Source organism: Carcharhinus amblyrhynchos, chromosome 23 (assembly GCF_965287045.1).
Source record: "Carcharhinus amblyrhynchos chromosome 23, sCarAmb.v2.hapA, whole genome shotgun sequence".
NCBI lineage: Eukaryota > Metazoa > Chordata > Chondrichthyes > Carcharhiniformes > Carcharhinidae > Carcharhinus > Carcharhinus amblyrhynchos.
The window spans coordinates 44,440,251-44,584,429 of NC_137346.1; the positions used below are offsets into that span (position 1 = coordinate 44,440,251).

The 144,179-nt window shown below is 44.4% G+C and overlaps 3 protein-coding genes and 4 non-coding genes across 10 annotated transcripts in view; 2 read left to right on the plus strand and 5 right to left on the minus strand.

The window, feature by feature from the left end:
* Positions 1-12,877: 12,877 nt before the first annotated feature.
* On the minus strand, positions 12,878-12,996 carry LOC145357639 (5S ribosomal RNA). The gene has a single exon (XR_013889332.1). It is a non-coding gene; the product is annotated as a 5S ribosomal RNA (ribosomal RNA).
* A 12,593-nt stretch (positions 12,997-25,589) lies between these two features.
* c1qbp (complement component 1, q subcomponent binding protein) lies at positions 25,590-40,416 on the plus strand. 2 transcript variants are annotated; one of them, XM_080210752.1, is made up of 7 exons: positions 25,590-25,848; positions 26,426-26,576; positions 28,216-28,303; positions 32,524-32,586; positions 35,458-35,553; positions 39,491-39,613; positions 39,926-40,416. In XM_080210752.1, the coding sequence occupies exons 1-7, from the start codon at positions 25,614-25,616 to the stop codon at positions 40,070-40,072; spliced, it is 903 nt and encodes a 300-aa protein (XP_080066878.1). In that variant the 5' UTR covers positions 25,590-25,613; the 3' UTR covers positions 40,073-40,416. The 2 variants fall into 2 exon arrangements, with proteins under 2 accessions (XP_080066878.1, XP_080066879.1); XM_080210753.1 differs by lacking the exon at positions 32,524-32,586.
* Positions 40,417-42,612: 2,196 nt separating this feature from the next.
* Positions 42,613-63,030, minus strand: rpain (RPA interacting protein). 2 transcript variants are annotated; one of them, XM_080210800.1, is made up of 7 exons: positions 62,891-63,030; positions 52,749-52,937; positions 51,557-51,629; positions 50,775-50,889; positions 49,458-49,521; positions 45,299-45,433; positions 42,613-42,860 (listed from the first exon to the last, which is right to left on the minus strand). In XM_080210800.1, exons 1-7 carry the CDS (start codon positions 62,966-62,968, stop codon positions 42,831-42,833), a joined length of 684 nt encoding a protein of 227 aa, XP_080066926.1. In that variant the 5' UTR covers positions 62,969-63,030; the 3' UTR covers positions 42,613-42,830. The 2 variants fall into 2 exon arrangements, with proteins under 2 accessions (XP_080066926.1, XP_080066927.1); XM_080210801.1 differs by lacking the exon at positions 45,299-45,433.
* Positions 63,031-63,181: 151 nt separating this feature from the next.
* On the plus strand, positions 63,182-116,749 carry nup88 (nucleoporin 88). Of its 2 annotated transcripts, XM_080210637.1 has the most exons (17): positions 63,182-63,397; positions 66,739-66,908; positions 68,110-68,235; positions 71,198-71,284; positions 74,804-74,968; positions 79,686-79,872; positions 81,160-81,310; positions 81,556-81,654; positions 83,862-83,952; positions 86,900-87,004; positions 88,672-88,824; positions 90,104-90,229; positions 93,785-93,850; positions 99,150-99,230; positions 99,343-99,469; positions 108,160-108,278; positions 115,077-116,749. In XM_080210637.1, exons 1-17 carry the CDS (start codon positions 63,191-63,193, stop codon positions 115,138-115,140), a joined length of 2,124 nt encoding a protein of 707 aa, XP_080066763.1. In that variant the 5' UTR covers positions 63,182-63,190; the 3' UTR covers positions 115,141-116,749. The 2 variants fall into 2 exon arrangements, with proteins under 2 accessions (XP_080066763.1, XP_080066764.1); XM_080210638.1 differs by lacking the exon at positions 115,077-116,749 and having other exon boundaries at positions 108,160-108,282.
* Positions 116,750-134,961: 18,212 nt separating this feature from the next.
* Positions 134,962-135,080, minus strand: LOC145357644 (5S ribosomal RNA). The gene has a single exon (XR_013889337.1). It is a non-coding gene; the product is annotated as a 5S ribosomal RNA (ribosomal RNA).
* Positions 135,081-139,163: 4,083 nt separating this feature from the next.
* Positions 139,164-139,282, minus strand: LOC145357649 (5S ribosomal RNA). Its single transcript, XR_013889341.1, has one exon. It is a non-coding gene; the product is annotated as a 5S ribosomal RNA (ribosomal RNA).
* Positions 139,283-144,077: 4,795 nt separating this feature from the next.
* LOC145357660 (5S ribosomal RNA) overlaps positions 144,078-144,179 on the minus strand; it is a 119-nt gene continuing 17 nt past the window's right edge. The window contains exon 1 of the ribosomal RNA XR_013889349.1: positions 144,078-144,179. This exon is cut by the window's right edge and continues 17 nt beyond it. This is a non-coding gene — a ribosomal RNA (5S ribosomal RNA).

Here is a 144,179-nt window from a genome sequence, read left to right on the forward strand (position 1 = left end):
ATCTCGCTTGATGTCATGCTTACATCATTATTGACACCATTGACTAATTAGCATAACCATTAATCCCTTCATTTATTTGTATATGTGTGTTAAATGCAGAACAGGAGTAGGATTTGAAGCTTGGGGGTTGCACGCAGGTGAAGAAGGCAAATGGTATGTTAACTTTCACAGGGAGAGGATTCGAGTACATGAGCAGGGACATCTTACATGGGGCCTCGGTGAGGCCAGACCTGGAGTACTGCGTGCGGTTTTGTCCTCTTTATCTGAGGAAGGATGTTCTTGCTATGGAGAGAGTGCAGTGAAGGTTTCCTGGGACGGCGGGACTGATGTACGGAGAGAGATTGAGTTGGATTGAATTTGTTGGAATTTAGAAGAATGAGGGTGTAATCTCATAGAAACTGATAAAATTCTAACAGGACTAGTTAGGGTAGATACAGGAAGGATGTTCCTGATGGTGGGAGAATCCGGAACCAGGGGTCACAGTCTGAGGACATGGGTAAACATTTTAGGGCTGAGATTAGGAGAAATGTCTTCACCCAAAGAGTGGTGAGCCTGTGGAATTATTACCACTTTTGAGGCCAAAAAAGAAGAATGTTTTCAAGGAGATGCTTAATATAGGCGAAATGGATCAAAGAATATGGGGGAAGGCGGGATCAAGCTATTGAGTTGGATAATCAGCCATGATCACAATGAATGGTGGCGCAGACTCGAAGAGCTGAATGGTCTACTTCGGCTCCTGTTTTCTGTGTATCAGGGGCTTACTTACAGCAGACTTGCTGGGCATCTTTGAGAGTGAGAATTGTTTGCCCTTTGATTTACTGGGATAGATGAACTAAATGATACTCCGAATAATTTAGTGAACACGTGCCATAAAGGCTCCTCACTTCTGATCACTGGAGAGTGATTTGAAGTCAGCACATTATCCATTTTTACCTGTTGACCCCATACAGGGTGTGGCCACTGGAGGTGCTGTACGAAGTCTCCACAGTTTTCATCACACCTGCAGTAACCCGGGTCTTCAGACCAAACACAAAAAAACATTAAAAGTGAAGGAAGGACATGACAGAGGCAGCACTTTCTGTCGAAAGCACTCTCTAATCTCTAATTATTTTCAAACACAACAAATTTTTGGGAACAAAACTAATTTGATTCGGTTTATTATTGTCACATGTATTAGTACACAGTGAAAAGTATTGTTTCTTGCCCACAGACACTGACCCAAATCCATGTCCCTGCACAGCAAACAGTCACTGAGCTGCCGTGTTGCTGGTCCAGTTTAAGCGTACACTAATGACGTGAAGCACTAGGCACATACCTCCAGGAGGACACAAGACTCACCCTATCATCGCTACGGGAACCAAATTAACACCCTTGTCGTTCTTTGATCCCGCCGGATAATGTTCTCCTGCAGTCGTCGCCGACCACTGTGCAGCCTGCAATTATATCTGAGATGTGAGTGTGTCGCGTGCTGAGGCCAGCCCCATATCGATGGAAATTCCTGATACAGTTAGTACCTGGACAGAAGGGATAAATGAAAAGAAATCTTTATTGTCGCCAGAGACGTTACCGAAATGTTCCAAGTGCAAAATAGAGGCTGCGATTCCGCTGTGTTAATTAGCTCAGGAGAATCCCATGGCAACCCTATTCATGGGGTTAGCGGGGGCATTCGTTCTCGCTTGTGTCTCCCACTGCTGGGTTAGGGGCGCAATCAGGGCCTCCCCAGGGAGGCGGGTGGCAGGGGGAGTGCTCCGTGGGCACCTGGCAGTGCTGGCTTGTGTCCCTCAGCACTGCCCAAGGGGCAAAGTGCCAATGTCAAGTGGGGCACCTAGGTACTGTCATTGGGCAGTGCCAAGGGTGGGGGGGGGGGGGGGGCCTATGGGGGGGGGGGGCAGGGCCTGAAGGAGTGAGGCCTGCTGGGGAGGGGTCTAAGGAACGATCAGTGGGTCTCAGGTGGTGGGGGGGGGGGGGGGTGTCCCGCTGCCACTCTGCATAGGGATCGGTCGGGAAAGGAGGGACGCCAGCGGATCAGGGTGGGCAATAGGCGGGAGGGGGTGGGGGGTTGGGGGGGGGAGAGGGGAGGAGGATGGGGGAGGGGTGGTCAGCCTGCATGGGGTTGGGAACTTTGGGGGAGGGGATGGGGCTGGACCCGGGAATGTCCGGGGGGGTTGGGGGCCAGCGTTATGGGAGGCGCAGGGCTGGCCAGCGTCTGGGGAGGTTGTCAGCGTGCAGCCGCTGTGCGCGTGCGCCAACCTCGGCGCTGACAGCTCGGCTCAGCGCTCTGATTCCAGCCTCTCCAGCGGGACCGGGCCCCAGCATCTGAAACTGAACGATAAAGTCGCGCCGGTGGCCCCTGCCATGCACGGAGTGTGGGAGACGCTTTTCTGAACTCCCACTGAATGAAAAAAAAAACAACAGGAATTACTCCAGCTATCACACAAACACTTTGAATTTTTTTTGGGGGGGAGAATTCTGTCCCAGAGACTTCCCTGAAAATGCTCCAAAAGAGAATTTCAATGGTCAGCATGAACATCAGCTTCTGAGTCACCTCAGGGTGGGGACTTCAGTACACACTTCTGACTGAATATTTTTATTGGATCATTTCGCACTTTCGCCTCTTTGGCAGTCCGAATTATTACTGCCGGATCATCCTCTTGCACCATCAGAGGGTGCCAAACTCTCCCAGAAAATATTTAAGTGTTATAATAGTGAATAACGTGGAATGATCCAGGCCTGTCTCTCAGGCACACTCTGCATCGCAATCCTCCAGTCACATTCTTGGGGAGTTGGGTCTTTTGAGTCAATACTGGTGGTGGTGAGGAGGGGGAGTGGGGGGGGGGGGGGGCACCTATTCTCGCTATTCTCCAGCACCGGCATGATCTACTAACAGCGCAACAAAGCTGGAGAATCCCCCTCAGGATCTCCAAATCCACTATGAGCATTTACCGCCCGAAGGGTGTGGAGGCTTTGGAGAGGGTACAGAAAAGATTTACCAGGATGTTGCCCTGGGACGGAGGGCATTGGCTATGAGGAGAGGTTGGAGAAACTTGGTTTGTTCTCACTGGAACGACGGAGGTTGAGAGGGCAACCTGATAGAAGTCTACAAGATGATGGGAGGCACAGAACATAGAAGACCACAGCACAAACAGGACCTTCAGCCCACAAGTTGCGCCGATCATATCCCTACCTTTAGGTTCACTAGGCTGATACCGGAGATGAGGGGGTTGGACTATGAAGAGAGACTAAATAGACTGGGTCTGTACTCGTTGGAGTTTAGAAGGATGAGGGGGGCTCTTATGGAGACGTATAAGATAATGAAGGGGATGGATAGGGTAGAGGTAGAGAGATTCTTCCCGCTTAGAAAGGATAGCAGGACTAGAGGGCACAGCCTCAAGATGAGGGGGGAGCAGTTTAGTTCAGAGTTGAGGAGGAACTTCTTCACTCAAAGGGTGGTGAATCTCTGGAATTCTCTGCTCGTTGAAGTGGTGGAGGCTGCCTCGCTAAATATATTTAAGTCACGGGTAGATAGGTTTCTGATAGACAGGGGAATTAAGGGGAGAAAGCGGGAAAGTGGAACTGATCCACTTCAGATCAGCCGTGATCTTATTGAATGGCGGGGCAGGCTCCAAGGGCTAGATGGCCGACTCCTGCTCCTATTTCTTATGTTCTTAATTACCTACCAGGCCTATCTATAACCCTCAATCCCATTAACAGCATGGACAGGGTGGATAGTCAGAAGCTTTTTCCCAGGGTGGATGAGTCAATTATTAGGGGACACAGGTTTAAGGTGCGAGGGGAAAGGTTTAAAGGAGGTGTACGAGACACAGCGGGCGCTGGGTGCCAGGAACCAGCTGCTGAGGGAGATAGTGGAAGTAGATATGATAGCAATTTTTAAGGGGCATTTGGACAAATAGGATGGAAATAGAGGGATGTGGTCCCCAGGTGGGTCGGGGGTTTGAGTTCATGGCAGCACCATGGAGGGCCAAAGGGCCTGTTCGGGTGCTGAAATTCTCTTTGTTCTTACACCGCCCTTTCTTGCTCTCCGCTATTCTCCCCTGTTTGCCAGCCCTTGGGCCTTGCTTCTTGGCCACCACCCAGGACACTCAAGCAGTATTTAAATTAGCCAATTAATTTTAACTGCGGGTCCCACAGTTGTCGCCTCCTTCCAATCGCTTGACCCCTCTGCACATCCTGTTCCATTTGGGAATCTTGAACATTCCCAGTGACCTGGATGGCCACGTGTACAGGAGGTGCCACCAGCTGGAGCAGCTCGGGATTCAGAATGACAGTCTGCCATCACCATGGGACATTCGCCAAGTTGACTTCTTCATGGATAACACATTTATGGAAGTTGCTGTTTGAAGTCTGTAGGCATGTGGGGGGGAGAATGGATGACCAGCAGAAGGACACAAAGGAACAGTCTGGTAGGACTGGGAAACATTTGACCTCCAACTGATATTGAGTTCTGAATATTGGTGACAGTTGCTGAAACAGAAGCAGCAAGTGGTTTGGAAATTTACCAATGGCACCAATACCAATGATCCCGCTCTCAAGTCCTATCTTTATTAGTGTGAAAATCCAGCACAGAGACAACGAATTTTCAGTTGAAAAGAACCTCAGGTGCAAAAATGAATGACCTTCAGAAGAGATGGATTATGTTCTTAAAAATAAGTTGTCCTCAGCAGTTGCAGTTACGTGGGCTTCAACTCAACTCCTTAAATCTAAAGGTGAACCTGGAAATATATTTGCAGCAGCTACAGTGACCATCAAAAGACTCAATAAACAGTGAGCATTCTTTCTTATCTTTTTGCATTCAGTCTTCTGGACTTAACACTGAGTTCAACAACTTCAGACCATGAGCTCTCTCCTCCACCTTCACTCTATTTCCATCAAATTATTTTATTTCGTTTTTTTATTTTCATTTCTCCCATTGTTTCATTTTTTTAAAATCTCGTTTCCCAGCTTTTTTCCCTTACTCCTGTCTCCCAGCACCCCACCCCACTGGAGGCTACCTGCTACCTGTTTCAGGTTGTCCTTTGACATTCTGTTTACAGCATAGTTCCAAGTACTAACCCAAGCTCTAAGTTCATCTGCCTTACCTGTTACACTTCCCACGTTGAAACAAATACGCATGAGTCCACAACCTCTTTGATTTGCAACCACAAACCTTTTCATCCTCCCGCTTTGCTGCTCTTATTTCTTTTCCAGTTCCTCTCCGAATTTTCTATACTACCTGGTTCTCAATGGCATGATCAACCTGACTCCTGTGATATTCCGATCTCTCAGTAGGCTGCCATCAGCACCACTCTTAACCTTGATCATCACCATTCCACTCCCTTTGCCTTTTTGTAAATGCCATCTTTGTCAATCTCTCCAGTCTCCACCTCCGCTGGCCCCCTATCCAGCTCCACAGCTCTACAGTGTGTTCAGCAGAACTTTCTATCCCGGTATGATCCCGGCCAAATGAGAAAAAAAAGCATTGCTGGATCTGATTCTGGGGAATGAGGCGGATCAATTGTCATATTTAAGCAACAGTGATCATTGTATTACGAGATTACAGTTGTCCCGGGAAAAGAACGAGTGGAGAGAGGCAATTTCAAAGGGACGAGAATGGATCTCGCACAGATAAACTAGAGTCAAATACTGGTAGTCACAATTATAATTCAACAATGGAATGCATTTAAAGAGGGCAGATGTAATCAAAGTACATTTTCATGAGGGAGAAAGGTAGCACAAATCTCGAGCTCCCTGAATGACAGAAGAGATAGAATAAAAAACAGAAAAATGGGCTTCTCACAAATCCATAGAAGACTGAGGGGTGATCTTTGATGTCTATAAAATAATGAGTGGCACAGATCAGCCGGATAGTCAGTATCTTTTCCCTAAGTTATGGGAGTCTAAAACCAGAGGGCTTAGGTTTAAGGTGAGAGGGGAGAGATACAAAAGTGTCCAGGGGGGCAATTCTTTCACACAGAGGGTGGTGAGTGTCTGGAACGAGCTGCCAGAGGCAGTAGTGGAGGCGGATACAATTTTGGCTTTTAAAAAGCATTTGGATAGTTACATGGGTAAGATGGGTATAGAGGGATATGGGCCAAATGCGGGGAATTGGGATTAGTTTAGGGGTTTAAAAGCAAAGGGTGGCATGGACAAGTTGGGCCGAAGGGCCTGTTTCCATGCTGTAATTCTCTATGACTGTATAGAGTAATGGTCGTGGGTTTGGACGGTGCTGCTTGGTGAGTTCCTGCAGTGCATCTTGTAGATGGTACATGGTGTTGCCACTGTTCATCAGCAGTAGAAGAGATTGAATGATACAGCACAGGAACAGGCCCTTCGGTCCTCCAAGCCTGCACCGATCATGTTGTCCTATCTCGACCAACCACTTATATCCCTCTGTTCCCCATTTGTTCATATGCCTATCTAGATAAGTCTTAAATGTGGCTAACGTAACTGCCTCAGCCACCTCACTTGGCAGTGTGTTCCCAACTTTGTGTAAAAAACTTCCCCTGCACACCTCCACTGAACCTTTCACCCTTGTCTTAAACTTATGCCCCCCATAATTGCCATTTCTACCCTGGGAAAAAGCTTCCAACTGTTCACCCTATCTACACCCCTCATCATTTTATAAACTTATATTAGGTCGTCCCTCAGCCGTCATCTTTCCTGGGGGATCAGTCCCAGCTTATTCAATCTCTCCTCATAGCTAATACCCTCCATACCAGGCAACCTGGCACTTTTCCGAACTCTCTCCAAAGCCTCCATGTCCTTCTTGTAACGTGTTGACCAGAATTGGACACAGTATTCCAAACGTGGCCTAACCAATGTTTTATACAACTGTAACATAATTTTCCAATTTTTATACTCGATGCCCCGTCGAGTGAAGGCAAGCATGATGCTTTTCTTTCTCCACCTGTGCTGCCACTTACGAATCTGTGGACTTGTACTCCTCCCAGATCTCTCTCTGCGTCAATGCTCCTGACGGTTCTGCCATTTATGTTATAGTTCCCATCTGAATTCCAAAACGCATCGCCTCGCATTTGTCCAGATTAAATTCCACCTGTCATTTCTCCGACCATTTTTCCAGCCTATGTTGTACCCTCTGACAATCTTCATGACTATCCCCAACTCCGCCAATCTTAGTATCATCCGCAAACTTGCCAATCAGACCAGTTGCATTTTCTTCCAGGTCATTTATACATATATATTACAAACAGCAGAGGTCCCAGCACCAGTCCCTGCGGAACACCACTGGTTACAGCCTCCATTCAAAAACACCCTTCCATCGCTACCTTCTATCTTCTATGGCCAAGATGTAGATATGTAGATATGTAGCTATGAGGAGAGGCTGAATAAACTAGGCTTGTACTCGTTAGAGTTTAGAAGAATGAGGGGAGATCTCATTGAGACGTATAAGATGATGAATGGGATGGATAGGATAGAGGTGGAGAGACTCTTCCTGCTCAAAAAAGACAGTAGGACTAGGGGGCACAGCCTCAAGATAAAGGGGAGGCGGTTTAGAACAGAGTTGAGGAGGAACTTCTTCACTCAAAGGGTGGTGAATCTCTGGAATTCTCTGCCCGTTGAAGTGGTGGAGGCTGCCTCGCTAAATATTTTTAAGAAGCGGGTTGATGGGTTCTTGATAAGAGAGGGGATTAAGGGTTATGGGGAGAGGGCGGGAAAGTGGAACTGAGCCACAACAGATCAGCCATGATCTTATTGAATGGCGGGGCAGGCTCGAAGGGCTAGATGGCCTACTCCTGCTCCTATTTCTTATGTTCTTATGTTCTTATATGCTGGCGTTGGACTGGGGATAAACACAGTAAAAAGTCTGACAACACCAGGTTCAATCGGTTGGACTTAAACCTGGTGTTGTCAGACTTTTTCTATGGCCAAGCCAATTCTGAACCCACTTAGCAAGTTCACTCCTGATCCCATGTGATTTAATCTTTTGTACCAGCCTGCCTCTTGTCCATCCCTGATTCTAATTGTTCTACGAATACTATTCAGTAGGACAATTGCCAGATACGGGTGTCGCTGGCTGGCCAGCATTTATTGTCCATCCCTTATTGCCCTTGAAAAGGTGGTTATCTCAGTGACTGTTTGTGGAAGGAGTAGCAATCAAGTGGCCTGCTTTGTCCTGGATGGTGTCGAGTGTTGTTGGAGCTGCACCCCTCCAGGCAAGTGGAGAGTACTCCATCACACTCCTGACTTGCACCTTGTAAATGGTGGACAGGCTTTGGGGCATCAGGAGGTGAGTTACTCACAGCAGGATTCCTAGCTTTTGAATTTCTCTGGTAGCCACCGTATTTATATGGCTAGTCCAGTTCAGTTTCGGGTCAATGATAACCCCCAGAATGTTGATAGTGGGGGATTCAGTGACGACAATACCATTGGACACCAAGAATTGACGGTTAAATTCTCCCTTGTTAGAACATAAGAACATAAGAAATAGGAGCAGGAGTAGGCCATCTAGCCCTTCGAGCCTGCCCCGCCATTCAATAAGATCGTGGCTGATCTGAAGTAGATCAGTTCCACTTTCCCGCTTTCTCCCCATAACCCTTAATTCCCCTGTCTATCAAAAACCTATCTACCCGTGACTTAAATATATTTAGCGAGGCAGCCTCCACCACTTCAACGGGCAGAGAATTCCAGAGATTCACCACCCTTTGAGTGAAGAAGTTCCTCCTCAACTGTGATCTAAACTGCACCCCCGCTTATCTTGAGGCTGTGCCCTCTAGTCCTGCTGTCCTTTCTAAGCGGGAAGAATCTCTCTACCTCTACCCTATCCACCCCCTTCATTATCTTATACGTCTCTATAACATCCCCCCCCTCATCCTTCTAAACTCCAACGAGTACAGACCCAGTCTATTCAGTCTCTCTTCATAGTCCAACCCCCTCATCTCCGGTATCAGCCTAGTGAACCTCCTCTGCACTCCCTCCAAGGCCAATATATCCTTGCGCAAGTGCGGCGACCAAAACTGCACACAGTACTCCAGCTGTGGCCTCACCAGTACCCTGTACAGTTGCAGCAAGGCCTCCCTACTTTTATATTCAATCCCCCTCGCTATAAAGGTCAACATCCCATTCGCCTTCTTGATCACCTGCTGCACCTGCAGACTGGGTTTTTGCGATTTGTGCACAAGGACCCCCAGGTCCCTCTGTTGGAGATGGTCATTGCCTGGCACTTGTAGGGTATGAATTTTACTTCCCGCTTGTCAGCCCAAAGCTGGACACTGTCCAGGTCCTGCTGCATTTGGACATAAACTGCTTCAGTATCTGAGCCATCGCGAACGATGCTGAACATTGTGCAGTCATCAGTGAACATCCACACTTCCGACCTTCTGATGAATGGAAAGTCATTGGTGAAGCAGCTGAAGGTGGTTGGGCCTAGGACACTACACTGAGGAACTCCTGCTGTGATGCCCCAGAACTGAGACGATTGACCTCCAACCATCTTCCTTTGGGTTAGGTATGACTCCAACCAGTTTTCCCACTGATGACTCCAGTTTTGCGAAGGAGACTTGTGGCGACAGGCCTTGAGTTGTTTAGCCCTAAGCCCTGGATTTCCCTCTCTTGGGTGGCACGGTAGCACAGTGGGTTAGCGCTGCTGCGTCACGGCTCCAGGGTTCGATTCCCGGCTCGGGTCACTGTCTGTGTGGAGTTTGCACATTCTCCTCGTGTCTGCGTGGGTTTCCTCCGGGTACTCCGGTTTCCTCCCACCGTCCAAAGATGTGCGGGTTAGGTTGATTGGCCGTGCTGAGAAATTGCCCCTTAGTGTCCAGGGATGCGTAGGTTAGAGGGATTAGTGGGTATAATATGTAGGGATATAGGGCCTGGGTGGGATTGTGTTCGGTGCAGACTCAATGGGCCGAAGGGCCTCTATCTGCACTGTAGGGTTTCTATGATTCTATGGTGCACCGCTCTGTGCACCTTAAGACACTCCTTAAAAAACTGACCTCTTTGATCAAGCTTTAGCCATGCGAATATCTTCTGTGACTCTTATTTCACAAAACTCCTATGGAGTACCTTGGGACATCTCATTACAGGTAGTAAATCCAAGCTTTTGTCACTGAAGGAAAAAAATGAACCAATTGTAACACCTTTCAGAGCGTCACGTCAGATTCCTGTACCATAGGATCATTTGGGATGTTTCCTACGGGATGATTAATGGGGACTTTAGTCTCTCACCATTTACAATAATTTCTTTGCTTGAACTAGCCACTTCTGGATACAATAACGTTTGGATACAATAACCTCCTGACCGGGTAAACTGCAGATCCATTGACTTCCCAAAAAAGTTATTACTTTGTCAAAAACAAAGCAATGTTTCATGTGTGCCTTTCTCATACAAGGTTGAAACAGCAGGACAGCTATCTCACTAGTGACATTTGGGGGAAATCTTGCCAGAATTTGGCAATGTCCAGTGAGAAAATTGGAGAGAAATGTGCCGACAGCTCCAGTTTGATTTCTTATCAGATCTTGAGCCTCACTGACAGATGTTTTTATGGTCACAAGAAGAACATCGCGCCCGCGGCGGTCCCCCCCTCTGATTCAAAGAACGAAGAACAACACAGCACGGGAAACAGGCCCTTCGGCCCAACGAGCCCACGCCGCCATAACCTGCCCTAGCTCTACTTAATTGAGCCAATCAGTCCAGAGCTGCAAACCCTCACACCGTTCGAGGAGAGGTGCCTCGAGCTGTCCGGCGAGGAGGAAGAGTGCGCTTGGGCTGAGAGTGAACTGGGGTCAGCAGACAAATGTGAGAATGCTCAAGATACGCTGTCATTCCTCAACTCTCAAGCGAGTTATCAATGTTCCCCTGTGACGCACCGATGCCCTGCTGTTGCAGGTCAACAGGCTGGACCATCCTCACGGCCACCAGACACGAGCAGGGAGAGTTCTTCGACCTCACTGTTGAAGAAGTGTCACAGCTGTCACCCACACCCGGCACCAGCGCAGATACTCACACTTCAGGGGGATCACGATGTAGGCAGGCTCCTGGGTCACTTACTGGTGAGCACCTCACAGCTGAAGACCCACAGCAGGTAGAGGCAGGGATGTCCCAGGGAACACGCACTCGGAGGGAGGCCAGGACTCTGCTGAGCCCCTGCTGCGCCTGGGCCCGGACGTCCCACAGCTGCTGGGGCTGCAAAGGCAGAGTGGGAGAGGATGGCAGCCTCCCCCACTCGGACTGCAAGATCGCCTGGAGGAGTCCCATCACCTTCTGTGACTGCAGCGCACTGAGGCCAACACTGCGAGGGTGGCATCCGCAGAGGAGACCTTGGTGCAGGGGGGGTGCACTCCATGGCAGGAGATGTCCGCAGCATGGTTCCCCTCATGACCCCCATGTCTGAAGACACGATGGTGGGTGCACTAGTGGGAATCCAGAAGTGTCAGCATCAGAGGATGGTTGGGCTTCCGTTTCTCACTCCAGCTGCCCTTGTATCCCATGGAGGACCAGCAGGTCCATCGGGCACCCAAAGGGGTGAGGATCGTCTGGGTTATAGCCTGGGCCCAGAAGACCTTGGGAGTGTCCAGCCGATTGGAGTCCCCCCTTCCTGTGAGCGACATACCTTCAGCTCCAGCAATGAAGGCAGCCTGAGATATCCATGCTTCCTGAAAGGAGGCCAGGACCCTCAATGCCCAGTTGCCCAGGGGACGCCCGCCAAGCTCACCTCAGGCAACATGTAGCCTCCTCCACCTACCTGCGGATCCTGGGGAAACATCTAGACGGAGTGGGAGAGTAAGAATGATAGGCACCCAGTTAGCATGGGTGAAAGCAGCGTAGAGAGGTCACCGCTGTATACAGTCACCAATAATAAATCACTCCGTTCACTCACAGAACCTCCACCTGTGAGGAAGGGGGTGAACGTCACAATGAGATAAGCCCGTTGTAAATCCTCATGAGGGTCTCCAGCTATAACGGGATTTGTGCCTGTGCGAGTGAGGCCGGAGAATCGCACTGGATGTTACACTCCTCGCGCTAACACACGGACATTTCAACAGCACGCTCGTCAGTTTTGCTATCTGTTCCATCTAATGTTGGCTCTCTCTGCTGTACCCTTCATTCGATCGTTATTGGCCCTTCCTAGTTTTATCGGCACCTTCTGTCTCCTCTCTGGTGCCCCTCCCCAGTAAGAACTCTCATAACACCAGGTTAAAGTCCAACAGGTTTACTTGGTAGCAAACGCCACTAGCTTTCGGAGTGCTGCTCCTTCGTCCCGCTCACCTGACAAAGGGGCAGTGACAAATGGTCACGGGCATTCGGCCTCTGACCTTCGGGTAAGCGGTCTCCAAGGTGGCCTTCACCACACACGACAGCGCAGAGCCGCTGAGCAGAGACTGATAGCCAAGTTCCGCACACATGAGGACGGCCTCAACCGGGATCTTGGGTTCATGTCGCACGATCTGTAACCCCCAGGACTTGCCTGGGTTTGCAAAACCTCACTTACTGTACTGTCTGGAGACAATACACATCTCTTTAACCTATGATCAGTGCTCCTTCCACTCACATTGTTGGCCACTTTAAGACTTGAACAGCAGGTTAGGTGCAAAGATTCGCATTCTAATCAGTAATCTCTAAACTGTCTGTGCTTTATATGCTCTGTCTGAGGCCAGAACTCTCCATTCACCTGACGAAGAGGGAGTCCCCTCGAAAGCTTGTGAGTTTACTATCAAATAAATCGGTTGGACTTAAACCTGGTGTCGTCAGACATCATCGTCTTCTCTACGTGTAGCAGGAGGAGAATGTGCAACAAAAACAGTCTCGCAGCAAAGAGAGAGGAAGTGTATGTGCGCGGGAGTGAGCGTGAAAAGGATGTTTGTTGAGTGCTGAATGTCAGTGTGAGGGGGGTGGGTTTGAGCAGCCTCTGGCGGCAGCAAAAGCCTACTGCACCTGGTATTCCCAGGCGGTCTCCCATCCAAGTACTAACCAGGCCTGAGTCTGCTTAGCTTCCGAGATCAGACGAGATCGGGCGTTTTCAGACTAGTATGGCCATAGGCATTTGCTGCTCTGCTTTCTGCCCACTTAAAGGCACGGACACCTTCTTGCCATTTCTCAAATCAGGATGCATGGAAGGAATTAATTTCCCTTCCGCCGCACTCACGTTGCTTTCTCTCTTAGCCCTTTGCCTCCCAACTCAAGATTTAACGGGGCCCCTCACCTCTGCACGCAGTTAGTCAACGCGCATTTTAACTCCTCGCGCTCTCTCTCACTTCCTCCTCCACTGCACAAAGGCAAAGGGGGTCGAGGCAGGCGGAGGAGGGGAGCAAGGGGAGAAAATTGTCAGGCACTTGGCCACGGCAGCAGAGAGGCCAGACCGGGGGGGGGGGAGGGACAAACAAACAGAGACAGAGCAGCAACCCTTGTGGACAACTCGCAGGGCGTCAGTCTGACACACACAATGCCTTGGGTTATTTGTAAAGCTGGATGCTCGAGAAAGGTGCGCGAAACCCAATTTTTCTCAACTCCATCTTAACTTTCTGCTCAGGATATGTTGAGGCGCAGTAGGAGAGAGAAGACAAGAGTTGGGGGGGGGTCAGCCTCACCTCTGACATTAAAGAGTTGGGGGGGGGAAGCCCAGCGGGCTGGAGATGAACAAGGCCAAGCCTGCGGAGATGTCAGTGGGCACCTCAAGGAGCATCCACACGTCGCAGGGAAAGCTAAGGTTCGTGCAGGTTGGGGGCAGCCCATTCCGCCACTCACTCTCTCCTCTCTCACTCACGGGTGCCACAGGAAGAGGGCAAGGGAAGGTGAGGAGATCCTGTCCAGTAGTCACTCCAGCCCACACAGAACAGGCAAGAAAGTGAACTTGAATAGGTGTCACAGCAATCACCTGAATCCTCCACCCCTGCGGAGACACGCACCTTGGTGGGCACAAGATGTAATTCAGGCTGGGTCTCACGTTCTGAGGGTCGCTGTTAATGTTCGACGGAGGAATAAGATATCAGTTTGTTTTTTACCTTCAGCAAGTTTATTCTGCATCCAACTCAGCAGCAATACAAACTCCATATATAAAGAAAAATCCCCACAGTTCCAGCTGTGTCCATTTCCACTCTTTTGAAAGTTGAGCCAATAACCATTACTTGTCTTTAGCAAGGCAATTTGCTCAACAATGTAATTGTCACAGCACACACTCACTGATACATTGACAATTTTGATTTGATTTATTATGGCTTATTAGGGCAGCACAGTAAAAAGTCTGACGACACCAGGTTTCAGTCCAACCGATTTATTTGATAGTAAGCTCACTAGCTTTCGGGGTTTGTCCCTTCGTCAGGTGAATGGAGAGTTCTGGCCTCGGACAGAGCATATAACAGCACAGACAGTTTACAGATTACTGATTAGAATGCGAATCTTTACACCTAACCTGCTACTCAAGTCTTAAAGTGGCCGACAATGTGAGTGGAAGGAGCACTGATCACAGTTTAAAGAGATGTGTATTGTCTCCAGACAGTACAGTAAGTGAGGTTTTGCAAACCCAGGCAAGTCACGGGGGTTACAGATAGTGTGACATGAACCCAAGATCCCTGTTGAGACCGTCCTCATGTGTGCGGAACTTGGCTATCAACATATCCACATTGTTATTAGGGCAGCACAGTAGCATAGTGGTTAGCACTGCTGCTTCACAGCTCTAGGGACCTGGGTTTGATTCCTGGCTCAGGTCACTGTCTGTGTGGAGTTTGCACATTCTCCTTGTGTCTGTGTGGGTTTCCTCCAGTTTCCTCCCACAGTCCAAAGATGTGTGGGTTAGGTTGATTGGCCATGCTAAAATTACCCCTTAGTGTCCTGGGATTAGTGGGTATAATATGGGGGTAGGGCCTGGGTGGGATTGTATTTGGTGCAGACTCGATGGGCTGAAGGGCCTCTTTCTGCACTGTAGGATTCTATTATTGTCACATGTATTGGTATAAAGTGAAAGGTATTGTTTGTTGTGCGCTATATAGACAAAGCACACTGTACATAGAGAAGGAGGGAGTGTAGAATGTGGTGTTACGGTCATAGCTAGGGTGTAGAGAAAGATCAACAGAACAGTCCATTCAGAAGTCTGATAGCAGCAGGGAAGAAGCTGTTCTTGAGTCAGTTCATATGTGACCCCAGACTTTTGTATCTTTTTCCCGAAGGAAGAAAGTGGAAAAGAGAATGCGTGGGGCCCTCGATTATGCTGTCTGCTCTTCCGAGGCAGTGGGAAGTGTGGACAGAGTCAATGGATGGGAGGCTGGTTTGCGTGATGTACTGGGCTTCATTCACGACCCTTTGTAGTTCCTTGCAGTCTTTAATAGAACAGGAGCCATACCAAGATGTGATACGACCAGAAAGAATGCTTTCTATGGTGCATCTGTAAAAGTTGACGAAAGTCATAGCGGACATGTCAAATTTCCTTAGTCTTTTGAGAAAGTAGAGGCGTTGGTGGGCTTTCTTAACGACAATGTCTGCATGGAGGGACCAGGACAGGTTGTTGGTGATCTGGACATATGAGGTGTCTGCAACAGCCAAGTTGGATGGGCGGCATGGTGGTTAGCACTGCTGCTTCACAGCTCTAGGGTCCTGGGTTCGATTCCCGGCTCGGGGTCACTGTCTGTGTGGAGTTTGCACATTCTCCCTGTGTCTGAGTGGGTTTCCTCCCACAATCCAAAGATGTTAGGTTGATTGGCCATGCCCCTTAATGTTCTGGGATGTGTAGGCTAGACGGGTAAATGTGTGGGGTTGTAGAGACAGGGTCTGGGATGCAATTGTTGTTGGTAAAGACTGATGGGCCAAATGGCCTCCTCCTGCACTGTAGGGTTTCTATAAAGAAATTCACTTAACCGTTCACATCAAATGTCATCGTCTGCTTAGAAACAAGAGGCCCAGGTGAACTCACTGGCATGGTGAGTTCCTATGGGATCTCCTCACAACTTAGGGCTGTGGGAGGAAACCCACACAGAAATGGGGAGAATGTGCAGACTCCACACAGACAGTCGCCCAAGATGGGGGATTGAACCTGGATCTTCTGTGGCTGTGAGGCAGCAGTGCTGACCACTGTGCCACCATGCTGCCCCACAGCAGTTAGCAGTGCTGCCTCACGGCGCTAGGGACCTGGCTTCAATTCCCAGCATGGGCCACTGCCCTCGTAGAGCTTGCACATTCTCCCTGTGTCTGCGTGGGTTTCCTCCGGGGGCTCCGGTTTCCTCCCACAGTCCAAAGATGTGTGGGTTAGGTGGACTGGCTGTGCTAAATTGCCCCTTTGTATAAGGGGAACTAGCTCGGGTAAATGCACGGGGTTATGGGGATAGGGCCTGGGTGGGATGGGTACAGACTTGATGGGCCGAACGGCCTCCTTCTCTACTGTAGGATTCTATGGTTCACTGAAGAATGAGTATCAGACGTTATCACAAGTTTCCTTTGGAAAACAATAATGTATCTAAAATAAAGACTATCTTTGGGACTTTTAATTTGGATGCAGTGAGAGAGGGGTAGTTTTATCTCGGGAACAGCAATTGCAATTCTGAGCCCTAATTGGGTTGGAAACCTCTTCCAAAGCTTAAAGATTCGGGGTTCGGTTCCCACTTCAAAAGTTATTGTGCTGAATGAAAAAAAGGTTTGAAACGTGCTTTGTACACAGCTCAGCAAACCTGCGAGCGGGGATGCTTTCCAAGTGACGAAGGCCAGGCACACTCTAGTGGTCACTTCTAAGAAATGGAAATTGTTGTTTAAAGGAAAGAAACAAATTCTATCAACGCTGTATTTGAATAGAAACATTTGATTTCTGTTTTAAAGATCTCTTGTGAGAATATTACGAGAGCAAGATCCCTCCTGACAAACTGAACAAGATACTGGATGTGTAAGGTCGGAGGTAACATTAGGGGAGAAAGGACAGTTCTGGTCGCCTTACTACCGGAAAGACGTGGAGACCCTGGAGAGAGTGCAGAGGAGGTTTACCAGGATGCTGCCTGGTATGGAAGGACTGGGTTATGCGGAAAGATTGGGCAAACTGGGGCTGTTTTCCTTAGAAAGACGGAGACTGAGGGGAGATCTAATAGAGGTGTATAAGATTATGATGGGTATAGATAGAGTAAACAGTGGTAAGCTTTTTCCTATGTTAGAAACACACATTACAAGGGGCCACGGGCTTAGGGTGAGGGGGGAGAGGTATAATTCGGATGTTAGAGAGAGGTTTTTCACACAGAGGGTAGTGGGGGTATGGAATGCTCTACCAAGTAAGGTGGTGGAGGCAGGCACGCTGGAGTTGTTTAAGAGTTACTTAGACAGGCACATGAGCGGGATGGAGATGGAGGGATATAGGAGACTGTTTTAAATAAGGTTCAGGAGCCTTGGGATGTCCCTGGGAATCAACTGATTCCTATGGACCTTCCAACATATTTTCTGGCTCACTTGTTTCACTTTTGAGCTTCTGGGGATTCCCTTGAATGTTTGCATAAGATGTTCATGTTATTGATGTTTTTCTCATTTAATCCGCAGGTGATTCGGTCTGCCTTGTTGTCCAACAAGGGGCATACACACGGTGGGTCGTACGAGGGCTGCTCTTGGATGTTTCGAGAGTTGCCTACTGCTTCATGTCGTTAGTGTACGCTTAAACTGGACCAGATGCTGGGCAACACGACAGCTCAGTGACTATCACTGATTGCTGTGCAGATACATGGATTTGGGCCAGTATTTGTGGGAGTTTGTGCATTCTCCCCGTGCTTGCGTGGGTTTTCTCCGGGTGCTCTGGTTTCCTCCCACACCCCAAAGATGTGCTCTTAGGCTGACTGGTGTAACAAATTGTCCCTAAATTAGTCTCCCCTCAATCTGGTTTCCAATGTGGAGTGCCATAAGCGTAGACAAAGGTCATGGGCGGAAGAGGGGACTCACAATGTTAAAATGGCGGCATGGGCTCGTTGGGCCGAAGGGCCTGTCTCCCGTGCTGTGTTGTTCTTTGTTCTTTGTATACTAACGGAACATATTAGGAGGGATACGAATTCAAATCCCTGAGAGTGGAAAATAATGGGTGGATTTACTGGGTAGTAGGGCTATCTGTTTCTGGCCTTGGGTAGCATCCTTTAATGAAACAGGAGAATGTTGTACTGAGTCGCAATATTACACCACCTGCTCCTGCAACACTCAGAAACCAATTAATCACAGTTCTGCCAATGTGATCTAGATAGGCTGGGCGAATGGGCCAGGAAATGGCAAATGGAATTTAATGTTGGCAAGTGTGAGGTGGTCCACTTTGGTAGGAAGAATGGTAGGAAGGACTATTACTTACGGGGCGAAAAACTGCAGCAGGCGACGGTGCAGAGGGACCTCGGGGTCCTTGTGCATGAGTCGCAAAAACCCAGCTTGCAGGTGCAGCAGGTGGTCAGGAAGGCGAATGGGATGCTGGCCTTCATAGCGAGGGGGATTGAATATAAAAGTAGGGAGGTCTTGCTGCAGCTGTATAGGGCATTGGTGAGGCCGCAGCTGGAGTACTGTGTGCAGTTTTGGACGCCGCACCTGCGCAAAGATATTTTGGCCTTGGAGGGAGTGCAGAGGAGGTTTACTAGGCTGATACTGGAGTTGAGGGGGTTGAGCTATGAGGAGAGGCTGAATAAACTAGGCTTGTACTCGTTAGAGTTTAGAAGAATGAGGGGAAATCTCATTGAGACGTATAAGATGATGAATGGGATGGATAGGATAGAGGTGGAGAGACTCTTCCCGCTCAAAAAAGACAGTAGGACTAGGGGGCACAGCCTCAAGATAAAAGGGGGGCGGTTTAGAACGGAGTTGAGGAGGAACTTCTTCACTCAAAGGGTGGTGAATCTCTGGAATTCTCTGCCCGTTGAAGTGGTGGAGGCTGCCTCGCTAAATATTTTTAAGACACGGGTTGATGGGTTTTTGATAGGAGAGGGGATTAAGGGTTATGGGGAGAGGGCGGGAAAGTGGAACTGAGCAGCGACAGATCAGTCATGATCTTATTGAATGGCGGGGCAGGCTCGAAGGGCTGGATGGCCTACTCCTGCTCCTATTTCTTATGTTGATTAACCCTCTTGAAGAGACTTTCAAAGCAATCCAATCCTCTCGTCTGCACTGCTGCTTTCTGACAGACCAAACAAGATTCATGTGTAGAGGGTACCTAGAGCTACTAATGTGTGGACAGTCTCAGGAAGGTCCCACCTGGGCCAGGTGGTACCTGACCAGGGGTCATAAATGAGGGACTGAAGAGGACTAATCAATTGGGACACATATGCTGGCTTTAGAATTGACAAGTGTAATTATAAGAACATAAGAAATAGGAGCAGGAGTAGGCCATCTAGCTCTTCGAACCTGCCCCGCCATTCAATAAGATCATGGCTGATCTGATAGTGGTTCAGTTCCACTTACCCGCCTGCTCTCCATAACTCTTAATTCCCTTATTGATCAGAAATCTTATCTACCTGTGACTTAAACACATTTAACTTCACTGGGCAGAGAATTCCAAAGATTCACTACCCTCTGGGAGAAGAAGTTCCTCCTCAACTCTGTTCCAAACTGACTACCCCTTATTTTGAGGCTGTGCCCTCTAGTTCTTGTTTCCCTTCTAAGTGGAAATAATCTCTCTGCTTCTACCCTGTCTAGTCCCTTCATTATCTTATACGTCTTATAAGATCTCCCCTCAGCCTTCTAAACTCCAACGAGTACAGACCCAGTCTATTCAATCTCTCCTCATAAGCCAACCCCCTCATCTCCGGAATCAACCTGGTGAACCATCTCTGCACTCCCTCCAAGGCCAATATATCCTTTCTCAAATAAGGGGACCAAAATTGTACACAGTACTCTAGGTGCGGCCTCACCAGTACCTTGTACAATTGCAGCAAGACCTCCCTGCTTTTATATCCCATCTCCCTCGCGATAAAGGCCAACATTCCATTTGCCTTCTTGAGAATCATGAGGACTCTTTCTAAGCATGATGGGAAATAGCCAATACATAGGCATGATGGGTATGTAGACAGCACCATAGGAACCCAACTAAAAATCACAAGTCAAAAGACTCACCGATCTTCACAGATAGGTAACTTAATATAAGGTGGTTACAGCATGGACTGGGTGACATTAGATCCAAGTCATTCACAGCCACCCAGTGAGATAACAGGAACACAGAATATTTACAATGTAGAAGGAGGCCATTCAGCCCATCAAGTCTGCAACACCTCTCTGAAAGAGAATTCTACCCAGTTCCACTCCCCCGCCTTATCCCTGTAACCTTCCACATTCTTTCTTTACGGATAGAATTGGGGATAGAAAGATTGAACAAATTGGGGCTCTTTTCCCTTGAAAGACGGCGACTGAGGGGGGATCTAATAGAGGTATATAAGATTATGAAGGGTATAGATAGAGCAAACAGAGGAAAGCTATTTCCTATGATAGAGGCACACAGTACAAGGGGACGTGGGCTTAAGGTGAGGGGGGAGAGGTATAACACGGATATTAGAGGGAGGTTTTTCACACAGAGGGTAGTGGGGGTATGGAATGCTCTGCCAAGTAAGGTGGTGGAGGCAAACACGCTAGAGTTGTTTAAGAGTAACTTAGACAGGCACATGAGTGGGTTGGAGATGGGTGGATATAGGAGATTGTTTTAAATAAGGTTCATTAGCATTGGGGCGTCCCTGGTAAGGTAAATGGATATGGCACGATAATTTTTTTTTCTCTTTTCATTCACAGGTTTTAAGTCGGTCCACCTTGTTGTCCAATGAGGGGCATACACGCGATGGGTCGTACTGGGGCTGCTCTTGGTTGTTCGAGATTGGCCTAGTGCTTCATGTCGTTAGTGTGTGCTTAAACTGGACCAGATACTGGGCAAGACGACAGCTCAGTGACTATCACTGTTTGCTGTGCAGACACATGGATTTGGGTCGGTGTCTGTGGGAGTTTGCGCATTCTCCCCGTGCTTGCGTGGGTTTTCTCTGGGTGCTCCGGTTTCCTCCCACACCCCAAAGATGTGCTATTAGGCTGATTGGAGGTAATAAATTGTCCCTAAATTAGTTTCCCTCAATGTGGATGGCCATAAAACAATAGATAAGGGTCATGGGTGGAGGTGGGGACTGGTGGTGTTAAAATGGCGGCGCGGGCTCGTTGGGCCGAAGGGCCTGTTTCCCGGGCTGTTTTTGTTCTTTGTTCTTTGCAGCAAGCCAATTCTCTTTTGAATATCTTGATAGAACCCGCCTCCACCGCTCTCTCAGGAATTTTATTCCAGGCTCCAATCACATTCTGGGTGAAATCTTTACTCATCATATCACTTTTCCTCCTTTTTTTCAATTATTTTGAATCTGTGCCCTCCAGTTCCTGATGCTCTTTTTAAGTGGGAGCAGTTTGTGACTATTTAACCTGTCCATAACCCTCAGGATCTTGAACATCTCTAGAATCGTAGAACCCTGCAGTGCTGAAAGAGGCCCTTCGGCCCATCGAGTCTGCACCGACCACAATCCCACCCAGGCCCTACCCCCATATCCCTACATATTATACCCACTAATCCCTCTAACCTAGTCATCCCTGGATACTATGGGGCAATTCCCTCAATGTGGAATGCCATAAGCATAGATAAGGGTCATGAGTTGAGGAGGGACTCGTAATGTTAAAACGGCGGCACGGGCTCGTAGGGTCTGTTTCCCGGGCTGTTTTGTTCTTTGTTCTTTGTTTCTTAATTTCTTAGCACGGCCAATCAACCTAGCCCGCACATCTTTGGGCTGTGGGAGGAAACCGGGGTGCCCGGAGGAAACCCACGCAAACTCCACACAGACAATGGAGCCGTGAAGCAGCAGTGCTAACCACTGTGCTACCGTGCCTCTATCGAATCTCCTCTCAGCCTTCTCTTCTCCGAGGAAAACAGTCCCAACCTCTCCAATCTATCCTCATATCTTCAATTCTTTATCCCTGGAATCATCCTTGTGAATCTCCTCTGTACTCTCCCCAATACCTTCACATCCCTGCTCAAGTACGGTGCCCAAAACAGGATACAGTCTCCAGATGAGGCCTAACTACAAGTTCAACATGACCTCCTTAATCTTGTACTAATTGCTTCTATTAATAAAGCCTAAGATACTATATCTGCTCTCTCAGCATGCCCTGCATCTTCAAAGAGTTACGTACATATATTCCTAAACCTCCTTTATTTTGTATCGTCTCTCCATATTCTTCCAGCCAAAATCACCTCATATTTCTCCGCATTGAACTTCATCTGCCACTTCTCTGCCCAATCCACCAATGTCCTTTGAAGTTCAAGACTACCCTCACCAGGTTGTCCTGTGGCACACTGCTTACCTTTGTTCTGCCATTTACACATTCTGATCTCTTAATGGTCACGATTTGCACCATTCTTAGCCATGCTCGCCATTATTTACATCCCTTTGTCTTTTTGTCCATGACATCTTTATCAATCTCTCTTGTCTGCACCAACTGGTAGCTCTCTATCCCAATCCCTGCCACATTCAACACAGTGCAAACAGGCTCACAAGTTGCGCCGGACATGTCCCTACCTACTAGGCTTATCTATAACCCTCTATCTTACTACGTCCCATGCACTTATCCAAAAGACCCTATTGAATCCGCCTGCACCACCACCTCCGGCAGCCGATTCCACGCACCCACCACTCTCAAGAACATTCGCTCTGTTCTCTCTCCCCAGGTACTGTCAGACCTGCTGAGATTTTCTACCATTTTCTGAAATAATTATCCTCACAGGTTACGTCTGAGAAACAATCTTCCGGCTTAGCAAAGGTGAAAACTGGCTACTTCTTTTGGGAAATTGTATCTGCCACTGCTATTGTTCTGATGTTAGCTGTGTCTCTCTCCCCTAGTTAGTGTCTTAGTATAGTGTTGAGTTATACCATTTCTTTTCCTTTGATGTTACCCACCATGAGGAGTCAGCTTTTGGCAGGTACCTGTCAATTTCCTTACCTGCCAACTTTGAAGTTACCACTTCTATAGCTCCACTTTTTCTCTAGTCACATATGTAAACACTTATTTTCCATTGATTTTTACAGCATCAGTTATCCAGATGTCTGCCTCGAATCAGCTCCTTTGGTTTGTTTCCTTTTATCCATTGTTTAATTTTGTTTTTAATTGTAATTCTTAACAGTTGCTAGTCTCTTTTCATTCTCTCCCCTTGATATTCTGATTGGGTTTTTCACTCCACTCTGGTCTTTCCATATCTAGCCTGATTCTTCATTGTATTTCCTACCTCACATCTGTTGACATCCAGGGAATTCCAGATTTATTTGTCCTATCTTTCTCCTTCAAGGGAATATGCATTGACATTGCTGGACACTCCCTCTTTGAAGGCGGCTCATTGTTCAGGCATTGTCTTTTCTACCAACATCTCTTGACTCAGATGCATTCTTATCCCATTGAAGTTGGCTTTCCCCCAATTAATTATCCCTGCTCTGGATTGTTCCTGGTCCTTTTCCATGGCCAATCAAAACCTTATGATAGTCACTGTCCCCTAAATGCTATCCCACTGTTCTTTGATTGCTGGCTGCTTTTCTGAGGCAGCGGGAAATGTAGATAGAGTCAATGAATGGGAGGCTGGTTTGAGTGATGGACTAGGCTTCATTCACAACCCTTTGTAGTGCTGTGTGATTTCTTCCCTACTTCACAATCATTCATTCCTTTTTCTGTTGAATGTCTGCTGGGGTGAGGAAGGTCCACACCACCCCATCCTCAGCCCTTGCTTGGCTCCTCAGTCCCAGAGTTGTTATTTTTATTTTTTCACTGGATGCAGGTGTTGCTGGCTAGACCCATCCCTAATCGCCTGTAAGAAAGTGGCGGTGAGCTGCCTTCTTGAAAACAATGCAGTTCATGAGGTGTAGGTACACCCACTGTGCTGTTAGGGAAGAAATTCCAGGATTATGACCCAGCGACACTGGAGGAACCGCGGTTTATTTCCAAGTCAGGATGGTGAGTAACTTGGAGGGGAACCTCCATCTGGTGATGCTCCCCAGGTATCTGCTGCCCCTTGTCCTCTGAGGTGGGGCTTCAACAACATTCTCAATCTCTGATTGGCTCCTCATTCTCAGTCTCAGATTGGCTCCTCATTCTCAATCTCTGATTGGCTCCTCATTCTCAGTCTCAGATTGGCTCCTCATTCTCAGTCTCTGATTGGCTCCTCATTCTCAATCTCTGATTGGCTCCTCATTCTCAATCTCGGCTTGGCTCCTCATTCTCAGCCTCTGATTGGCTCCTCATTCTCAGCCTCTGATTGGCTCCTCATTCTCAGTCTCTGATTGGCTCTTCATTCTCAGCCTCTGATTGGCTCCTCATTCTCAGTCTCTGATTGGCTCCTCATTCTCAGCTTCTGATTGGCTCCTCATTCTCAGCTTCTGATTGGCTCCTCATTCTCAGCCTCTGATTGGCTCCTCATTCTCAGCCTCTGAGTGGCTCTTCATTCTCAGCCTCTGATTGGCTCCTCATTCTCAGTCTCTGATTGGCTCCTCATTCTCAGCTTCTGATTGGCTCCTCATTCTCAGCCTCTGATTGGCTCCTCATTCTCAGCCTCTGAGTGGCTCCTCATTCTCAGTCTCTGATTGGCTCCTCATTCTCAGCTTCTGATTGGCTCCTCATTCCCAGCCTCTGATTGGCTCCTCATTCTCAGCCTCTGAGTGGCTCCTCATTCTCAGTCTCTGATTGGCTCTTCATTCTCAGTCTCTGATTGGCTCCTCATTCCCAGCCTCTGATTGGCTCCTCATTCTCAGCCTCTGAGTGGCTCCTCATTCTCAGTCTCTGATTGGCTCTTCATTCTCAATCTCTGATTGGCTCCTCATTCTCAATCTCGGCTTGGCTCCTCATTCTCAGCCTCTGATTGGCTCCTCATTCTCAGCCTCTGAGTGGCTCTTCATTCTCAGCCTCTGAGTGGCTCTTCATTCTCAGCCTCTGATTGGCTCTTCATTCTCAGCCTCTGATTGGCTCCTCATTCTCAGTCTCTGATTGGCTCCTCATTCTCAGCTTCTGATTGGCTCCTCATTCTCAGCCTCTGATTGGCTCCTCATTCTCAGCCTCTGAGTGGCTCCTCATTCTCAGTCTCTGATTGGCTCCTCATTCTCAGCTTCTGATTGGCTCCTCATTCCCAGCCTCTGATTGGCTCCTCATTCTCAGCCTCTGAGTGGCTCCTCATTCTCAGTCTCTGATTGGCTCTTCATTCTCAGTCTCTGATTGGCTCCTCATTCTCAGCCTCTGATTGGCTCCTCATTCTCAGCCTCTGATTGGCTCCTCATTCTCAGCCTCTGAGTGGCTCCTCATTCTCAGTCTCTGATTGGCTCCTCATTCTCAGCTTCTGATTGGCTCCTCATTCCCAGCCTCTGATTGGCTCCTCATTCTCAGCCTCTGAGTGGCTCCTCATTCTCAGTCTCTGATTGGCTCTTCATTCTCAGTCTCTGATTGGCTCCTCATTCTCAGCCTCTGATTGGCTCCTTATTCTCAGCCTCTGATTGGCTCCTCACTCTCAGCTTCTGATTGGCTCTTCATTCTCAGTCTCTGATTGGTTCCTCATTTCAAGCCACTGATTGGCCCCTGAATCCCAGTTTTTGATTGGTTACTCAGCTGGTGGTGACCTTGACTGCCTCTGATTGGTGGGGCGGCTCTGGGGTGTATTTCCGGTTCCGGTTCTTCTCCTTTCCCCCACGCTGCCGCCATGCTCCGGTTCCTCTCCCGGGTTGTCGCCGCCTCCTCCCACCTGGGCCTCCGGGCCGCCCCGCCGCTCCCCTGCGCCCTCCGGCCGGTGGCTGCCCGCGGCGCAACCGCGGGGATCGGCGGCCTCACCCGCTCCGTGTGGCTGCTCTGCAGCTCGGCATCCGGCCGCAGGCCGCCTGGAGCAAACCCCCGCCTCAGCGGCCTGTCCTGTGGCTGCGGAGCCCTGCACACCGAGGGTGAGGAGGGGGGGAAGAGATGGGGGGTGGAGGAGGGGAGGTGGGGGGGGATAGGGTGGAGGAGGGGAGGGGGATTTGGGGGTGGAGAAGAGATGGGAGGGGGGTGGAAGAGAGGAGTGGGTGGATGGAGGAGGGGGGGACAGGGTGGAGGGGGCTGATGGAGGGGATGGGTTGGAGGAGAGGAGGGTGGAGGGGAGGTTGTGACAGGGCTGGTGGTGGGGAGGGGGTTGGGGATGGAGGGGAGGTGGGAGGGGGTTGGTGGAAGGATGGAGTGGAGGAGAGGTAAGGCCGGGGGGTGGCTGAGGGGGGGAGATGGGTGAGGGTGGTGGAGGAGAGGTGTGGGTGGAGATCTGGGTCAGCGAACCCCTCCTGTGCCACCCACCGCGTAGTGATTGTTTTACCCCCCACTACTGGTCTGTCCCTGATCCCTCAGTCAATTCCACAGAAGACTTGGTTCAATTCTGGTTCTTTCTCTGACAGTATAGTTGATTTGAAGGTTGAGGGTGCTGTGTTTGTACGTGTCGAGCACGATGCTATGTTTTAGTTTGATCCAGCTTATTCTCCATTCGTTCTGCAGGTGACAAAGCGTTCGCACAATTCCTCACAGATGAGATCAAGGAGGAGAAGAAAATCCAGAAGAGCTCGACACTGCCGAAGATGTCGGGAGGCTGGGAGATTGGGCTGAATGGGACTGAAGCTAAACTTGTTCGGAAAGTTGATGGTGAAAAGTAAGTAGAAACATTCAGGCTGTCGTTAAGAAAACAGCCAAATAATATATTTTCAATGGAGTTTAAGAGAAATTTTAGACAGAAGCTCTTGGCTTTTAAAATAGTGCCATGAGATTATTTAAAATCTACCTGAACTTGTGGATGAGGTTTTGGCACCTCTGACAGTGCAGTACTGAAGGGACAGCCAGGATTGTGTAGACAAGCTCAGAGTGGAACATGAACCCATAAACTAATGGGGTAAGAGTGTTTACCGTGAAAGCAACTATCTTTGGCGGGCCTTGTTGCCGCTACGGAGGGATCTCCCCCAATTACCTTGGGGACCTGGGGTGGAGGGTGCTGCACGCAGCAGTGCTGCACAACCGTAGGATTCACTGGTTCGCGGACTCCCGAGACTGCTGTTTCTGTGGCCTCGGAGTCCGTGGACCACGTCTACATTTTGTGTTATAGATTGCACTCCCTTTTTGATTTTCTGAAGAACCTTTTATTGGTGTTCTGTTTGCATTTCAGTCCCACGCTCCTGATCTACAGACACCCGGTGCGGAGAGGGGAGGGTCGGGATACCGATCTCCTCGTGAACCTGCTCCTGGGCCTGGCGAAACGCGCCACCAACAGGTCCAGGCAGCGGGTGATCGACAGGGCCGTCCGTCCTGACTGCCTGCCCCTCTAACGTGGCTACGTTCGCGTCCGGGTGTCCCTGGAGAGGGAGCACGCGGTGTCCGCGGGCACAGTCGAGGCCTTCCGTGCCCGTTGGTCACCGCAGGGACTGAGGTGCGTTATAGACCCCGACAATCACATTTTGATTTGACTTGTTTTAAGTTTCCTTTGTACTTTTTGTTTCTGTTCGGGCCGTTCCCCCTCCTTTTGGGGAGCTGCCCCCTTTTTCTTTGTCCGAATGTAATTTAAGTTTGTTTGCTTGGTTCGGCTCACCCGAAAGACCAGCCCTCTCACTTAACTACTTTGGTCTTAAGTTGAATGTGGAATGATGGCACAGTGGTTAGCACTGCACCAGGGACCTGGGTTCAATTCTAGCCTTGGGTCACTGCCTGTGGAGTTGACACACTCTCCTGTGTCTGTGTAGATTTCCTCTGGGCGCTCTGGTTTCCTCCCACAGTGCAAAGATGTGCAGATTAGGTTGATGGGCTGTGCTAAATTGACCCTAGTGTCAAGGGGATGAACAGGATAAATGAGGGGTTACGGGTGGGATTATGGTAGGTGCAGACTCAATGGGCTGAATGGCAGCCTCCTGCACTGTAGGTATTCTATTCGAAATATATATTCTAAATATGTATTGAAAAGTAATTTTAGGAAGTATTTTTTATTCTCTAAAGCTTGTGGTATCAAACCGAGAGTACAATGCCAACCATCACAAATAAATTTATATTTACAATAACAAATTTTAAGAAAGTTCGGGTTACTTCCACTCTCTTTGCAGTGCCAGCATTGATTGCATCTCGTGCTGTTTTTCATCACAACTTTACCCTATTCTTAAATATTGTTAAATTCTCTAACAGTCCTGGGATTAAATGACCTTGTTCCTGTGTCCTGTCACTCTCCTGATTTCAGTTGCTGGAGCTGCAGCTTGTGCTGCATACTTGGTATTTATTCCTGGCGGTGACTATTAATATCTTCCCGTTTGCAGGGTCTCAGTCTCCTTTAATATCAACAACAGTATTCCACCAACCATGGAGGAGGAGCCAGAGGAAGGGCAGAAAGATGCAGAGAATGAGGTGAGATGGATTGATCTACCATAGCGCACTCGAGTTAGTCACTTTGGTGAAGATGGGAGGTGGTTAAACAGGAGCAGACTGTGAGGGTAGGCTGCTTTGAGTGTGATTTTTGCATTGATAGCTAATGCTGGAATTTGGACGGGACAAATTCCAGACGTTTTTAAAACACTGTTTTGCGATCACTTTTTCTACAACAAAAAACAACGGCATTCTTAGCACTGTCATCCAAAAGGTGGGGGCATACTGTTCAAAGGGAGTTGCCCTGGGAGTTGTTACAATAACTCTGCGCCCCATGAAATCTCATGGCATCCGGGCAACCGTAAGCAACAAAACCTTATAGCCTCTTGTCCCCCACTGAGGGTGATGAATCAATCCTATATGTCGAACACTACTTGGAGGAAGCACTGAGGGTAGCAAGGGCACAGAATGTACTCTGGGCTGGGGGACTTTAATATCCATCACCGAGTGACTTTTAACATCACAACTGACCAAGCTGGCTGAGTTCTAAAGGGTCTAGCTACTAAACTGGGTTTGTGGCATCCTCGCCAAGCTGCCTGCCACAGATGCATTTGTCCATGACAGTATTGGTAGGATTGACCATCGCACAGTCCTTGTGGAGACAAGGTCTCACTTTGCATTGAGAATAACCTCCATCGTGTTGTGTGGTACTATCACCGTGCTAAATGGGGTAGATTTTTAAAATTCTTTCCTGAGTCTTTATTATTGCTATCTAGGCCAGCATTTATATTATCCTTCTGAAGGTGGTGATGAGTTGTCTCCTGAATCCTGCAGCCCATGTGTAGGTACACAGGCAGTGCTATTAGGAAAGGAGTTCTCAGATTTTGATCCAGCAACAGTGAATGATCAGTGATATATTTCCACGTCAAAACAGTGAGTGGCTTGAAGAAGAACTTCCATGTGGTGGTGTTCCCGTGTATCTGCCGTCTGTCCCGACTGTCTGCCCCTCTACCGCGGCTACGTTCGCGGCCGGGTGTCCCTGGAGAGGGAGCATGCGGTGTCCGTGGGCACAGTCGACGCCTTCCGCGCCCACTGAGCACCGCAGGGGCTGAGGTGCTTTATAGACCCCGACAATCACATTTTGATTTGACGTGTCTTAAGTTTCCTTTGTACTTTTTGTTTCTGTTCGGGCCGTTCCCCCTCCTTTTGGGGAGCCGCCCCCTCTTTCTTTGTCCGAATGTAATTTGTTTGTTTACTTGGTTTGACCCGAAAGACTTGACCTTGCCCTTCTAAGTGGTAGAGATTGTATGGAAGTTACCATGATGAATTCCTGCAGTGCACATTGTAGATGGTACATGCTGCTGTTCTGTGTTGGTGGAGAGAGTGAATGTTGAAGGTTTTATGTGGAATGCCAGTCAAGCAGGCTGCTTTGTCCTGGATGGTGTTGAGTTTCTTTAGTGTTGTTGGCACTGTATTCATCCAGGCAAGTGTCCTTGTCAATGGTGGACAGATTTTGGGGGAGTCAGGAGGTTTTACTCTACACAGAATTCCCAGCCTCTGACCTGCTCTTGCAGCTGCATTATTTATACGGCTAGTTCAGTTTCTGGTTACTCCCAGGGTGTTGAGAGAGTGGGAATGTTTGCTGATGATTTTACAACGTTCATAATTCTTAAGATACTGAAGCAGTTCATGTCCAAATGCAGGAAGGATTGGACTGATAAATGGGAAGTAACATTTATGTGTCTCAAATGCCAGGCAATGACCATCTCCAACAGAGAATCTAATAAGCTTCTCTTGACCATAAAACATAGGAGCAGAATTAGGCCACTTGGTCCATCGAGTCCGCTTCGCTATTCAATCATGGCTGATATTTTTCTCATCCCCATTCTTTCCCCATACCTCCTGATCCCCTTATTAATCAAGAACCTATCTATCTCTGTTTTAAAGACACTCAATGATCTGGCCTCCAGAGCCTTCTGTGGCAAAGAGCTCCACAGATTCACCATTCTCTAGCTGAAGAAATTCCTCCTCATCTCTGTTTTAAAGGACGGTCTCTTTAGCCTGAGGTTATTCCCTCTGATTCTAGTTTTTCTTACTAGTGGAAACATCCTCTCCACATCCACTCTATCCAGGCCTCGCAGTATCCTGCAAGTTTCAATAAGATCCCCTCGCCGCTCCACCCCCCTTGCCCCCCCCCCCCCAAAAAAAACTCCAGTGAGTACAGACCCAGAGTCCTCAGTCGTTCCTTATACGACAACTCTATGTTCCAGGGATCATTCTTGTGAACCTCCTCTGGACCCTTTCCAAGGCCAGCACATCGTTCCTTAGATATTGAGCCCAAAACTGGTCACAATGCTCCAAATGGGGTCTGACCAGAGCCTTATACAGCCTCAGAAGTACGTCCCTGCTCTTGTATTCTAGCCTTCTCGACATGAATGCTAACATTGCATTTGCCTTCCTAACTGCCAATTGAACCTGCACGTTAATCTGAAGAGAATCTTGAACATTGACTCCCAAGTCCCTTTGTGTTTTTGATTTAGAAAATAGTCTATGCCTCCATTCCTCCTTCCAAAGTGCATAACCTCACTTTTCCACATTGTATTCTATCTGCCACTCCTTTGCCCGCTCTCCTAACCTAAGTCCTTTTGCAGCTCCCCCTGCTTCACCAATACTACCTATCCCTCTACATAATCTTTGTATCATCTGCAAACTTAGCAACCGTGCCTTCAGTTCCTTCCTCCAAATCGTTTATATATTGTAAAAAGCTGTCCCAGACTGACCCCAGAAGCATATCAGTGGTCACCGGCTACCATCCTGAAAAAGACCCCTTATCCCCACTGTCAGTCAGCCAATCCTGTATCCATGCCAGGATCTTACCCTTAACTCCATGGACACTTATTTAGCAACTTTAACGTTGTTATCTTCTTTGAATCCGAGTTGGATTTGTTGTTTTTGTGGACAGGACACGGGCAATTTCCCACATTGGATAGATGCCTGCATTGTAGCTGTACTGGAACAAATTTCCTTGAAGCACAGCTAGTTCTGGAGCACAAATCTTCAGTACTATTGTTAACATATTGTCAGGGCCCATAGACTTTGCAGCATCCAATCCCTTCAGCCATTTCTCGCTGTCAAATGGGGTGAATCAAATTGGTTGAAGACTGGCATCTGTGACCCCAGAGGAGTCTGAGGTAGATCATCCACTCAGCACTTCTGGTGAAGATTGTTGCAGGTGCTTTAGATTTGTGTGTTTTTTTTGCATTGATGTTCTGGGCTCCCCCATTACTGAGGACGGGGATATTTGTGAAGCCTCCTCCTCAGCAGTGGTGCTACTAGGAAGTCCCCATCGTGCCATTCTCAGTGCTTGCTCCAAGTGGTGTTCAACATGGAGGTGAACTGATTCATTTTGACCAGCAACTGAGCTGCTCCCTGGAGGATGTCAGTGGTCTGAAAGAAAGTTCTGTGTGTACTGGAACCCTGCTACAGTGGATGGTCGTGCTGGAGTGAACCTATTGGTTTGACTGTATCAACTGCGACTTGGGAGCGGTGAATGAATCACTTACCTCCCTCAGATCCCTTTTCCCACATTGGTTCTTCAGGTAGCACCAGACCTCTAACCACATGGCATATACGAGAGCCGATGCCATTCAGCTGAGGGGTGGCCTGGAATACCTCTATATAGGAGCAGGTGTGGCCAGCAAACGGATGTCAAAAGTTGCCCAAGTGCCTGTCAGATTGTGATTAGAGAACTTGGAAAACTCTGTATTTGTCTCATGTCCATTCCCCATCGATGTCTGATACAATACTGTCTGGAGAATACAGTCATATCACCAGTTCTGATGTAGTTATTGGATGGAACTGTGCTGGGGAGGGAACACGAAGACCTTATCTTTTTTATAAACCAATCACCATGCAAACAACGCTCCCTTTAAGCTGCATTTCAAAGCTTCTTTGTGTGAGTCAGTCCCTTTAAACGACCGTGATTACAAGGCCGCACAGGAGAATTTAAAGGGGTCAAGCAGTGGGAGGGAATTCAGGCACATGACCCTTTATCTTCAAACTCATTTGTTCTTTCCTCATCCCAAGCAGCTTTTGATGGTTTTATTCACTTGGGTGTTCCCTTATTCTGTCTGCTTTGTTCTTTGAAGATCTTCCTTCCATTTCCCTAACTCTTCCGCTTTATTACCTCCATCTTTATCCTTTTATTTCTTCCCATCTCTTTTTCAACGTTTCTCTCTACAACTCTCTCCTCTGACCTGAAGGGCCAAGCTGGCAAACGGAGGAAGTCTGGCAGTGTCGAGACGCTGCAGGGACAGAAGGAGCAGGTAGGGGAAAGTCATAAGAGTCCTTGTAATTACCAGGGACAGACAGGGACCTGTTGGTGAAGTGAGATTAATCTGCAAATTTAGCAGAGTTTCTCAAAGGAAACATGCAGCGCGAGGAATCTAGTCCTAATTCTCTGCAGTTGCTGGGTGTTTCGGGTATTGAGGTCAATTGGAAAGTAGTTAAACACAGGGGCAGGAGTAGACCATTTGACATTCATTCAGATAGGTTCATGACTGATTCACTCATCACCATTTTCCCGCACCATCCCTGCATCCCTTGTTGTCTTTGGTGTTTCCAAATCTTATCAACTCTGTTTCAAAAATATGCAGTGACTGAGCTTTCACAGCCCTCTGGGGTAGAGAATTCCAACAGTCTACCATCTTCTAACTGCAGAAGTTCCTCCTCTTGGTCCTAAATGGTCTACCCCTTATTCTGATACACTCCCCTGGGTTCTGGCCCCGCCAATCAGGAGAAACATCCCTCCTGCATCCACCCCATCAAGAATTTAGTGCCCTACAATGAGGTTACCTCATCCTTCTAAACTCCGGAGAATATAGGCCTATTCTCTTCGATCTCCCCAAAGGAGGGGGGAAGCGAGGAAGAGCACGGGGAATAGGTGGGGAGTAATGGGAAGGGCGAATAACGGGGAGGAGGCGGCGGTGAATAATGGGGAGGGGAAATAAAAGGGATGGGAAGTGGCAATAGGTTTCTTAGTGTCGCAGGAAGGCATATGTTAACACTGCAGTTGAATTAATGAAAATCCCCATTACAGGTTGGAGTAGTGGTGGCACAGTGGTTAGAGCTGCTGCCTCACAACGTCGGGATCCTGGGTTCGATCCTTGGCATGGGTCACCGTGTGGAGTCTGCGTGTTCTATCCGTATCTGTTTGGGTTTCCTCCGGATGCTCTGGTTTCCCTTCACAGTCCGTGCAGGTCAGGTGGATTGGCTATGCTAAATTTCCCCTTAGTGTCAGGGGATTAGCAGAGTAAATGAACATAGAAAAACTACAGCATAAACAGGCCCTTCGGCCTACAGGTTGCGCCGATGATATCCATACCTACTAGCCTTACCTATAACCCTCAAATCTATTAAGTCGCGTGTACTCATCCAGAAGTCTCTTGAAAGACCCTATCGAATTTGCCTCCACCACCACTTCTGGCAGCCGATTCCACTCATCCGCCACCCTCTGAAAAAATTACCCCTGACATCTCCTGTGTACCTACTCCCCAGCATGGGGTTGCAGAGATGTAGCCTGGGTAGGATTGTGGTCGGTGCAGACGTGATGGGCCAAATGGCCTCCTGGACTGTAGGGATTCCATGATTAGTTTGTTAAACCATTTGTAGCCAGTATATTCTTCCTTGTGTAAGGAGACCAAAATTGTACACGCCACTCCAGGTGTGGTTTCACCAAGGCTCGAATCAATTGCAGCAACACTTCTTTACTCTTATATTCCAATCTCCTTGCAGTATAGTTATACCATTTCCTTTTCTAATTGCTTGTTGCACCAATATGTTGGCTCTCAGTTACTTATGAACAAAGATACCCAGGTCCTTTTGGACATCAACACTGTTCAACCACTCACCATCTAAATACTCTGTTTCTGTTTGTCCTACCAAAGGGGATAATTTCCCATTGTTCTACATTTTATTCCGTCTGCCGTGTTTTTTGCCCTCTCATGAAGCCTGTCTAAATTCCTTTCAAGCCCCTCTGCCTTCTCCTCAACTCACATTTCCATAAGTTTGAAGCCATCAGCGAACTTGGAAATAATACATTTGTTTCCCAAATCCAAATCATTGATAGAGATTGAATAGCTGTGTCCCAATTACTGACCCTTGTGGTACCCCACTGTCAAGCTAAGAATGGCCTGTTAATTCCTTCACTCTCCATTTTCTGTGTTAATCAATTCTCAGTCCATGTCGATATATTCACCCCCAATCCTCTGTGCTGTAAATGAGTCAATGCTTGTGTTTTAAAAGCCTGAAGGTTGGGGGAGTTGTTAAGGGAAGTTTTGGAGAAAAGAGAGAGTTAAGTAGGAGATTCCACAATGAATTGTGAGTTCAGCACTGCTGAACTTCAGAGAGGAAAAGTAGACATTTGGAGCTTTGCAAGAAACAATGTTGAAACTTCCAACGTTGTGCTGTTAATGTGGAGAATGCCTGCTGGTTCAGATGGGGAGATGTTGGAGGCTGCAGATGAAACGGCTCCCTACGATAGGAGCTTTTTCTAATGGTCTGTCCAGGAGTGCATTGTATTCAATACTTGTATATGATTTGGGCTTTTCTGCAGTTGTGGTTGAGCCCTTTTGAGAATTGAGTTGGTGGAAAAGCCGAATTTCACTTGGCCACATTAACCATGCAGCAGCTTTGAAGTCCCAGGAAGAAGGTCAGGAATATTGACAATAAAAGACAATTGATCACAGCGGGTCCTGAATCCCATGAATGGATTGAATCTGGATGTTTGACGCCCGTTGCGCAGAACAAGATGAGGTGATTGAAGCATTGAACTGCGTGGAGGCTCAGTCTGGTAAACACCAGAGAAAGCTAATGGTTATAAAGTTAATTATCAGCGAAGGAAAGGGTTATTGGAAGAAAGCATACCGCAGGAATGACGTGGAGATGAGGGGAGGGGTTAGAGCAAAGAGTCTGAGAACCCATAGGCTTTGGCTTTTTACTTTGTCTCCTGTCTCCACACCCCTGCCCCCTCCACCACGACCACCCACAAGCCTGCAACCTTGTTCAGGGAAGGCGAATCTGGTTGGAGGTTGATGCTAACTTCTTCAGGTGTACACAGTGCCAGGGTTGTAATCGATTCAAAAGTAATCGCCTAAAGTGTTATGCCTTGTATCTAACAGAGTTGAATTTATTTGCAGCCTGAAATAATCTCAACCCCAAACTTTGTTGTGGAAGTGACCAAGCTATCGAACAATCAGAGCCTGGTGTTTGACTGTCACTACCCCGAGGATGAGGTGAGTATTCCGGAGGCAAGCGATGTAGATTTTCGCTTTGTCCTCTACAAATTCATTTACAGATGAACGTTAGAATGTGTTTTGTTTAATACTTGGTTTATGTTATACTAAAAGCACAAATGTTTGTTAGAGCACTTACAAAACAACCTTTGATCATTTACGTATACATCCAAGTAGACATCCTGTAAATTATATTTCCACGGCGCAGTATGCAATGGAAGATTGTGGAATTCTGGCTGAGATACGAGAGATAAGGGAAGGCACTGCTGAAGGTGTGTTGCTATTTTTGGATATGTGGATTGGAATTGAGTGAAGCCAGTGCCATGGAGGTGGAGAACGAGTGCTGATGTGTAGCACAGAATCCTACACCACTGAGATTACCTTTCAGCCAATTGTGCCCATTCTGACTCTCTTAAAAGATCCCTTCCAATTTGTCCCACACTCTGGCTCTATTCCATAATCCTGTCATTATTTTTCTTCTGTGTATTTATCCAATTCCTTTGAAAGTTGGATTGAATTTGCTTCCGTTGCTCTTTCAGGCAAATTCTTTGACCAGTGTCGAACACTAGATGGAGAGGAGGTGGAGTGCTGGTGCACAGGTCACAGGATAGTCTTAGTATTGGGATGGGAGAAGTGGGAATTGAGTTTTCAGCTTGTTTGTGGATTATAAGGAAGGATCGGAGTAGCCTTTTTATTTCTGAGATGGCGATTGTAGCACTTCCAAAGGAAGATGGGGTGGTATCTGAAGAAGTATTTCCAATAGTGTGGGGTTGAGGAGAGGCATTGGTCAGGAATTGTAGGAATGGGCCTGGGATGGATGTTGTGGTAATGCAATCTTAGGGCAGGAATGCAGGACAAGAGTGGATTTGATTTATTATTGTCACATGTATTAATGTACATTGAAAAGTTTTTTCTTGTGCTGTATACAGACAAAACATACTGTTCATAGAGAAGGAAACGAGTGCAGAATGTAGTGTTACAGTCATAGCTAGGGTGTGGAGAAACATCAACTTAATCCAAGGCGAGTCCATTCAAAAGTCTCTCAGCAGCAGGGAAGAAGCTATTCTTGATACGTGACCTCAGACTTTTGTTTCTTTTTCTCAAAGGAAGAAGGTGGAAGACAGCATGTGCAGGGTGCGTGGGGCCCTTAATTATGCTGGCTCCTTTTCCCGAGGCAGCGGGAAATGTAGACAGAGTCAATGGATGGGAGGCAGGTTTACGTGTTGGACTCATGACCTTTTGTAGTTCCTCAGGGTCTTGAGCAGGAGCCATACCAAGCTGTGACACAACCAGAAAGAATGCTTTCTATGGTGCGTCTGTAAAAGTTGGTGAGAGTCGTAGCTGACATACCAAATTTCCTTGGTCTTTTGAGAAAGTAGATAAGCAAGCCCACCAATGCCTCTATAGTGTCGGCATAGGGGGACCAGGATAGGTTGTCGGTGATCTGGATATCTAAAAACTTGAAGCTCTGACCATTTCTACTTCATCCCCATTGATGTAGACAGGGGCATGTTCTCCTTTACGCTTCCTGAAGTCGATGACAACTCCTTTATTTTGTCGACGCTGGGGGAGAGCTTATTGTTGCTGCACCAAATCCTCAGTCTCGTTATTGTTTGAAATCCGATCCACTATGGTGGTGTTGTCACCAAACTTGAAAATTGAATTTGGGGGGAATTTGGCTGCACAGTCAAAGTGTATAAAGAGTATAGTAGGGGGCTGAAAGCACGGCCTTGTGGGGCACCGGTGTTGAAGATGATCGTGGAAGAGATGTTGTTGCCTGTTCTTACTGATTGTGGTCAGTGAGTTAGAAAGTTCAGTATCCAGTTGCAGAGGGAGGTGCCGAGGCCCAGGATTTGGAGATGAGTTTTATGGGAATAATAGTAGGCTGAGCTGCAGTCAATGAATAGGAGTCTGACATAGATGTCCTTGTTATCTAGGTGTTCCAGGGTTGAGTGGAAGGCCAGGGAAGTGGCACCTGCTGTGGGCCTGTTGCGTCGGTAGGCAAACTGTAGTAGATCCAAGTAGTCCGGGAGGCTGGAATTGATTCGCGCTGTGACTAACCTTTCGAAGCACTTCATAATGATGGATGTCAGAGCCACCGGCTGATAGTCATTAAGGTACATGAAGGTGAAGAACAGACTTGGATTTTCTGGGATGAGAGGAAGTAATGGGACACAACTAGCTAGGTCAGTATTTATTGCCCATCCCTGATTGCCCTTGAGAAGGTGGTGGTGAGCTGCCTTCTTGAAGCCTTATAGCCCATATGGTGTAGGTACACCTACAGTGCAGTTAGGGAAGGAGTTCCAGGATCTTCACCCAAAAACAGTGAAGAATGGACAATGTATTTGAGTTAGGGTGGTAAGTGGCTTGAAGGGGAGTTTGCAGGTGGTGGTGTTTGAGATAGAAGCAGAGAGATGGGAAGGTTTAAGGAAACATGTTCTTCAACAACAAAAGATTTTTTTGGGGGGGGAGTGGTTCTAGCCCTGTAGAATGTAATGCTCTAGTTTTACTTGTGATGAGGGATAACACCTCTTGGGTTAGAACCACAAACATTATGGTATGGAAAGAGGCCATTCAGTCCATCATGTCTGCCCCAGCATAAAGCTTGTTGCCCATTCAAATCCCACCACCTTGTATCTGGTCTGGGCTAGTTGCAGCACTGCAGGTGCAGATCCAGGTACTTTGTGAAATGAGTTGAATTCCAAATATCCATGTCCTGTCTGATCCTTATACCAATCACCTTAAATCTGTATGCCCTAGTGACGAACTTTTTCACTGGGGGAAACAGACCTTTTCTGTCCACTCTGTCTGGATCCCTCACTCTTGTTAGTTATGTCACCTGGGTTCAAACCAGACTCAGCAAAATGGGAGTTCAGTTGAGTATAAGTTTGTATGTGTCTGACTCAGGATTGACATATTGTCTGGGGGTAAAGTGGGGTGCAGAAGGATAGATTTCATGGGACCAGGAAAATTGAAGTGGGGTGATGAAGCAGTGAGACAGGTCAATTATATTCTGTTGAGTAGGATGGAAGATGAGATTTGAAGGTGCGCAAGGCCTTTTTATTTCGATGGTTAGATTGGTGCAGTGTGGGATAGGAGGTGGGGATGTGGGCATGAAGACTGGATGTTGTTACTATGAGCTGCTGAGGTTGATTTGGTAATTAACAACATGAGGTGGGAATCTATTTGAAGAATCAATGGAGGCCATATTCGTTGGGCATTTTTACTTGTCCTGAGGATGAAGTTGAGCCTTCAACTGTTGCAATCCTTGGTTGGTTCATTGGATTTTGGAAAAATGAGAGGGAATCTCATTGAAGCGTATAAAATTCTAACAGGGTTAGACAGGGTAGATTTAGAAAGAATGTTCTTTTGGCAGGAGAGTCCAAACCTGGGAGGGAATCACAGTTTGAGGACAAGGGGTAAACCTTTTAGAACTGAGGTGAGGAGAAATTTCTTCACCCAGAGAGTGTGGAATTCACTACCACAGAATGTAGTTGAGGCCAAAAATGTTTTGTGATTTCAAGAAGAAATTAGATATAGCCCTTGGGCCTAAAGGGATCAAGGGATATGGGGGGGGCGGGGGTGGAAATGGGAGGATCAGGAAATTGAATTCAATGATCAGCCATGATTATAATGAATGGCAGAGCAGGCTTGAAGGGCCAACAGCCATCTCCTGCTTCTGTTTTCAATGTTTCTGTGGTGCTCCCACAATGGTGTTGACCCATGGATTGGTGATCTCTGCAAGTCGGGGTGTGTCTTGGTTAGAGAATCTGAGGTAGATGATGCTCCCGTGATCCTGTTGCCGCTGATATGCTTGGTCAACGTTTACCAGTGGAACTGATTTAGAACCTGCATATTGAAGGTAAACCTGGCACGTAAGCATTCGGTACACTGTTTGAAGTGCTAGTAATTAACGTGGCGACTGATCTGGTTATAGATTGGACGTGGCGATGAAGATGACAGCGACATCTTTGCAATCAGAGAGGTCAGCTTTCAGCCCACTGCTGAAGACGATTGGAAAGACACCAGTTACACCCTTAACACAGATTCCCTAGACTGGGTGAGTGAGAGGATATCCTGAATATCTCAGCATGTTGTGAATGTGGTTGCAATTCTGGAGAGAGTTTCCGGCACTGAACTGTTCTCTCCTGTGGTTAGTGTTTTCTGCTCCATGTTGAACTTTTCTAGTTTTCATACCTCTGTGGGGTTTCTTCACTGGTGTATATGTTTCCTGGGGGCATGTCTGGTATGATTGGCACTGCTGTTGGGGTTTTCTAGTTGATGCTAATGTTGGGGTTTTGTTAATATTGAATTGTTTTTGGTGCCTTAGTGAATGCATATGCAAACCCTAACCTCCGCATTTGTATCTCAGGCCCTCTATGACCACCTAATGGACTTCCTGGCTGATCGTGGGATTGATAACACTTTTGCTGATGAACTCGTTGAGCTGAGCACTGCCTTGGAACACCAGGAGTATATCAAATTCCTTGAAAATTTGAAGAGTTTCGTCAGGTGCTAATAATAGTGCATATTAATAATTAGTGTCTCCCAGTTGCCTGACAAAGATTGCTTTGCGATGGCAATGTTTGTATCCAATGGCAGGATAAGCCTGGGCTTTAAATTATTTTACAATAGATTTTGTACAAAGATTTTCTCTGGTACTGAACTCTGTAATTAGCATCCATCTATATAGTCATGTATAAAGTAGTTTGAGATGCTGAAATCTCCAAAATGATGTCTCTGAATTATACACTAATTATGGAAGTGTTAAGTGTGTGGACACAGCTGCCCAATTATTTTCATGTAATCTCATGAACCTCAAATGTTCCCTAAAAAAATGAAGTCTTGATTAAACATAGAGAGGAATGAGTTCTCCTGGTTTCTTCAATTGGTGTTGAGTGGGGATGGAGGGTGAGTGACTTGGTGAATAACTAGCAACACTTTGCCGATGAGTGACAAGACTCTTGTGCAAAATAGCAGTTTTCTGGTTCTTGTTTCCAGATTTTGAGAAGTGACTGCTGTTTAAAATTCCGTATTAAGTGCTTGTTTATAACTTGGTGAGTTGGGAAAGTTGTCCCATGTTTTCATTGTGCGGTTTCTTTCTATTGCATCCTCATTCTTCAAATGGAATGTAATGATTTGAAAGGATATATAGAGAGAGCAAACAGAATGGGATTACAGAAAGACAGGCATTTGTACAGCAGGATTCCCAAAGTGCTTTATAGCCAATCATATGTTTTGCAAAGTGTGGTCACAATTAAAGGGAACAGTTTACATACAATAAATGATGTGATAAGGGTTAATGTGTGCTCTGAAGAAGTCTCTCAGCACCAGCTTTGGATAACTATAGAGTTTGCACATTACTTGTACTTGCATTCTAACCTTTAATGTTTCATGTACAAGGATAGCTAGGTCCCTCTGCACTGTAACAGACACATTTTCCCTTATTATACTTGGTTCTGCTAAATGTTTGCTTGCTCACTCAATCCTTATCTCTTTGCAAACTTTGTATCTTCCTCAACTTACTTTCCTAGCCACCATTGTTCATTTGTGATCAACACAGCAATGATGACCTGGCCAAATTGTGATGGGATGAGTTCTGCCCAACAATCTCCCAACAATTGTCAATATTTTACATATCATAATCCCTATAGAGCAGAAGGAGGCCCAGTATTGACTGCAATCCCACCCAGGCCCTATTCCTGTAACTTCATTTACCCTGCTAATCCCCTGACACTTGGGTCAATTTGGCATAGCTAATCAACCTAACCTGCACATCTTTGGAGTGTGGGAGGAAACCTGCACAAACATGGCTGGAATTGAACCAGGGTCCCTGGTGCTGTGAGGCAGCAGCAGTGTTGCAAATTCTCTGGCAAGGTGGCAGCTCCCTTGATGTTTTAATTAGAATTTCCAGCCATACAAGTTGTGTGCTGCCTCAATTTTAAGGATAGGCTTCTAAACCAGAAGAGTTTGTCTCCAAAAATTGAACAACTGCATGTTGAAGTAGGATTAAGTTATCTGGTTATGTATTCTATATTCGTTCAACATTGACAGCAGGGGAAGCGGCTGTCACTTTGAAGGAGCTTTTGTGGATACAATGAAATTGGTTGGGCAGTGAGACTGGTGGTCTAGGGTCACTTGTGGATAAAGAGGAGAGAGGTGAAGGGCAGTATAGTGGCACACTGGTCAGCACTGCTACTACAGTGCCAGGACCTGCAATTCCTAGCTTGGGTCACTGTGGGGAGTTTGCACATTCTCCATATCTGTGTAGGTTTCCTCCCACAGTCCAATAGACATGCTGGTTATGTGCATTAGCTGTGCTAAATTCTGTGTACCTGAACAGGTGCTGGAGTGTGGCAACTAGGGGATTTTTATAGTGACTTTACTGTGGAGTCACATGTTAGGTTCAAACCCAAGACCACCTTCCATTCAGGCACCAGGACTGGAGTCACAACATTTCTAACACTAGGTCAGTGACTTTATACTTAACCTATTACTCCTCCTGCTCAACCTCTCAAACATAACCAAAGTTGGAGTTGAGGGGATTGAGCTATGAGGAGAGGCTGAATAAACTAGGCTTGTACTCGTTAGAGTTTAGAAGAATGAGGGGAGATCTCATTGAGACGTATAAGATGATGAATGGGATGGATAAGATAGAGGTGGAGAGACTCTTCCCGCTCAAAAAAGACAGTAGGACTAGGGGGCACAGCCTCAAGATAAAGGGGAGGCGGTTTAGAACGGAGTTGAGGAGGAACTTCTTCACTCAAAGGGTGGTGAATCTCTGGAATTCTCTGCCTGTTGAAGTGGTGGAGGCTGCCTCGCTAAATATTTTTAAGAAGCGGGTTGATGGGTTCTTGATAAGAGAGGGGATTAAGGGTTATGGGGAGAGGGCGGGAAAGTGGAACTGAGCCACGACAGATCAGCCATGATCTTATTGAATGGCGGGGCAGGCTCGAAGGGCTAGATGGCCTACTCCTGCTCCTATTTCTTATGTTCTTATTAGCTCATGACTGCAGTCTAATTAAGCTTACCAAGGAAGAGTCAACTTCATCCAAAATCTTAGTATTTTTGTCACTTTTTATCGAACAATCTTACAGAAAACAAAACAAGTACTTCCAACTGTAGCACATTCAGACACTTAGTCATTGTATTAGAGGTAGAATACAGAATAAAGTGCCATGAGACACAGCACAGGCTATTGCTATAGAGCCAATTTAAAATTCGACAACCTAAATTCATCATTAGTCTTGCAAGCAATCCAGGAACGCTCAGTGCAACTATAGGATAACAGACAGGTAATCACAGGCCTGAAAAGAAACAAAATGGTTCAATGCAAGTTAAACTAAACCAGTACAAAAGGTAACATCTGAAAGGGGTTCATTCAAGAAGTGTTTTATTCAATAACTCCTTAAACTATGTTTTACTGGTGACATTGTTGTGAGGTCTTGCAGGAGACGCTGAAATGTTGCTGAAAGCATTTGGAGAGATATATACAGAGGACTCTCTTCAGATTATAAACAATGTTTCCCTACACCACTGAAAATAGTTAAATTAATGGGTAATTTTGTTTCCCTCAAGGTTGTTAAATTAATCAGAACTTCCCATGGTATTTATTCATGGTGAGGTGGAATTGCTTTATGCAGTGTAACAAAATGCATCAGAGTAGCTGATTCACAGTGACAGAGATACCGGGTTTTCTCTGCAAAATATTCTCTACAGTGAGAAGCAATTAGAGATGAAGCAGAGAAGAAAGCTGTGAGTGATAAGTGGAAGGTTAGCAGCAACGGAAATGAGCAAGGTTGCTTCAAAAAAAAAATTCTTGCCAGAGGGACAGGCAATTTTTGTTACTTATCCAGCTTTGTTGAGTGCATGACTCAATAACAATATGGGTCTACGCCATGTGTAGACCAGGCAAGGCAGGGGTTTCTAGGTTCCGTTCTCTGAAGGGTATTTGTGAAGCAGTGAGGTTAGTTTAAAAAAAAGCAACTCCCATGACCCTTTTTTCTGGTACCAGACCAGATTTAACCAACTGTTTCACAAGTTGAAGAGATTTGAACTTGATCCCTGGATTGGTTGTCCAGTTCGATAACCATGGGCTGTATCTTATTTCTGGAGTGGTGAGGTGGAAGAAAGAGTATTTATTTCGGTGTAGTGCTTTTTAAAAACGCCTTCTACCCTCATCTGAAACTCAGTTTCAGACAGGAAATACTTAATATAAAAGGTCCCTCTAGCAGCACCTAGGGAAACTGCTATTATTTAAAATGACTGCTGATGTTATAAGTATTTGTATAGATGAATATTTCAAATACAACTTGTCTTTAACTGAATAAAATGCACTTGACACCTTAGAAGAGCATATCAGACAAAAAAAACCATGGCAAAGGAGACATTAAGACATGGTCAAAGGGATGTGGAGCGAGTACACATGTGTGCGAGAGACAGCGAGCATGCATAAGAGAAAACAAAACAGGCATTTCCATATAGCTTAGGACCTAAAGAGCTGAAGACCAGGCTGCCAGTGGTGGTCTGAAGGAAACCAGATGCAAGAAAAGCCAGAACTCTGGGAACACATCAGTCTTGGAGGGCTAAAGGGGGGTTACTGAGATAAGGACTTGCAAGACCACAGAGGGATTTGAACATGAGGTTCAGAAGTTTAAAATCAAAGTCTTGATGAAATTGGGAGGTAATGTAGATTAGTGAGCATAGATTTATGGATGCACAAGTCCAGGGTCTGGACAATGACAGCAATGCTTTGCATGAGCTCAAGTTTATGGAGATTGGGAGGCTGACCAGGAGAGAACTGGAATAATGGAATCTGGAGGGGAGAAAAAAGGCCTGAATGTGAATTTTAGTAGCAAAAGTTTAAAATAGGGGCAGAGATTGGTAACAGGAGGTCATGATCTTAGTAATGGATGGGTGCTCAGAAACTCAGCTCAGATAGCTCCAACCTCCAATAGTAACCAGGGAGACAGAATGGAATTTTTGGCTAAGAATGGGTATCAAAGATAAAAGCTTCGGTTAACCGAAAGGAATATTCACTCCCCGAAGCTGGAAGTCAGAGAAGCAAGTGGTAGTGTAGTGGTATTGTCACTGGACTAATCCAGGAACCCAGGGTAATGTTCTGGGAACTCGAGTTCAAATCCCACCATGGCAGATGGTGAAATAAAAATCTGTAATTAAAAGTCTTATGATGATCACAAAACCACTGTCAGTTATCATTAAAAACCCACCTGGTTCACCAACATCCTTTTGGAAAGGAAATCTGTGTCCTTACCTGGTCTGGCCTACATGTGACTCCAGACCCACATCAAAGTGGTTTACTTTTAAAATGCCTTCAGGAATGGGCAATAAATCCTGGCCCAGCCAGAGCACCGATACTCCACAAATGAAAAAATAGACACAAGGGCAGTGGAGGGCTGAAATTAGTGATACCGAGGTAAGAACTGAGTGCCCTCAGCTTACACAATGAGTTTTTGGCTGATGTTACTGAGAGGCAGTGTTGATGAAAAGCAAGCAGGGAGATTGATCTGATTGATTCCTGGGAGACTCCAGAGGAAGAGAAGTCCTGATAAATCCTTAACACCTGTATGTTCAGCTAGTGAATGGACAACTTTGCAACAACACTAGCAGAGCAGTCTAATGCTGAAGTCCCATCTTTACCCAAAAGCTGAAATGCTGCTACATATCGTTTCAGTGTGATAGGGGCGGAGATTGGTAATAGAAGGAGGTAAAGCTTCACACTCACCTGACAGCTCATGACAAGTGTGGGTTCTGCTTCCGTGCCAGTTACCATAGAGAAACTTGGATGATGTGCACAGACAGTACTGTGTTCAGTGACGTTGTGCTCAAGAAGGGCTCGAAAATGCTGCACTGTCACCTCCTGTAAACAAACAGGTGAAAACATTCAGCATTTCAACAGACTGAAGCTACAATGGGCTGACACCATATGCTCAACAGTAACTAAAGAGATTCCTCTTTCTCAAGGTGTGCCCTGTCCACAAAACAGCAGTAACCCACTCTATCCCAGGTGTTAGCAACGTTGCTATCAAGCAACACTTAGCACTAACTACCAGCTCACCTGTGTTCAATTTGAGTTCCATCTGAATGATTCAGCTCCAGATCTCATTGCAGTTCAAAAACAAGACAAGACCTGAACATCAGAAGCAACGTTCAATCAAGTTTCAAACAAAGAGCTGTGGTTAAACTGGTGAATAGGGGTGTGGAGAACATCTTTCCAGTGGATGGACTCATACCTGGGAGATGGTATTGCTGTTGGAGACTAATCATTTACAGCCAGTGTGTCTCTGGAAGTACATCTTGGGGCAGCAACTTGGATTCAATCATCTTTAGCTGCTTCATTAATGACCTTCCCTCCATCAACTTAGAGTGGATTTGTCTACACAGAATCATAGAACCCTACAGTGAATAAAGAGGCCATTTGGCCCATCAAGTCTGCACTGACCAGTCCCATCCAGGTCCTACCCCCATATCCCTACATATTTACTGGCTAATCCCTCTATCCTATGCATCTCAGGACACTAAGGGGCATTTTTTTTTGGCATGGCCAATCAACCTAACCCGCACATCTTTGGACTGTGGGAGGAAACCCACACAGACACGAGGAGAATGTGCAAACTCCAAACAAAGTCCACAGAAGCTGGGAATTGAACCCAGCTCCCTGGAGCGGTGAAGCAGCAGCGCTAAGCACCGTGCTACCGTGCCACCCCATGGTGAAGTGTTCAACTCCACTTGCAAATTTTCACAGATCTGTTCTCACAATCAGATCTGGATAACGGCTAGGCTTGATGGCTAACAGGTAACAATTGCATCACCAAAGTGAATTGTAACACCTATTTCAAACAGGCAAGATAAGATAAAGCCGCCATTGTCCCAGATAATCATAGGCTGCTCTCCCTTCTGAGGGGTAGAGCTGATGGTGATGATTTAACCTGAGGATCACCACATCTCAGGCAAGGGGCAAGGCTGAGTAACCCCAGTATGGGAATTGAACCCATGCGGTTGGCGTTGCTCTGCATCACTAACCAGCTGTCCAGCCAACTAAGCTAACTGACAAGAGACAGCCTAACTGATTCCCCTCAACATTCAATGGATTTGCCATTGTTAAGGTGCCTCCATCAATATCCTGTGGTTTCTCCTGTCTGGAAACTAAATGGAACCAGTTTTATAAATGTCATGACTACAAAAGCATGTCACGGGTTGGGTATTCTGCATCAAGTAGCTTCCCTACAACTCCTTAAAAACCACTCTACCACAAGTAGGGAACAAGTAAAAGTGTGTTGGAATCCCAACAGTGCAGAAGGAGGCCATTTGGCCCACTGAGTTTGCACCAGCTCTCCGACAGAGCACCTTACCCACACCCCATGGCCTATCCCCTTAACCTCATGCATTTACCATAGCCAATCCACTTAATCTATACATCTTAAGACACCAAGTGGCAATTTAGCATGGCCAATCAATACAACCTGCACATTTTTGGACTATGGGAGGAAATTGGAGCATCTGCAGGAAACCCACGGGGAGAACGTGCTCACTCCACACAGACGGTCACCGAAGGGTGGAATCTTGGTGCTATGAGACAGCAATGCTGAGCACTATGTTTGGATGGCTGTTCATACTATACAGAAGACGCCTTTCAGGATTGCATTTCATCGACTAGCATTTCATCCACTAGCTAAACATCCAGTTGCTGTAGTGATGGGCGGCACAATGGCAAGTGGTTAGCACTGCTGCCTCAGTGCCATTGACCCGGGTTCGACTCCCACCTTGGGTTATTGCCTGTATGGAGTTTGCACGTTCTCCCCATGTCTGCATGGGTTTCCCCCAGGTGCTCCAGTTTCCTCCCACAGTCCAAAAGATGTGCAGGTTAGGTGAACTGGCCATGCTAAATTCTCCCAGTGTACCCAAACAGCACTAGAGCGAGGCGGCTAGGTGATTTTCAGAGTAACTTCATTGCAGTGTGAATGTAAGCCTACTTGTGATTAATAAATAAACTTTAGTATGTCCCGAGAGGCTTCTACTGCAGCACCTCCCAATCCTGAAAACATCAACAACTATAAAGACATTGCTAGAGAGTGTTCTAGTACTGACTGCCTCATCCTATCCTGCCAATGGGCACCCATTTACCATTCTCCTCAAATCTCTAACCGTGGAATTCTAAGAAATTCTCAATTGCCTGCATACTTGGCAGTGAATCAAACGTTCCTCAAGCTCAGAAGCCATGAGCTCAACATGGAGCAGCTGCAGTCACTGCATATGCACAGTTATCCAACACACGTGAATTGTCATGGCAATTCCCACATAGAACAAAACTTGCAGGAAACTGGTCTCAGCTGGTGTGCTTAAAAAATCCCTTCAGAACCACTTTTACAGACTTACTATTTATAGTAAATCTATAATCTATTTATAGATTTACTATTGCTCCTTGGATTAAAGCACTCAGCAAATCCAACCCACATATATACGAAATTCTGTGACCAAACCCTGCTGCCACTATGTACACAATATCCTCAGCTGCCTGTGTGGCAAATATCAATCTTTTACAAACACCATAGTTGAAGCTAGTCAATCAGCAATCAGGAACAGCAATTAACACCTACTCTAATACCCACTTTTAGTTTACTAACTGTTATTTGTCACATGTTTAGGGGTCATTTACTATTATTTACAATAACTATTTACCCACTCTATCATTTTCACCAAATTCCTACTGTCACCTTGTTAAAAGCAACTCTAGTTAGTTGATACTACCTGTTCTGTGCGCACAGCTCAGAGAAATAGAAGCAAATGGATTCTTGACTGAAATAATTCATGCAGCGAGCAAAGTGTTTCATTAAGACAGAGATTGGACTGGTAGTACCTGTGCACTCAAGTTAGCATCCTAGGCCCCATCATCTTCAGTTGCTTCATCAATGACCTTTCTCTACATCATAAGAACAGAAGCGGGGTCGTTGACGATTGCATAATGTGCAGCACCATTCACAACTCCTTAGAGACAGAAACACTCCATGTCGCTACGCAGCAAGACCTAGACAGCATTTTGGCCTCAGCTGATGAGCAAGAAGTAGCTTTTGGGCTAACAAATGCCAGGCAATGACCATCTCCAACAAGAGATAATCTAATCATCTCCCCTTGACATTCAATGGCATTACCATTGCTGCATCCCCCACTACCAACCTACCGAGGGTTACCATTGAGCAGAAACTGAACTCGACCAGCCAGTTAAACCCTAGGGCCACATGAATAATTCAGAACAGGGAATTCTGACGCAGGTGACTTGCTTCCTGACCCTCCAAAGCTCACCCATCACCTACAGGCAGGCACAAGTCAGGAGTGTGATGGAATGTTCTCCACTTGTATGGAAGAGTGTGACCCCAAAATCATTCAAGAAACTTGAAATCATATAGGGCCAAGCAGTCTGCTTGATTAGCACCAACTTAAACTCACCCCCTCCACCATCACTAGCCATGTGTACCGTCTACAACAGGCACTGTAGCAACTCACCAAGGCTCCTTCAATAGCACCTTCCAAACCTGCGGCCTCCACCACCTCAAAGAACAGAGCAGTAATCAAAAAGGAACACCACCACCTGAAAGTTCCCCCTCCCAGACACACACCATCCTGACTTGGAAATATATTGCCATTCCTTCACTGTCACTAAGTTAAGCTCCAAAAATCCCATTTCTAACAATACTGCAAGTGTACCTACACCAGATAAACTCTGGTGGTTCAAGAAGATGACCCACCACCAATGACTCAAGGACAATAAGCAAAGGGCAGCAAATGTTGCTTTAGTGATGTCCACATCCCATGAGAGAATAAACACAAAAGCATGTGCTGACATGGGATGCAAGCCCAGTAAGAGAATCAGAATGTAAGAAACTTACCCTTGTATTAATGAACATCCCACACTGGCAAGTTATAAAGTCACTGCTGACATTCAGGTAGTTTCTGTAAAAGGAAAATAGCTTTTATTAAGCTGTTATTGCTTTTTGAAAAACAAAGGCTGGTAGCAGTAGGCACAGCAAATTGTAGCCAAATACATGTTCTATTGCTTTCAACCAATTCATCACACAAACCAGCCTCCCATCCATCGACACTGTCTACACTTTCCGCTACCTCGGAAAATCAGCCTGTATAATTAAGGATCCCGTGCACCCTGAACATTCTCCCTTCCACCTTCTTCCATCAGGAAAAAGATTCAAAAGTCTGAGGTCACATACCAACCAGGTTTTTCCCCGCTGCCAGACTTTTGGATGGACTTACCTTGCATTAAGTTGGTCTTTCTTTACACCCCAGCTATGACTAACATTACATTCTGCATTCTCTCCTTTCTTTCTCTATGAACAGTATGCTTTATACATATAGTGCACAAGAAACAATACTTTTCACTATGCTAATACGTGACGATAATAAATCAAATTCAAACCATCCCCCTCCTCCCTTTAATTCACATACAGTTCTAAGCTCAATATTTGTCTATGAAGCTTTTCACCAAAAGACACTTTACAAGATCAAGCCCCAGCTCCTCTGATCAGAATCAATGGAAAAGAGTCACATGACTAACACTGCCCCTTTTGTTTTGTACCTAACCTCTATCTGCTCTGCAAAACAGACACTTGTCAAATTAAATTACAAAAGATTCTCATTATAGAGAAACAAGACAAATCCAGTAGAATAATCAGAAGTGTAAATGCTTAATTTGTACAGTTCACATTGGAGGGGTGCTGGAGAGAAACCAATCTTTTAAATGCTTTAAAATTGTTGCATTAGGAAAGCAGCAATAAAGTAGATTATTTAGCCATCCAGCCTTTTCCAGCATTCGATTTAATCATGGTTGATTCTACCACAATGCCATTCACCCGTGATTCTGTAAATGTTAATACCCTGATCTGACAAAAATCTATTAATCTCAGTTTGAAATTTCTAACTGACCTTCAGCAGCTTTTTGAGGAAGATTTCCTTCATCCTTTGCATGAAGAGTTGCTTTCTAACATTTCCTGATGGTCAATATATCCTGTCCAAGGCACAGTGCCCAAATTAGAACAGTTATTCTAAACAGGGCTCACTGGGGCTTTATATAACTCAAATTCTAACTCAACTTCAATCCCTTTGTGTTCCAGTCCCCTCAAGACAATTAAGTGTACAGAGAATCAGGAAATCAGCTAAAGATCCAATTCACAGCCCAATTTCAGCATACTTACCTGTTACAAACAGGGCATATGAGTCTGTCAGGAACATCAAATCCATCAAGAATGGCATCCAAACAAGCTTCATCGAAACGTAAGCTTGCTTCATACTCCTCTATTATGGCCTGTTCTACAAGGAAAATGGGTTGTCAGACTTTCTACAAGGAAAATAGCAGGCATCATTTAAGTTTAAAGTTTATTTATTAGTGTCACAAGTAGGCTTACATTAACACAATGAAACTAATGTGAAAATCCCCTAGTCGCCACACTCCGGCGCCTGTTCGGGTACACTGAGGGAGAATTTACCATGGCCAGTGCACCTAACCAGCACGTCTTTCAAACTGTGGGAGGAAACCTTCGCAGACAAGGAGAGAACAGACAGTGACCCAACCGGGAACTGAACCCGAGTCCCTGGCGCTGTGAGGCAACAGCGCTAACCACTGTGCCACCACTAACACTAGAGTAAAATAAATGCCTATGACACAAATGTGTAAGGTAGCATGTGAATGTCAGTGCTGGTGTGATGCCAGGTATGTAAGCCATATGTTGCAATGGCTAGTGGATCATATTAAACAGATGTCTCTTCAGCTGTTAATAACAGACCGTTCACAACCAGCTTACGCTTCAGAAATCCAAAACATGACATGGGAGTTTCCATCTCTGTTTTTCATCAAGTGGGTTTGGGCAATGGAAGCAGCAAATCCCACAAGAAGTCCAAATTGTATTTCACGCCTATTATAGAAATTTATGTCAGTCTTCTATGATATTCAGTGCAGAGGTATGCTTTGTAGTTTTACCTTCACTGAGGAGCTCCTGTTGAATTTCCTCAAATTCTGCCAATTCATTTACATCTTCCAATGTATTCAGAATCTGAGAAGCAAATCAAACCGCAAAGATATCAATCCACTGGTGGATTTCTAAGTAAATGTTCTAGGAAATTGATTAAGCAGAACAGAAGCTGCTTGAGGTGAGAATGAGGGGTTTGTTGTATGAAGAGAGATTGAACAGTTTAAGCCTATACTCTCTGGTATCTTTAGAATCTATCTGTGCCTACCCCAGTCCGATGCCAGCATCTCCACGTTGAATCTAGAAGAATGACGGGAGATCAAATTGAGGTATACAAGATGATAAAAGGTATGGATGAAGTAGACTTGGAGTGGATGCTTTGTCTTGTGGAGCATTCTAGGGTAAGGGGATAAATTTAGAACAGAGTTGAAGAGAAATTACTTCTCCGAAAAGGTTGTGAATCTGTGGAATTCGCTACCCCAAAGTGGATGCTGAGACAGAGTAAATTTGAGTTAGATGGATTTTTAATTGGTAATGGGTTGAAGGATTATGGGGAGAAGGCAGGAAAATGGGGATGAGGAGCATATCAGCCATGATGGAATGGCAGAATGGGCTTGATGAGCTGAATGGCCCAATTCTGCTCCTATATCTTATGAAGGGGACATCGTAAATGTAACTATGCCAGTTAATTTTTTTATATGAAAGGCTGAGACACCATGGAGCACTTACACAGAAGATGATGGGTGCAGAATCAATTCAGGTATTTCAGAAAAGAGAAATAGCAAGGGTAAAGGAGGACAGGGAATGGGCATCAAAATCATTTTAAAACTGTCAAGGCCAAAAGCAATAAAATAATTAGCCTCCAGCCGTTTCCAGAGTGTCAAGAGTTGGAACTATAAAACATCTGGATAATATGTATATCAGATCCATTCCAATCACAACATTGCAGGAGGGTGCAATTAGAGTGTGACAATTTTTCACTAGAGTTTCCATTACAAACGTAGGCTCTGAATTTTATAATGAAAAGATTGGCAGGACATCTGTAGATGCAAGATTTTGATTACATTACAAAGATTATTCCTTTATCGATATTATGAGGAGGTGCCAACCTGTTTAATTTAAGATTTGCAACAATTTCAAAACATGCCAACTTAAAATTTAGAATTAAACCCCACCATCAATAGGGTGCCAATATGAACAAACCTCTGTTAAGCTTCCCTTCTTCCACAGCGATCGGAAATCTCCATCTAGTGCCTTCAGAGTTCTCCATTCTTCCTCCATCACTTCTTGCACGAGCAAGGGTCCATTCGAGTTGCAGCTTGGATTCTCTCCCACATGCCTGTACCTGTCTAAGAGCTTTGCCCGGCTGTTCTTCAATCTTTCGATGCACCTCTGGTGAAGCAACACGGGGAAATGAAAGTTACTGTAGATCATAAAGGAGAAATATTTCTCTCTCCAATTTCCCAAAGATATAGGCACTATTTATTGCTAAATATTTGTTCAATTTTCCATATTTAAAAACAAATTCTTATTTTAACACATTCTGCTAAGAAGAAAGGCATTACATCTTGTTTCAAAATCAAAGAAAGATTTTTGATTTGTACAGCATTTTCCAAAACTTCAGAGAAATCCAAAACACTTTGAGCAAGGGAAAATCTTTCTGGGTTACTTCTTTTGCATTTTACTTAATTGAAAAGAATGTCCTTCACATTAATACAATAGTTTGATTGAAACCAGCTCACCTCTCTCAATCTATTTACATTAAAATCCTCTTAGCCACCTCCCTAGACTGAAGTGAAACCTCCAAGAGGCTTAGAATTATCAGATAGAAAATATCCTCACTGCCAAAGCGGGCACTAGTCAGATTGACACATTAAGGCAACCTATCCGCTCCTGTGATTTCGGCAGAAGTGAGATATACCACGACACCTTTTGACAATGAGCAGTTAATTCTCCTGAATCTGGTCAACATTCCTCCCTTAACAAAAATAGCAACTAATTTTTCATCTTAATGCTGCTATTTGGCGTCTTTTCCCCAGGACTGCTGCCACAATTCTGTGCACTTTGATAGTAACTTACTGTATGACGTGTTGAGATTTTGGTAAGATAAGGTACTCTTACAGGTACTTTACATTTAAGTTTTTCTCTTTACAAGTGAGGCTACACAGATACATTATGGCCATCAAACCCATGAGGTTAAACACTCCAACTCAACATTAAAGAGAGACTTTTAAGATATTGAAGTCAGTCTCAGGGCTTTGAAAAGGAACTTTCTTTAGTAGCACTGCATTATAAGGAATAGCTATGACAGACTACATCAGTTAAACAGCAAATGACCATTGAATAAGAACGATTTTGCTCCTTGTTCTTCCCCAAGATATTGACTCTTTTCTCAGGTGATTCCAAGGACACTTCACCCAAGGAGCTTTCACTGAGGTAACCCTTCAAAGACTTAAAAGCATGCTTCACAGTTCTGAGCTCTACATTACAGAAAGGATAAAGGAGCACTGGAAACAAAAAAGATTCACAAGGACGACGACACCATAGAGGGTAGAATTCTAAGGGAAACTGGAAGATGCTATGACACTTTTCTCTACAAGAGACTAAGAGGTGGTCCTCCTACTTGCTGACTTTCCTGCTCCCACTTCTCACTAAGATAACTCATGGCTCCTCTCACCCTTTTGCTTTCTCCTCTCTCAAGTCCTAGCTCACAGCTTTGGAATAGGGAAAACGGTGAGTAAGAGGATATGGGAGTGGCAGACAAGTAGAAAGAGTTAGCGCTTCTTCATATTTTGAAATGTATTTTAAAGTTATTTCATTTACAAATATTCAAATTTAGGAATATGCAGTGTATCAACTAATGGACAACGGTTTTTTTTGCTAGATAGGACCGACAGAACCCATAAGTCTTACATTAATTTAGTGAGAATATCTGATTTGCTTCAGTATTTAAGTTACACTTTTCAAGAACACTACAATAACATTAAGTGAGGAATCACTTTAGTAAGAGACAGTCTGAAGATCAAGGCTAATAAAAGGGTACTTGCATGTTATTTTGGTCACAAACAGAAATGTGAAGGCTAAATTTAGTCTAATGGTTAGTTTAACGTCTGTTGTAGGTAAAATGTTAGACTCCGTGATCAAGGGGAAAATAGCGAGGCATCTTGAGGAGAATTGTTTGATAGAGCAGACGCAGCACGGTTTCGTTAAGGGGAAGTCGTGTCTGACAAATTTATTGGAGTCTATGAGGATGTGTCTGGGGCGGTGATAGAGGAGAGCCGGTGGATGTGGTGTTTCTTGATTTTCAGAAGGTGTTTGATAAGGTGCCGCACAAGAGGTTATTACAGAAGGTCAGGGGGCATGGAGTTGGGGATAGGGTGTTAGCGTGGATAGGGGATTGGCTGTCAAATAGGAGGCAGAGAGTGGGGGGTCAATGGGTGCTATTCTGATTGGCGGTTGGTGACTAGTGGAGTGCCCCCGGGGTTGGTGCTGGGGCCTCAGCTATTTACCATTTATATAGATGATCTGGAGGAGGGAACCGAGTGTATGGTGTCGAAATTTGCTGATGACACCAAGATTGGTGGAATGGCAAATTGTGCGGAGGGTGTGGAAAGTCTGCAGAAGGATCTAGATAGGCTGGCTGAATGGGCCAGGAACTGGCAAATGGAGTTTAATGTTGGCAAGTGTGAAGTTGTCCACTTTGGTAGGAATAATGGTAGGAAGGATTATTACTTACACGGCGAAAAACTGCAGCGTGCGACGGTGCAGAGGGACCTCGGGGGCCTTGTGCATGAGTCACAAAAACCCAGCCTGCAGGTGCAGCAGGTGGTCAGGAAGGCGAATGGGATGCTGGCCTTCATAGCGAGGGGGATTGAATATAAAAGTAGGGAGGTCTTGCTCCAACTGTACAGGGCACTGACAAGGCCGCAGCTGGAGTACTGTGTGCAGTTTTGGTCGCCGCACTTACGCAAGGATATTTTGGCCTTGGAGGGAGTGCAGAGGAGGTTTACTAGGCTGATACCGGAGTTGAGGGGGTTGAACTATGAGGAGAGGCTGAATAAACTAGGCTTGTACTCATTAGAGTTTAGAAGATTGAGGGGAGATCTCATTGAGACTTAAGATGATGAATGGGATGGATAGGATAGAGGTGGAGAGGCTCTTCCCGCTCAGAAAAGACAGTAGGGCTAGAGGGCACAGCCTCAAGATAAAGGGGGGACAGTTTAGAACAGAGTTGAGGAGGAACTTCTTCACTCAAAGGGTGGTGAATCTCTGGAATTCTCTGCCCGTTGAGGTGGTGGATGCTGCCTCGCTAAATATATGTAAGACGCGGGTTGATAGGCAAGAGGATTAAGGGTTATGGGGAGAGGGCAGGAATGTGGAACTGAGCCACGACAGATCAGCCATGATCTTATTGAATTGCGGGGCAGGCTCGAAGGGCTAGATGGCCTACTCCTGCTCCTATTTCTTATGTTCTTATGTAAATGTTAGAAATTCAAAAGCAAAACTGTAGCATTTGCCACTCCAAAAACTACTGTCCCGGGGTGAAGCTGATGATAAGAATTTTAGATCCTTTAGCATTCACTATCAAAGGGGCACAAGGTAAAGGAAATTATGATGGTCTCTGCTTAAAGGTGAAGTGTCCTAATTCTTGTCTGGTGAGGCAGGAAAATAAACTGATATTCTTAGACACACTACATGAGCTCGGTCACTGATGTCAGCAGGTGACAGGAATTTCCCCAGAAATTTGTTAAATAAAAACATCCTGATATAGGGTATTGATTGACATTGTTTAGCTCTGCCTTCTATCTTGTGCATAAGACATGAAAGAGATCAATTGTACAAATTAAACTTTGCTTTCTACTTATTTAAAAGTTGACCCTGTGGGACTGAAACATGGATGCTACAGATCATATGACTTGCAAGTTGACTACTGCTCTAGAAACTTCCAACTCTCAACCTTGTGGAATCTCACACGTATCATTGTGTGGGCCCTTAATCAATGAAACCAAGTAGCAGCAGATTGCTTGTCTCCTCAGCCTGGACTTGTATCAAAACAGAGAGCTATCAAAACTTGCTATACCTGCAGATGGGCTAATAGCCACTATCTATCTCCTAAAGTGAACAGTAGATTTTGACCAGAAACCGATTGTTAACCTGAAATAGATTCCTCATTGGGAGACACCACATGACAACTGGAAAGTTACATTCTTGGACACCCAGGGCAATCTGCTGTTAACATCCAGCCTATCAAAACAAAAGCAGGACTCCAGGCTGACAACAAAGCCTGCTTTAAGCCTACGCCTCCTCAAAGTCTGATTCTCTGGAAAATTCCTGTGATAGCCAGTAGTCATAGAATCGTAGAGCACACACAAAATCCTTTGGCCTATTGAGTCTGCACCAACAATAACTAAAGTAGCACTTCCCCCATGTCCCTGAATTATACGATATTTCAAGTGTTCATCCAAATACTTTTTAAAGGTCGTATGGTTTCCTCCCCAGGCACTGCGTTCCAGGAATCAAACCTGGATCCCTGGTGCTGTGAAGCATCAGTGCTAACCGCTGTGTCACTGTTTTAATATTTTTTGACTGTTAAAGTATTGTTTATTATTAATTGTTCAAGTATTTCACATGGCATACACTGCACATCAATCACTTATGATTACATGGAGAACTGTAAATTTAATTTAAAAAAGTATAACTAGAAACTTTCAGTAGCCTTTAGTTTTAAAGATTAGAATTTTGGAACGCCTGAAGTTCCTACATCGTCTTTGGAAGTTGAATCCAAATCAATGAACTGGAGGTATTCCTGGGCTCACTGGCATGTTATTTCCTCCGAGACAGGATGGTGTTTATCTTGTCACCCTCCAAGGGCACTGACAGGTTTATCATTATTTTTAAGACACGGGTTGATGGGTTTTTGATAAGCGAGGGGATTAAGGGTTATGGGGAGAGGGTGGGAACGTGGAACTGAGCCACGACAGATCAGCCATGATCTTATTGAATGGCGAGGCAGGCTCGAAGGGCTAGATGGCCTACTCCTGCTCCTATTTCTTATGTTCTTATGTTATGAATGGTTCGGAGATTTCCCCAAAGCAAGAAATGGATCCACGGTTGACCTGTTGCAGACTTGAATAATTCTGGATGGTGTGGAATAAATTCTGTAATACGCTCAGAGCTGCCACCCAAACTATTATTAGAGGCAGAACCAAAGAGCCTCCTATAATTGTGATGGATTGCGGCAAGACAGCCAGTTGAAGGAATGGATGGCATTGCAACCTTTCAAGCTAGTAACTAGATGGTAAAGCTTAAACACCAAAGTAAAAATGGTCTACAGCTTCAAGGTTTTAGCGTCCAGTTCACCAACCACCCGTCCTGATCACTGCATGCAGATACTATAGGTTAAAAAAAAGCCCACTGATGCCTCTATTTTCTCATGAGACTTTTGAATGGACCTACCGCGCATTAAGTGGATCTTTCTCTACACCCTAGCTATGACTGTAACGCTACATTCTGCACTCTCTCCTTCTCTATAAATGATATGCTTTGTCTTTATAGTGCGCAAGAAACAATACTATTCACTGTATACATGTGACAATAGTAAATCAAATCAAAAGAAGCCAAGTATGATGACTGAACGAAATAAACACTAGACACGAATCCATTTAGAACAGCGAACTGACACAAAGCACTCAGCCCCAAAATTTTGAATTAGACAAACTCAAACTTTGGGAGATGGAGAGCACTTTTTTTTAAATTTGGGGACTTGAACAGAACTATCAGAAGTTTTAAACTGAACATTGAAATAATGTAAATATGATGCTGTAGATTCTTAGAATAATTTGGATATTGATGACTTGAACATCAAAAGACAAGCAGACATGGAAAAAAATTGAAATCAAGAGTTAAAGCCTGAATAAATGCTTTAGAGACGGAGGTCAAAGGAAATCCAGAGTGTAAAAAGAGGTGTGATAGATTTCACTTCAGATTGTAGTGGTTTGCCAGCAATGTCGTTCTTGAGAAAAGTTAACCAGATTGAACAAATGATGAAACCTTTGGGCCCATCATAAATATTATCCCCAGGTCCAGACAGCACACAATCCAATACAGGCTTTCAAAAGTAACATGAAGAATGCAAAGCAATGGTAAATTTTTTAATTAGGCGTGTGGGCAAACTATACAGGCTATGCAAAATGAAAGAGGAGATTTTTGTGGAGACTGAAGTAAAGTAACTTAGCAAGTTGTAAATTAAATGCTCGCTAAACCAGTCTCGAAATTTCAATTGTCACATTCAGATGGTTGTTATGGGTTAAGCATTATAATTTTGCCAAGGCAAAATGCATAATGTGAAATGCAGCAACAGAGGAAAGAAGTCCCTGTACAGTATGTAGAATGTTAGGTGTTAACGTATTTACTATATTGTATTTTGATAGTGTTATGGAAAAAAATTACCATAGTATTTTCAATTTTAGGGGGACAGGTGTTAAATGTGAGGCTTTATAAGATGGCTATTCTTTAATAGCCTCTTTCAATTTGGGATAAAACAAGGTTGCTAGAATGGGGATGGTGATCATACCAATTCTACCCAAATATAAGCCTCTGATCTACAATCAAAATTTATTGAAGCAAGTTATGCCTTGAGACCTAACTTTATTGCTACCTAAGTTTCAGAAGGCGTTTGACAAGGTACCTCACAAGAGGTTATTGCAGAAGGTCAGGGGACATGGAGTTGGGGGTAGGGTGTTAGCGTGGATAGAGGATTGGTTGTCAAATAGGAGGCAGAGAGTGGGGGTCAATGGGTGCTATTCGGATTGGTGGATGGTGACTAGTGGAGTGCCCCAGGGGTCGGTGCTGGGGCCTCAGCTATTTACCATTTATATAGATGATCTGGAGGAGGGAACCAAGTGTATGGTGTCGAAATTTGCTGATGACACCAAGATTGGTGGAACGGCAAATTGTGCGGAGGGTGTGGAGAGTCTGCAGAAGGATCTAGAAAGGCTGGGCGAATGGGCCAGGAAATGGCAAATGGAATTTAATGTTGGCAAGTGCGAGGTGGTCCACTTTGGTAGGAATAATGGTAGGAAGGATTATTACTTACGTGGAGAAAAACTGCAGCAGGCGACGGTGCAGAGGGACCTCGGGGTCCTTGTGCATGAGTCGCAAAAACCCAGCTTGCAGATGCAGCAGGTGGTCAGGAAGGCGAATGGGATGCTGGCCTTCATCGCGAGGGGGATTGAATATAAAAGTAGGGAGGTCTTGCTGCGGCTGTATAGGGCATTGGTGAGGCCGCAGCTGGAGTACTGTGTGCAGTTTTGGGCGCCGTACTTACGCAAGGATATTTTGGCCTTGGAGGGAGTGCAGAGGAGGTTTACTAGGCTGATGCCGGAGTTGAGGGGGTTGAGCTATGAGGAGAGGCTGAATAACCTAGGCTTGTACTCGTTAGAGTTTAAAAGAATGAGGGGAGATCTCATTGAGACGTATAAGATGACAAATGGGATGGATAGGATAGAGGTGGAGAGACTCTTCTGGCTCAGAAAGGATAGTAGGACTAGGGGGCACAGCCTCAAGATAAAGGGGGGGGTGGGGGGTGGGGGGTGGGGGGGGGGTTTAGAATGGAGTTGAGGAAGAACTTCGTCACTCAAAGGCTGGTGAATCTCTGTAATTCTCTGCCCGTTGAAGTGGTGGAGGCTACCTCGCTAAATATTTTTAAGACGCGGGTTGATGGGTTTTTGATAAGACAGGGGATTAAGGGTTATGGGGAGAGGGCGGGAATGTGGAACTGAGCCACGACAGATCAGCCATGATCTTATTGAATGGCGGGGCAGGCTCGAAGGGCTATATGGCCTACTCCTGCTCCTATTTCTTATGTTCTTATGTTCTATCAGCCAGAAGCATGGCACAAAGTAAAGACTCGCCAAACAATTAACATCCTTTTTCCCTGTAGCACACGCTACTGAGATTGTTTCAAATTTGGCACTCCTGTGTTTGGCCTGACAAGATTCAGCAACATTCTAGTTTTGTATTACCAAGCGACCATATTAATATGCTATCAAAATCCCATAACCTTGTGTAAGAAGTGTGTTCTATCTTATTGGATTTTCAAAAGCAATCAATACACTACATCTACTGGTGCCCCTTTCTCTCCTCTGAAAGTTATTACCCACAAACTAATAGATTTGTCAAATAATGTTTCCTTTCCATAAATCAGTGTTCACTCCACCCAACTATATTATGACTACTCTGTTACTAGACATGTGATAATAGCTTATAGCAACTGCCTGTGTTTTCTTGTTCCTTTCCTGGAAAAGAGTGTTTCATTTGCTACTTCCCAAACCACAGGGGGCTGCTCCAGGATCAATGTTCAACATAAAACAAGTTATTACTTTTGCTAGAACTGTCTTTACTAATATGAATCAATTTAAATTCTTCACTAGATCTTTGGGTCCTTGAGTTTTTTTGTCTTCTACTATGGAGACAGGTTACTTTCAAAGTTCTTTTGCAGGCAATTTGAACACTCCAAGGTCCCACAAACAGACATGCTAAGCAGTAGTTTCTATTCTAGGTATAGATTCCCCATTTCAACTGAAACAGATACTAGTTATATTAACAATAGATAAAATGCAAAATGTTATTTATCAGCAGTTATAAACATTATTTTTCATACATTAATTAATTGATGCTTTACTGCTTAATCATCCTGTTCTACCAAAAAAAAATCATATTTAACAATTGGGAAAAAACTGACACTAGCCCAAATAAGGTGTCCTATCCTCCAGTGTAATAATGATAAACCAATCTTTAGCTCTACTGCAGAAGTGCACATCTCAAAAATAGTAGGAAAACAGATAACCCATTGCTATTAGTCAACTTTAAACAGAATAACAGGGCAGTCTGAAAGATGCACTTTGCCTGATGGCCTGAAATCCATTCAAAGAAAGCTTTGCATTATATTATGCCTTTCAGGAGCTCAGAAGGATCCAAACCAACTTACAACCAAGGTCACTCTTGCAATGTAGACAACATAGCTGCCAACTTGACTGCACACAGTTTGTGGAACCTTACCATGTGTTAATGACCAGATAATGTTTTGGTATCACTGGTGGAGGGATGACTATCATGCAGGGCTTTAGAGAGAACTTCTCCTGTTTGCGTACTGTTGAGATATTTCACATTTACCTAAAAGCACAGATGGGATTTCAGTTTTGCATTCCATGTGATGAATGGCACCTCCAACAGTGTAACACTCCTGTGGTACTGTGCTGCAGTGTCAGCCTAGCTTTCTGTGCTTAGGTCTATAGAGTGGAACTTCGATAAAGAATTTTCTGTCCCAGGTATGAGAAGTGCCACTAGCCTGCAGTCGCCACTAATTCTACAAGGCCAGAACATAAATATTAAACTGCTCAAGCTCTCAGAGCTTCAAGCAAACAGCAGAGATAACATTTCAGGAATTCCTCCTAACACAAGTTAAAAGGAGACATTTCCACCAGTGTCAATTACCAAAGGCCTCAACATGTTACCAGTCCTGGCATATTAGCAACACGGTAGGAAATTGTCAGAGTAACAAAGTGAATACTCATGTGGTACAGTGTGGTTCCCAGGAGGAGATGTAGAGATTCCAGCGTTGGACTGGGGTAAACACAGTAAGAAGTCTCACAACACCAGGTTAGAGTCCAACCAGTTCATTTGATACTAATCCCACAAGCTTTCGGAAACGCTGTTCCTTCATCAGGTGTGTGGAAGGTTGGATTTAACCTGGTGTTGAGAGACTTCTTATTAGGAGGAGAGGCAGGGCCACTGGCATCTCTGACCCACTTGCTCATGCCTGTCCTCCACCATCTGCTCCATCTTCCCTGCTTCTCACCAGGCCTGTACACAGTACGCACCTCACAGTATAAACTAGTTTACCATCAAATTAATCGGTTGGGCTTAAACCTGGTGTTGTCAGACTCCTTACTGGGTTTACCCCAGTCCAACGCCAGCATCTCCACATCATTCTCACCGGGCCTACCAGCCTGAGCGCAGTGGTGGGTTTACCCCCACCTCCTCATCTCTCCCCTTCTGGGGGAATGTGGAATTTTCAAAACAAGAGTTCTCCCATTCAAGGGGACCCGACACCAAAACATTGAATGTATTCAAGCAATAGCTGGATACTACACTTGGGGGGAATGGGATGACAGGTTATGGGGGAAAAGCAAGATTAGGTTACTGAGTTGGACCATCAGTTATGACCTGGTGGAACAGGCTCCCGGCCTACTCCTGTTTCCTTCCCTCAGAGTGTGGCTAGCTCAACTCTGAATTGCTGCATGCCCCTATAAACTCCTGCTCCTATTTTCCCACTGGTCTCTTACCCTCCTGTACGTCTCTTTCCAGGGTGCAGGGCGACCATGGCCTTTATAGAGCGCCCGGTGCCCGCAGTCCGCCTCCATCCTCCCTCCCACCGAGCGCCGGCACCTCAGCCGCCAACCGGCGCCATGGCCGCTCCCTCCCCGCGCAGGCGCCAGTGCCGTCGCCGCCGGAGCCGCGCAGGCGCCAGTGCCGTCGCCGCCGGAGCCGCGCAGGCGCGCCGAGCGGCCCCCCCTTCTATTGGTCGGCGGTTATAGTGACGCAGTTCCGGGGCGGTCCCTCCGGCCGGGGTGGGCGGGAACAAGATGGCGGAGGTGTGCGAGCGCTGGTGGGCAGAGCTCCTCAACCACCCGCTGCTAGAGCGCCTGAAGCATGGCGAAAGGCACCGGGATCAGACCGTCAGGAACATCGTCGCCTGTGTTGACAGTGACCTTTTGTTCTGGGATGAGAATGAGTGCGTGCTGTACACCACCAACATCAGGAACCTCAACCAGGGCTTAAACTTCTACCAGGTGAGCTGGTGGTGGGGGAGGGAGGAGAACAGTGCAGCGCAGGAGCAGGCCCTGCACCCACCAAGTCTGCACCGATCATGATGTCCCAACTAAACTGTGAGGATGGATGTTACAGTTTGCAGAGGGACATCGATAAGATGCAGGGCTGGGCTGAGAGGTGGCAAATGCAGTTTAATACGGAAAAGTGTGGGGTGATTCACTTTGGTAAGGGTAACAGGACTACAGAACATAGGGCTAACGGAAGGACTCTCGGTAGCGTCGACGAGCAGAGAGATCTCGGGGTACATGTGCATAACTCCCTGAAAGTTGGCACCCAGGTTGATACGGTTGTTAAGAAGGCGTACGGCGTGTTAGCTTTTATTGGTAGAGGGATTGAATTTCGGAGCCGTGAGGCCGTGTTGCAGCTGTACAAAACTCTGGTGCGGCCGCACTTGGGAGTATCGCGTACGGTTCTGGTCGCCGCATTATAAGAAGGATGTGGAGGCATTGGAAATGGTGCAGAGGAGGTTTACCAGGATGTTGCCTGGTATGGTGGGAAGGTCTTATGAGGAGAGGCTGAGGGACTTGAGGTTGTTTTCGTTGGAGAGAAGAAGGTTACGAGGTGATCTAATTGAGGCATACAAGATGATCAGAGGGTTAGACAGGGTGGATAGTGAGAGCCTTTTTTCCTCGGACAGTGATGGCTAACGTGAGGGGACATAGTTTTAAATTGAGGGGTGGTAATCATAGGATGGATGTCAGAGGTAGGTCGTTACTCAGAGGGTAGTAAGGGCATGGAATGCCCTGCCTGCAGCAGTTGTGGACTCGCCAACTTTAAGGGCGTTCAAATGGTCAGTGGATAGGCATATGGATAACATTGGAATAGTTTAGGTTAGAGGGTCATTAGATTGGTTCCACTAGTTGGCGCAACATTGAGGGCCGAAGGGTCTGTACTGCGCTGTAATGTTCTATGTTCTAAACTAAAACTGTATGCACTTATGGAGTCCATATCCTCCCATTCCCATCCTATTCATGTATTTGTCTAATTGCCCCTTAAATGCCGCTTTTGTACCTGCTCCCACCACCTCCTGAGCAGTGCATTCCAGACAGTCACCACCCTCTGTGTAAAAGAAACCTAGTAAGAAGTCTCTCAACACCAGGTTAAAGTCCAACAGGTTTATTCGGTAGCAAAAGCCACTAGCTTTTGGGGTGGCACGGCAGCACAGTGGTTATCACTGCTGCTTCATAGCTCCAGGGTCCTGGGTTTGATTCGCGGCTCAGGTTGCTGTCTGTGTAGAGTTTGCACATTCTCCCCGTGTCTGCAAAGGTTTCCTCCTGGTGCTCCGGTTTCCTCCCGCAGTCCGAAAGATGTGTGGGTTCGGTTGATTGGCCATGCTGAAACTTGCCCTTAGTGTCCTGAGATGCGTAGGTTAGAGGAATTAGTGGGTAAATATGTCGGGATATGGGGGTAAGCCCTGGGTGGGATTGTGGTCAGTGCAGACTTGATAGGCTGAATGGCCTCTCTCTGTACTGTAGGGTTTCTGTAATTTCTATTACTTCTCCCCTCTGTCTTCTATGGCCAAGCCAGTTCTGTATCCATCTTGCCATCTCCTCTAATTCTGTATGACTTAACCTTTCATACTAGTCTGCCATGAGGTACCTTGTCAAAGGTTTATTGAAGTCCATGTGTACAACATCCACTGCCTTTTCCTCATCTATCATCTTCGTCACTTCGTCAAAAACTCAATCAAGTTAGTGAGGCATAACCTCTGCTTCACACAACCATGCTGTCTATCATTGTTTCCAAATGTGAGTAAATCCTGTCCCTAAGAATCTTCTCCAATAATTTCCCTGCCACTGACATAAATCTCGCCGATAGTTTTCTGGATTATCTCTGCTGCCCTTCTTAAAGTGGGTATGCCGGCGTTGGACTGGTGTAAACACAGTAAAAAGTCTGACAACACCAGGTTTTAGTCCAACTGATTTATTTGATAGTAAACTCACAAGCTTTCAGGGTTAGCCCCTTCGTCAGGTGGATGGAGAGTTCTGGCCTCCGACAGAGCATATAAAGCACAGACAGTTTAGAGATTACTGATTAGAATGTGAATCCTTACACCTAACCTGCTGTTCAAGACCTGAAGTGGCTGACAATGTGAGTGGAAGGAGCACTGATCACAGGTTAAAGAGATGTGTATTGTCTCCAGACAGTACAGTAAGTGAGGTTTTGCAAACCCAGGCGAGTCACGGGGGTTACAGATAGTGCGACGTGAACCCAAGATCCCTGTTGAGACCGTCCTCATGTGTGCGGAACTTGGCTATCAGTCTCTGTTCAGCGACTCTGCGCTGTCGTGTGTCGTGAAGGCTGCCTTGGAGAATGCTTACCCGAAGGTCAGAGGCGGAATTAAACACATGAGGACGGTCTCAACAGGGATCTTGGGTTTATGTCGCACTATCTGTAACCCCCGTGACTTGCCTGGGTTTGCAAAACCTCACTTACTGTACTGTCTGGAGACAATACACATCTCTTTAACCTGTGATCAGTGCTCCTTCCACTCACATTGTCAGCCACTTCAGGTCTTGAACAGCAGGTTAGGTGTAAGGATTCGCATTCTAATCAGTAATCTCTAAACTGTCTGTGCTTTATATGCTCTGTCGGAGGCCAGAACTCTCCATTCACCTGACGAAGGGGCTAACCCCGAAAGCTTGTGAGTTTATTATCAAATAAATCGGTTGGACTAAAACCTGGTGTTGTCAGACTTTTTACTGCCCTTCTTAAAACCATGGAACAACACTGGCTATACTGCAGTCCTCTAAAACTTTATTTGTAGGCAATGATGGGAGGGAGAGTGAGGGTGGGTGGGTGGTTGGAAGTAGGGTCGGGGGGGGGACAGGATGGGACGGCGGGGGAGAAGGGGTGGGGGAGGGGTGGGTGGGGTGGATTGGGAGGGAGAGGAGGGGTGTGCATTGGAAGGGGGGGAGGAGGAGCATAGGGATGGCTACCATAGGGTTTTGTAACCATCTCCCCTGGGGAAAAAAACTTTGTGGCTTAACTGTGCCGTCCAAAGCAATCATCTAAATTGGTGTCTGCTTGGCCGCCTCAGTTCTCTTGTTTTTATGGGTCAGCTGTTACTAAATCAACCAGCCTCAGTGGCAGTTGTTGGATCAAGTATAATCCTAAAACTAAAACTAAAATCATAATCTAGGTTAAGAGCCCATTGTGATGCTGATGTAATCCAAAGCAACAGCCATATTACCCCAAAGCCATTCATTGTTTTTGAATTCCTTCAGACATTACCTAGTGATGTACATAACATACAGATTACACATTACAAGTTTGAATTGTTTCTCTTGTTTATGTGCAGGTGTTCCAATGTATTAACGTACCCATATTTGACGTTAATGAAATTCTGCTCAGTCCAACGCAGCATCATATACTCCTGATTGGAACTAAAGGCATAATGGTGATGGAGCTGCCCCAACGATGGGGCAAGAGGTCTGAATTTGAAGGTGGTAAAGAGAAGATCAATTGTCGGTGAGTTTTTTTTTTGATCCCTTTATGCTCTTGAGGAAGTGAAATCACTTTAGATGATGGCATGTGTATTCCATGTGTACGGTGACCTGCAATGGAAAGTAACTGAAGGAAGCATTTTGTACCCTGCCAAAGGATATGAAGTATCAAAAGCACAACCACTGAACTAGCATGAACTATGTTATAGAATCATAGAATCCCTACAGTGCAGAAGGAGGCCATTTGGTCCATTGAGTCTGCACTGTCTCTCAGCATCTTACCCCCAGCCCATCCCATCTCCGTAACTACGCTAACCCTACATACCCTGAGATACTAAGGGGCATGTCCAATCCGCCTAACCTACACATCTTTGTACTGTAGGAGGAAACACATACAGACATGAGGAGAACTTGCAAACGCCACACAGATTTTCACCCAAGGCCAGAGTTGAATCTGGATCCCTGGCAATGAGAGGCAGCAATGCTATCCAATGTGCCGCCTCTATTTAAGCAGTTAATTTCTGAAGTTCACACAATCGAATAAAATTTGCCAAGGCAGTTATTTCTTTATTGCACTGTGATAAGCCAAATACTGCGGGTGCTTGAAATCTGAAATACAAACAGGAAATGCTGGAAAAACTCTGCAAGTCTGGCAGCATCTGTAGAGAGAGAAGATAGGGTTAATGTTCGGAGTCTGTGTGACTCCTCAGAGCCGAAGTGATGTAGAAATGACAAGGATTTTGTACTGTTGGAGAGAGTGTGTGGAGTAATATAGAGCTGTGTATTACTCGTTGGCTGTTCAAATGTTTGTTTTTTTTAAATCGGCTTTTGTGTGTTTTGTTAAGATTGTACTTTTTAAAAATGAGACTAAATTTTGCTTAGTCGTTTAGAAACTGGTCATGCTACCTCTATCAAATTTGCTTGATGAAATATCCCAAATATGGTGACAATCCTGACTGTATCAACAAGTCTTTTTGAGTATTTTTGAGTTGACAGGGTTACAATTTCCTGTTCAGGCTTGAGTTTGTGGCTTTGAACCAAGATCATTTATTGACGGCTTGAAATTCTTCCCAATGTCTATTTTGGGGGTTACAGTTTCCTGGGTTGAGTAACAAGCAAAATGTCTTAATAAAACAGTGAAGATATTTATACTTTGTGTAGTCATAATTCCATAAAAAGAACAAAATAACTTGGGCACTAAACTGCTCTTATTTTTGAAATTGCAGAACAGTTCCTATAGCTGAAAGACTCTTTACTAGTTCAACATCACTGACTGTGAAGCATGCTTCTTGGTACCCTAGTGAAACTGAGGAACCGCACGTTGTCATGTTGACTTCTGACAACTCTTTAAGGTAATATATTGTATTAGCCCAATCAAATTATTTGATTTGAAAGTTGTACTGTTTTATATTGATGCTGTATAACATAGTATTCCTGTACTGAATCACCAAGCTAGCTGTCTATATTGGATTGAGGAAACCTAAGATAACACAAAGCCTTTAAAACCATTCCCATTTATTGGGAAAGAAATGTTTGTTTAGCAGCTCTCCACTAGTTTCCCCTTGCTCAAGGGAAGTCAGAAATTACATTTGATGTACCAGGCAGACTGTTTTCGTAGAATCCTACAGTATAGGAGGAGGCCATTCGGTGCATCAAGTCTGCACCAACAACAATCCCACTCGGTCTGTATCCCACATATTTACCCTGCTAATCCCCCTGACACTAAGTGGCCATGCTAAATTGCCCATCAGCCTAACCTGCACATCTTTGGAGTGTGGGAGGAAATTGGAGCACCTGGAGGAAACACGCAAACTCCACACAGTTTTAAAGATGAATAGTTGAGGCCTCAATACAGAGCCCTGTGGGACATGAAAAGTAACAATCACCTGAGGCCAAAATTGACCTGGGGCCTCTGGCACTGAGGTGGCAATACTAACCACTGTCACTCTTTTAATAAGTCTGGCTGAAAGAATCCTGTATGTTAACTCGTTCTCCAGGCCCTGGTTAGTGTGCAAGGCGTGGATATGCCGGCGTTGGACTGGGGTAAACACAATAAAAAGTCTGACAACACCAGGTTTAAGTCCGACCGATTTATTTGAAATAAATCAAATAAATTGGTTGGACTTAAACCTGGTGTTGTCAGACTTTTTACTAGTGTGCAAGGGTCATAGGAACATACCAATGTAGGAATTAGGAGCAAGAGAAGGCAATTCAGTCCTTCAGGTCTGCGCTGCCAGTCCATATGATCATGGCTGATCTCCATCTCATCCTAATTCCACTTCCCTGCTTTTTCCCCATTGCCCTTTATGTTGCTTTTGATCAAATATTTATCTATCTCTTTCTTGAATCCATTGATTCTGCATCCACTGCACTCTGGGACAGTGAGTTCCATAGATTCACAACTGTCAGTGAGAAGTAGTTGCTCCTTATCTCTGTCTTGAACCTCCCCCCTCCTTTCCACCTCCCCCCGCCACCCACCTGCATCTATAACTGTAACTTGTCCTAGACTGTTCCAAAAGGGGGAACGTTTGGTTAACATTTACTTTACCAATACCATTGAATATTTTATATACCTCAATAAATCCCCCCCTCATTCTTCTGTACTCCAGCGAGTACAAGCCCAAGATACTCAACCGCTCTTCATACAACAGCCCCTTCAAACCTGGAATCAATCCAGTGAATCTTTTCTGAACCATCTCCAGTGCCACATCCCTCCTCCAAGAAGGTGACCAAAACGGAACACAAATTACAAGTGTCGTCTCACCAATGCCTTATAGAATTGTAACAATACTTCTCTACTTTTATACTCCAGATCCTTTGCAATAAATGCAATAATTCCATCTGCCTTCCTTAGACTATTATGCACCTGCATACCCACTTTCTGAGACTCTTGCACAAAGACACCCAGATCCCTCTGCACAGTCAACTTTTGAATCTTTTTAAATAGTAATTTGAATATTAGTTTTCTGAACAACATGGATAACCTCACGTTTATCCACATCAGACTCCATCTGCCAGATTCTGGTCTGTTGCCCTGGCCTGTCAATATTCATTTGTAAACTTTTTATTCCCTTATCGCCTGCTCTTCCAACAATTTTCGTGTTGTCAGTAAATTTCATTGTTATTCTGCTCATAGATCATTGATATAGATTGCAAAGAGTTGTGGTCTGAGAACTGAACCCTGCAGGACCCACTAATTACAGATTGCCATCTAGAGAAGGATCTTTTTATTTCAATCCTCTCTTCCTATCAGTCAGCCAATCCTCAATCCAAGCCATGACACGACCCCCAACCCCTTGGGATCTAACCTTGTTGATCAGTCTCTTGTGGGGGCACCTTTTCAAATGCTTTCTGGAAGTCCAGATGGATCACATGCACAGGATCTCTGTTATTGACCTTGCTGGTTACATCCTCAAAAGAATTTTAGCTGATTTGTCAAACAAGACTTGCCATTCACAAAACCATGCTGACACTGCTGAGTTGAGCTTTGCTTTTCCAGATGCTGAGTCATTTCCTCAATGATTGACTCCAGCATTTTCCCACCACAGAGATCAAGCTGACTGGTCTATAGTTTCCCACTTTTTGTCCCTCTCCCCTCTTGAATAAGGGCATCACTTTAGCATGTTTCCAGTCCACCAGTACCTTTCCAGAATCCAGGGAGTTATGGAATATCATAACTAATGCATCTGCTATCTCTGCTGTCACCTCTGTTAGGGTGTAGACCATCAGGTCCCAGGGACTTTATTACTATCTTCTACTGTGAAGACAGAGACAAAGTATTGGTTCTGTGCCTCTGCCATCTGAGTTTCCCATTATTACCCTACCATTTCATCCTCTAAAGGGCCAACATGTACTTTCACTATTCTCTTCCTCTTTATATATTTGTAGAATCTTTTGGTATTGGTGCTTGTTTTCTGTTAGCTTCTTTTCGTAGTCCGTTTTAGCATTTAATCACTTTGTGTTGACTTTTGAAGCTCTCCCAATCCTTCACACCTAAAAGGCCACAGCCTAAAACAGTTCCTATTTTTGTTTTCATTCAAGTTGGTGTAAGAAATGGAAAAATGTCTCTGCTGCAGTGCAAGGCACTGCATGTGAACTTGGGGCAGCATGTTATTGGAACAGAGTAGCTGGTAGGTTTACTCCGCATTGAACCACTTGAATGACCTGGGAGCATTTATTGTTAAAAACGAGTCTCTGAAACAGGAACCTTTTTTTTTTGCTGCTCCATTGTCACATCTCTGCCCACTTTGAGGATCAAAATAGCGCAGGCAAAATTTGTTCTCTAACCAGAACTAATGAATTCTCTCGTCATAGGTTCTATGATTTAAAGCAGCCACAGACTCCAGTGAAGAGGTTCAGCCTTAATCAGTGTGAAGAGGACAGTATTGTACCAGCCACAAGGTAATGATAATTGTTGTTTTGATAGTTCTGCCGTCATAATTTTCACTTTCCTGCTTTTTGAATATAGAAATTATAAACTAAACTGAGAAATGATCACTGCCTGATCCATCTTGACCCCAACTATAAATTAGTTATTTATTTGACACTTGTGATTTGTGTTCCTCCAAAGTTGGCTCTCAGATGTTGCAGCTGAAAGTACAAAACTACTGTCTAATGAAAGAACCTGCACTTCAGCAGCTTCTTTCCTGTCCTGAGGATGATCCAAAGCAATTTACAGCCAGCAAATTACCTGAAAACAGCGATTGGATGTAATGTAGGCAGCTACAGCAGTCAGTTTGTGCACTGCAAGGTCACAGACACGTTCGTGAGATGAATGACTCATGGATTTATATTGGCTGAGGGATAAATATTGCCTAGGAAACCAGGAAAATTCCCCAGTTACTTGAACAGTGTTATGAGATCCTTTATATGCATTGAAACGGGCACACAGGTGGGACCTAATTTCTTGTATGGAAGACAGCACCGCTGACGACGCAGCACTGTTTTATTGACTGAAATATCAATTCTTGTGAATGGTCATCGGCCTGAAATGTTAAGTCTGTTAAATGTTTCTGTCCCCGCAGATGCTGCCAAATTTGATTATTTCTAGCGTTTTGTTACTGAATAGTTAGCCCAGGTTACATCCTAAAGCAAGGTGATTGAACACGGCTTTTGACCTGAAGACAAAATTGCTGCCATTGAGCCAGTCTGAGATGAGTTACTCTTCAACTTTATCAACTGCAGAGAAGCCTGTATTCTGAGTTTAAACTGCTGACCAGTGGAAACAATACTTTACTATGTACCTGCTTAAACCAGCTATAACCTCTGATGTTCCTTTCCTGGTCAGGACTTTTGTTTTAAACTTTTCATCCAAATTAAACCTCTCAGGCCGCCTTGGCCGTTGCTGCTTCCTTTCCAGGATTCAAATATCATTTTTATATTGTGATTCCCAGAATACATGTTACACTACATCTGTGGTGGAGCCAAACTGTTAAATTAAATGGCATTATTATATATTTAGTGCTCCATATATTGAACCTGGATTCGGCCATATCTTTATAACAGTTTTTTTAACCTATTTGCATCTTACAAAGATCAGTATATCTTGTGCAAAGTTGTAAGGATTTCTGACAGTATTAAAATAGGTTTGTTCTCATTTATTAATGGACTGTTAGGATTGGAGTGACTTTTTATTTGATTACATGTTTGATAAAGCGGTACAGAAATGCATGTGCTTTTTCTGGCTTCAATAGATGTGATGGGAGCGAAATAGTGTGGCTTGGACTTTGGATTGCATGCTTCCTGGTTACAATGGGAAAGGAATCATATGCTTCTGGATCAGATTAATTGTCTGACTCACTCACTGGCTCGGGTGTTGTTTGGGTTCAAACTGCATTCAATGATTTGAGCACAAAATCTAGGTTGACAGTTTAGTGTGGTACCCTGCTGCATATAGGGTGCACTTCAAAGTAACTTTTTTATAGAATCTACACTGCAGAAGGAGCCCACTTGGTCCATTAGGTCTGCACCGACCGCAATCTCACCCAGGCCCTATCCCCATAACGTTATGTATTTACCCTACTAACCCTCTGACACGAAGGGGCAATTTAGCATGGCCAGTCAACTTAACCGTCATGTCTTTGGACTGTGGGAGGAAACCCACACAGATACGCGGAGAACATGCAAACTCCACAAGACAGTGACCCAAGCTGGAAATCAAACCCTGGTCCCTGGCACTGTTGGGCAGCAGTGTTTGCCACTGTGCTGCCCACCAACTTGTGAGTAATATCTTAGCATATAATCACAAAAAGTTGCAGCAGGTATTTAAGAAGGCAAATAGAATTTTGTCCTTCGTTGCTAGAAGGATGGAGTTTAAAAACAGTGATGTTGCAGCTGTATAAGATGCTGGTGAGGCCACACCTGGAATACTGTGTACAGTTTTCAAGATAAGAGGGGAGCAGTTTAGATCGGAGTTGAGGAGGAACTTCTTCACTCAAAGGGTGGTGAATCTCTGGAATTCGCTGCCCGTTGAAGTGGTGGAGGCTACCTCACTAAATATATTTAAGTCACGGGTAGATAGGTTTCTGATAGACAAGGGAATTAAGGGTTATGGGGAGAGAGCGGTAAAGTGGAACTGATCCACTTCAGATTAGCCATGACCTTATTGAATGGTGGGGCAGGCCCGAAGGGCTAGATGGCCTACTCCTGCTCCTATTTCTTATGTTCTTATGTTTTGGTCTCCTTACTTGAGAAAGGATATACTGGCACTGGAGTGGGTACAAAGAAGATTCACTAAGTTGATTCTGGAGTTGAGAGGGTTGGCTCATGAGAAGAGACTGAGTAGACTGGGGCTATTCTCATTGGAATTCAGAAGAATGAAGGGAGATCCTATAGAAACAAAAAAGATTATGAAGGGAATAGATAAGATAGAAGCAGAGTTCTTTTCATTGACAGGTGAAACTAGAACTAGGGGGTATGGCCTCAAAATAAGGTGGGGGGGAGCAAATCTAGGACTGAGCTGAGCAGAAACTTCTTCACCCAAAGGGTTGTGAATTTGTGGAATTCTCTGCCCAGTGAAGTAGTTGAGGCTACCTCATTGAATGTTTTTAAGGCAAGGATAGATCCATTTTTGAACAGTAAAGGAATTAAGGGTTATGGTGAGCGGGCCGGTAAGTGGAGCTGAGTCCATGAAAAGATCAGCCATGATCTTATTGAATGGCGGGGCAGGCTCGAGGGGCCAGATGGCCTACTCCTGCTCCTGCTCCATGTTCTTATAATAACAGCATAGAAAAATCTAAAACTTCTAATTGTTAAGGTGTGGGTGTTGCTGGCATTTAGGCCTGGCCCTCCAACTGAATAGCTTGCTAGGTCGCTTTCTATTTGCTCTTAATTTCCCTGTGGTGTGCAACTGGAATGAGTCAGATAGGGTAAGGATGGAAAATTTCCTTTTCTAAGACAAGTTAATGAACCGGTTTGGTTTTTGCAGCAATTTGACAGCTTCAGATTGATTAAGTTTTTATTTCCCGATTTAAAAATAAGCTGAATTCAACTTCTCAAATGGCTAGGGTGGGATTTAATCTCAAGTTTTCTTGATTATTAGTCAACACCTTTGGATTACTTGTCCAGTAATCTGTACTGCACCCAGTCTTCGTGTAGTTTTTGTTTAACGTTTTATCTAGACTGGTGTTTAAAATTTGTTGACACTGGTTACTTTTCCAGTCTTCATGATTTTTGGTCTGACTGTTACTTTTGTTTTGAACCTAATTGTGTTGTGGCTGCTGCTTTCCTAGATGTCTACCAGCCCTTGGTTCAGCTCCTGTTTCCACTTCATTTGCTATGCTAGAACTGGTGTGCTCTTTGACCTGAAACATGGTAGCATATCTTTATTAATGCAAATTTTCTCCCTTTCCTGTTAAATTAATATGTGGAGAAGAGATGCAGTTCCTTCAGACACTAACATTCCTAACTGTTCCACTGTAGATCGTACACAGCATCACTGGGGGAGACAGCAGTTGCGTTTGACTTTGGCCCTTTGACAACTGCTCCTGGCCGACGCTCCAAAGCAGAGGTTCAGGTCTATCCACTTTACATCTTGTATGAAAATGGCGAGACCTTCTTGATACACTGCAACCTTACTCACAGCAGGTAACCAATCTGTAAAGGGATGGCACTGGACACAAGTGGGAGAGTGGGGTGGGGGAGAGGAGTGATGGAGATAAAATAAGCTTCAAATATTTGGTGTTTAATGACCTCCAATAATGGATTGGAATTATTTACCTGATTTGTATTGCTAGCTTTTTTTATGGCATTATATGACCATCCAGACAAGAGGGCTTTGTTTCTTGACCTGTGATTCTGAGGTGAAAGAAGGAATGAGATTGTTAGTTAGCTTCTGGAACAGACAAACCTGGAGCTGCTGGGACATAAATCTGGTTGCTATAATAATGGGCTCTCCTGAAAGTTAAACCAATGGTTTACTTACTGTCCTAAATTATGACATTACATGTTTTGCTGCTAGGGACTCAATTATTGGGACAAAAGATATTTTTGTTACGCCGGAAACATGAGCTGGCTTCCTGGGTTAATGGAAGTTTAAGCAGTACCACCTGTCAATTTTCATCCAGTGAAGAGATCAGACATCAAGTTTTTAGTTGTCCTTCTGGATAGATGGCTGAACGTAAGCATTATGGCTAGTCAGGTTCTGAGCAAGCTTTGGTCTAAATTAATGATGGGATTGAGCAAAACAAATACTACTTGCCAACCACCCAGGACAATATGGAATGGGTGATTATTTTTGTGATTCTGGGAGGATTTGATATTAATTTGATGAGAATTTGTATTGCATTTTCAGCATAGGAATATACAAAGCAGGATTTGACATATTATTGTCGCATGTATTGGTATACAATGGAAAGTATTGTTTCTTGCATGCTATACAGTCAAGCATACCATACATAGGGAAGGAAGAGCGAGAATGCAGAATGTAGTGTTACAGCTATAACTGGGGTGTACAGAAAGGTCAACTTAATGTGAGGTAGGTCCATTCAAAAGTCTGATGGCAGTAGGGAAGAAGCTATTCTTGAATTGGTTGGTACATCCGGTTGGTACTTAATCTGACTTTTGTATCTATCTCCAGGCGGAAGAAGGTGAAAGAGATTATGTCCAGGGTGCGTGGGGTCCTTGATTATGCTGGCTGCTTTCCTGAGGCAGTGGGAAGTGTAGACAGAGTCAATGGATGGGAGGCTGGTTTGTGTGTTGGACTTGGCTTCATTCATCCTTTGTAATTTCTTGCGGTCTTGGAGCAGGAGCCATATCAAGGTGTGATTCCACCAGAAAGAATGTTTTCTGTGGTGCATCTGGTGAGAGTTGTAATGGACATGCCAAATTTCCTTAGTCTCTTGAGAAAGTAGAGGCATTAGTTGGCTTTCTTAACTATAGCGTCCGCGTGGAGAGACCAGACGGGTGATCCGGGCACCCAAAAGCTAAAGCTCTCAACCATTTCTACTTCGTCCCCATTGATGTAGGCAAGGGTATATCCTCCATTATGCTTCCTGAACTCTGACTATCTCTTCGTTTTGTTGACATTGAGGGAGAGATTATTGTCATCGCACCAGTTCACCAGATTCTGTCTTTCTTGTACAGTGTCTCGCCATTGTTCGAGAGCAGAAGTAGGCCATTCAGCCCCTTGACCCTGCTCCACCATTCAATAAGATTATGGCTGATCGGCTTCCATTGAGCTCCACATTCACATCTACCCCAGTAACCTTAGATTCGCATTGGGCAAGAGAATCAATCTAACTCTGCCTTAAAAAATATTTTTTAATCCCGTTTCCATCGTCTTCTGAGGCAAAGCGTTCCAAAGTCGCACAACCCTCGAAGAGAAAAAAAGTCTTGTCCGTCTGAATAGGGCAACCCCTAATTTTAAAACAGTGCATCCTAGTCCTGGACTCAACCACAAGGGAACATCCTTTCCACATCCACCTTGTCGAGACCATTCAGGATCTTTATATACTTTAATCAAGTTCCCCACCCGCCCCCCAACTGTTCCACACTCCAGTGGAAACAAACCCAACCTATCCTCATAAGAGAACCTGCACATTCCAGGTATCAATTTAGTAAACCTTCTCTGAACTGCCTCAAACATTTACTTCCTTCCTTTAAATAAGGAGACCAAAACTTCACATAGTATTTGAGCTGTGGCCTTACCAATGCCCTGTGTAACTGAAGCATAACATCCTTACTTTTATGTTCAATTCCTCTTGTAATAAAGGATAACATTTCATTATCACTCAAAGGGTGGTGAATCTCTGGAATTCTCTGCCCGTTGAAGTGGTGGAGGCTACCTCGCTAAATATTTTTAAGAAGCGGGTTGATGGGTTTTTGATAAGAGAGGGGATTAAGGGTTATGGGGAGAGGGCGGGAAAGTGGAACTGATCCACTTCAGATCAGCCATGATCTTATTGAATGGCGGGGCAGGCTCGAAGGGCTAGATGGCCCATTCCTGCTCCTATTTCTTATGTTCTTATTATTTTTCTTGATTACATGCTGTACCTGCATACTAACTTTTTGTGACTGAGCAGGAGAACACAGATATCTCTGCACTTTGGCATTCTGTAATTCTCCATTTAATTATTATTCTGCTTTTTTATTTTTCCTGCCAAAGTGAAAAACTTCACATTTTCCCACATTGTACACCAGATTTTTGCCCATTTATTCAACTTATTTGTATCCATCTACAAGGTGTGGCATACTATTCCATCTATCTTTGTGTCATCTGCAAATTTAGCTACCATCCCTTTGTTCCCCTCATCTAAATCATTGATGTGAATTGTATAAAGTTGAAACCCCAGCACAGACCCCTCCATTTGTCACATTGTGTCAGTGAGACAAAGCCCATTTACAATACTATTTTCTGTCAGCTAGACTAATGTATTATCCCTACACTGTGAGCTTCTATTTTTGGCAATGACCTTTGTGATTGGCACTTCATCAAATGTCTTCTGGAAAGCAATGTGTCCCCTCCCTTCCAACCACTGCACATGTCACAAACTAATCTGAAAACATCTGACCTGAGATGCTAAGCAAACTCAGGCCTGATTATTACTGCCTGGGGATACCAGGTGCAAAAGGATTGATGCTGAGATGGTGTAGTAGTGGTAATATCCAGCAGTCCAGTGTTATGTTTGTCCTGCATCAGAGACTGGTCAAAAAGGAAAGAACCGAGGGGCTCCAGGGCAATTTGGCAAATTGGATCCAAAACTGGCATAGTGGCTGGAGGCAGAGGGTAATGGTTGAAAATTGTTTTGGTGACTGGAAGCCTGTGTCTAGTGGTGTACTCCAGGGATTGGCGCTGGATATGTTGCTATTTTTAGTTTATGTTAGTGATCGAGATGTGAATGTGGGAGGGGTATGATCAGTAAGTTTGCAAATGACATGAAAATTGGCCATGTGGCAAATAGCAAGGAGGAAAGCCTTAGATTACAGATGATGGAGTCGGTCTGCTCAGATGGGCAGAACAATGGCAACGGAATTGAACCTTAAAGTGTGAGGGATACACCTTGGGAGGACTAACAAGCCAAGGGAATACACAATAAACAGTAGGAGGCTAGACCTTGGGGTGTCTGTCCTTAGATTGCTGAAGGCAGTAGGAAAGGTAGGTAAGGTGGTTAAGAAGGCATATGGGATACTTTCCTTCATTAGCCAAGGCATATAATATAAGACCAGGGAGGTTCTGATGGAGTTGCGTAAAATTCTTGTTGGCCCACAGCTAGAGTACTGTGTACAGTTCTGGTCACCACATTCTAGGAAGGTTGTGCATGCATCTGTAAGAGTGCAGACGAGATTCAAGAAACCTCACATCTTGCTATGAACGCTTCACTTTGAGACCCTCACTTCAACTTTAAATCAATGAACCCATTCAAGAAGCCACAGGACTGAATTGACTAATCTGTAAAACTGTACTACCTTTATCTGTGTGTGCTCATGCGTGAGATGCATTTTGTCAAAGCTTTTCATCTTGCACTCACCAGGACAATCACAAGAATGCCACTATTGGGGAAACAACTTTATATTGTATGAGAAGGGAGTGCAGATTGGTTGGCAAATGGACTCTGGTAGAGGTGTTGCCATGGAGAATGTTAATAGTGACTGACAGTTAACTGCCAAGTCTTGTTTAAAAATTTAAACAGGGCAGTTTAAATGGTCAGTGCATGACCCTGAATAATGAACCTGCAATTAGTATTTGTGTATATATGTTCTTTCTGTCTGCAAAGAAGAGGACTCTATGTATTAATATATGTAGCTTCCCATGAAGGGATTAGAGTATTTTAGCCAAACTTGCTGACCATACAAAAATAAGAAAGCAAATTATGAAGAGACACAATCTGCAAAAGGATATAGATACGTGTGCAAAAATTTGGTATATGGTGTACAATATAGGAAAATGTAAAGTTGTCCACTTTGGGAAGAAATAGAAAAGCAAAATGTAATTTAAATAGTGAGACACTGTAGAAAGCTGCGGTACAGAAAGATCAGTACAGGGTGTTGGTAAGACCAATTTTGGTTTCCTTAAAGAGGGTTATACATGTTAATGCTAACATTTGTCTAGATATTAGTGGACGTGAGCACTGGAAAGTAAGGGTCTGCTTGCAGTGAGCCCAGAATTTGTGACAATATTATTATTTATCCCATAACCTTTCAATTTATTGGCAGAGATGAAATTCTCTATTTGCTCATACCCGTGGGTATTTTTTATGTTTGTAACAGAGCTGCTCTAACTCTCTTGTGCTCAGGTGAGAATTAAAAGTATCCTTGTTGGTGTGACAAATTGTGATACTAGCTTTACTCCAATCTTCTCTCCTAGCACTGGTCTTATTGGGAAGTTACTTGGTCCTCTGCCGATGTACCCGGCTGCTGAGGATAATTACGGCTACGATGCATGTGCAATACTGTGCCTTCCCTCGACTCCCAACATTCTGGTTATTGCTACACAATCTGGCATGCTCTACCACTGTGTGGTTCTTGAAGGAGATGATGAAGAGGATCAGATGGTAAGGTGGTAAATGGGATTTGTGATTAATTCCAACCTTGATAGTGTAATGGTTCTTTCTCTTTCCTGTCTCTGCCTCCTCCGTGCTCCCACCTGTTTTTAAAGAGAAGGCTTCAACTCCATCCACTTGTCTGCCCATCGTACAGTGAGATAGTTAAGTTGCCAATGCTGTAATGTCCCCAGTCTGTTACGTTTCATTTGTATTTCCCCAAACAGTCACTTGTTTGCTTTGTGTGGTAGAAGACAAAATTATGAAAACAGATACCCACTGAGAAAACAGCAAGAGCAAATAGTATGATGTGATATGGGCATTTGATGGCTATTTTAATATAGATATGTATCGAGCGATGCAGTTTGGTAGGAGGAATGAGAAGATTGTGTTCTCTTTGGAAAGTAAGAGTCTAAATGAGGTAGAGTAACAAATGGATTGGGGATACAAATATGAATATCATAAGCTAGTGATGGATGTAAGGGCAAGCTAAGTACACTGGAGTTTATTTGCAGAGTGATAGAGTGAAAAGAGGCAAAGCCATGCTAAACCTGTGTAGAACCTTTTGTTAGATTATCCTGGTGTGCTGTGCACAGTTTTGATCTCCGTATTATACAAAAAGGATGTAGATCAGATATAATGGTGAAGTATTAAAAAAAAATTCACGTGGGTCAAAAGAGAGCTGAACATGCAGGGGCTCTTTTCTCTTAAAGAGCCGAGGAGTCACTCAATCAAGGCTTGGGAAAAGATTACACTTGTGGGGAAGCCCAAAATTAGAGACCAGAAATATAAGATAATCACTAATAAATACAGTCGGGAATTCAGAGGAACCTTAAGAGGGTGGTAAGAATCTGAAATGTGGCAGTGCAGATAAGACGGAGCATTTAAGGGGAAACTTGCTAGGTGCATGAGGGAGGAAGGAATAGAAGGGTGTAATGATTGGATTAGATTTGGAAAGGTATAAAGAGACACGTGTGGTTCGTGAACTCTGACATTGACCGAATAGCCTGTTTCTGTGTTGTAGGCTCTTTAACTATGGAGAATATCACAGTATCTGAAATATTCTTAAAATCCTCAAATTTTTATGGCCACCCATGAGATAGTTGCCCAATTTAGTTGTGGTTTGCTGTTTTGGATATTTACCATGGATAATGGGATTTAGAAAGTGTACCAATTGTATAATTTTAGTCTGTGTAATGAAAGTGGCTTGAACTGCGTGGAATTACATTGTTTAAAGTAATGCTTTATACATTATACGTGTTAGAAAGTTGAAGTTCATGTTGTTCTTGTTAACCCTAGGCTAACAAATCTTGGGACTTGAGGTGTGAGTCTCTTCCTTCTCTGTATGTGTTCGAATGTGTGGAGCTGGAATTGAGCCTGAAACTGGCAACTGGGGATGAGTATGAACAGTTGCAATCTGATTTCTCCTGCCCGATTGCATTGCATAAAGGTATGGTGTAATTCATTTGGTGTAATCCTACATATGGATTTATATAGATAAACTGAATACCTGATAACAAATGAAATTGCTTTGGTGTGTATGCAATTAAGCTCCCAATCCAGCTCTATAAATGTTGTAGTTGCATCTTTTTCTTTGCTAGATATTTCCCAATCTGACCTGTGCCAAGGCTGTTCTGATATATCCACCGACGGACATAGTAGCTGCCATTCATTTGTGTAATGTTCTCTTTCTAGATCCATTATGTCCAACACGATATCATTGTACACACCTGGCTGGCGTACACAGCATTGGGCTAACATGGGTCAATGACCTAGAACAATTCTTAAGCACAGGTAGGTCTATGGTCTCCCCTTCTGCAAGAGAGAGAAAATATTCAAAAGAACAATTAGGACGAGTGAGCACTTTCACGTTGAAGATAAAGAAGTCACATTACTATTATTCCTTATGTGGTGCACGGTTGGTGAACGCAGAATGACGTCAGATGGCACAGCTGTTGATGCAGAATGATGCCAACTGCATGGGTTCAGATTCTTGTGTTGAGAGGTTGTGGAGAGCAGTCTCCTTGCTTTGCCCATTCTTGATGTGGAGCGGTGCCCCTCTAATTTTATAACCAATTGCTCACTCGGAGAGAGCTGTCGAAGGCCCTTCATGCTGACCATGACTGAGAACTGCAACTTTACAGTGGTAGGATTCCCTCTAGGGAATCTCCTTCCTGATTCCCCACAATGTCCGCAACTCAGACTCCAGCTCAAAAACACTTGAGCCAAAATTGCTTGAACTGGGCAAATATAGTGCCTTCAGTGCTCTCCACAAACTCCCAAATGTTCCATGCAAGATGAAAAATCCCTTCAGCATTTGAAAAGGGTGGCACCTTGGTTAGCACTGCTGCCTCACAGTGCCAGGGACCTGTGTTCGATTCTTGGCTTGGTTCACTGTGTCAAGTCTGCACGTTCTCCCTGTGACTGCATTGGTTTCCTCAGGTCTTCAAGTCCAAAAGACTGCTGGTTAGGTGCAATGGCCATGCTACATTCTCCTTCTGTACCCGAACAGGCACTGGAGTATGGCGACTAGGGGGTTTTCACAATAACTTCATTGCAGTGTTAATGTAAGCCTACTTATGACACTAATAAATAAACTTTAACTTTAAAACTTTTTAAAAAACTTTAGAGACTACGTGTGACCTGTTTATCAATAACTATTTTGACATTCTGAACCTATTCACTAATGTGCCAGTCAAGGAAGCCATAAATATTTGTGCCACATCACTATATCATGGCAATCTAAATGTGCTGCCATTTCTGAATCTGTATTCATTGATTGAACTTACTAAGCAACTTGCACAGTTACTCGCTTCAATGACACCATGTCTGCCCAAATAGATGGTGTTGCCGTGGGATCTTCTCTAACTCTAGCTCTTGTTAATAGTTTTGTCAATTTCCATGAGAAACACATTTTCAATGAAATTACCCCTAATCTCCTACCCCTTGCATTTTTGGATATGTAAATGGCACGTTTGTTACATTTGAATCTGCAGCTGCATGCCTATCTTAATACGATCTGTCCCGCAACCAAATTCACTTGGTTCCCTTTCCTCAACATGCTATCTACCTTCACTGGTCAGTAAATGTATTGGGAGTTCTGCAGCTCTCTACGCTATACAACTGGTGTCACAAGCAGACCTGTAAATAGGACTCACTGTTCACGTTTGATGGTCTAATAGGGTGTACACAAAACTATCCTGCAGGATAATGGTTACCCTGAGCAGATCATTTTTGGCAGTATGGATTGCATACGCATGACTGGTCCCAAGATCATCACTTCCAGACCTGAAAAGTGTCCAGTCTATCTCAAATTACCATTGAAGATAAGCCTTGTCATCTGCAGGCAAAAAGAACATGTCCACACATTTTTTTTGAGCCAAACAAAATGTGGGATGGCTGTCATTCCCTGATGCATTCTCTATGGCAATTCCTTTATTAATCAATCAACGCCCTATTTACTCCCTTTGAAATTTGGCATTCTTGAATCTGTCCTGATGAATGCAAGACGAAAGGTTTGGAAAATATGTCTCTTCTTTGCAGCAGTATGTCCCTTCTATTTTTCAACAGTAATCAGATTAAATAAACTGCAATTTTTGTGCAGATTTCAAATCACTTGCGTACCAAAATTTTTTTGGCTGCCACCACCTAAAACCATTTTTGAAGGCCTATTGCAGACTGTAATTGTGTGAAATGGTGTTGATAATGTTTGAAAAGCCATAAAGCTCTATAAATGTGGGGCATTATGATTGATATTGCCATTCCACAATTTGGCTCCAATTAAATTTACTTTACTGCTTTATTAACAAAGCAGTTGTGTCAAGGTTAGGTTGCTACATCCATTTGGGGAAGAAAACAAAATTGAATTTCAATTTGGTTGGAATGATTCTTGTCGTGGGTGATTATTTGCCAGCATTTGATATTTCCTGTTTAAGAAGGGTACTAACTGATATAGCCCCTTCCTGTGGCAAGCAGCTTTTCATTTGCTTTTGTGTCTGTAGATGATGACGATAAAACTGCACTGCAGGAGCTGGCGGCAGAACAGAAATGTCTAGTAGAACATGTCCTGTGCACCAAGCCATTGCCATGCAGGTATCATTCTCCTATCTTCCCCATTACTGAATTCCTGAAAAATACACTACATGTTTTATGGATTTGACGATAATGTTTTTTGTTGTTTTATCTATTACAAACATTTACAAATGGTTTTAGATTCTCTCTGCCTCTGTGCCGTACTTTGGCCGAGGGTGCTATGGGGCAGAACTTTGCCTCAGGATTAGGAGATGCCCATCACAGACTGGCTTACTGTTCGTTTAGGCAAGAGAAGTTAAAGGATTTAGACGTAGACCTGCAGTCAATCACCCCGTGTTAGACTTTTAATCTGGGCTCTTCAAACAGGCTTTTATCTTGGGCATTTTTCTAATTTTTTTTGGTTCTGTTTGCAGTTCCTGGGGATTTTGGGTTAGTTATGTAAAATTGAGGGAGGTCTTATTGAAGTTATTCTAAATGCCTTTCCTGGCATGTATTCCAAACGTATTGGTAAAAGGCTTAAGGTCAGTGACCTTTTGTCAGAGTTGATGAACTGAATCAGTTCTGAGAGTCACTTACCTGAAATGATGATTCACTCTTGGTTCTACTGCTGAGTATTTCCATCATTCTTTTGTTTTCAAATCAGAATTCCACATCTGTAACACCTTCCTCTTGCAGCACAAATAGAGATGGCTGACTGTGTAATGTATTGGAAATTGAAGCTGTACTATGCAATTTGTAGTTAACAGTTTCATTCCTTCTACAGTTTGGTAACACAACAGTTAAAAAGGCTACCTTGTGCTATAGAAATGTATCAGAATCAAGTCCTTTCCCTCTGAAGCCTTTTTCAAAAAATAAACTGGGTTCTACGTTGTGAGTTGCAGCCACCTGAATTGAGGAAGTGTGATGTTGTGGTATTGTTGCTGGACTAGCAATCCAGAGATCCAGGACAATGCTCTGGGGACCTGGGTTCAAATCTGAATTCAATAAAAATCTTACATTGAAAACCTGGTGATGATCATGAAGCCATTATCAATTGTTGTAAAACCCACCTGGTTCACCAATGTCCTTTAGGGAAGGAAATCTGATGTTCTTACCTGGGCCTAGCCTACATGTGACTCCATACCCACAGCAATGTGATTGATTCTTAAATTCCCTCAGGGATAGGCAATAGATGTGGCCCAGTCAGAGATGTTCACATCTCATATATTTTTTAAAAAATCAGATCCTAACAGTTGTGGACCCACAGGGCAAAACTGCCTCTGAAGTGGGAAGTGCTCTTGTATGGTTGGGATAGCATAACAGGACTTGCTCAACATCATATGTGACTTGAGTGTGCTTGCTGCTGATACTATATGTGGAATGAGCTCTATTCCTATTGCTAAGTTTGCTAAAGAATGTACTAAAGTAAAAAATTTAAAATAGATCCATCACCAAGAATAAAGGCATTAATATTTTTTAAGGCAGCAATCTGCATCATTTTTAATGGATGGAATAAAGTTAACCCCTCAAGACGAACACAATCTATTACTAAGGGATAGTAAGAAGTCTCTCAACGTCAGGTTAAATTCCAACATGTTTATTTGGAATCATGAGCCTCTGGAGCACTGCTCCTTTATCAGGTGAGTGTACACTCACCTGGTGAAAAAGCAGCATTCCGAAAGCTCAAGTCTAACACATGCATCTGCACATTATTATTAAAGAAGATTAAACTGTGTGGAAATAGTGGACAGATAGCAAAAGGTGATCAGTAGTTGGAAGAGGATCCCATAGGGTTCAGTTATGTTGGTCAATGACACAAAAACAAAAAATGCTGGAAAATCTCAGCATGTCTGACAGCATCTGTGGAGAGAGAATAGAACTAACGTTTTGAGTCTAGATGTCCCTTCATCACAACATTAGACCTGCTGAGATTTTCCAGCCTTTTCTGTTTTGTTGAAGGTTCACCAGACTAATTCCTGCGATGGCAGGATTGAAAAAATTGGCTCTGAAGATAGGTCATTTAGACTCAAAACATTGGCTGTATTCTCTCTCCACAGATACTGTCAGACCTACTGAGATTTTCTAGCATTTTTTTATTTTGGATTCCAACATCTGCGGTATTTTTCTTTTACGTATGTCTGATTTGGAATAAGGCTAGATTTGATTAGATATCTAAATTTGCAGATAATGACGTGATAAAAGGTACTTCTAACTCTTTAGAAGATGAAAGGTCACTGTAAACATAGGGAAGGAGTAAAAGATGAGATGAATTTCAATGAGTATGAGATGATACTTTTTTGAACCAAGAAAGTAGGATTGGTACTCTGAACAGAAGGTTTTGAATGATGTTAAAGTCAGCATCTAGACTTTGATATGGGCTTCAAAAATAAGAATTTAATTTTGTTCTGAGGGCACACAAAATAAAATCCAAGAGGTAATAATGTGCCTGTTCCAAAACTTAAAGGTTCTTTGTGCAATAGGGTGATGAATCAACTGAAAATGTTCAAAGTTCAGAGAGCCAGCATGAATGTGTAAAGGCTAAATCATTCTTTATGAATCTGTTTTTTTTTCTTAAGTGACTAAAGTAGTGGAAAGAACAATATCTGTGTCTACTATTTATGTGGATTTCAGAAGACATTCAATAAAGTTCCACATAAGAGACTGTTTGCTAAAGTTAAAGCTCATGGAATTGAAGGCAAATCATTAACCATGATGCAAGAGATTTAGCATAAAACAGGATCATCTCTTCCAGGCAGAGTTGAGACAGTTCACTTTCAGGGTTAGTTGATTAGGCAGAAATTATGTCAATGGTCAAGATTAGATTGGACAGGGAGATGAAATTAAAAAGGTCAAAAAGATGTGGGAATACGGTGGGGTGAAATTATTGAGATTATGCAAGTTGATTGCATTTCCTTTATTACAAAGTAAAGCCAGTAAAATCATTTACTTTTGGTCACATTTGTTTGGTTAAAAAAGATGGTAGCAGCATTGTTTCACCAGATTTTGTGTATTTTCACAATCCTTGCAGTCCACCTGCACCAATCAAGGGATTCTGGATCATCTCGGATCTGTCCATAGGAGCTGCAATGATCTGTATTACAGATTCATATGAGTGCATTATAAGACAATTGCTGTAAGTATTTTCCTGTATTAATGGATTAATTGGAAAGCACTCTTTTAACAAGATTAAAAATGTGAAGTGCTTGGGAAAGTGAGCATCTAATTTGGCACACGTTGTTCTATCAGGCCAAAAACCTATGGACCGATAGCATTCTGGACCAGCCAGGTCCACGTTTTAATTTTAAACTTCACAGTCGCTGAACCTAGCAGGGGAACGTTATATTGCTGGATCAAATTCCTACTCTAATTGTTGTCCTATTCTCCATTTAAACAGTTGTACGTGCATGAGTTTTGGATAAAAAGATACCTAGCTCTTCTGAAATAGACCACAGTCCTGGCTGGCCCCAGAAAGAGGGGCTCTTGGGGCACTGTTTCAGAAGCTAGCCTGTGTAACTGTACCTCAGTATGAATGGCCAACTTCTTTGGGCATAGCAAAGAGACTAACATTTAAGTTGGAAGAGTCTGCAAAGGAATATAGATAAGTGAAGTGGGCAAAAGAATTGGTGGATGTAGCATAATGTGAGGTTATCCACTTTGGTAAGAAGAATAGAAAAACAAAATATTTAAATGGAGAGACTTATTACATTATTAATATTATTATTACTATTATTATTAATACTGCGGTAGAGAGGGATCTAGGTGTCCTCGTAAATGAAACAGAAAAGTATAACTTGTACGTATAGCAAGCAATTGGGAAGGTGAATGCAATGTTGATCTTCGTTGCAAGGGGGATGGAGTGTGAAAGTAGCGAAGTCTTGGTGCAACTGTGCAGGGTGTTGGTGAGACTGGACCTAGAGTACTGTGTATAGTTTTGGTCCTCTTATTTAAGGAGGGATGAACTTGCATTAGAAATGGTTCAGAGAAGGTTCACTAGGTTGATTCCTGAAATGAAGGGGTTCCCTTATCAATAAGGATGAGCAGGCTGGACCTATAATCATTGCTTGATGGCGTAGATCCTGAGAGGATAGTGGTTAGCGCTGCTGCCTCACAGCACCAGGGACCCAGGTTCAATTCCAGCCTTGGATGACTGTGTGGAGTTTTCATTCTCCCCATGTCTGCGTAGGTTTCCTCCGGGTGCTCCGTTCTCTCCAGCGGTACAAAGATGTGCAGCTTAGGTTGATTGGCCATGCTAAATTTCCCCTTAGTGTCAGGGGGATTAGTGGGGTAAATACGTTTGGTTAGGAGATAGGACCTGGCTGGGATTGTTGTCAGTGTAGACTTGATGTGTCAATTGGCCTCCTTCTGCACTGTGGGAATTCTGAGAACATTTCCCAAGAATGGGAAATCTAGAATGGGGGACATCATTTCTGAATAAGAGTTTTCTATTTAAGGTTGGAATGAGAAGGAATTTCTTCTAAGAGCATTGTTAATCTTTGGAATTCTTTACCGTAGGGAACTATGGTGGCTGTGTCATGGAATATATTCATTGCTTAAACACAGACTGTAGGTGAATCAAGGGTTATGGGGAATCAACAGGAGAGTGTAGTTGAGCTCATGATCCAAATCAACAGTGAGCTTGCTGATTGGCAGACCAGACTCAATTGGTCATTTGGTTTACTCTTCTTTTTTCACGTTATTACATAATAGACACCTGACATGTCTGCTGCTTTCAAGCGTTTAGTGGAAACAACTGAATAACTTGATTGCTGTATAACAGATTTGTTAACTGTATGTTTGCAGGACCACTACACGGCCAGTATCGCCACCGCTATTGTGTTCCAACCCAGACGTCGGCTGCGTGGCATCTCCACTGCGAAACTTTGCAAGCAATTCCTTTGAACAACACATTAGGAATATTTTGCGTCGTAATTCAACGAATCCATTGCTTCTGAGGTATTGTCTCAGAATCTGTAGACACGGCATTCAAATGATTTCATTGTATGCAAAGAGGTTTCCACCTTCTCTCCAATCTGACACAACGAAATGGAGACAAAATGGCATGACTGCACAACGTGCCATGAAGCCAGTATTGTACAAAATGACAGCAAGTTCAGCTATTGACCTGTGCTGAATTAGCTGGTTTTAGTTAGGACATTGTAGTCACCTTCCATCATGCCATTCTGTAACCCCTGAAGCATGTCAATGTTGGTAGAGCAGGACTGAGTAAAATTGTGAGGCAAATTGATCATTTTTTGGTGAATCATTCGTGAGTTGGCATTCATGAAATTGCTACAATGATTCTACACTTTAAAATGAGCAGTGCAAACTCAACGAAAAATAGTTTTTCTGACTAAAGTAGCTGAAGCTGCAATGATCAATGCATTTGGTTCCCTCTTGATTGAGGTTTACATTTGGGCCTGTCTTGGTCTAAATTTTGGAGTTTCTAAGACTATTGAGATGTGGGTGTCATTAACACGGCTGTCATTTATTGCCTAACCATGGTTTCCCCGAGCGGGTGCTGGCTTCTCGGTCGCTTCAGAAGTTGCTGTGGGACTGGAACCTCCTGTAGACCAGACTGAATAAGGATGGCAGTTTTCCTTCCTTGTAAGACATCAGCTAACTGAATTAAAATTTCTGGATTCTCTAGATTACTGATTCACTAATGTAGCCACAACACTACTAAATCTATAGGGTGAGATGGCTATTAAAGTTGAAGTGGTCCTCCCCTACTTCCTGGTAGATGCATGAAGGAGATGTTTTAATCAGGCCTGGAAGATGGAGCTCCACTCAAGCAAGATGACTAATGATTGTGATACGTTGATTTAATATATCTAAGGAACCATTCTGTCTGATCTTTGCGTGGCTTTTCAATTAATCCCTGCCCTAACATAACTGAACTTGAATAGGTCGAGAATGTTGGGTATTTTGCTCTGGGCTAGGCCAGCATTTGCTGCCTGTCCCTAATTGCCCTTTGGAAGGTGATGGCCTTAAGTCATTGCAGTCCATGTAATGTAGCTGTATCCGTTATGCTGATAAAATGAGGGTGTCCCAGGATTTTCATCTGATGATCTCCAGGTGAGGATAGTGTGTGACCTTGAGAGGAATTTGCAGATGGTGGTGTTCCCATATATCTATTGCCCTTGTTGTTCTTGGTAGTAGAGGTCATGGATTAGAAAGGTGCTGTTGCCAAGTAGCTGGAACTCTTCAATGACAGTTTAATTCTTCATTTGAGGGCCTCCGATGTCGCGGAAACTCCACCACCAGAGGAATGTCTGCAGCTCTTGAGTCGGGCCACCCAGGTATTCAGAGAAGAGTACATCCTCAAGCAGGCTCTCGCACGAGAAGAGATCATACGCAGGTAAAATATCCACCTTCTGGTTGACTTTAAAATAGCAAGTTGCATTAAAGTAGTATTTTTAACCTTGTAAGATACCCCAAGACACATCAAGCAAATGGAATCCAAAAAAAAAGATACTCAGTTGTGGAAGACCACAATGAGTGAGATTGGTTTTAAAAAGCATTGTAAAAGAGAGGAGCGGCAGAGAGATGGAAATGTTAGAATCCGGAGACAGGGAGGGACGAAGGCTGGGATTCTCCTGAAAACATTCTGAGTTCCCAACATGCGGGAAAATGGGAGTAACTCCCACCAGTATATTTAACGTGATTTTCAGAATGAATCTCCACCTCTCTGCATCAGTGTCCTAACGTGATTCGCTGTGGAAATCTGGGGGCAGGGTCTATTCCCACCTGAGAGGCCAGCAGCATAGCGCTGAGCGGTTCATTGCACGCACTGATCTATCAGTACATGCGCTGTTTCTCTCTCACCCCACTGTTGCCGCCACCCTCCCCCCACGCGAAGTACCAACCTTCAGATTGCTGGCCAGCCTCGCAAATCCTGAATGCTAGCTTAGTGAACGCGCCCTCCCCACACACACACAACACAGTCCTGGCTGCAGAGTGGTAGTGGGCCCTGCCCCTTGGCACTGCCTACCAGGTTGGCATTGCCCAAGGGTCACCCTTACTTTTCCCCCTCCCCCACCCATTCTCTCAGGGGGGCTCAATGGTCCCTCTTTCCTCCAGTGGGTTCAGGCTGTCTGTTCTCCAGTAGTAGGAAACCCTGCTGGAGGGAGCTACTATTGAAGCTGGGGAGGGGGTGGTGAGGGTGACAATGGCCAGCCCCACCCGGAGAATTCCGTCCTGGGCCTGCAATTCGTATGATAATCAGCTCCGTGCCGATTTCCAGCACGTAGCTGATTATGTCAAAAAACTTAGTTCTGGAGATGTGCGGAGGCCGTGACACCCAGAAGGAAGCCTACGAAACAACAGGTGCTGATGTACCCTGGCCTGCTGTGCTACTCAAGCACCACAGTGGGCTGGGAGAATCACCCCCAAAATCTTGGAGTGATTTGTAAACAGAACAGGATCTTGCTTGATGGGAGCCGATGCAGCACACGGATGATGGATAAAGAGTTGCGTTAGGATAGGGGTAGCAGAATTTGGGATCAGCTTCAGTTTATGTTGGATGGAAGATGGGAGTCTGGCTAGGAGACCTTTAGAATAGTCAAGAGGTAACAAAGGCATGGATGAGAGTTTCAGTAGTAGGTGGCATGGTGTTGAGTCAGACAATGTTATTGAGTAAACTGTTTATTAAACTTAAACTGGATAAGAAGTGAGAACAAGGGAAAGACAACTAACCTGGTTTTAAAGGGTTTTCCTTAATCATGCTTTCGTACTACAACAAATATTTAAACATTAATGATTACCCACTATGAACATCAGTTACATTGCCAAGAATTATCTACATATGTACAATTACGCAAGAGTCTTTTCAGCGGGCGTCAATTTTGTTTTGGTAAGACACGACATTCTGAAGTCTGATCCTTTACATCCTTGGTAGCCGATTCCTCATGAGTACCAGGTATTTTATTTTGTGATGTTGCTTCATTGTCAGCTTCCAGAGATGTTGATTGTTATACTGGAGTAGAATCTGAACTTGGTTCTATCATAATCTTCAGTTCAGGGATTTTACAACCTCGGGTGTCTGACATAAGCCTTTCTGATGCTGATTTCACTAATTCACTTTGTGAAGCAAAAATTTGATCTGTGTTTCAATGCAATTTTCTCTCATCACCAAGTTACACTGTAAGAAATGGGCCCTGTCTTAGCTAGAATGTTGGCAGATACACACTTCTCACTTGTAGTTTCTTGCTAAAACTCTTTCTCCTTGTTTAAAACTCCTTGGTTTCGATGTTTATTCACAACGAGTAACTTGAGCTTGTTTCCATTTCACTATTGTAGTGGTGTGAGTAGATTTGATTTAGTTCAGTTTTCTTCTCATTGGTGAATTTTGTGTGTGGTGTATGAGCTGTGTTCTGTTAGGGCATGAGGAAATTGTTTAATCCCCTGGATAGAGAACCTTCATCTTTCGATACTTTAATGGTATTCTTCATGATTGTGCTAACCTCTCCACCGATCTATTAGTGGACAGATGATGTGGGGCAGACTGTGTTGTATATCATTGTTCTTAAGGTAATCCACAAATTCCTGCAATATGATTTACGTCTCATTATCACTGACTAATTGTTCAGGCCATCCAAAACTCCTCCAACTCCTCTATTAGTTCCTTCCATTGTGGATTTCATCATCCTGAATTTGGATCACTGTAAATGCGTGTTGATCGGGACAAGAAACATGTAGCCTTCAGCGAAATTAATATGTGTCCTCTGCCAGGCTTTTTTTTGACTACGGGTGAAGCGATTGCAGAGGTGGAATCTTCTGTACTGCAGTGTGGAACCAACATAGCCCACTTTTTCTATTTTTGAGTCAAGTCCCGGCCACCAAAAATAATTTCAAGCAAGCTCTTTCATCCTCAGTACCCCAGGATGATCTTCAGACAGTAGATTCAGGATTCGGCTTCATACACATGGAGGGCTGAACATCCTGTTTCCCCAGAGCAATACTCCATTTTGGACAGTTAGTTCCCACATTATATAAGGTCTGAATTCAGAATTGTCCTTTTGTTTACCCAGTGATCTTCTAAACACCTTGTCCATGACTGTGTTCGTTTTTGGGTCATTGATGGCTTTCCTTGACTTATTTTAAGAGTTGAGGCACTGGATTTCTTTCCCCCTTGGATGTTGAGGCTCTGATTAGGGAAAAAAAAACTCCAGAAACCAGTCGAGAACCTATCCATTCGGCTAGTTTTACCTCCACCGCCACCACCGCCCCCCCCCCCCCCCCCCCCCAATTGCCAATTTTATCTTTTCAAAAACTGTGTTTTTGTTGAAGATCTTTCTGGAAAACCTCCTTGGTTTGTCAGTCTTTATCAGCTGTTTTAACCGGTAGTACTAACAAGACAAACGATTTGGTGCTACACTGGTTTTCAACCAACCCAACACAGACTTATTTAAAAGCTATCGCCAGATTGAAGTCCCAGCATGGGTGAGAGATAAAACCTGCGAATGCTTCTGGTGGTGTCACAGCACAGTACATGATGTGATTGATCGCACAGAGATGCGTTGTTTTACAATACAGAACAGGAGACAAAATGTTTTGTTGCCTGGAAATCTGCTCTTTCTCCTTTGTCAGGCTTCAAGCTTGGATGAGAATCTGAGACTCACTTTGCCAAGATTCATACTCTAAAATTAAGTTCAGAACTAGCCCTTGTTGGGTGTACTGTGTACTGCTTAACAGTATTTCCTGTATGCATTTTAAGAATTCTACTCCATCTGTGACTTTTACAATAATTCAATCCCAGTTAGTATTAGCATAGTTGAACTCCCCCCACTCTTACTGCCCTATTGTGGCATAACTGTAGTTTTAATTACCACAATACACTGCAATATTGCAGTCCTAATGAAATAACTACTAGCAAAGTCTGATAGTAAAATGAGCAATCTGTTACATATTCCAGGGTGAAGCTTCTGGACAGTCAGAAGAATAAGCAACAGCAGGATCTTGTGCAGTGCATCAGGGAGAAGTAAGTACACAATGTTCTTTAAATGGCTGCACAGTCAGACATTTCTAAACTATTGGATAATTGTGAAACATAATGGAAGCCACTAATGTGATGGTCCATTATGAGCTTTTTTTTATTAATTTTCCCGAGCTCCTTCCCCTTCACAGGAAATCTCTCATCTCTGGAAAAATAGGAGAGCATTACAACTTTGCACTTTTCTTATATTTATTGAACTAATTTATTTTGCAAAAGATAAGACTGATGTATTCGTAGAAATCTCCAGCCAGAAGTGCCAAGTGGATGATCCATCTCAGCCTCCTGCAGTGGTTCCCCAGGCATCTCAGATGCTAATATCCAGCCAATCTGATTCACTCCATGTAATATCAAGAAATGGTTGGAGGCACTGGACACTGAGAGGCAATGGGCCCTGATAACATTCCGGCAATAGTACTGAAGACTTGTGCCCCAGAACATGCCGCTCCCCTAGCCAAGCTCGTCCAATACAATTACAACACTGGCATCTACCTGGAAAATTGCCCATTTATGTGTCCTGTGCACAAAAAGCAGGACAAATCCAACCTGGCCAATAACTGCCCCATCGGCCAACTCTCGATCATTAGTAAAGTGATGAAAGTGGGTCACCAACAGTGTTATCAAGCAACACCTGCTCAGAGATAACCTGTTCAGTGACACCCAGTTTGAGTTTCAGCAGCTCCTGACCTTGTTACAGACTTGGTTCAAACATGAACAAAAAAGCTAAATTCCAGAGGTGAGGTGAGAGTGACAGCCCTTGGCATCAAGATCACATTCGACTGAGTGTGGCCTCAAGGAGCCCTTGCAAAACTGGAATCAGTGGGTACCGGGGGCAAACTCTCCACTGGTTGAAGTCGGATGGGCATGTAGGAAGATGATTGTGGAGGGTCAGTCATCTCAGCTCCAGGACATCGCCGCAGGAGTCCCTCAGAATAGTGCCCTCGGCCCAGCCGTCTTAGCTGCTTCATCAATGTCCTTCCCTCTGTCATAAGGTCAGAAGTGGGGATGTTTGCCAATGACTGCACTATCCAGAATGCCACTATCGGAATGGAGTGCTGTGATTCCTCGGATACTGAAACAGTCTATGTCCAAATGCAACAAGATCTGGACAGCATCCAGGCTTGGGTTAGCAAGTGGCAAGTAACATTCGCACCACACAAATGCCAGGCAATGACCATCACCAATAAGAGACACTCTAACCACCGCCCCGTGACATTTAGTGGTGTTATCATCACTGAATCCCCTGCTGTCAACATCCTTTGGTTACTGTTGACCAGAAACTCAACTGGACTCACTCCATAAACACTGACTACAGGAGCAGGCCAGAGGCTAGGAATACTGTGGTGAATAACTCATTTGACTCTGCAAATCCTGTCCACTATTTACAAGGGACAAGTGATGGAATATTCCACACTTGCCTGGACGGGTGTAGCTCCAACAACACTCAAGAAGCTTGACACCATCCAGGACAAAGCAGTCCACTTGATTGGCACGCCATCCACAAACACCCACTCCCTCCACCCCTGACACTATCTCGAGATACACTCCAGCAATTCATTAAAGATCCTTAGACAGCAACTTCCACGCCTCCACTACTTTCATCTAGAAGGACAAGGGCAGCAGATAAATTGGAGCACTACCAGCTGCAGTCCCCCTCCAAGCCACTCACCATCCTGACTTGGAAATATATCTCTATTCTTTCGCAGTCTCTGGGTCAGAATCCTGGAATTCCCTCCCTAATGACATTGCGGGTCAATCCACAGCATATGGACTGCAACAGTTCAAGAAGTTGGCTCACCACCTCCTTCTCAAGGGCAATAAATGCTGCAACACCAGTTTAAAGTCCAAAACAGGTTTATTTGTAGCAAAAGCCGCAAGCTTTCGGGACAGCCTGAACACCCAGCCACCTGACGAAGGGACAGGCTGTGGGGTTTCTTTCTGTTTTACCCCAGTCCAATGCCGGCATCTCCACATAATAAGTGCTGGCCAGTCAGCAATACCCACGTCCCACGAATGAATAAAAAAGAAGCTTGCTAAAGAACTAACGGTAGAAATTCTTCTACTTCTTGTTATAACAGTAGTGGAGACAGCTACGTTTCTAAGGAGGATGAAGAGTATAGAAAGGAGGATCTTGCCATTCTAGGACAAAAGGAAGGAGTTATTAGAGGTTTTGAAGAACATAAAGGTGGACAAGTCTCTGGGGCCAGATAAGGTCCATCCCAGAATACCGAGAGTCGAGGGAAGAAATTGCTGATGCCTTGGCCAAAATCTTTGTATTCTCTTTAGCCATGGGCGAGGTATCGGAGGATTGAGAGTAGCTAACATTGTCCCTCTGTTTAAGAAGGGCAAAAGAGATCATCTGGGATAAGGTCGGTGAACCTTACATCAGTAGTGGGAAATTGTTGAAGAAGATTCTTAGGGACAGGATGTAGGGAAAGGACAAAGGAATCTCTGGAGATTCTATACCACCAGGACTGCGAGACCCAAGTGAGAGAGGGTTCCTACAGGTGTACGTGACAGATAGTAACCATGTCTCAGAACTTACAATAAAATGCAGCTGCTGTGAATGTGACTCCAGGGACAACTCCTATGTAAATGGAGGTAGAGATGGAAAGACTGACTGCCCATGAGCCACATTAGTGCAGGAAAAAAGAGCAGCACGGTATCACAGTGGTTAGCACTGCTGCTTCACAGCTCTAGCAAGAGGGGAAAGTTTAAAAGAGATGTAAGGGGCAAGGTTTTTGGAGGGTGGTGAATTCTGGAACATGCTGTCGGAGGAAGTAATAGAAGCAGATTCTATAACCCAAGAGGCATCTGGATAGATACATGAATAGGCAAGAAATAGAGGGATTCGGACCATGTAGAGGCAAAAGATTAGATTAGAGGGGCATCTGTGTCGGCACAGACTTGTGGGCTGAAGGGCCTGTTCCTGTGCTGTTCTTTGTTCTTTATTGCTGCTGTTTGTGTTGCCAGAGCCCCCCAGACCATTCGTTCTCCTTTGTGAATACTGGTGCAAAGTATTCAAAATTGCTGCCTGGGCCCTAACTTCTGGAATTCCATCTCTCAACCTTCCCATCTTTTGATAAAGCCCTTGGTTATCTGCCCTAATATCTCCTTATTGTGGATCATGCTTTGTTGTTTAATTATTATGGTCTTGTCCAATCCAGAATCCATTTCCCTTCTTGTCTTCAGCTTTTTACTATTTCTAGCTATACAATATACAGTATTCTTTGCTCTGTTATCAGAAAACGTCAATACCTGGACCTGTTTGAAGACTGCCAAACAGAAAGCTGTTACACTCAGAGAACCTTGCTTACTTAAATTGTGTTTGGAACTGCCAAACGTAACATAGGCTGACCCAACTCCCCTACAATTAGCTTTCTGTTTCCCCTTTGCTTTTTAGCTGACCATCTTCATTGCAACTTCAGGTCATGTGGGCATTTCTTAGAACCTAATGATGGCATAGTTCGGAAACTGATCAATCCTTTTTCAGATTACTCCCTGGTTCTCTCTGGCCTTAAAAGGGGATGTGCTCAAAAGGAAAGTACCATGCTTTACCCAAAGCGCACGAGTCATCACATTCTCGATTTTAAAAAAAAGTTTTAATCTCGATATAAGTTATAGTTCTTCTTTGTTGTAATCTTTTACTGTAGAAGTTAGCTGGTTTATCGTGTATTTCTGTGGCAAACTCACTCTGCTAACACAGCTCACTCCACTCTGCTAACCTTTTTTAATACTGTTCAAACAGATGTCAAGGTTTGGTAGCTTCATTATAGCTGTCAATCATAAAGTAATTTGCAATGATAATAGCTGAATGTGCCTATTTTAAACTTGTAGCTTAGAAAGTAGAAGCAGGAGACCATTCTGCTTTACCATTCATTATAATCATAGCCGATCATCCAACTCAGTAATCTGTGCCCGTTTTCCCCCCATATTGTTTGGTCCATTTAGCTAAGTAACCCCTTCTTGAAAGCGTACAATGTTTTGGACTCAGTTGCTTTCTCTGGTGGTGAATTTCACAGGCTTACCACTCTCTGGGTGAAGAAATTTCTCCTCGTTCTCAGTCCTAAATGGTTTACCCCATATGCTTAGACTGTGAACCCTTGTTCTGGACTCTCCTGCTATCAGGAGCATCCTCCCTGCATCTACTCTGTCTCGTCCTGGTAGAATTTTATGGGCCCTTGTTTAAGCATTTGTCTTAGAGATAGCCAAGAATATTTTACAATGTTGGCGTTGATTCAGGCAGAATACAGCAGATGTCATTTTAAATTGTATATCGTGACTGGATTAAAGGGACAGCTGTCAGACTAACATTTTTGTTTCAGGTTTGCAAAGCCATGGGCAAGTGTTTCAGAGACTATGACTGGAAATAGGCAAAAATGTGGGATTTGAAACTTTAGCTTTGTGATGAATCGGACACCGGATGCACATCTTTAGGTTCAGTCTGAGTCACCATCCAGGGAAGGGAGCATCTGAACTCCTTGACTTGCCAGTTCTAAAGTACTTCTGGCCAGGCTCCTGCAATCTATCAGTTGTAAATTTAAGGTTATTCAAAACTGCTGCTTGGGCCCTAAGCTCTGGAATTCCATCTCTAAACCTTTCCACCTTTTGACAAAGCCCTTGGTTAACTGCCCAATACTTCCTTATTGTGGATGATGCTTTATTGTTTAATTATTACATTAAAGGTGGCACAGTGGTTAGCACTGCTGCCTCTGAGGGATCCAGGTTCAACTCTGGCCTCGAGTAACGGGTAACTGCACCTTCTTGCCATGTCTGCATGGGTTTCCTCCAGATTCTCCGGTTTCCTACCGCATTCCAAACATGTATAGGTTAGGTTGATTGGCCATGCTAAATTGCCCCTTAGTGTCAAGGGGACTAGCAGGGTAAATACTTGGTGGTAAGGGGATAGGGTCCGGGTGGGACTGTTGCAGGCCTGATGATCGAATGGCTGCCTTCTGCACTGTAGGGATTCTATGATTTAAATAAAAGTTGTTGAACGTGTCTGTTGAAGAAACTTAACATCTGATAAGACAAGTGCACATCACTGACCTGCATGTGTTGTGAAGAGATGGGGGTAGGAAATCTGGAAAAGTTAGCCTGAGTTACAGAGATGTCAGTAAGTTGAAGCTGTTCATCACTTGCTATTGTATTTACAAAGTATATCTGTTATTTTAATTGGATTGAGATTATCACTGGCAATTGTTGGTAGAGGTAGACCCACTTTTTTTTAAAACTGGTGGCAGTTCAGCTTCGAAAGTGCTGATCAAAACTAATTTTTTTCCATCAGGAAGGCCATGCGGGAAATGGCGGAGGTGCTTGCTGACAAATTTGAAGATGCAAGAGACAACCAAGAAGACATCATGACCAGGTATGTGTCAAGAATAAAACAATGTCGTCTTCCCTACTGTAAATAAAGGAATGAGTGGGCGTATGTGTGGTATTGGAAAAAAGATTCACTTTACGGTAACTCTGCTTTACAGGGTGAAGAAAATCTTGCACAGTTTAAATTCAAAGCTTCCTGTGCTGTCAGACAGTGAGAAAGACATGAAGAAAGAAATTAACTGCATCAAGGAACAGCTGGAGGATCTAGAAAATAGTGTTAAGCAGGTATCAATAATCTTACACCTGTATTGTTTAGTGTTCTTTAAAGATGGCTGTTTCTAAGGAATTTAGTTTCCTATTAAAACCTCAAACCATATAAACTTCATTTTACTATTAATTACAAAACAACACTGAACCCTGACTTTATTCTTTGAAATGCACTCCCACCTTCCCTCTTCAGAATTTTAAACAGAAGTTGTCGGGCTGGCTCATGGGTACCGTTCTTCCTTTGGAGACAGATAGTTGTGGGTTCAAGCTCCTTTTTTGGAATTTACCAATTCAGTGGATCACTGCTGCACTGTTGGAGTTGCCACCGTTTGGACAGAATGTTCCATTTTTCTGTTCAGGAGAAGGGACAGATTCTGTGGCTTTGATTAATAAACAGCAGGGATGTTCTACTGGGGCCCTATTGGCCAATCTCAATTTATGCTATTGTTTTACCCATAATTCTGTAATCTTATAAGGCACCTTGTGCACTCTGAAAATCAAAATATATTACATCCACTTGAACAAAGAACAAAAACAGCCCGGGAAACAGGCCCAACGAGCCCGTGCCGCCATTTTAACATTACCAGTACCCCCTCCACCCATGACCCTTATCTATGCTTATGGCATTCCACATTGAGGGAAACTAATTTAGGGATAATTTATTACCTCCAGTCAGCCTAATAGCACATCTTTGGGGTGTGGGAGGAAACCGGAGCACCCGGAGAAAACCCACGCAAGCATGGGGAGAATGCGCAAACTCCCACTGACACCGGCCCAAATCCATGTGTCTGCACAGCAAACGGTGATGGTCACTGAGCTGTCATGTTGCCCAGCATCTGGTCCAGTTTAAGCACACACTAATGACATGAAGTACTAGGCTACTCTCGAACATCCAAGAGCAACCCAAGTACGACCCATAGCGTGTATGCCCCTCGTTGGACAACAAGGCGGACCGACTTAAAACCTGTGAATGAAAAGAGAAAAACATTAGTATCATTCCACATCCTTATACATTACTAGAGATGTCCCAATGCTAATGAACCTTATTTAAAACAATCTCCGATATCCTCCCATCTCCAACCCACTCATGTGCCTGTCTAAGTAACTCTTAAACAACTCCAGCGTGCCTGCCTCCACCAACTTGCTTGGCAGAGCATTCCATACCCCCACTACCCTCTGTGTGAAAAACCTCCCTCTAATATCCGTGTTATACCTCTCCCCCCCTCACCCTAAGCCCGTGGCCCCTCGTACTGTGCGTTTCTAACATAGGAAATAGCTTACCACTGTTTATCTATACCCTTCATAATCTTATATACCTCTATTAGATCCCCCCTCAGTCGCCGTCTTTCAAGGGAAAACAGCCCCAATTTGCTCAATCTTTCCTCATAACCCAGTCCTTCCATACCAGGCAACATCCTGGTAAACCTCCTCTGCACTCTCTCCAGAGTCTCCATGTCATTCCGGTAGTAAGGTGACCAGAACTGGGCGCAGTACTCCAAGTGAGGCCTAACCAACGTTCTATACAACTGCAACATTAGACTCCAGCTCTTATACTCTATACCCCTTCCTATAAAGGCTAACACACCATAAGCTTTCTTCACAACCTTCTCCACTTGTACTGCCACCTTCAGAGACTTGTGCACTTGCACCCCCAGGTCCCGCTGTGTTTCTATACTCTTTATAGGCTTACCCTTTATCATATAACTCCCCCCTACATTATTCCTGCCAAAATGCATCATCTCACATTTATCCGGATTAAACTCCATTTGCCATATATCTGCCCGATATACCAGCCTGTCAATATCCCATTGTATTGCCAGACACTGCTCACTGCCCACCAATCCAGCCATCTTAGTGTCATCTGCAAATTTGCTGCTCACACCACTTACTCCCTCTTCCAAGTCATTTATATATACTACAAAAAGAAGAGGTCCCAGTACTGAGCCCTGCGGCACACCACTCGTGACAGACCTCCAGCTAGAAAAGGACCCTTCCACTACTACTCTCTGTCTCCTCTTTGCAAGCCAGTTCTCAACCCATCTAGATTCCTGGCCTTGTATCCCATGAGCCTTTATGTTTTCAATCAACCTACCGTGTGGGACTTTGTCAAACGCCTTACTGAAATCCACATAGACGACATCAACGGCTCGTCCTTCATCGACCGTTTTTGTCACCTCCTCAAAAAATTCTACCAGATTCTTAAGGCAAGACTTCCCCTTAACAAAGCCATGCTGCGTATCCCTAATCAGATCACAACGCTCTAAGTGCTCATACATCCTATCCCTAAGAATCCTCTCCATCAACTTGCCTACCACTGAAATCAAACTCACCGGCCTATAGTTACCCGGGTTATCCCTCCTACCCTTTTTAAACAATGGTACCCCGTTCGCTATCCTCCAGTCCTCTGGGACCTCACCTGTGTCCAAAGAAGAGACAAAGATTTGCATCAGAGGCCCAGCAATTTCATCTCTCGCCTCCCTAAGCAGCCTGGGATAAATGCCATCGGGCCCCAGAGATTTATCAGTTTTGATGCTACCTAAAAGCCCTAACACTTCCTCCCTTGTAATGGATAGCTCCTTCAACTGGTCTACAGCTCCCTCGAAGACTGTACCAGACATCAAGCCCCTCTCCTTTGTGAATAGTGACGCAAAGTATTCATTCAGGATCTCCCCCATTCCCTCGGACTCTAAGCACAATTCCCCTGCTCTGTCCCTTAGAGGACTGATTTTTTTTCCCTAGCCTGTTTCCTCTTATCTATCCTGCTAATTACACCATTTAAAAAAAAAATAGATTTGCCAGATACAATTTTCCTTTCATAAAACCATGGTGACTCTGCCCAACTATACTGATTTACAAAGTACCCTATTGCCACATCCTTAATAATAACTCCAAAGATGTGTGGATTAGGTTGATTGGCTAAATTGACTAATGTCAGGGGGATTAGCAGGGTAAATATGTGGGGTTAAGGGGATAGGGCCTGGGTCGGACTGTAGTCCGTGCAGACTCAATGGGCCGACTGGCCTCTTTCTGCACTGTTGGGATTCAATGATTCTATGCATAGATTCTATCATTTTCCTTTTTACTAATGCCAGGCTAACTAGCTATTATAGTTTCCAGTTTTCGCTCTCCCTTTTCTCAAATACATTTACTATCTTTCAGTAGTCGGGGACGATTTCAGAATCCAGGGAATTTCGGCAGGTTGGAACCAGTGCATCTTTGCAACCAAGTTTTTTCAAACCCTAGGGATGTAGGACATCAGGCTTGAGGGCATTTTGCCTGCTTTTGATGTCATTAATTTTCCCGTTACGTTTTCTTTACCAGTATTGTAGTGCAACTAGTGACTACATATATATAAAAAAAAACTGACTGTAAAGCACTTTGAGTTTGTGAAATGTGACATACAAATGCAAGTTTATTTTTTATTTTTAGTTTTACCATTCAAAGACTTGGCACAAGATGGCAAGTTAGTTAAATATTTGAGGCAAGGAAAGATGTCGATAGCAATACAACGGGACCACTCTAACATAGACTTTGTGGGATGGATGACTGCTAGTGCTTACTAAATTAATGACCTATTCATTGGGTTTCCTAATCAGAGTAGGGTGTCTTCATGCATTCCACCAAAAAGCCACCTAAAAATTTTTTAAAAAGGAATCAGTCGATGAGAAGCTTTAATCTAATTTTAAAACACGTTTTTGAAGTCTGATGGGCCTTTCAGGAGTTACAGTTTACCTCCTCCAATGTTCTACATGTGTGACTTGCAGCTGCCTTAATTCAGAGTTCAGCTTTCCTGCCAAAACTATAAACAGTGGGGGACTTTCCTGAGCCCAGTCCAATCCTAAGGCCTCTAAAGTTAGAGAGTTCATGGTTAAAGCAACAATGATGGGCAGTTTCTCAGAAAGATGAGCTTGTTGTTGTGTATAACTGTTAATGCATTAACTATGTACAGTTAGTATGAAAATAAATCTCCTCATCCCAGTTTTAATCAACTTGCTTTGCTCATGCTGAAACTCATTTTTGAGGTTTCATTTTCAAATTGATTCGGGGAGGAAGTTTCCACTTTAACTCCAGCTACTTGAAAGCTATAACAGCAATCTGATCAAGAACATCAAACTGAGAATCTACTTAGCCTGCATCTTAAATGTAATAGTCAGACCTGGACAACATCTGCTAGGCAGGAGAAAAGATTTGGTACTTTTTACCTTTGCTGTCTCAGGTGTATCCCTGACACTTTGGATAGTTAAGGTCACCAACTTGGGTTCTGGTGCATACTCATTCCATTAGCATTCACTCATTACTAAGCCAGTGATTTCTATGCTAACTTGGCTGTGTTCATCAAATGGATGGTGGCCATATATTCAAAGGCGTTCTGTTCAGTGAGTGAACCAGTTCCGGATCTCCATACCTTCATTACAAGAACATCTGTAGCAAGATCTGAAGGTGGTGGACATTGACGTTAACAATGGAAGACAGTTCTGATGGCCGTGATCTGGGGAGGCTGACTGTTTGACAAGGCATCGGAAGTGCCTCTGAATGCACGAAGCATTCGGAACAAAGTGAATGAGCTGGTGGCGCAGATCAGCACAAATGGATATGATCTGGTGGCCATTATGGAAACGTGGTTGCAGGGTGACAGGGACTGGGAGCTGAATGTCCAGGGGTATCAAGTGTTTAGGAAGGATAGACGGGAGGAAAAAGGGGGTGGGGTAGCTCTGCTGATTAAGGATAATATCAGGGCGGTAGAAAGGGAAGATATAGGCTCCAAAGAGCAGAACGTGGAATCGTGGGTGGAGATAAGGAACAGTAAGGGGAGAAGGATGCTGGTGGGTGTGGTCTATAGGCCCCCAAATAATAACTTGGAGGTGGGGCGGGCTATAAACACGCAAATAAATGATGTGTGCAGAAATGGAGCAGCGATAATTATGGGGGATTTCAATCTACATATTGATTGGTTGATCCATGTTGGACGCGGTGGGCTTTTGGAAGAGGTCTCGGAATGCTGCCGGGATAGTTTCCTTGAACAGTGTGTCATGGAACCAACGAGGGAGCGAGCTATCTTAGATCTGGTGTTATGTAATGAGGCAGGTAGAATTAGGGACCTTGTTATGAGGGATCCTTTTGGGACGAGCGATCATTGTATGGTTGAGTTTTTGATGCAGATGGAGGATGAGAAAATAGGGTCCCGGACCTGTGTCCTCTGTTTGAACAGAGGGGAGTACGATTGGATGAGAGAGGAATTGGCAAATGTAGATTGGGGGCGCAGATTGTTCGGTAGGACTGCTGAGGAACAGTGGAGGATCTTTAAGGAGATCTTTTTCAGTGCTCAGCAGAAATTTATTCCAGTGGTAAAGAAGGATCGTAGGAGAAGGGATAATCAGCCGTGGTTATCGAAGGAAATAAAGGAAAGTATTAAATTAAAAGCTGATGCGTTTAGAGTGGCTAAAAGTAGTGGGCGATTTGAAGATTGGGAGAGGTTTAAAAATCAACAAAGATTGACGAAGAAGATGATAAAGAAAGGAAACTAGCACTAAATATAAAAAAGGATAGTAAGAGTTTTTATAAATATATAAAGAGGAGGAGGCTGGCTAGAGTGAATGTTGGACCCTTGGAGGATGAGAGGGGGGATTTAGTGGTGGGGGATGAGGAAATGGCTGAGGCCTTAAGTAAGTTTTTTGCCTCGGTCTTCACGGAGGAGGACGCAAATAGTTTGCCGGGTATTAAAGATAGAAGGATGGTAGGAGTTGAGGGCCTGAATGCGATAACTGTCACTAGAGAGGTAGTGCTTAATCGACTAGCGGGACTGATGGTGGACAAGTCCCCAGGACCGGATGGAATGCATCCCAGGGTTCTGAAGGAAATGGCAGACATGATAGCAGATGCCTTAGTGATTATTTTCCAAACCTCGCTGGATTCCGGGGAAGTGCCGGAAGATTGGAAAATGGCTAATGTTATGCCGCTGTTTAAAAAGGGTAGCAGGCAAAAGGCAGGGAATTATAGGCCAGTTAGTTTAACGTCTGTGGTAGGTAAAATGCTTGAATCTGTCATCAAAGAAGAAATAGTGAGGCAGCTTGAGAAGAATTGTTTGATAGAGCAGACGCAGCATGGATTCGTTAAGGGGAAGTCATGTCTGACAAATTTATTGGAATTCTATGATGATGTGACTAGTGCGGTAGACAGAAGGGAACCGGTAGATGTGGTGTTTCTCGATTTTCAGAAGGCATTTGATAAGGTGCCACACAAAAGGTTGCTTCAGAAGGTTAGGGGACATGGAGTTGGGGGTAAGGTGTTAGCGTGGATAGAGGATTGGCTGTCTAATAGGAGGCAGAGAGTTGGTACCAATAGGTGCTATGGAGTGCTGCAGGGATCGGTGCTGGGGCCTCAGCTATTAACCATTTATATAGATGATCTGGAGGAGGGGGCTGAGTGTAGGATGTCAAAATTTGCTGATGACACAAAGATAAGTGGAAAAGCAAATTGTGTGGAGGGTGTGGAAAGTCTGCAGAGGGATCTAGATAGGCTGAGCGAGTGGGCGAGGACCTGGCAGATGGAGTACAATGTTAGCAAGTGTGAGGTTATCCACTTTGGCAGGAATAATAGTAGGAGGGATTACTATTTAAAGGGTGTAAAGCTGCAGCATGCTATGGTGCAAAGGGACCTGGGGGTCCTTGTGCATGAGTCGCAAAAACCCAGTCTGCAGGTGCAGCAGGTGATCAAGAAGGCAAATGGGATACTGGCCTTTATAGCGAGGGGGATTGAATATAAAAGCAGGGAGGTCTTGCTGCAACTATACAGGGCACTGGTGAGGCCGCAGCTGGAGTACTGTGTGCAGTTTTGGTCGCCGCACTTGCGGAAGGATATATTGGCCTTGGAGGGAGTGCAGAGGAGGTTCACTAGGCTGATACCAGAGATGAGGGGGTTGAACTATGAAGGGAGGCTGAATAGACTGGGTTTGTACTCGTTGAAGTTTAGAAGGATGAAGGGGGATCTTATAGAGACGTACAAGATAATGAAGGGGATGGATAGGGTAGAGGTAGAGAGATTCTTCCTGCTCAGAAAGGACAGCAGGACTAGAGGGCACAGCCTCAAGATAAGGGGGGAGCAGTTTAGAACAGAATTGAGGAGGAACTTCTTCACTCAAAGGATGGTGAATCTCTGGAATTCTCTGCCCGTTGAAGTGGTGGAGGCTACCTCGCTAAATATATTTAAGACACGGATAGATAGGTTTCTGATAGACAGGGGAATTAAGGGTTATGGGGAGAAAGCAGGAAAGTGGAACTGAGCCACTTCAGATCAGCCATGATCTTATTGCATGGCGGGGCAGGCTTGAAGGGCTAGATGGCCTATTCCTGCTCCTATTTCTTATGTTCTTAAGTGGTGAGGAGAAATGGAAAGGGAAGAGGGCCAGTGAATCATGTATTTTCTTAAGGCACTATCTTCATCTGCAGCAAATGTGCCAGAGACTGCCGTGCCAGTCAAGGACTCTGGGCCACATCAGACAGCGTTTAACAGAGTTGACCATCAAAGTGCGAAGCATCTTTCCGTGAGGTAAAAGGTGCCGAAAGAAATAAAATACATCAGTTCCCTGATTTTTGTCACAGATGTCCTGTTTTAATAGATATCCCCTTTTAATAGATCACAGTGATGTCAGCTTGGTTGGCAGTACTTCTGCCTTGGAGTCAGAAGGTTGTGAATTTAAGTCGTGGAGCAGGGCTTGCGCACAGAAATCTAAGCTTACACGCCAATATTATGAGGGGGTGCTGCACTGATGGAGGTGCCATCTTTCAGATATGTTAAACTGAACTCCAATCTTCCCCTCAGGTGGGTGTGGAATATCCCATGGCGCTATTTCATAGAAGGGATGGGGAGTTATCGCTGTTGCCTTGACCAATATTTATTCCACAATCAGAATTCATTAAAAAATATTAATCTTGTCATTATTATATTGCTGTTTGTGGGAGATTGCTGTGTGCAAATTGACTACTACTGTAACTACAAAATAGTATGCAAGTGTAAAGCACTCAGATGTCAGTCATGGAAGGTGCTATGTAAATGCATTTATCTTTCTATCTTATTTTTATATTTGTCTCATGATTAACCAAAGCTGTTCATTTAGTTGTGCAGGGAGGATCTTTTGGATTGGAAAGAGTTCAAATCACTTGCACTGATGTATGGTTTTGCTGAAATTTAATAAGCTAAAAACAAATGCACCAGTTCGGTATGTTCCCAGTTGTATTACTACAGCTGGGGAAAAAAATGTCAACCAATTTGTGACCTCCACTTGAATCTGAAAGGCGGGGGGACACAGTGGCATATTGGTTAGTACTGCTGCTTCACAGCGCCAGGGGCCTGGGTTCAATTCCCTACTTGGGTCAGTGTGCAGAGTTTGCACATTCTCCCCATGTCTGTGTGAGTTTCTTCTGGCTGCTCCGGTTTCCCCCCTCAGCCCAAAGATGTGCAGGTTCGGTTGATTGGTCATGCTAAATTGACCCTAGTGTCAGGGATTGGCAGAGGGTAAATATTTGGGGTTATGGGAATAGGGCCTGGATGGGATTGTGGTCAGTTCAGACTCAGTGGGCTGAATGGCCTCCTTCTGCATTGTTTGGATTCTATGATTCTCTGAAAGCATGAGCTTGAATAAAGGCTGGTGTCTAAACAAAGCATTCTTGATTTTCCCCCAAATAATATCATTGGGACCCTTTTCATTTCAGGTGCATATGAAGAGTGAATACCAACAGAGGGAAATACATGGGGAAGGTAGTCCACGGAGAAAGAACATCTCACTTAATGCATCCCAGAAGAAATGCATTCATTCAGTACTGAAGGAGCAGTAAGTACCAAAGGAGCTTTCTAATTAGTCCATTGAATTATATTAAACAGACACAACTGGTCAGTTTTGCTTATAGATCATAACACCTCTATGACTATCAGCCCATTGTCACACTGTCTTTTTCCTTAAAGGAGGCTAATGGTGGAGACTTTAAGACGTAAAAGCAAAATACTGTGGATGCTGGAGATCCAAAATAAAAATCCTAGAAAAGAAAGGTTTTATTTTGAAAGAAAGTAAATGGGGTTAAAAATGATATTCTCTTCTAAACTGTTAGATGGAACTACAATCTATACATCTTACTGTTTCAGCACAGAAACAAGCCATTGGACTCCCTGTCGCACTGCTGATATTATTCTCATAAGTCAGTCTAATTCTACTCGCTGTTCACTCACTACCCTTTAATACTTGTCTTTCTCACGTAATGATTTCCCTGGTTAAAGAACTCCAGGATTTTGTTTGTGCCAAAGAATTCCGTGTCCTAACCATTTTTACTAGCCTTCCACCAATCCCGCCCACCCCGTATCAACTCTTTTGTGATCATTTTAAACTGGTGGAATGTCTCTAGCCAATGGAAACAATCTTGTGTCTAGTTACCTTACTGCAAATCCTCATAACATAAGAACATAAGAAATAGGAGCAGGAGTAGGCCATCTAGCCCTTCGAGCCTGCCCCGCCATTCAATAAGATCATGGCTGATCTGTCGTGGCTCAGTTCCACTTGCCCGCCCTCTCCCCATAACCCTTAATCCCCTCTCTTATCAAGAACCCATCAACCAGCTTCTTAAAAATATTTAGTGAGGCAGCCTCCACCACTTCAACGGGCAGAGAATTCCAGAGATTCACCACCCTTTGAGTGAAGAAGTTCCTCCTCAACTCCGTTCTAAACCGCCTCCCCTTATCTTGAGGCTGTGCCCCCTAGTCCTACTGTCTTTTTTGAGCGGGAAGAGTCTCTCCACCTCATCCTATCCATCCCATTCATCATCTTATACGTCTCAATGAGATCTCCCCTCATTCTTCTAAACTCTAACGAGTACAAGCCTAGTTTATTCAGCCTCTCCTCATAGCTCAACCCCCTCAACTCCGGTATCAGCCTAGTAAACCTCCTCTGCACTCCCTCCAAGGCCAAAATATCCTTGCGCAGGTGCGGCGCCCAAAACTGCACACAGTACTCCAGCTGCGGCCTCACCAATGCCCTATACAGCTGCAGCAAGACCTCCCTACTTTTATATTCAATTCCCCTCGCTATGAAGGCCAGCATCCCATTCGCCTTCCTGACCACCTGCTGCACCTGCAAGCTGGGTTTTTGCGACTCATGCACAAGGACCCCGAGGTCCCTCTGCACCGTCGCCTGCTGCAGTTTTTCGCCACGTAAGTAATAGTCCTTCCTACCATTCTTCCTACCAAAGTGGACCACCTCACACTTGCCAACATTAAATTCCATTTGCCATTTCCTGGCCCATTCGCCCAGCCTATCTAGATCCTTCTGCAGACTCTCTACACCCTCCGCACAATTTGCCTTTCCTCCAATCTTGGTGTCATCAGCAAATTTCGACACCCTACACTCGGTTCCCTCCTCCAGATCATCTATATAAATGGTAAATAGCTGAGGCCCCAGCACCGACCCCTGGGGCACCCCACTAGTCACCAACCGCCAATCCGAATAGCACCCATTGACCCCCACTCTCTGTCTCCTATTTGACAACCAATCCTCTATCCACGCTAACACCCTACCCCCAACTCCATGTCCCCTGACCTTCTGCAATAACCTCTTGTGAGGTACCTTGTCAAATGCCTTCTGAAAATCCAGAAAGACCACATCCACCGGCTCTCCTCTATCCACTGCCCTAGACACATCCTCATAGAACTCCAGTAAATTTGTCAGACACGACTTCCCTTTAATGAAACCGTGTTGCGTCTGCCCTACCAAGCAATTCCCTTCAAGATGCCTCGCAATTTCCTCCTTAATGACGGATTCTAACATTTTACCTACCACAAATGTTAAACTAACCGGCCTATAATTCCCCGCCTTTTGCCTGGCACCCTTCTTAAACAACGGCGTAACATTAGCTGTTTTCCAATCTTCCAGCACTTCCCCCGGAATCCAGCGACGTCTGGAAAATAACCACCAAGGCATCCACTATCACCTCCGCCATTTCTTTCAGAACCCTCGGATGCATTCCATCCGGTCCTGGGGACTTGTCCACAATCAGCCCCTCCAGTCTGTGAGCATTTTTAATTATGTCGCCCATTTACCACCTCTACTCGAGTGGTAAGAACAGCCCTAAAGGATTTCTATTCTTAAGTGTATTGTACTTAATTGTACAATCTCTATTGTAAATCCTACTGAATCTGTCCTGGACTTTTTCAATTGCTTTGATATATTTCCTATAACAGGATGGCCAAAACTATATGATTTCAGCATGGGTTAGGTAAAGTTAACTCTCGAGTTGGGAATTAGTTTTCACCAAAAGTCAACATCAAAGATGGGTCTTTCTTTATTGAAAGGAGTTTGTTAGAAAGGCAGCCTGATTTTTGAAAAAGTGCTGTGGGAATGTTTTCAGAAAATGATCATGTTACAGCAACAGAGAGAGATGTCTTCTGATGTTGGCTAATAGATATTGGCATTATTCCGTTTAAGGAAGATGACCCATTGGAGTGAGGATAGTATTGCATTTTCTTCACTTTGTTTCATTCTGATAACATAAATTGTGTTTATTAAATTGATCCTCAGCAATGTCTTGCTCTCAATGTTTCACTCTCCACCCTGACTTTCCTAGTCTCTAATCTTCAGTCATAGAGGTCGACAACACAGAATAAGATCCTTTGGCCCACTGCATATATGCTAGTCAAAGACAAACCACCTAACTATTCTAATTCTGGTTTGCAACTCTTGGCCCTTGGCTTTGTATGCCTTGGCATTGTAAGCAAACATCTAAATACTTTTAAATGTTATGAGGTTCTCTGCCTCCACTACCCTTTCAGACAGTAAGGTCCAGACTACTGGGTGAAAAGGTTTTTCCTCACCTCCGTTCTAAACCTCCTGCCTCTCGCCTTAATCTATACCCCTTGGTCATTTATCCTTGCACCAAGGGGAAAGATTTCTTCCTGTATACTCTATCTGTGCCCCTCATAATTTTATACATCTCCATCATGTCCTCCCTTGGTCTCCTCTGCTCCAAGGAAAACAACTCATCTATTCAGTCTCTCTTCATAATTAAAACTCTCCAGCCCAGGCAATGTCCTAGTAAATCTCTACACCCTTTCCAGTGCTATCACATCGCTCCTGTAATGTGAATTCTAGAACTGCACACAATACTCTTGTGGTCTATCCATGGTGTTTTATATAGTAAGGGCGGCACGGTAGCACAGTGGTTAGCACTGCTGCTTCACAGCTCCAGGGACCTGGGTTCGATTCCCTGCTCAGGTCACTGTGTGGAGTTTGCACATTCTCCTCGTGTCTGAGTAGACTTCATCCGGGTACTCCGGTTTCTTCCCACAGTCCAAAGATGTGTGGGTTAGGTTGATTTGGCCATGCCATAAAATTGCCCCTTAGTGTCCAGGGATGTGCAGGTTAGAGGGATTAGTGAGTAAAATAAGAGGGTTGTGGGAATAGGGCCTGGGTGAGATGGTGTTGATGGGTGAGATGGTGTTGATGGGTGAGATTTGTCAATGGACCCTGAATATTTCAATCCAGCATGACCCTGTTCTTAAACGCTGTGCCTCATCTAATAAAGGCCAGTATACCATATATCTCCTTAACCACTATCCACCAGTCCTGCTACCCTGAGAGATCAGTGTACATATACACCAAGGTCCCTTGGAGCTTCCCAGGATCCTCCCGTTCATCATGTATTCCTTTGCTTTGTTTATCCTGCCCAAATGTATCACCTTGCACTTATTTGGATTGAGTTCCATTTGTCATAGATCAGCCCATCTGCCCAGCCTGTCTATATCCTCCTGTAATCTAAGACTATCCTCCTCACTTTATCACCCCACCAATTTTCGTATCATTCACAAACTTACTGATCAATTCGCCTACATTCGAGTCTAAATCATTGATATAAACCACAAACGGCAAGGGTATCAACACTGACTCCTGCAGCACCAGTCTTCCAGTCTGAAAAGCATCCCCGAGCAGGGATATCTGCACTCCTCCAATTTTGCCTTCTTGAGCATTCCCAGTTTTAATCACTGTCACGTTGGCCTTCATTGCAAGAGGATTTCAGAAGGAGGGATGTCTTAGTGCAGTTACACAGGGCCTTGGTGAGACCACACCTGGTGTGCTGATACCGGGGTTGGTGGGACTGTTCAATGAGGAGAGATTGGTTCAACTGGACCTTTATTCACTGGAGTTTAGAAAGATGAGAGGAGAACACAGACCACCACAGAAACTGTGGAGGCCAAGTCACTGAATGTACTCAAGGAGGTAGATCGCTTTTTAGATTTTAATGGCATCAAAGAATATGGGAGAATGCAGGGATATGTCATCGAGATAGAGGATCAGCCGTGATCATATCGAACGGTGAAGCAGGTTCGAAGGGCTGAATGACCTATTGCTGCTCCCAGTTTCTGTCATTGGTGGCTGCACTTTCGATTGCCTAGGCCCCAAGCTCAGAAATGCTGTCCCTAAACTCTCTGCTTCACTAGCTTGTTTTCCTCCTTTAAAAAGCTCATTAAAACCTATCTCTGATCTAGTATTTGGTCACCTGCCCTACCGATGTAGCTTGTTGCCATGTTTTGTTTAGTAATGCTCCTGTGAAATATCTGGGAAAGCTTTGCTACATTTAAGTTGATGTTACTGTAGAAACAAACAACTTCCAAGTAAGATCCTTCATTCACTATGATTATGACTGACCCTTTATTTCAACACCATACCCCCGTTCTCTTCCCATAACCCTTGACGCCTTTAGAGTCTAGAAATCTATTTTCTTAAATACATTCAGTTAGGTGTTGCATTGTTACTTCAGCCACCTTCAGAGACTTGTGCACAATTCCTGACCAGTTCTATTTTACACTAAGTAAGTGTAGGGTATCTTGGATGGAATGTAGGAGTGGAAGCACAACATTCAGCTGCTCAAACCTATTCTGCCATTCTGAAACTTATTAACACCCTACATTTGTTGGCTTTACTGTGTGTACCAGCAAAAATCACCAATCCCATTTCCACATAACTGTCTCCGGCTACTTTGAGATTGACTTGTCATTCCAACCAGCACTGTCTCCTCTTGGTCTCAGGAACCCACACCTGTATTGGCAATTACATGAAGATGCCGGTGTTGGACTCTGGCACAGTAAGAAGTCTCTCAACACCAGGTTAAAGTCCACCTGATGAAGGGGCAATGCTCCAATAGCTCATGATTCCAAATAAACCTGTTGGACTTCAACCTGCTGTTATGAGACTTCTTACTGTATTAGCAATGACTGCTCTTCTGTGAAGTGTCCTCTATTCTAATTCCATTTGAAAAAAATTAAAGAGAGGCTTCATTTATATATTGATTTTCACAATCACTGGATAGCCAGTAAGTACTTTGAAAACATACAGTTGTATTGTATGAAACACAGCAAGCTCTCTCAAATTGCAATGCGATAAGGACCAGATAATCTGTTATTTTGCCAGGGGTTAAAAATTGGCCAGGGTGTGGGATAACTCATATGCTGCTCTTTAGAATAGAGACATAAGATATTTTACTTCACCTGAGAGGGCAGCCAGAGCCTCTGTTTAACATCTCACCTGCAAGATGACATCTCCAATAGTACAGCATTTCCTCACTGGAGTATCAGCCTTTATTTCTCTGGGTTGAGACTTCTTCCTGAATTTTCCAATTCAGAATGCTACCCACATTTAATGTAATGTGACTACTTATCAGTCACATCAACAAATCTTGATTAGTTATTTTACACAGTAATAGACTAGTTGGAGAAATTGTTAATCTACTGTTATTTATTGTTTGCTAGACTGGTCCCTGGGGTGACAGTGTCCTGGGATGAGAGGCAGAGTAAATTGTGCCTATATTTGCTGAACTTTAAAAGAATGAGTGGGTGATCACATTGACACAAACACTATCCTGAGGGGCCTGCTAGGATGGACATAAGGTGGTTATTTTCCCTGGCTGGGGAATCCAAAACATCAGGGGCACAGTGTCAGTTATTTAGGATTGAGAATAGAGACTTGCACGCAAAGGTTTGTGAATCTTCTGGATGCTTCAGTGTTGAGTATATTTAAGGCTGGATTAGACAGATTTCTGGTGTCTCGGGGAATCGAAGGATATGTGGCATGGGTGGAAGGTGGAGTTGAAGCCCACGACTAGCCAATGTATTTACAGGTGAAGCAGGCACAATGCATCATAGCTCTGCTCCTATCCCATGTTGCATTTCTAAGCAATGATCCTTTTCCTTTGTATTAGAGAGTTAAGTAAATAAAGATCAAGGGTGTAGCTGTTTTTGGCTGCAGTAAAGCATGTTATTTCTTCATAGATGGTGACTATTATACTAGTATAACTATTCAGATTTTCAATATAATTTCATTGATTTTTGTTGGATGGAGGTAGTAATGTTTACAGAATCAAGTTGGAGTTGAGGTACAGATTGATCATGCTCTAACTGAATGATAGACAGGGGAATTAAGGGTTATGGGGAAAAAGTGGGAAAGTGGAATTGATCCACTTCAGATCAGCCATGACCTTTTTGAATGGCGAGGCAGGCTCGAAGGGCCAGATAGCCTATTGCTGCTCCTATTTCTTATGTGGAAATGTGTCAGGTTTTAATGTCTGACAATTAATGTATAAAATTTACTTTTCAGGAGTGACCGTATTGCTGAAATGGTGAAGAAGATTAATGACATCCGAACTCATGTGAACTTTTAAGTCCTGGACTCTATTCTGCTCATTGCCAGGTTATTTTTGAAGCTGCGACATGTGAACGTGGGGTGGCCAGTGACCCTGATTCCTCTGAAGCAACACTGAGAAAAAGCAAAACAACAGCATTTCAGCCACTACTGCTCTGACCTTGACCAGGCTTACTGTTTGCAACATGTATAAAGACCCAAATTGTTCTGACATTGCATCTCGCAGATATTTTTGCTATTTATATGCAGTTCTACAATTTAAAAAAATCATTGACAGAGATTCTAGTGCTGCACCAAGAATTAGTAAAATGACTCCCATCGACCTTAGATTATTAAATTAATTATTCTATGGATATTGTAGTTCATTAATTCCCAAATTACTAATGACCCACCTCTTGCTGGACCAAATGACATCAGTAGAGGAATTCCGTTCTAATCAGATTCCTGTTGATATCATGTAAAGTTCCACAGTTCTTTCTCTGTTAGTTTGGCCTTCAGCAGGCAAACAACGGAATATTTGCTTTACTCACTAATTTGATAGCTGCTTTTCCCAGGGATAAGTACCCCACCTTGAGAATCTGTGTGCATTGCTCCATACTGTGGGGATAGAAAAACCTTCCTTACCACTGCTGGTGCTGTTCTGAACTAGGCCTCTGATTTTACCTTTTCCTGCTGTTAATATTACTATTAGACCTTTTCAAAGCACGACTACACTCTCACCGTAACTGGGCACGTACATTTGCTCATTCATGCTGCTGAATTGCTATTTTTTAAATCAATTATTGCATAAAAGAAGCTTGTACAACATTCAGCACATTTCCTTTTCTTTGATGTTCATGTTGAAGTAATTTGAAAGTAGCCTATCCCTGAAAATGGCTTGGAACTCCAGCCTTCACACTTTCTGACCAGACTGTTTCGGGGAAAGATGTCTGATTACATCTCCTGATTCCCACCTTGGTGACAGCAGCTCTGCCTCTGGCCAGCTGAGTGGGAAACCAGTCACATTTCACACTGGTCTGTGATCCTGCTGGAAAGTCTGTAAGTTTGGTGAAGTTTCAATTAGAATTTGGTCTTGTATCCGTGTCCATCATGAGAAATGGCCACATGGGTGAGATGATTGGGAGCAGAGGACAGCCGGTATGTAGAACTTTACGTGCTATGTATGAAACAGTGCTTTTGCAAAGGAGAGGCAGTTCATTCAATTTGTTTCTATAATTACCTAAAGTAAACATTTTTAAATGTTTGAAATATTTTGAAAATGGAATTGTCAATTGCACTCTGGTTTATTTTTGCCTCTCACAGCTGTTGCTTTGATTTATGGGGAACGTGTCCTTCTGGAGAGGGTGATGGCTGCTGGAGCTAGCTCATTCCCACTCTGTAAATGCCACAAAGAAGAAGGAACACACCCGATGGGGATCAGAATCAAACACTAGTTTTATATCGGCCCAATTTTACTTTCCATCAAAGTCAGTTTCCCATCAGATGGATTCGATTAAGATTACCCCCAAATATTTTGTAATATTTAGATATTTTGATCCAGAGCAATGAGATCCTTTTATAAAAGTAGTATCTTGATGTATAACTTTGTGTACTTTTATGGATTTATGTGAATAAATGCTTTTTCTATATGAGATAGTCCTGTTGATGAAACTGGATAAAATGGCTTTAGCTGTGCCTAATCCACAGGAAAGTATACATAGGGCTGTACCCACGTGTTTGTTCAGACACTCCTTAAAACTCACCATCATATCTACTTCCGCTATCGTCCACGGCAGCGAGGTCCAGGCACCCACCACCCTCTGTGTAAAAAAAAAACTTGCCTCGTACATTTCCTTTAAACCTTGCCCTCGCATCTTAAACTTAGGCCCTCTGATAAATGACTCTTCCACCCTGGGAAAAAGCTTCTGACTATCCACTCTGTCCATCCCCCTTGTAATCTTGTAGATTTCTATCAGGTTGCCCCTCAACCTTCATCTTTCCAATGAGAACAAACCAAGTTTCTCCAATCTTTCCTCATAGCTAATGCCTCCATGCCAGGCAACATTCTGATAATTTTTTCTGTACCCTCTCCAAAGCCTCCACATTCTTCTGCTGGTGTGTCAACCAGAATTAAACACTACATTCCAAGTGCAGCCTAACTAAGGGTCTATATAGCTGCAACATGACTTGCCAGTTTTTAAACTCAATACTCCAGCTGATGAAGGCAAGCATCTTGTATACCTTCTTAACTACCTTCTCCACCTGCATTACCACTTTCACCGGGATTCCTCTGCCTATCAATACATTTAAGGGCTCTGCGATTTACTGTATATTTCCTATCTTTATTAAATTTTTCAAAATGCATTACCTCACATTTGTCCGTATTAAACTCCATCTGCCATCTCTCCGCCCAAGCCTCCAACTGATCTATATCTTGCTGTAGCCTCTGATGGTCCTCATCGCTATCCGCAAACTTAAGCAATGGTCCCAACTCTGATCCCTGAGGAATGCCACTTGTCACGGCTCTCCATCCAGAAACACCCTCTTCCATTGCTACCTTCTGTGCTCTATGACTGAGCCAGTTTTGTATCCACTTTGCCAGCTCACCTCTGATCTCATGCAACTTCACCTTCTGCAACATCTGCCATGAGGGACCTTGTCAAAGGCCTTACTGAAGTCCATGTAGACAAAATCCACTACCCAACCTCATCATCACTTCCTTGAAAAAAAATCAAGTTAGTAAGACATGACCTCCCCTTCAAAAAACCATGTTGCCTCTCAATAATATGTCCACTTATTTCCAAGTGGAAATAAACCCTATCTCAAAGAATCCTCTCCAATAATTTTCCTACCACCGATGTAAGGCTTACCGCCCTGTAATTACCTGGATTATTCTTGCCAGGTGATATTTGCGGTGAGAAAAAGTTAACATTTTTAATTAATGACCTTTTATCAGTGAGAAATGCCAAAAATTGATGACAAGAAGGCTATGGCAGATGAGGACCTAGAAACTATTATTATGAAAGGGATAGTGTTGGGACCCCTTTTAAATACTGTTTTTGGCACGTTTTGTACCAAGACTTCACTACTTTTATACTTGTTACCCAGCTCAGAGGGATCTAAGGGTGCTTGTCCACAGATCTCTGAAGATGGGCAATAAGGATAGGTTAATAGGATAGTTAAGAAGACACTTTCCTTTATCAATTATGGCATAGACTATAAGAGTCAGGAGGTTATATTGGAGCTGTACAAAACTTTGGTTAGGCCACAGCTGGAGTACTGTGCGATTCCAGTCACGTCGCTACAGAAAGGATGTGATTGCACTGGAAAGGATGCAGCGTAATTTTTTTTTGTGGACAGGACAAACCTGGGTAATTTTACACATCGGAAAGGTACTATTGCTGTAGTTGTACTGGAACAGCTTGGTAAAGGGCATGGTTAGTTCTGGAGCATAAGGCTTCCAAACTACAGATGGAATGTTATCAAGGCACAGAGACTGTAACGGATTGTGGGGTCTGTTCCTTTAAGACAGCACAGCAGAAGAAGGTAACCTGGTTTGAGAGACCAATCACAATACAGAATGCAATCATCTCTCTCGGGCAGATTCATCGAAAGGACGTAGTAAGCGTGTAAAAACTGGGGCTCTGCCCCAGTTGCTATCTCCTGTACCTGAAATCTCTAACAACAAATACCTTCTGTTCCTAACAAAGCTTGATGTCACCTGAAGGGTGCCATGTTATTAGACATGGCGACCAGATGGATCAATTTCAATGGCACAGCCTAGGTGATTCAATCAAAGTTTGAAATGAGGGATACTCATCCAAGTATCTGGTTGAGGGTGGGAGACTCAGTATTGTGGGGGTGGTGCCAGTCCCTGAGGGGCAGTTGAAGCAGTGAACCCAGTGTAGCCAGCTGGTCACGAGACCTGGGGAGACACAAAATTAAAACAGAGAGATTAGCTTTCAGGAGTGTAAAAGGATACGTGCCCAGCTAGAAGAAAGCTGTATTTCAGATTTCAAAAGGAGAAATTTTAAGAAGGAAAGACACAATTGCTTCAGTTAAACAAGTTCAGAAGTAAAAGAGAAAAAGTCTGCAAGGCTTGTCCCAAAAGGGCAGGAAAGATGAAAGCTGAAAACTCTTTTAAACAAGAGAATAAGCTAAAAGTTTTAAAACAAAATGTCTGGCATTCAAAAGTAATGTAGTAAGAGGTTTCACAACACCAGGTTAAAGTCCTGGTTTATTTGGTAGCAAAAGCCAATAGCTTTTGGAGCACTGCTCCTTCGTCAGGTAAGTGGGAGTTCTGTTCACAAACAGGGCATATAAAGACACAAACTCAATTTACAAAATAATGGTTGGAACGCGAATCTTTACAGGTAATCAAGTCTTAAAGGTACAGATAACATGAGCGGAGAGAGGTGAAGGAGATGTATGTTGTCTCCAGCTAGGACAGTTAATGAGATTTTGCAAGCCCAGGCAAATCATGGGGCTTACAGATAGTGTGACATGAACCCAAGATCCCGGTTGAGGCCGTCCTCACGTGTATGGAACTTGGCTATCAGTCTCTGCTCAGTGACTCTGCGCTGTCGTGTATCGTGAAGGCCGCCTTGGAGAATGCTTACCCGAAGATCAGAGGCCAAATGCCCGTGACCGCTGAAGTGTTCCCCAACAGGAAGAGAACACTCTTGCCTGGTGATTATCAAGCAGTGTTCATTCATCCATTGTCGTAACATCTGCATGGTCTCCCCAACGTACCATGCCTCGGGACATCCTTTCCTGCAATGTATCAGGTAGACAACATTGGCCGAGTTGCTAGAGTATGTACCGTGTACCTAGTGGATGGTGTTCTTACGTGAGATGTTGGCATCCGTGTCGATGATCCGACATGTCTTACAGAGGTTGCTGTGGCTGGGTGTGTGGTGTTGTGGTCATTGTTCTCCTGAAGGCTGGGTAATTCCCTCCAGCCAATGGTCTATTTGAGGTTGTTCGAAGACAAGTGGGGGTATGGGGATGGCCTTGGCGAGATGTTCATCTTCATCAATGATGTGTTGAAGACTCCAGAGAAGATGTTGTAGTTTCTCTGCTCCAGGGAAGTACTGGACGATGAAGGGTACTCTGTCCACCGTGTCCCGTGATTGTCTTCTGAGGAGGTTGGTGTGGTTTTTCGCTGTGGTGCTTCAGAACTGTTAATCGATGAGTTGAGCACCATATCTCTGTTCTTATGAGGGCATCTTCCAACGTCTGGTGGTGTCTGTTGTGATCCTCCTCATCTGAGCAGATCCTCTGTATACGAAGAGCTTGTCCGTAGGGGATGGCTTCTTTAACGTGTTTAGGGTGGAAGCTGGAGAAGTGGAGCATCATGAGGTTATCAGTGGGCTTGTGGTACAGTGAAGGGCTGAGGTGAAACAAGGCCATCCCCACAGCCCCACTTCTTGCCTTCAAACAACCGCACAACTTCAGACCATTGTCCGCAGCAAACTACCCAGCCTTCAGGAGAACGCTGACCACAACACCACGCAACTCTGACACAGCAATCTCTGCAAGACATGCTGGATCATCGACACAGATGCCATCATCTCACGTGACAACACCATCCACCACTGTATATACTCTTGCAACTCAGCCAATGTTGTTTACCTGATACGCTGCAGGGAAGGCTGTCCCGAGGCGTGGTACACAGGGGAGACCATGTAGGCGCTACGACAATGGATGAATGAACACCACTCGACAATCACCAGGCAATGTTCCTGTTGGGGAACTTTTCAGTGGTCACGGACATTCAGCCTCTGATCTTCAGGTAAGCATTCTCCAAGGCGGCCTTCACGGCACATGACAGTGCAGAGTGGCTGAGCAGAGACTGATAGCCAAGTTCCGCACACGAGGACGGCCTCAACCGGGATCTTGGGTTTGCCAGATATTAAAGATAGAAGGATGGTAGGAGTTGTGGGCCTGAATGCGATTACTGTCACTAGAGAGGTAGTGCTTGATCAACTAGCGGGACTGATGGTGGACAAGTCCCCAGGACTAGATGCATTGCATCCCAGGGTTCTGAAGGAAATGGCAGAGGTGATAGTAGACGCCTTAGTGATTATCTACCAAACTTCGCTGGATTCTGGGGAAGTGCCGGAAGATTGGAAAATGGCTAATGTTACGCCGCTGTTTAAAGAAGTTAGTAGGCAAAAGGCAGGGAATTATAGGCCGGTTAGTTTAACGTCTGTTGTTGGAAAAATGCTGGAATTCGTCATCAAAGAAGAAATAGCGAGGCACCTAGAGAAGAATTGTTTGATAGAGCAGACGCAGCACAGATTCGTTAAGGGGAGGTCGTGTTTGACAAATTTATTGGAATTCTATGAGGATGTGACTAGTGCGGTAGACAGAGGGGAACCGGTGGATGTGGCGTTTCTCGATTTTCAGAAGGCGTTTGATAAGGTGCCGCACAAAAGGTTGCTTCAGAAGGTTAGGGGGCATGGAGCTGGGGGTAAGGTGTTAGCGTGGATAGAGGATTGGCTGTCTAATAGGAGACAGTTGGTATCAATGGGTGCTATTCTGATTGGCGGTTGGTAACTAGTGGAGTGCCACAGGGATCGGTGCTGGGGCCTCAGCTATTTACCATTTATATAGATGATCTGGAGGAGGGGGCTGAGTGGAGGGTGTCGAAATTTGCTGATGACACAAAGCTGAGTGGAAAAGCAAATTGTGCGGAGGGTGTGGAAAGTCTGCAGAAGGATCTAGATAGGCTGAGCGAGTGGGCGAGGACCTGGCAGATGGAGTACAATGTTAGCAAGTGTGAGGTTATCCATTTTGGCAGGAATAATAGTAGGAGGGATTACTATTTAAAGGGTGAAAAGCTGTAGCATGCTATGGTGCAGAGGGACCTGGGGGTCCTTGTGCACAAGTCGCAAAAACCCAGTCTGCAGGTGATCAAGAAGGCGAATGGGATGCTGGCCTTTATAGCGAGGGAGATAGAATATAAAAGCAGGGAGGTCTTGCTGCAACTGTACAGGGCACTGGTGAGGCCACAGCTGGGGTACTGTGTGCAGTTTTGGTCGCCACACTTGCGCAAGAATATTTTGGCCTTGGAGGGAGTGCAGAGGAGGTTCACTAGGCTGATACTGAAGATGAGGGGATTAGACTATGAAGAGAGATGAAACAGACTGGGTATGTACTCGTTGGAGTTTAGAAGGACGAGGGGGGATCTTATAGAGACATATAAGATAATGAAGGGGATGGATAGGGTAGAGGTAGAGAGATTCTTCCCGCTTAGAAAGGACAGCAGGACTAGAGGGCACAGCCTCAAGATAAGGGGGGGGGTGCAGTTTAGAACGGAGTTGAGGAGGAACTTCTTCACTCAAAGGGTGGTGAATCTCTGGAATTCTCTGCCCGTTGAAGTGGTGGAGGCTACCTCGCTAAATATATTTAAGTCATGGGTAGACAGGTTTTTGGTAGGCAAGGGAATTAAGGGTTATGGGGAGAAAGCGGGAAAGTGGAACTGATCCACTTCAGATCAGCCATGACCTTATTGAATGGCGGGGCAGGCTCGAAGGGCTAGATGGCCTACTCCTGCTCCTATTTCTTATGTTATGTCACACTATCTGTAACCCCAGATGAAGGAGTAGCGCTCCGAAAGCTAGTGGCTTTTGCTACCAAATATACATGTTGGACTTTAACCTGGTGTTGTGAGACTTCTTATTGTGTTTACCCTAGTCCAACGCTTGCATCGCCACATCATTCAAAAGTAATGCGATAGCTTTGGGAAAAGACATAGCTGCAGCAGCATGGGACGTGCATTAATACGTTATTTTAAAATTCATCGGCAGGAGTGTGCCAAATGTATCTGAACAATATCCTGTGTAGAAAAAAATACTACAATCTTAAAGCAGTAATGCATTTAAAGTTATACAACATTTAACGCAAGTACCATAAGGAAGACAAGGGACAGGAAGATCAGAGAAGACCCCAGGTAGAGGAAAGTTCTAAGAAGAACTAAGAAGAAAGTAAGCAATGCAAAATCTCAGCAGAGGAAATTTAGGCCTCAAGCAAGAGGCAACATTAGACTCAGATTTGGCGGTAGAAGATCCTGGAGAAAGTGGGGAGGGGAGGTGTTGACAAACTCTAGAGCAGGTAGAACAATGAAAATCTCAAAGTGGGGGAAGGGGAATTGAGAAACTCTGTTGAAAACTGAAGTCAGAGGGCAACAGAAACCTTATGACTATGTAAAAAGCTGAAGGCAACAAGATGCAGTTGTGTCCTGTCCTGTTGTATTGTAATGAGAAGCCCCTTGGAAGGTTTAGCAATAAACTATCAGCAAGAGATAAAGCTGTAATCATTCAGAAAGTAAGATAAGCCTCAGCAAAGGAAGAAGTAAGTGTGAAAAGAGTTCGATAAATTTTAACAAGAAGCACTGCAAGTCAAAAAAAAGGTCAAAGTTTGTGAGCCTAATCTAAAGGAGAAGGGGCCCAACTAGATCGAAATAGATATCTTTTAGGGCCAGTGAGAAGCAGTACAACAGTCACCAGCAAGCAGTGAAGGAACTGGACTTAGAGCAGCAAGATGTGAAAAAGATAAATAGGGTTGAGAGAAAAAGTAGAAACAAAACTCAACAACATAGGTCATAGCTTGGAACTTCAGAAGAACCAAGGAAGTCCCATGTAATGAATGCTATCAGTTTTAAGATAGGTGAGAGAACTGCTAGTCTCAGTGAAATGCAAGGATTTGATTCATGGAGCTCATGTAGGACATCCTGTATCATCTATTACAAGAGTCACGGTACTATTGAAGCAGAGTTATTATTCACCAGAGCCATGCTGGGAATTCCTGTAGAGATCCAACTGAGTGATCAAATTACCAATTGTGTGGAACACCAACCAGTTGGAGAAATTAGCATTTTACAGATAGGAAGAAACTGTCCGGAGTTTGAGGGCGCTGTGGAGGATAGCGATAGAGAAACCCGAAGAGAGAAAATGGAACGGTTAAACGTAGGAGTAAAGTTGTTGCTACTATAACAAAAAGAACATAGCAATTCACGGCTAATGTGCAGAGCATGAGTAGGGAAAGATTGTTATCTAATGTTGTCAGAAGAGATTTTTGAGTTCACCTTGGAAGAAACTCAGAACTGGATAAACTGAATGGATTGCAAAAACAAAGCAATGGGCTAGAAGTAAAACCAGCACCAACTGGGAATGAGAATCTGAAACCAAGCAGAACAGCTGAATCATCAGATATAACTAAATCATCTGGGAGAGATGGGTAAGCAACAGATGGGAAATGAAACTGTGTTTGGAACAAATTCAGAAAAAGACTGAAGATTGCAATCACTGCAAAGAGGAGCCATTTAAAATTGTCAATTCATCTAAAGGGACTTGAGATGAAATTACAGGTAAAGGGAAAACCAACTGGGGAAGATGGGGTTGGAACTGGCTCAGACTGAACTGCAGGTGGTACAGGCTGAGCGCAACATTACAGGTGGAAAAAATGCAGAAGATTGGTTGATGCAGAAGACAAAAGGTCAAGTGTAGACAATGAAACTGCCCCTGACTTTGTGCTAGACAAGCTAGACAAAGCAGCAATTCAGGCAGATTCAGCTAATCCCAATTGCCCACATTTGGTCCATATCCCTCTATACCCAGACACTCACCACCCTCTGTGAAAAAATTGTCCCTCTGAACACTGTTGTATCTCTCCCCTCTCACCTTAAACCTATGCCCTCTACTCTTAGACTCCCCTACCTTTGGGAAAAGATATCGACTATCTACCTTGTCTATGCCCCTCATTATTTTGTAAACCTCTATAATGTCAGCCCTCGGCCTCCTACGCTCCAGAGAGAAAAGTCCCAGTCTATTCAGCCTCTCCTTATAATGCAATCCATCAAGTCCCAGTAGCAGCCTAGTAAATTTTTTCTGCGTTCTTTCTAATTTAATAATATCCTTTCCATAACAGAGTGACCAGAATTGCACACAGTATTCCAAGGGTGGCCTTACCAATGTCTTGTACAACTTCAACAAGATGTCCCAACTCCTGTATTCAATGTTCTGACCGATGAAACCAAGCATGCTGAATGCCTTCTTTACCACTCTGTCCACCTGTGACTTCACTTTCAAGGAACTATGAACATGTACCCCTAGATCTCTTTGTTCTGCAATTCTCCCCAATGCCCTACCATTAACTGAGTAAATCCTGCCCTGGTTCAATCTACTAAAATGCATCACCTCGCATCTGTCTAAATTAAACTCCATCTGTCATTTGTCAGCCCACTGGCCCAATTGATCAAGATCCCATTGCAATCGGAGATAACTTTCTTCACTGTCCACCATGCCACCAATCTTGGTGTCATCTGCAAACTTAATAATGATGCCCCCTATACTCTCATCCAAATCATTAATATAAATGACAAATAACAGTGGGCCCAGCACTGATCCCTGAGGCACACCACTGGTCACAGGCCTCTAATTTGAAAAACAACTCTCTATAACCACCCTCTGGCTTCTGTCAATAAACCAGTTTTGTATCCATTTAGATACCTCACCCTGGATCCTGTGAGATTTAACTTTATGCAACAACCTACCATGCGATGCCTTGTCAAAGGCCTTGCTAAAGTCCATGTAGACAACATCAATTGCACTATCCTCATCTAACTTCTTGGTTACCCCTTCATTTGTCTCTCTGCCTCTTGAGGGAGCAATGTTTTTCTTAGATACTCTACCTTTTATACTAATAAAAACTCTAAGAATTTACTTTTATATTCCTGTATAGTTTACTTGCATTTTATTATTTCCTGTTTTATCAACTTTACGCTTGGTTTGTCAAACCCTCTCAATTCTCAGGCTTACTGCTTTTCTTTGCAACAATATAATTCTCTTATTTTAATCTAATGCTATTTGTAGCTTCCTGATCATTATGGATTATGCTTGCTGAGCTTCAGTGGAACGCAGTGAACATTTTGAATATTTCTTGATGTTTCCCAATTTTTTTTGTGCTTTTCTTCACCTCAACCATAACAGGAGGACAATGTGCAAAAAAGATGGTGAGATGAAAGTGACAGAGTGTTGGGGTGAATGCTGGAAAGGATGTTTGTTGAGTGCTAAATGTCAGTGTGAGGGGGGGCGAGGTTTGAGCAGCCTCTGGCGGCAGCAAAAGCCTACTGCACCTGGTATTCCCAGGCAGTCTCCCATCCAAGTACTAATCAGGCCTGAGTATACTTAGCTTCTAAGCTCAGGCATTTTCAGACTAGTGTGGTTGATTTACCACTTTGTTTTCTGCTGACTTAAAGGCACATGGAACTGACATCTCTAATCTTATCTCCTGCCTATAGACAAATTTTCTTATGAGGAGAGATTGAGTCGTTTGGGCCAGTACACATTGCAATTTAGAAGAATGACAGCTGACCTTATTGACATATATTGCATTCTCAGGGGACTTGACGGGGTCGAGGTGCACAGCTTCTTTCCTTGTTTGGGAGAGTCTAGGGCCAAAGGGCGTCATCTCAGGGTCAGGACGCACACATTTAAGAGACGAAGAGGAATTTCTTCTCTCAGAGACTATGGAATTTTTTCACGCATCGGGCTGTCCAGTTCACGCCTGGTAAGAAGTCTCACAACACCAGGTTAAAGTCCAACAGGTTTATTTGATAGAAAACCCACAAGCTTTCGCGGTTTGCCCCTTCGTCAGGTGAGTGGAGACAAGCCTAACAAAGACAGATGTTAAATCAGTAAGGAAATAGAGGTTTATGGGGATGGGGAGAAGGGGGATTTGAGGATTATCATATCAGATCAGTCATGATCTCGTTGAATAGCAGAGCAGTTTGGTGAGCCAATGGTCCTCTGCTCCTACATCTTATGATCTTTTTCAATATAATCCTACTTTAATTTAATTTCTCTTTATTCATTTTTTCCCCGTGCCCACCCTACTCATTTACGTGTGTGTGTGTGAGAGAGAGACGGGGGCGGGGGTGGTGGAATGCAGAGCTCCATTAGAAGTCTTTCCCTACACCTGAAACATTGGAACCTCTTCACCATCTAAATTCCAAGCAATATAACTCGACTTTGTAGAAGAACATAAGAATTAGGAGCAGGAGTAGGCCACCTGGCCCCTCGAGCCTGCTCTGCCATTCAATAAGATCATGGCTGATCTTTTCATGGACTCAACTCCACTTACCCGCTGCCCGCTCACCATAACCCTTAATTCCCTTACTGTTCAAAAATTTATCTATCCTTGCCTTGAAAACATTCAATGGGGTAGCCTCAACTGCTTCACTGGGCAGGGAATTCCACAGATTCACAACCCTTTCTATGAAGACATTCCTCCTCAACTCAGCCTAAATCTGCTTCCCCTTATTTTGAGGCCATGCCTCCCAGTTGTAGTTTCACCTGCCACTGGAAACAACTTCCCTGCTTCTATCTTATCTATTCCCTTCATAATCTTATATATTTCTGTAAGATTTCTCCTCATTCTTCTGAATTCCAATGAGTTTAGCCCCAGTCTACTTAGTCTCTCCTCATAAGCCAACCCTCTTAATGCTGGAATCAACCTAGTGAATCTCCTCTGCACCCCCTCCAGTGCCAGTATATCCTTTCTCAAGTAAGGAGACCAAATCTGTACACAGTATGCCAGGTGTAGCCTCACCAGCACCTTATACAGCTGTAACATAACCTCACTTTTTTTAAACTCCATCCTTCTAGCAATGAAGGACAAAATTCCATTTGCCTTCTTAATTACCTGCTGCACCTGCAAACCAACTCCTTGAGATTCATGCACAAGAACACCCAGATCCCTCTGTACAGCAGCATGCTGCAATGTTTTACCATTTAAATAGTCATTTTGCTGTTATTCCTACCAAAATGGATGACCTCACATTTACCAACATTGTACTCCATCAGCCAGGCCCTCGCCCACTCACTTAGATTATCTATATCCCTTTGCAGACTTTCAGTGTTCTCTGCACATTTTGCTCTGCCACTCATATTAGTGTAATCTGTGACACACTACACTTGGTCTTCAACTCCAAATCATCTATGTAAATCATAAACAATTGTGATCCCAACACTGATCCCTGAGTCACTGATTACCAATCAGAAAAACATCCATTTATCCCCACTCTTTGCTTTGTTAATTAACCAGTCCTCTATCCATGCTGATACATTACCCATAACACTATGCACCTTTATCTTATGTAGCAATCTTTGGTGCGGCACCTTGTCAAATGCCTTCCGGAAATCCTGATATGTCACATCCACAGGTTCCCCATTGTCCACTGCACATGTAATGTTCTCAAAGAATTCCACCAAATTAAGTCAAACATGAACTTCCCTTCATTGACCCATGCTGCATCTTACCAATAGGACAATTTATAGCCAGATGTCTTGCTATCTCTTCCTTGATGATAGATTCAAACATTTTCCCTACTACTACAGAAGTTAAACTAACCTGCCTATAGTTACCCGCCTCTTGTCAATTTCCTTTTTTAAACAGTGGCATCACATCTGCTGTTGTCCAATCTGCTGGGACCACCCCAGAGTCCAACAAATTTTGGTAAATTCCACTTGTACATTTGCTGTTTTTCCCGCCATTTCTTTCAGTCCCCTGGGATGCATTCCATCAGGACCAGAAGACTTGTCTACCTTTAGCCCATTAACTTGCCCAACACTACATCTTTCGTGATTATCATTATCACCTGCTACAGTCTTCCTGTCATCAATTTTTGACATGTTATTTGTGTCTTCCACTGTGAAGACCGACACAAAATACCCATTCAATGCCTCAGCCATTTTCTCATTTCCAGTTATTACATCCTCCTTCTCATCGTCTAAAGAACCAATGTTTATTTTAGCCACTCTTTTTCATTTTATATTTTTGTAGAAACTTTTGCTATCTGTTTTTATATTCTGAGCTAGTTTCCTCTCATAATCCATCTTACTTTATAGCTTTTTTCGTGGATTTCTGCTGACCTTTAAAGATTTCCTAATCCTCCAGGATAATCTCTCCTCGTAATGAATCTTTAGGAATCCAGATTTCATACCGGTAAATTGATGCTGCACTTCATCCAAGGTCAATATAAGAACATAAGAAATAGGAGCAGGAGTAGGCCATCTGGCCCTTCGAGCCTGCCCCGCCATTCAATAAGATCATGGCTGATCTGTCGTGGCTCAGTTCCACTTTCCGGCCCTCTCCCCATAACCCTTAATCCCCTCTCTTGTCAAAAACCCATCAACCCGCTTCTTGAAAATATTTAGCGAGGCAGCCTCCACCACTTCAACGGGCAGAGAATTCCAGAGATTCACCACCCTTTGAGTGAAGAAGTTCCTCCTCAACTCCGTTCTAAAACACCCCCCCTTTATCTTGAGGCTGTGCCCCCTAGTCCTACTGTCTTTTTTCAGTGGGAAGAGTCTCTCCACCTCTATCCTATCCATCCCATTCATCATCTTATACGTCTCAATGAGATCTCCCCTCATTCTTCTAAACTCCAACGAGTACAAGCCTAGTTTATTCAGCCTCTCCTCATAGTTCAACCCCCTCAACTCCGGTATCAGCCTAGTAAACCTCCTCTGCACTCCCTCCAAGGCCAAAATATCTTTGCGCAGGTGCGGCGCCCAAAACTGCACACAGTACTCCAGCTGCGGCCTCACCAATGCCCTATACAGCTGCAGCAAGACCTCCCTACTTTTATATTCAATCCCCCTCGCTATGAAGGCCAGCATCCCATTTGCCTTCCTGACCACCTGCTGCACCTGCAAGCTGGGTTTTTGCGACTCATGCACAAGGACCCCGAGGTCCCTCTGCACCGTCGCCTGCTGCAGTTTTTCGCCACGTAAGTAATAGTCCTTCCTACCATTCTTCCTACCAAAGTGGACCACCTCACACTTGCCAACATTAAATTCCATTTGCCATTTCCTGGCCCATTCGCCCAGCCTATCTAGATCCTTCTGCAGACTCTCCACATCCTCCGCACAATTTGCCTTTCCCCCAATCTTGGTGTCATCCGCAAATTTCGACACCCTACACTCGGTTCCCTCCTCCAGATCATCTATATAAATGGTAAAAAGCTGAGGCCCCAGCACCGACCCCTGGGGCACTCCACTAGTCACCAAACGCCAATCCGAATAGCACCCGTTGACCCCCACTCTCTGCCTCCTATTTGACAACCAATCCTCTATCCACGCTAACACCCTACCCCCAACTCCAAGTCCCCTGACCTTCTGCAATAACCTCTTATGAGGTACTTTGTCAAACGCCTTCTGAAAATCCAGAAAGACCACATCCACCGGCTCTCCTCTATCGACCGCCCTAGACACATCCTCATAGAACTCCAGTAAATTTGTCAGACACGACTTCCCTTTAATGAAACCGTGCTGCGTCTGCTCTATCAAGCAATTGCCTTCAAGATGCCTCGCAATTTCCTCCTTAATGACGGATTCTAGCATTTTACCTACCACAGACGTTAAACTAACTGGCCTATAATTCCCTGCCTTTTGCCTGGCACCCTTCTTAAACAACAGCGTAACATTAGCCGTTTTCCAATCTTCTGACACTTCCCTGGAATCCAGCGACGTCTGGAAAATAACCACCAATGCATCCACTATAACCTCCGCCATTTCTTTCAGAACCCTCGGATGCATTCCATCCGGTCCTGGGGACTTGTCCACAATCAGCCCCTCCAGTCTGTCGAGCACCGCCTCTCTAGTAACAGTAATGTCATTAAGACCCTCCAGTCCTACCACCTTTCCATCGCTAACACCCGGCAAATTATTCACGTCCTCCTCCGTGAAGACAGAAACAAAAAAGTTATTCAATACCTTAGCCATATCCCCATCCCCTACCACTAAGTCCCCTTTCTCATCCTCTAAAGGACCAACGTTCACCCTAGCCAGCCTCTTCCTTTTTATATATTTATAAAAACTCTTGCTATCCTTTTTTATATTAAGCGCTAGCCCAGCTTCATAGTTTCTCCTACCCTCCTTTATCAACTTCTTTGTCAATCTTTGTTGACATTTAAACCTCTCCCAATCCTCTTCTCGCCCACTACTCTTAGCTACTCTAAATTCCTCCGCTTTTAATTTAACACTTTCCTTCACCTCCTTCGTTATCCACGGCTTATTACCTCTCCTCCTACAGTCCTTTTTGACCATCGGAATAAATTTCTGCTGAGCACCAAGAAAGATCTCCTTAAAGATCCTCCACTGCTCCTCAGCAGACCCTCCCTCCAACACACTCCCCCAGTCCACATTCGCCAATTCTTCTCTCATCCTACCGTACTCCCCTCTATTCAAACAAAGGACGCGTGTCCGGGAACCCACTTTCTCCTCCTCCATCTGCATCAGAAACTCCACCATACAATGATCACTCTCTCCAAGAGGATCCTTCACCGCAAGGTCCCTAATTCTACCCACCTCATTACATAGCACCAGATCCAAGATAGCTCGCTCCCTCGTCGGCTCCAACACACACTGCTCAAGGAAATTATCCCGGCAGCATTCCAAGAACTCCTCCTCGAGCCCACCGTGTCCAACATGGGTCGACCAATCAATATGCAGATTGAAATCCCCCATAACTATGGCCGTCTCATTCCTGCACGCCGCACTTATTTGCGCGTTAACAGCCCGCCCCACCTCCAGATCATTATTCGGGGGCCTATAGACGACACCCACCAGCGTCTTCCTCCCTTTGCTGTTCCTAATCTCCACCCACAACGATTCCACTTTCTGCTCCTTGGCTCCAATATCATCCCTTGCTACCACCTTGATGCTATCCTTAATCAGCAGAGCTACGCACCCCCCTCTTTCCTCCTGCCTATCCTTCCTAAATACTTGATACCCTTGGACATTCAGCTCCCAGTCCCTGTCATCTTGCAGCCACGTCTCTGTAATGGCCACCAGATCATATCCATTTGTGTTGATCTGCGCCACCAGCTCATCCACTTTATTCCGAATGCTTCGTGCATTCAGATACAACGCTTTCATCCCAGCCTTCACCTGGACCCTATTTGCCGTAACTCCACCAACCGTACTCACGCCCCCTACTCCCTCTATTATTGGGACATCCTCAGCCTCTCCCCTTACCTGTACCCTCTCCTTAACTTTAGACCTCGTAAGGTCACCTACCCTCGCACCCTCCCCCCCCCTAATTAGTTTAAAGCCCTGTCTACAGTCCTCTTTACTCGATTCGCCAGCACTCTGGTCCCAGCACGGTTCAGACCAACCCCATCCCACCTGAACAGGTCCCACCTACCCCAATACTGATGCCAATGCCCCATAAATTCAAACCCATTCCTCCCACACCAATCTCTGAGCCACCCATTCACTTCCTTAATCCTGTCAACCCTACGCCCGTCTGCACACTGTTCAGGCAGTAGCCCAGAGATGACCACCTTGTCGGTTCTACTTTTTAATTCCATTCCCAGCTTCTCATACTCCCTCCCCAAATCCTCAGTCCGCACTTTGCCTACGTCGTTGGCACCCACATGTACCACTACGACTGGATTCTCACCCTCCCACTCCAGGTTCCTCTGCAGCCCAGCTGCGACATCCCAGACCCGAGCACCAGACAGACAACACACCCTTCTGTGCACTTTGTCATTGTGACAAAGGACAGTGTCAATACCCTTCACCCCACTGTCCCCAATTACTACTACGTTCCTTTTCACCTTCTCCTTGCCTATGCCCTGCTGCATCACTGTACCGTGTGCAGTTTGCTCACCAACCTCACCTGCCTCGTTCTCGTCCAGCCTGGAAGCAAGAACCTCAAACCTGTTTTGCAGATTAAGAGGCTGAGGCCTCCGCTCCTCACCCCCCTTCCTCTTCCCAGCAGCCCCCTCTTGTCCCTGACCCTTAGAGTTAGCCAGTCTAGGGGGGGTGGATGTCACTTGCACCCCATTGACAATGGCACCCTCTCTCCCCTTGATGAGCCTCGGTGTCTGTAGCTCAGAGGCCAGCTCATCCACCTTGAGCTGGAGCTCTTCCAGCAACCTGCACTTACTGCAGACATGGTCACTGAGGAGGACCCTGGAGTCCACCAGTTCCCACATCATACAGAAACCACACATCACATGCCCCTCCATTATTCACTGTAGTGGGTTTGAGAAAAATTTCTTTTCCTTGTTTTTTCAAACAAACTCACCTGGCCTTTTTTCCTTCCAGCCCTTTTTGATATTAAGCCCTATTAACTCACTCTGCTTCCCTCTCACTCCGCTGCCCGCTGTCTACACCAGGCCTCCTTTTAAACCTGGCGCTGATTGAAAGCAGGCTGGTCCACAACTCCTTCTAAACACTCCCTCAGAATTCTTAAAGCAGTAAATACAATAAAATAAATGCTTTAAACAGTTCTACAAAGAACAAAGTGCTTTAAACTTATTTTAAACAGGTTTTTAACAGGTAAAATCTTAGCTCTCTCTCTGCTCCTTCACTCGTCTGCTCCAGCAAACAACTGTCATTCCTAAGCTGTGGTTTTCAAACTTAACATGGAATTCACTATTAGCATCACTGTTTTGCAGAGGATTTTTCACTGTGAGATTAAGATGAGGGGCACAGTGCTTAGCACTGTTACCTCACAGTACCAGAGACTTGGGTTTGATTCCCAGCTTGGGTCATCATCTGTATGGAGTTTGCACATTCACCCCGTGTCAGCGTGGTTTGCTCTGGGTGCTTCAGTTGCATCCCACAGTCCGACAGACATGCTGGTTAGGTGCATTGGCCATGCTAAATTCCTCCTCAGTGTACCCGAACAGGTGGCGGAATGTGGTGACAAGGGATTTTCATAGTAACTTCATAACAGTGTTAATGTCAGTGTACTTGTGACATTAATAAAATTAAATTAAGAATTAAGCCAGTTTCATGGCACAATCCTAGATCTAAAATGGTTTATACCTAGTTGCTTCCACAACATATTATTTCAGGAAACTATTATGAAACCACTGTGTCTAGAAGTTTCTCTTCTGGACACAATTATCAATTTCATTTGTCCAGTCTCTCTCACAATTAAACACCCCACAGATATTACATTGCCTTTGTTACAAGCCCAATTATTTCTTATTTAGGAGTCTAATAACATAACTTCTATCAGGGATTCTACAAACTTCTCACGCCAATCTCTTCTGACTCTTGTGATTTCTATTCACTGCCCATATTGATTCTACTTCCTGCTCTTCTGAACCCAGATCCTTTCTCACTAATGTCTTTGTGTCATCCTTTGAAACCAGGGCTCCTCCTCTTCTTCCTCATTTTCCATTCTGCCTATCTTTTGAAAATGTTTCGTGCCCAGAGACCTAAACCATTTATCTTTATGTATGTCACCAGTTCATTGATTTTGTGGTGAATGTTTCTCGCATTCCGATGAGGAGCGTTGAGTTTTATTTTTTCTTTTAACTACAGTTCTTTGCAAGGACTTATTCGCTGATGCACGATTATGGTTAAACTCTCTGTCCCTCCCTGTTGCACTCTGCACTATTACCCAAATAGCCACATTGCTCTATTGCCTTGATATTATCTTTAGCTTTCTAAATCTCCCTTCACCTGATCCCTCCACCAGCCACAACCATTTTAGTTTCAAGCCTGACCCTCACCAGTACTTCTATGATTTTTATAAAACAGAACGGCACAGTCATCAGTCTTCCAAGAGTCAACATTCAGAGTTGGGCATGAGTAGGGTAAAGTCAGAGTTTGTCCTCTTGAATGAAAGAGTTGTTATTTTGTTTTGAGTGTTTTTTCTCTCATGTCAATCAGCTGTCTTGCCTGTGTAGCAGGAAGAGAATGTACAGCAATGCGATTGTGTGTGAGAGAGAAAGTGTATGTGTGCGGGAGTGAGCGTGAAAAGGATGTTTGTTGAGAGCTGAATGTCAGTGTGAGGGGGGTGGGTTTGAGCAGCCTCTGGCGGCAGCAAAAGCCTACTGCACCTGGTATTCCCAGGCGGTCTCCCATCCAAGTACTAACCAGGCCTGAGTCTGCTTAGCTTCCGAGATCAGACGAGATCGGGCGTTTTCAGACTAGTATGGCCGTAGGCATTTGCTGCTCTGCTTTCTGCTCACTTAAAGGAACATGTCACTGACATCTCTATTTTTCTCACCAACATACACATGAACTTTCTTATGAGGAGAGATTGAGTTGCTTGGGCAATTATGAAGAATGATAGCTGACCTTATGGACGCACACTGCATTCTCAGAGAACATAACAGGGTAGAGGCACACAGCTTTTTTCTCCTTGCGAGACAGTTTAGCACCAGAGGGCATCATCTCAGAGTCAGGAGCACACACTTAAGAGATGAAGAAGACAGTGCATCTTTTGCACAGGGGGCTGTCCAGTTCAAGCTTGACATAGACAGCATTTTAATTGGTAAGGGAACAGACAGTTATGGAAATAAGGCAGGAAATGGAGTTGAGGATTATCGTATCAGATCAGTCATGATCTCATTGAATGGCAGAGCAAATTCAATGTGCCAAATGGCCCACTTATTCTCCTATGTCTTATAGTCTATTTAACATAATCCTACCACACTGAAGGATTAATTTCTGCTTTTTTCATTTTCTCCCATGCCCACCCTACCCATGTGTGTGTGTGTGTGTGTGTGTGTGTGGGGGGGGGGAGGGGGGGGGGGGGAGGTGGTGCGGTGGTGGCAGAGCTCCATTAGAACCGTTTCCCTTCATTTGGAACACAACAACAGAGGTGGGATATTCAGCCTCTTGAGTCTGTCCCAACATCCAATGAATCATATCTCATCTGCTTGCTAACACCATTTGCCTGTCACTCATCCTCATCATTACTACCTTTAATTGAACAAACATCCACCATACCCAGATTTCCAATTTACCACTGATCGCACATCAATTGTCTTTTGTGGATGCGAGTTCCAGAATTCTTTTGAGTAGAAATGTTTTCTAATTACACTCCTCAAAGACATGGCTCTAAATTGTACACCAAAGTCCCTAATCCTAAATTGCCCAATCAGCAGAAATAGTTTCTTTCTATCTTCTCAATCTGTTTTTTTTAATATCCCGGGAACTTCCATAAAATCACCTCTTCACCATCTAAATTCCAAGCAATAGGCTTTGTATAATCTCTCCTTCTAATGAACATTTAGGAGTCCAGGTTTCATTCTGGTAAATTGATGCTGAACTCTATCCAAGGCCAATATGTCATTCCTAAAATGCAGCTTTCAAACTTAATATGGAATTCAATTTACCATCGCTTTCACTGTGAGATTACAACTTAAACCAGCCTCATTGCACAATGCTAGATCTAAAATTGTTTTATCCCTAGTTGGCTCCACAACGTATTGTTTCAAGAAACTATGATGAGACCATTCCACAAGTTCTCTTCTAGACACAATTGTCAATTTCATATGTCCAGTCTATATCAAAATTAAACACACCACAATTATTTCATTGCCTTTGTTGCAAACTCCAAATATTTCTTCTTCACCGCTCTAATAGCGTAACTTCTATTCGGGACTCTTCAAATTTCTCACAGTAGATTTTTCTTACTTCTGTGATTCCTAATGTCAGCCCATACTGATTCTACTTCCTGCCCTTCTGATCCCAGATCCTTGTGTTATTAATGTCTTTGTGTCATCCTTTGAAACCAGGGCTCCTCCTCCTCATTTTCTGTTCCGCCTATCTTTTGAAAATGTAACCTTAAATACTTATTAATCAACCTTGGTCACCTTGCAAGAATGGCTCTACAATGGCCATTACATCTAAACCATTTACCTCTACGTATGCCACCAGTTCATCGATTTTGTAGTGAAGGTTTCTCACATTCCGATGAAAGCATTGAGTTTTTTTTTACTACAGTTCTTTGCAAGGACATATTCGCTGATGCACGATTATGGTTAAACTCTCCGTCCCTCCCTGCGGCACTGTGCACTATTAACCAAATGGCCACATTGCTCTATTGCCTTGATATTATCTTTAGCTTTCTAAATCTCCCTTCATCTGATCCCTCCACCAGCCACAACCATTTTCATTTCAAGTTCAATCCTCACCAGTAGTTATGTGATTCTCATAAAACAGAACAGCACAGTCATCGGTCTGCCAAGAGTCAACATTCAGAGTTGCGTATGAGTAGGGTGAAATCAGAGTTTCTTCTCTTGAATGAAAGAGTTGGTTCATTGTTTTTCTCTCAATGTCAATCAGCCATCTTGCCCGTGTAATAGGAGGAGAATGTGCAGCAATGAGATTGTGTGTCAGAGACAGAGATAGAGAGAGAGAGAGAGAGAAAGAAAGAAAGAAAATGTGCGTGCGGGAGTGTGGAGAGAAAAGGATGTTTGTTGAGCGCCGAATATCAGTGTTGCGGTGACAAGATTTGAGCAGTCACTGGCGGCAGCAAAAGCCTACTGCACCTGGTATTCTCAAGCAAGTACTATCCACGCCCGAGTCTGCTTAGCTTCCAAGATCAGACAAGATGGAGCATTTTCAAACTAGTATGGCCGTAGGCATTTGCTGCTTTGCTTTCTGTCTACTTAAGGACAAATGGCACGAACATCTCTGTTCTTGTCTCCTGTGTATGGAGGGCTTTTCTTCTGAGAAGAGATTGAGTCGCTTGGGTCTGTACTCATTGCCATTTAGAAGAATGACAGCTGATCTCATTGACACATATTGCATTCTCAGGGTACTTGATGGGGCGAGACGCACAGCTTCTTTCCTCGTGTGGGAGAGTCTAGGACCAGAGGGCATCATCTCAGAGTCATGGGGCCACACATTTAAGAGATGAAGAAGAATTTCTTCTCTCAAAGATCAGTGCATCTGTGGAATTCTTTGCACACAGGGCTGTCCAGTTCAAGCCTGAGATAGACAGATCTTTAAGCAGTCAGGGAAACAAGGGTTATGGGGATTGATGGGGTGGGGCGGGGTGGGAATTTGAAGATTATCATATCAGATCAGTCATGATCTCATTGAATAGTGGAGCGGTTTGGTGTGCCAATGGCCTTCTTCTACTCCTATGTCTTATGATTTTAATACAATCAGATGTACTGAAGGATTTATTTCTCTTTTTTCCATTTTCTCTCTACGCCCACTCTACTCATTGGTGTGTCTGTGGGGGCAGAACTCCATTAGAAGCCTTTCCCTTCACCAGGAATATCAGAACTGAGGGGGAATATTTGGCTAATTGAGTCTATCCCAACATCCAATGAATCATGTCTCATCTGCTTACTAACACCATTTGCCTGCTGTGCATCCCCAACAATAATACCTTTCATTGAACAAATATCCAACAATCTCAGATTGTTACAAGCTCCAATTATTTCATCATCAGCGCTCTAATAGTATCACTTCTATTGGGGGCTCTACAAACTTCTCACACCAATCTTTTCTGACTCTTGTGATTTCTAATCACTGCTCATATTGATTCTAATTCCTGCTCTTCTGAACCCAAATCCTTTCTCACCAATGTCTTTGTGTCATCCTTTGAAACCAGGGCTCCTCCTCCTCTTCCTCATTTTCCATTCTGCCTATCTTTTGAAAATGTTTCATACCCTGGGACCTAAACCATTTATCTCTATGTATGTCACCAGCTCATCGATTTTACAGTGAATGTTTCTCTCATTACAATGAATTCTATTTGATTACTACGGTTCTTTGCAAGGACATATTCACTGATGAGCGATTACGGTTAAACTCTCCATCCCTCCCTGCTGCACTGTGCACTATTACCCAAATGGCCACATTGCTCTATTGCCTTGATATTATCTTTAGTTTTCTAAATCTCTCTTCACCTGATCCCTCCACCAGCCACAACCACTTTAGTTTCAAGCCTGACCCTCACCAGTAGCTTTATGATTTTTATAAAACAGAACGGCACAGTCATCAGTCTATCAAGAGTCAACATTCAGAGTTGTGCATGAGTAGGGTAAATTCAGAGTTTGTTCTCTTGAATGAAAGAGTTGTTATTTTGTTTTGAGTGTTTTTTCTCTCATGTCAATCAGCTGTCTTGCCTGTGTAGCAGGAAGAGAATGTGCAGAAATGAGATTGTGTGAGAGAGAGAGAGAGAAAGTGTATGTGCGCGGGAGTGAGCGTGAAAAGGATGTTTGTTGAGTGCTGAATGTCAGTGTGAGGGGGGTGGGTTTGAGCAGCCTCTGGCGGCAGCAAAAGCCTACTGCACCTGGTATTCCCAGGCGGTCTCCCATCCAAGTACTAACCAGGCCTGAGTCTGCTTAGCTTCCGAGATCAGACGAGATCGGGCGTTTTCAGACTAGTATGGCCGTAGGCATTTGCTGCTCTGCTTTCTGCCCGCTTAAAGGCACATGTCGCCGATATCTCTATTTTTCTCACCTACATACACATGAACTTTCTTACGAGGAGAGATTGAGTTGCTTGGGCAATTTAGAAGAATGATAGCTGACCTTATGGACGCACACTGCATTCTCAGGGAACCTGACAGTGTTGAGGCACACAGCTTCTTTCTCCTTGTGAGACAGTTTAGCACAAGAGGGCATCATCTCAGAGTCAAGGAGCACACATTTAAGAGATGAAGAAGACGGTGCATCTTTTGCACAGGGGGCTGTCCAGTTCAAGCTTGACACAGACAGATTTTAATTGGTAAGGGAACAGATAGTTATGGGGATAAGGTAAGAAATGGAGTTGAGGATTATCATATCAGATCAGTCATGATCTCATTGAATGGCAGAGGAAAGTCGATGTGCCAAATGGCCCACTTATTCTCCTATGTCTTGTGGTCTATTTAATATAATCCTACCACATTGAAGGATAAATTTCTCTTTTTTTCAATTTCTATCATGTTCACCTTACTCGTGTGTGTGTGTGGGTGTGTATATGGGGGCAGAGCTCCATTAGAACTCGTTCCCTTCATTTGGAACACAACAGAGGTGGGATATTTAGCCTCTTGAGTCTGTCCCGACATCCAATGAATCATGTCTCATCTGCTTGCTAACACCATTTGCCTGTCACTCACCCTCATCATTACTACTTTTAATTGCACAAACATCCACCATACCCAGATTTCCAATTTACCACTGATCGCACATCAATTGTCTTTTGTGGATGCGAGTTCCAGAATTCTTTTGAGTAGAAATGTTTTCTAATTTCACTCCTCAAAGACATGGCTATAAATTGTACACCAAAGTCGCTAATCCTAAATTCCCCAATCAGCAGAAATACTTTCTCTCTATCTTCTCAATCTGTTCCTTTTAATATCCTGCAAACTTCCATAAAATCACCTCTTCACCGTCTAAATTCCAAGCAATAGGCTTTGTATAATCCCTCTTTGTAATGAACATTTAGTACTCCAGGTTTCATTCTGGTAAATTGATGCTGAACTCCTTCTAAGGCCAATTATGTCATTCCTAAAATGCAGCTTTCAAACTTAATATGGAATTCAATGTTACCGTCGCTTTCACTGTGAGATTACAACTTAAACCAGCCTCATTGCACAATGTTAGATCCAAAATCGTTTTATCCCTAGTTGGCTCCACAATGTATTGGTTCAAGAAACTATCATGAGACCATTCCACAAGTTTCTCTTCTAGACACAATTGTCAATTTCATATGTCCAGTCTATATCAAAGTTAACCACACCACAATTACTACATTGCTTTTGTTGCAAACTCCAATTATTTCTTCTTTACCGCTCTAATAGCGTAGCTTCTATTCGGGACTCTACAAATTTCTCATGCTAGATTTTTCTGACTCTTGTGTTTCCTAATGTCGGCCCATACTGATTCTACTTCCTGCTCTTCTGAATCCAGATCCTTATGTTATTAATGTCTTTGTGTCATCCTTTGAAACCAGGGCTCCTCCTCCTTCTCCTCATTTTCCATTCTGCCTATCTTTTGAAAATGTTGCTTCACCTGACCAACCTTGGTCACCTTGCAAGAATGTCTCCACAATGGCCATTTATCTCTATGTACGCCACCAGTTCATTGATTTTGTAGTGAATGTTTCTCACATTCCGATGAGGAGCATTGAGTTTTGTTTTACTACAGTTCTTTGCAAGGACATATTCACTGATGCACGATCACGGTTAAACTCTCCATCCCTTCCTGTTGCACTCTGCACTATTACCCAAATAGCCACATTGCTCTATCGCCTTGATATTTTCTTTAGCTTTCAAAATCTCCCTTCATCTGATCCCTCCACCAGCCACAACCGTTTTAGTATCAGGCTCGATCTTCACCAGTAGTTATGTGATTCTCACGAAACAGAACAGCAGTCATCAGTCTGCCAAGAGTCAACATTCAGAGTTGGATATGAGTAGGGTGAAATCAGAGTTTGTTCTTTTGAATGAAAAAGTTGGTTTCTTGTTTCTAGTGTTTTTCTCTCAATGTCAATCAGGCATCTTACCTGCTCAACAGGAGGAGAATTTGCAGCAATGAGATTGTGTGTGAGAGACAGAGAGAGAGAGAGAGAGAGAGAGAGAAAGAAAGAAAGGAAGCATGCGTGTAGGAATGTGGAGGGAAAAGGATGTTTGTTGAGTGCTGAATATCAGTGTGGTGGCGGCGAGATTTGAGCAGTCACTGGTGGCAGCAAAAGCCTACTGCACCTGGTATTCTCAAGCAAGTACTATCCAGACCTGAGTTGCTTAGCTTCCAAGATCAGACAAGATGGAGCGTTTTCAAACTAGTATAGAACATAGAACATTCCAGTGCAGTATGGGCCCTTTGGCCCTCGATGTTGTGCCGACCAGTGGAACCAAACTAATGAGCCTGGAACCTAAACTATTCCAATATTATCCATATGTCTATCCAATGACCATCTGAATGCCCTTAAAGTCCGCAACTGCTGCAGACAGGGCATTCCACACCTTTACTACCCTCTGAGTAAAGAATCTACCTCTGACATCCGTCCTATAATTATCACCCCTCAATTTAAAGCTTTGTCCCCTCGTGTTAGCTATCACCATCCGAGGAAAAAGGCTCTCACTGTCCACCCTATCTATTCCTTTGATCATCTTGTATGCCTCAATTAGATCACCTCTTAACCTTCTTCTCTCTAATGAAAACAACCTCAAGTCCCTCAGCGTTTCCTCATAAGACCGTATGGCCGTAGGCATTTGCTGCTTTGCTTTCTGTCTACTGAAGGACAAACGGCACTGACATCTTTATTCTCGTCTCCTGTGTAATGGAGGGCTTTTCTTCTGAGAAGAGATTGAGTCACTTGGGCCAGTACTCATTGCTGTTTAAAAGAATGACAACTGATCTCATTGACACTGGGCGGGACGGTAGCACAGTGGTTAGCACTGCTGCTTCACAGCTCCAGGGAACTGAGTACGATTCCCAGCTCGGGTCACTGTCTGTGTGGAGATTGCACATTCTCCTCGTGTCTGCGTGCGTTTCCTCCGGGTGCTCTGGTTTCCTCCCACAGTCCAAAGATGTGTGGGTTAGGTTGATTGGCCGTGCTAAGAAATTGCCCCATGGTATCCAGGGATGCGTAGGTTAGAGGGATTAGTGGGTATAATATGTAGGGATATGGGGGGAGGGCCTGGGTGGGATTGTGTTTGGTGCAGACTCGATGGGCCGAAGGGCCTCTTTCTGCACTGTATTGTTCTATGGTTGTATGGACACATATTGCATTCTCAGGGGACTTGACAGGGTTGAGACGCATAGCTTCTTTCCTCGTGTGGGAGAGTCTAGGACCAAAGGGCATCATCTCAGAGTCAGGGGACACACATTTAAGAGATGAAGAGGAATTTCTTCTCTCAAAGACCAGTGCATCTGTGGAATTCTTTGCACACAGGGCTGTCCAGTTCAAGCCTGAGATAGACAGATCTTTAAGCAGTCAGGGAAATAAGAGTTATTGGGATTGGTGGGGCAGGGAGTGGGAATTTGAAGATTATCATATCAGATCAGTCATGACCTCGTTGAATAGCGGAGAAGTTTGGTGTGTCAATGGCCTTCTTCTACTATATCTTATGGTTTTAATACAACCCTATATACTGAAGGATTTATTTCTCATTTTTCCATTTTCTCTCTACGCCCACTCTACTCATTTGTGATGCCGTGGGGGCAGAGCTCCATTAGAAGCCTTGCCCTTCACCAGGAACATCGAAACAGAGGGGCAATATTTGGCGCCTTCAGTCTATCCCAACATCCAATGAATCATGTCTCGTGCTTGCGAACACCATTTGCCTGCTGTGCACCCCCAACAATAGTACCTTTCGTTAAACAAATATCCACCAATCTCAGATTGTTACAAGCTCCAATTATTTCTTCATCAGCGCTCTAATAGTATCACTTCTATTGGGGGCTCTATAAACTTCTCACGCCAATCTTTTCTGACTCTTGTGATTTCTAATCACTGCCCATATTGATTCTACGTCCTGCTCTTCTGAACCCAGATCCTTTCTCACTAATGTCTTTGTGTCATCCTTTGAAACCAGGTCTCTTCCTCCTCTTCCTCATTTTCCATTCTGCCTATCTTTTGAAAATGTTTCGTACCCTGAAACCTCCACCATTTATCCCTATGTATGTCACCAGTTCATCGATTTTACAGTGAATGTTTCTCTCATTACAATGAATTTTATTTGTTTACTACGGTTCTTTGCAAGGACATATTCGCTGATGGACGATTACGGTTAAACTCTCTGTCCCTCCCTGTTACACTGTGCACTATTATCCAAATGGCCACATTGCACTATTGCCTTGATATTATCTTTAGCTTTCGAAACCTCCTTTCACCTGATCACTTCCCCAGGCACAACCATTTTAGTTTCAAGACTGACCCTCACCAGTATGATTTTTATAAAACAGAACGGCACAGTCATCAGTCTATCAAGAGTCGACATAAGAGTTGTGCATAAGTAGGGTAAATTCAGAGTTTGTTCTCTTGAATGAAAGAGAGTTGTTTTTTTTTGTTTTGAGTGTTTTTGCTCTCATGTCAATCAGCTGCTGCACAGGTAAGACAGGAAGAGAATGTGCAGAAATGAGATTGTGTGAGAGAGAGAGAGAGAAAGTGTATGTGCGCGGGAGTGAGCGTAAAAAGGATGTTTGTTGAGTGCTGAATGTCAGTGTGAGGGGGGTGGGTTTGAGCAGCCTCTGGCGGCAGCAAAAGCCTACTGCACCTGGTATTCCCAGGCGGTCTCCCATCCAAGTACTAACCAGGCCTGAGTCTGCTTAGCTTCCGAGATCAGACGAGATCGGGCGTTTTCAGA

Coding starts and splice junctions, on each gene's coding strand:
- nup88 (XM_080210637.1), top strand. CDS start 63,191: ATGGCGGAGGTGTGCGAGCGCTGGTGGGCAGAGCTCCTCAACCACCCG. Junction 74,969..79,685: donor TGCAACCTTACTCACAGCAG/GTAACCAATCTG, acceptor CTTCTCTCCTAG/CACTGGTCTTATTGGGAAGT. Junction 99,231..99,342: donor CAAGAAGACATCATGACCAG/GTATGTGTCAAG, acceptor TCTGCTTTACAG/GGTGAAGAAAATCTTGCACA.
- c1qbp (XM_080210752.1), top strand. CDS start 25,614: ATGCTCCGGTTCCTCTCCCGGGTTGTCGCCGCCTCCTCCCACCTGGGC. Junction 32,587..35,457: donor TGCAGGGACAGAAGGAGCAG/GTAGGGGAAAGT, acceptor ATTTATTTGCAG/CCTGAAATAATCTCAACCCC. Junction 39,614..39,925: donor ACACAGATTCCCTAGACTGG/GTGAGTGAGAGG, acceptor TTTGTATCTCAG/GCCCTCTATGACCACCTAAT.
- rpain (XM_080210800.1), bottom strand. CDS start 62,968: ATGGAGGCGGACTGCGGGCACCGGGCGCTCTATAAAGGCCATGGTCGC. Junction 50,890..51,556: donor ACAGGAGCTCCTCAGTGAAG/GTAAAACTACAA, acceptor TTTTCCTTGTAG/AACAGGCCATAATAGAGGAG. Junction 45,434..49,457: donor GGATGTTCATTAATACAAGG/GTAAGTTTCTTA, acceptor GTTTGTTTACAG/GAGGTGACAGTGCAGCATTT.